General features: G+C 34.6%; 9 protein-coding genes and 1 long non-coding RNA gene across 22 annotated transcripts; 5 read left to right on the top strand and 5 right to left on the bottom strand.

Moving 5' to 3' along the window:
• Positions 1–9,030: 9,030 nt before the first annotated feature.
• Positions 9,031–10,378, bottom strand: LOC133312446 (uncharacterized). Of its 2 annotated transcripts, none has more exons than XM_061513636.1 (2): positions 10,244–10,378; positions 9,031–9,821 (listed from the first exon to the last, which is right to left on the bottom strand). In XM_061513636.1, exon 2 carries the CDS (start codon positions 9,767–9,769, stop codon positions 9,278–9,280), a length of 492 nt encoding a protein of 163 aa, XP_061369620.1. In that variant the 5' UTR covers positions 9,770–9,821; positions 10,244–10,378; the 3' UTR covers positions 9,031–9,277. The 2 variants fall into 2 exon arrangements, with proteins under 2 accessions (XP_061369620.1, XP_061369621.1); XM_061513637.1 differs by having other exon boundaries at positions 9,031–9,788.
• Positions 10,379–24,548: 14,170 nt separating this feature from the next.
• LOC133312425 (putative lipase ROG1) lies at positions 24,549–28,858 on the bottom strand. 2 transcript variants are annotated; one of them, XM_061513611.1, is made up of 10 exons: positions 28,461–28,858; positions 28,206–28,273; positions 27,353–27,423; positions 26,888–27,157; positions 26,461–26,621; positions 26,312–26,367; positions 26,153–26,205; positions 25,945–26,077; positions 25,044–25,141; positions 24,549–24,843 (listed from the first exon to the last, which is right to left on the bottom strand). In XM_061513611.1, exons 1-10 carry the CDS (start codon positions 28,703–28,705, stop codon positions 24,772–24,774), a joined length of 1,227 nt encoding a protein of 408 aa, XP_061369595.1. In that variant the 5' UTR covers positions 28,706–28,858; the 3' UTR covers positions 24,549–24,771. The 2 variants fall into 2 exon arrangements, with proteins under 2 accessions (XP_061369595.1, XP_061369596.1); XM_061513612.1 differs by having other exon boundaries at positions 25,945–26,071.
• A 9,459-nt stretch (positions 28,859–38,317) lies between these two features.
• Positions 38,318–39,784, top strand: LOC133312431 (uncharacterized). The gene has a single exon (XM_061513619.1). The coding sequence runs from the start codon at positions 38,318–38,320 to the stop codon at positions 39,782–39,784; it is 1,467 nt and encodes a 488-aa protein (XP_061369603.1).
• A 5,101-nt stretch (positions 39,785–44,885) lies between these two features.
• LOC133312440 (uncharacterized) lies at positions 44,886–47,033 on the top strand. Its single transcript, XR_009751681.1, has 3 exons — positions 44,886–45,207; positions 45,362–45,513; positions 46,701–47,033. It is a non-coding gene; the product is annotated as an uncharacterized LOC133312440 (long non-coding RNA).
• Positions 47,034–49,660: 2,627 nt separating this feature from the next.
• On the top strand, positions 49,661–64,387 carry LOC133312414 (uncharacterized). Of its 4 annotated transcripts, none has more exons than XM_061513593.1 (22): positions 49,661–50,766; positions 51,888–52,003; positions 52,617–52,825; positions 54,078–54,197; positions 54,412–54,540; positions 54,616–54,741; positions 55,888–55,943; positions 56,040–56,139; positions 56,220–56,337; positions 56,436–56,645; positions 56,753–57,089; positions 58,431–58,524; positions 59,956–60,064; positions 60,553–60,824; positions 60,968–61,095; positions 61,243–61,477; positions 62,058–62,246; positions 62,434–62,720; positions 62,979–63,096; positions 63,208–63,450; positions 63,621–63,709; positions 63,801–64,387. In XM_061513593.1, the coding sequence occupies exons 1-22, from the start codon at positions 49,934–49,936 to the stop codon at positions 63,946–63,948; spliced, it is 4,266 nt and encodes a 1,421-aa protein (XP_061369577.1). In that variant the 5' UTR covers positions 49,661–49,933; the 3' UTR covers positions 63,949–64,387. The 4 variants fall into 4 exon arrangements, with proteins under 4 accessions (XP_061369577.1, XP_061369576.1, XP_061369575.1 ...); XM_061513592.1 differs by having other exon boundaries at positions 49,662–50,766; positions 62,434–62,694; positions 62,893–63,096; XM_061513591.1 differs by having other exon boundaries at positions 49,664–50,766; positions 62,886–63,096.
• Positions 64,388–66,018: 1,631 nt separating this feature from the next.
• Positions 66,019–80,613, bottom strand: LOC133312413 (calcineurin-binding protein 1). The gene is made up of 19 exons (XM_061513590.1): positions 80,476–80,613; positions 80,242–80,316; positions 79,901–80,020; positions 79,777–79,817; positions 79,080–79,291; positions 76,442–78,300; positions 74,255–74,461; positions 73,515–74,153; positions 73,186–73,421; positions 72,821–73,031; positions 72,537–72,692; positions 71,912–72,069; positions 71,631–71,823; positions 69,987–70,321; positions 69,145–69,325; positions 67,846–68,075; positions 67,036–67,699; positions 66,574–66,646; positions 66,019–66,455 (listed from the first exon to the last, which is right to left on the bottom strand). The coding sequence occupies exons 1-19, from the start codon at positions 80,476–80,478 to the stop codon at positions 66,220–66,222; spliced, it is 5,829 nt and encodes a 1,942-aa protein (XP_061369574.1). The 5' UTR covers positions 80,479–80,613; the 3' UTR covers positions 66,019–66,219.
• On the top strand, positions 79,237–89,834 carry LOC133312415 (serine/threonine-protein kinase Aurora-2). 2 transcript variants are annotated; one of them, XM_061513597.1, is made up of 9 exons: positions 79,237–79,272; positions 87,371–87,460; positions 87,921–88,067; positions 88,183–88,278; positions 88,605–88,700; positions 88,784–88,880; positions 88,987–89,104; positions 89,315–89,387; positions 89,520–89,834. In XM_061513597.1, the coding sequence occupies exons 1-9, from the start codon at positions 79,237–79,239 to the stop codon at positions 89,619–89,621; spliced, it is 855 nt and encodes a 284-aa protein (XP_061369581.1). In that variant the 3' UTR covers positions 89,622–89,834. The 2 variants fall into 2 exon arrangements, with proteins under 2 accessions (XP_061369581.1, XP_061369580.1); XM_061513596.1 differs by lacking the exon at positions 79,237–79,272 and adding an exon at positions 86,749–86,859 and having other exon boundaries at positions 87,338–87,460.
• Positions 89,835–90,772: 938 nt separating this feature from the next.
• Positions 90,773–103,397, bottom strand: LOC133312426 (ATP-dependent 6-phosphofructokinase 6-like). 2 transcript variants are annotated; one of them, XM_061513613.1, is made up of 13 exons: positions 102,936–103,397; positions 102,790–102,836; positions 102,656–102,695; positions 102,286–102,348; positions 102,058–102,195; positions 94,899–95,057; positions 94,696–94,749; positions 93,709–93,777; positions 93,452–93,581; positions 93,014–93,279; positions 92,039–92,087; positions 91,743–91,897; positions 90,773–91,406 (listed from the first exon to the last, which is right to left on the bottom strand). In XM_061513613.1, the coding sequence occupies exons 1-13, from the start codon at positions 103,038–103,040 to the stop codon at positions 91,059–91,061; spliced, it is 1,623 nt and encodes a 540-aa protein (XP_061369597.1). In that variant the 5' UTR covers positions 103,041–103,397; the 3' UTR covers positions 90,773–91,058. The 2 variants fall into 2 exon arrangements, with proteins under 2 accessions (XP_061369597.1, XP_061369598.1); XM_061513614.1 differs by having other exon boundaries at positions 91,266–91,452.
• Positions 103,398–125,444: 22,047 nt separating this feature from the next.
• On the top strand, positions 125,445–131,598 carry LOC133312438 (nuclear poly(A) polymerase 4). 6 transcript variants are annotated; one of them, XR_009751679.1, is made up of 14 exons: positions 125,445–125,794; positions 125,899–125,976; positions 126,337–126,444; positions 126,902–126,964; positions 127,053–127,214; positions 127,913–128,026; positions 128,125–128,187; positions 128,282–128,611; positions 128,687–128,851; positions 129,015–129,722; positions 129,815–130,018; positions 130,120–130,214; positions 130,595–130,817; positions 130,919–131,597. XR_009751679.1 is itself a non-coding variant. In XM_061513627.1 (13 exons), exons 1-12 carry the CDS (start codon positions 125,630–125,632, stop codon positions 130,799–130,801), a joined length of 2,190 nt encoding a protein of 729 aa, XP_061369611.1. In that variant the 5' UTR covers positions 125,445–125,629; the 3' UTR covers positions 130,802–130,817; positions 130,919–131,598. The 6 variants fall into 6 exon arrangements, 3 of the variants coding, with proteins under 3 accessions (XP_061369611.1, XP_061369613.1, XP_061369610.1); XR_009751678.1 differs by having other exon boundaries at positions 130,120–130,817; positions 130,919–131,598; XM_061513627.1 differs by lacking the exon at positions 130,120–130,214 and having other exon boundaries at positions 130,772–130,817; positions 130,919–131,598.
• A 149-nt stretch (positions 131,599–131,747) lies between these two features.
• Positions 131,748–135,111, bottom strand: LOC133312437 (receptor-like protein kinase HSL1). The gene is made up of 2 exons (XM_061513625.1): positions 132,405–135,111; positions 131,748–132,303 (listed from the first exon to the last, which is right to left on the bottom strand). Exons 1-2 carry the CDS (start codon positions 135,103–135,105, stop codon positions 131,858–131,860), a joined length of 3,147 nt encoding a protein of 1,048 aa, XP_061369609.1. The 5' UTR covers positions 135,106–135,111; the 3' UTR covers positions 131,748–131,857.
• Positions 135,112–141,164: the final 6,053 nt, after the last annotated feature.

The raw sequence follows: 141,164 nt of genomic DNA, 5'->3' as shown, positions 1-141,164 counted from the left end.
TGTACTAGGTCCTAAGCAGCTAAGCAGTAATCTAAGATTTAGCTTCAATTGGTATCAGAGCCTTAGCTGTACATTGGTATGTGAATCTAGTTTCACTATTCATGTAATTAGTTTTGCTTCTTGAAATGTGGCACCTAGGGTTCTAGGATTATGGTATGAATACAGCATGTGTATTTTATAATTCATTTTCATAAAAGTTTAAATTTTAATCGGTAAAAATGCTTTAATCCATGGTTAGGATCTCTCGTGTATTTCTCGATTTGTAACCAAGGCTAATCCCATATAATTAGGTTTCCTAAGCTTGCTGTTTTTGTTTATTTTTTGGAATTTCTGTGTATTTTTCAAATATTTTGTAAAAGTTGAGATCGAGAAACCGCGAGTAAGATGCGCAGTCAGAACTGTCGGAGACTTTTCGAGGTCTTCCGATTTCTAATGAGGCGATCTATATATGGGCGGAAAGAGGACGGAAGAGCGAACGCAACGGTGGGTGGCTTCACCGCCATCTGAGTTAATGGCGCGCCCCCACGCGCCTCCACAAGATTCTGAGAGTGGCCGCCACTCTCCGGCAAAGAATGGGAGAGTGAGGGAGCGTCCGGCCACCTTTTTGGGTGATTCCGGCGGCGGTGCACTCGTATCTACGTGGCGGTCCTTCCCCTGGAGTTTCAGCTTGATTTGACTTCGGGTGACCGCGCGGCAGACCTGACGGCTAGGGTTTCTCTTTCGCGTCCTAGGGTTTCTCGCCAAAGGATTGGGTCTTTGGGCTTTTGGGCCCATGAAACCCTAAAGGGGCTTGAGACAGATACTATGGGCTAGGCGAAAGTCGAATTCCAAAGTTGTATTATTTTATTTTATTTTATTTTCTTTAAAATAGGAAGGCCATGGATTAAAGTAATTAGATTTTATTATTTAATGCTTTTATTGATTGGTATAAATTATATGATTGATAACATGCTTTATTGCGATAACATGCCATATAGAATAGGTGGTGCCATATTGTTGCAAAATTATCCTCATAAATGATAATTATTATGATTGTTGCAATCTTGCTATTTGGATGATTTAAATCTAGAAAATAATTAGTTTCCTAAGAGAATTCTTTTTATTTTGCGAGTAATTTGTGGGTTTTCTGAAATGGTCAAATAACACACGCTGCATACAACATTCATGTATCATGATTGTTTGGAGCACACGCTTAAGAATTTCAGGACCTTAATGCTTTCAAAATTATGTTAACCTTTATCAATATAGTTTTTGAAATCGCATTAAATAATTCTTGGAAATTAGAAAATGTTGCTTATGTAATAAAATAATCATTATAAGTGAAGTCCCATCGAATAAGCATGATTGAATTTTATTAGATTGGACCTAAATAATTATGGGAGGAGATTTATATTAAGAAATTAATTTAACCTCCAGGCGCATTGAGGGCCTATCAATAAAATAATCATGTGAAGCCCCAACGGATTAGCATGATTGGATTTTATTAGGCCTTAATAATTTCAAAATTTTAATAAAGTATTGTATGGCCCATCGTCGATAATACTAAGTTATTAAAGATAATTTTGAAATTAAACAATGAATTCGACAGGGCTTATGAAAATTCTCAAACAAAAATGTTGAATGAGTGAAGGTTTTAAAAATTAAATAATTTTAAAACCTGCGGGCTCCATTTGTGGGTTTATTAGTAAAATGGTTATCGCTGAAGCCCCATCGGATATGGATAATCAGATTTCACTAGATTAAATCTTAATAATTTCAAAATTTTAGTAAAGTATTGTACGGCCCATCGTCGGCAATGCTTAGACACTAAGGATAATTTTGAAATTAAACAATGGTTAATTACATTCAACTTTGGTAAAATTGTTAACCCTCCCATCGAGGCTCTGGCAATGGCACTGAAGGCCCAAATAACAATTTTGGTTTTTACAAGTGACTTGCCCATCGTAAGCCTTGTAAAGATAAACTGAAGGATTGTTAACAATAAACAAGAGTAGTTATGAGAATCTACTTGCACTTCGTTTGTTTATTGCATTATTTGTTTGTAATTGTGTGCTTTATATGTTTTTCAGAAAATATCTTAGAAATGATTTTGAGTCGAAAACCTCTAGATGGTACCAACTATGAATAAGTGAAAAGCAAATATTTGATATTGTTCTAAAACATGGAAGCTAAAATTTGTCCTGACAATGTGAGGGCCATAGCAACCTGCAGAGAAAGCGTTTAAGGAAACTAAGATGCATTTCTCAGATTGAGAAAGGGCAGATATGGTAGTTCGTTGCTATATTATTGTCAGTCTTTCCAAATACTTGCAAAAGCAAGTGTACATGATTAAGAGTGGAGTAAAAATGCTTCAGACTCTTAATGACATGTTTGCTGCATCTAGCAGCTCTGCTAGACAGAATGCAGTCGGTGCAGGTTTTGCTAAGAGTCTTGTTAAATCCAAAGGGAAACCCAAGGGTGGTAACAAGAACAAAATGACTTGGTTATCAGTTGTCAAACCAGTTGCTATGAAGAAGCCGCAAGACAAGTTCTTCAAGTACAGACTAAAGGGACACTGAAAGAAAAATTGCCCAAAGGTGATGAAAAGAACCAGACATGGGCATATCAAGGCCTGATCAGTGAATGAATTATTGATTCAGGAATCACTGATTATGTTTGTTACTCTTTGTAGTAGTTCAAACATGGCATACCTGTCAGCAATGGACATAGATATTTTAAGCTTGAAAATGGGAACTTGTGTCTGCATTTGCAGTAAGACAAGTTATTTATAAGACTATGGTTTTGGGTGACTGTTTATTTGTTCCAGATTTCAAGAGGAATTCAATTTTTGTTAGTTGTTTTGGTTAAAACATGGGTTGACAATGCAATTGATTCCTCAGTTACATTTCGAAGTTCATCTTCGTCTTGTTTGTTCTGGTACATTGTTTAAATAGTCTTTATTACCTATGTCCTATAACCTTTTTTAAATTTGTTATGTTGAATGGAAAGGATGATGAACAAGGATTTTCACCAAAGAAATAAAAGTTTCAAATGAAACATAACTTTGGCCTTTGTGATTGAGTCACATTATCTCAAGTAGAAAATATGTTTTAGTTAAAAGAGATACTGAAAGTTCAAGAATCTTTTAACTAACAGCTACATGTTAGTCCTATTTGGAAGGTAAAGTGGCCAAGCAATCCTACAAGGGCCAAAAAGGTTTGCGCAACTATTCAACTGAAACTGGTACATACTAATGTATGTGGACCAATTAGTGTTCAGACCAGAAGAGGTGATGAGTACTTCATTATATGAATGTTTACTCTGGATTTGGACAGATGAACCAAGTGCGCCATAAGTCTAAAGCTTTTGGAAATTCCAAGAGGTTTAGTCTGAGGCAGAAAAGCATGTAGGTGTTCAAATCAAAAACACTTTGGTCTGACTAAAGTGTTGGCTACCTGTCTGGTAAGTTCAGGTCTTACCTGATTTAAGAGGGGATAGTTTTTGTAACTGTCAACTCTAAGAATGCGTTAGTTGAATGAAGTTGCAATATGTGAAAATCAAACATTTCTAGACTTGGTGAAGATCATGTTCAGTTATTCATCTTTGTCAATGTTGTTCAAGGGAGATGCATAAGAGAAGGAAATGTACCTTCTTAACTTGATTCCGTCAAAATTTGTTGTAAAGACACCTAAAGAATTATGGATAGGGTGTAAGCCCAGATCAAACCATATTCGGATTTAGGGTGCTACGGCACACGTCCTACAACAGCAGTCAAATGAGATGGAATCTTGTATGGAAGAGTGCATATGTTTTGGCTACCCTAAGAGAACTAGAGATGATTTCTTATTTAGTCTTAAGGACAAGATAATCTAAGTGAGCACTCACATGATTTTCTTAAAGGAGGACTAGATAAGAAATTATAAGCTCTTAAGTTAGGTTATTCTTGATGAGATTTATCTCAGATCAAGAATTTCCAGAATCTCTAGAAGCTTCATCCACTGTTCCCTTGATTGTTCAAGAGGGGATAGATATATCTCTAAGTGAACAAACAAGAGAACCATGATTAGAAATTCAACATGATAATATATAAGTGAAACTAGTAGAAATATTAGTATCACATGTAAATGAACAATATCAAGGATAAGCGGATCCTCAAGAAATTGAAGATCCATCATTTGACCCACTCTTTGTTTTACCTATAAATACACAAGGTCTAGTGCGATACATTCGTAGTGGGAGAGAACCTTGTTAACTCTCAAGTTGTTTCTTGTTGAGTGATATTGATCCTACTAGTTACGATAATGCACTAGAAGATGTTGTTGATCAAGTGTTGCTCAAGCTATGAACAATGAGATGAAATACTTGTATTTCCACTCTGTTTGGTCCTAGTAAAGACACCAAGAGGGGTAAAACCCACAAGGTGCATGTGGACATAAAAGGCAAAGAGAGGATGGACAGAAAGGTGAAAACCTTCAAAGCTAGCTTGGAGGCAATTTTTGCCAGACGCCATGCTTGAGTCTATCCAGATTCTCTTAGTTGCTATAAGTCTCAATTATGAGATTTCATTTTGGGAGTTGGATGTCAGGATATCTACATACAACAACCAAAAGGGTTTATAGCAAATGGGTAGAAACACATGGTATGCAAGTTGTGAAAGTCTATTTCATAGACTTAAACAAGCATCCAAGTCTTGGAACATCAGTTTTGATCAGGTTATCAAAATTTTGATTTTGAGAGAACCTTGATGAATGATGTGTATTTGTATGTAAAGGATCCAACGGAAGACAGTAGTTTTTCTAGTACTTTATGTAGATGATATGCTCCTTATTAGAAACAATGTGGAGGTAATATCAAGCATAAAGAGTTGGCTAAGTTAGTGTTTTGGTATGAAAGCACTGGGGAAGCCAATTATATTCTTGGTATAAAACTCTTATGAGACCGGAAGAATAAGTTGTTGGCATCACCTCAGGCTACTTACATTGACAAAACCCAAAATTCAACATGAGAATTCTAAGAAAAGAATTATAATTCTCAGATGTGGAATTCATCTTCCTAAGGAGTGACCAAAGACTTCTAAGAAGGATGAATGCATGAGCAAGATATCTTATGCTTTGGCAAAGGTAGACTCACGCATATCATGTTGGGCGTTAAACCAGACATCTGTCACGCAGTGGGAGTAGTGAGATAGTACCATTTTGAACCTAGAGGAATACTAGATTATTGTTAAGCATGTACTCAAGTATCTTTGGAGAACGAGAGATTATATGCTGGTATATTCTAGTGGGAGTCTTGAAAAGCTGAGTTTTCAAATATTCAGTTATTTCTAGTCGATATTGACTCAAGAAAATCAACCTCGAGCTATGAGTTTTTCACTAAACTCAGATAGCATTAGAGGTGGATCTTGCAGACCCAGTTACTAAGAGTTTGCCTGAACTTGTGTTCGAGAGGCATGTTACTTCTTTGGGTCTTAAGAGGATCCCAGACTTGCATTAAGCAAGTGGGAGTTATTGGTTTCATTGTGCTCTTGGAGTAAGACCATGAAACAATAAAATAATTTTCTGAATTTCATAAATAAGGTTTTATTTATTTATTTTGCGCACTACTTACAAACATAAAGGTCCGGATCAAATTGTGGAGTATATGATCATATGGATACGTTCATGGAGGACATGATCATAGGTTCTCACAATTGATGAATGGATTCACAGCTGTTAAATAAAGTTGGGCACTTTATTTAGGCTGCAATATTTTATGAAATGGTTTTGTCCGAATCATTGGAAAATATTGGTGTGAATTAACATTCACATTGAAAGGATCAAGGAGAGATTTGATTAAGGTTGTTTTTCTGTCATAAGGTATCAAATCTCTAGTTAACTATAGTTATGTAATTGCTCTTAATCCTGAGTTTATTATAAATAGGTAATCAAATAGTTTTCATTCTTTGATTTACCAACGGGTGAGGTTCGATCTATTGACGGCCAATAACTCGGTATTTTGGGAGTGAGATTATTTGATTATCGGTATTTATGAGATAAACAACATGGAATTTGTAGGATATGTCCCCTTGATATGTTTCAGTACTTGGATATTAAAGACACTGGCCAGTGCATGTAATCCATTAGAGAAACTATCATAGTCAATGGAATAAATAATTGATTGAGTTACAGAAAACTTGTCAATCCATTATAGACATTTTACAAAGGGGCGATGCATATTCATGTTATAAGTGTTGTTAATCTTGGAGTTCAAGTTCGGGCTTTTAGTGGAGTAGCACCGAATTAGATAATCATTTGTTGATTATCAGGAGCCTTGATTAATAACAGATGGTAGATCCCCAAGCTAGCTTGAGACAAGGGATGAGGTATTTTTCGGATAGATGATGACTTATGGGTTACATGATCTTGGGTTTTACGACTCAAGTTTGTATCCAAAAGAGCAAGTGGGAGATTGTTGGGTTTGCTCTTTTACTAAAGCCCAAATGGGTTATTAGTATGAGAAGAGCCCAAGGAACCTAGAGCCCAATGAGCTAGGGTTTCTTGGAACCCATATAAATAGTACCTCTTAAGTCATCAGCCTCCAAGGTCTTCTTTGTGAGAAAGAGGCAAGCTCATAATCTAATCAGTGCCCACACACTTCCCCTTCCTCCTCGAGAGATAGTTTGGAAGATCTGCCACAGTCCAGCTTCAAGGAGGTTGTTCGTGCTGCGGCACTGAGGTGAGCTGTTCGTGAAGAGGAATCCTACAAGGGAAGATTCTACACGAGACCTGCGCACCGAGAGGTAATTGTGAAACAAGGGTGATTCGGTAAGCATACCAATGTACTAGGTCCTAAACCGCTTCCGCATAAATCTAAGATTTCCTTCAATATGGTTGCAAAGTCAACTCAAGGATGCTAGAGACCTTTGAGAGATGAAAAATGTTGGAACAATAACTCAGCAAGGTGGCTGGAAGGACCATTAGCCTGAAGAGCTAGTTGAAAAATATTGCATAACTAAGGAAGAAGAGGCTTTGCTTGAATAACCATCAGCAAAAGTGTCTGTATATATATCAAGAACTAAAACTTTTCTAAGTTCATCAAGAACAACATTAGGAAGCTTCAACTGCATGAAAACTTTGGAGATCCAATCAAAGCACACTTGGGATAAGGTCCGGCGGAGGCAGACTAGAACTGTGACGATCTTAGAAGGCTGGGCAGCAACTGGGACAGTCCGATGAGGCCAAAGTGTAAATTTCATATTTCTAGCTCTCAATGCTATGTTGGCATTCTAAAAGAGACAAATAATGACACCAAAGGCCCAAGTCTAACAAGAGATGAGTATGGGAATGCTGGACTAGAGGAGGAGGATTGAACCATCACAACAGGGCTTGGCGGCTAAGAGACGACGATTGCTTGAGATTCAATGGAAGAAACAAATGAGAGAGGGTCGATGGAAAAAATAATTAACGAAGAGTTCCAAATTTTGGGGAACTCGACAGTGAAAAAGTGATTGGACAGATAACGGAGGATGCTACAGTTTTGAAAACATGTTGAATATGATAGAAAAGAGACAATATTCAAATCCGTGTGTTAAACTAGCATAGCGGAAGCTCTATTATATTGATTGACTATAACAATTACATAACACTGATTTAATGATCTGAGACTTCTTAACAATCTATTTAGATTACTTCTGACATAAGCTTATAAGAAAGGGAATGAAAGAAAATGAATCTTGTACCTAAATACATGTCCTCTACTGTATACCTTCCAGCCTCTGGCAAATTATTTTCCTCTTATTTTAGCATTATATGCTGATATTAGCATCTAATTTTACTGATAGGAACATCAATAGTGTGGATGCTATTGCAATGGAATGCACACTTGAAAGTCCACTTGAAGCACTCAAACAGGAAGGATTAGCAAGCAAAAAAGATTGGACGAAAGTGTGATGATGTTATTGGTGGGTATTTGGACTCTGTTAGAAACAAGAGATGCGGCTCTAAATATCTCATCCTCCTACTTGATTTTAATTAGAAGGCACTTCATGTAATTACGATTAAGTTCTGCCACCCATTGCTGGTTTACAAAATTGATGGCATTGTTGAAATTATGGTGCTTTATGGATGCTGTGCTTTACCATGATTAACCCGGTGAAGGGTTGAAAAAACCAGTCATTATTGGCTTTATATGGAGAGGGGAAATTGAATACGAATGTGTTTGGTTTTTTTTTCGTTTTTTTTTCATGAGGGAAATGATAAAAATAAAAATTTGTTATTTTTACAATTTTCTATAAATAGGAAGCAAAGTGAAAATTAGATGATATTTTTATAATTATTAATAATAATTTTAGTTTTAATAATAATTTACTCAATTTTGAATCTGAAATATTTTATCGAGTTACTGGATGTTTATTTCATTATTTATGTAGTGCTAAAATAATGTGATCAGGAAGAAAAGAAGAACTGGGAAGAAGAAGAATAGCTGAGAGAAAAAGAGAGGGGGATTGGGAAGGAAAAGAAAGAAGTTTGGAATTTTTATTACCAACTTACCGTAGATATATCCGTAGCGGGTTATATTGACAAAATAGCACAAACTATGACAAATGATTTAACCAGTGGTTTCTCCCTTACTGTTACTTGGTCGGATAGTCATTTAATTGAGGGGCCTCTTACCTTGCGATTGGGCCGTTATTCTTCCGCTACAATTTGTGGGCAGCCTCAAGCGCTACCATGTTTACTTTTGTTCACAAAAAGAACTTGCACCAATTTCTTCTGAACATTAATTAAATAACTTCTGAATCTATCTTTGGATCAAATTAACTTCTGTCATATTCACATATTAATTCATTACTCTGAGGGGGTGTGTGTGCGTGAGACCACAACTTTTGTACACCCAGCAATTTTTGTTTGTATGCATCACGAGAGAGCATTCGAATCTGAAGGAAGTGAACCATGCATCTAAATACTACAAACAAAAACACTGGATCCAGCCTGGCTTAGTAAATTGGTGGCCCTTCATTTTCAGAGTGAACTCAACAAGCTCAAATTAATATAGAAAATAGTGTTGCGACAACTATTCAGTATTCACATATTAAAAAATCTCATCGACCCTTTAATCCTATTTGGCATAGCATTGGTATCTAACTTTCTAAATTCCTCAGCTAAAAGAACATTTAAAAGCTTGTAACATTGGCCACCACTTTAGGACCTGAATCATTGCTGTGCACAATAACTTCGCTTGGGTCCATGATTTTCTTCTGCTAATTTTCTAAGTCTTCTTCTTTTGGTTTTCTTAAACCTCCAAATTCAAATTCAGAAACTTAATGTATCTCACTTGTTTCTTGTGTGTCCTTTTCACCTTCATTATGGCCTTGATCTTCTAATAAGCTCAAATCTTCGATTTGTTTTACCATGTCTTCACCATCTTCATCTTCATTTTCCTCCTCCTTCTCCTTATCTTCTTGGTCAATCAGGTCTTCTACTTCCTCAGGTTCTTCCTCTTCCACTCTATCTCGATCATGTCCCACAATATCATCATCCCCACCACTACTTTGTTCCTTTACCCTTTGAGATTTTGTATCATCTATCAATTGGGGTGGTTTATTTATCCATGGCTGGAACTGGAACCCTTTTCTTCCAAGCTTTTCAAGTGTTTTTGATGAGCTTTCCTCATATGGCTTCTTCTTATCATGCGAGTGTTTGAGTTGGTAAAGCAACCAGATTCCAAGAGCAATCAAAGTCAATATTTTGAAACCTTGTTTTAACTTGAACCCTTTTGTCCTCTGATTCCTATTAGGTAATTGCTTCAACATGTTTTATTTATGAATATCTCTACCAATTTGATGCAACAGCTGTTAGCAGAATCTGTGTAAGGAAGCATGAATGTTAGTATAAACTAAACAAACATATGGCAGAGTCTTATATAAACAGAGTAAATTAAGAAGCCTTAAAAGTAAAGCTTTCAACTCAACACACACAAGATAACAAAGAAAAGAATATTCTGTCGTATGTATTGAGGCTAGAAAATCCACTTTAAGGCAAAATGATTGATAAGTTTTTGTTTCAAGATGACAATGATAGTCTTCTTTCTTTATCCATTTGTTTACTACTTTGGATTAAGTGAAATAAGACAGCTTCTTAGGTACTTGCTTCCTTTGAACACATTTATAACTTATAAGTAAATATTAGTATTCCTTAAAATTATCAACAAAATTTAGAAACAGGAAACAACCCAAAAGCCTTATATGAGAAAATAGAAAGAAATGAGCAAGAATCAAGATACATACATGCCTCAAGGAAAAGTGGGTGCCTGATGAGTTGATGGTTTGAACTTTGAAGTGGATATTGCAACTTGCAAAGTTGGTAGAAGCTAATGAGAAGAAAGAGGATGAAGTATATCTAAGAAGCTAAGTAGAGAGAGAGAGAGAGAGAGAGAAGATAGCTAAAGCTCGTGAATGACATTGAGGTCACGGGCCAGCCATACATGATGTGGATGAATAATGTACATGCGTGTTTCAGTTTTTTGTGACATTCAGGAACGTGACATAACGACGTCGTTTCACTAGGAGAGGGTATTTATTACAGGTATTGAAGGTGGTTGAAAAGATTTTTCATATTTAATGCTAGGGCATGCCTTACTTTACTAATGCTACTTCTCCACAAATTTTTACTTTAATAATATTATTAATTTTGTTGCTCTATTTGACTCTTTCTATAATAAAGTCCTGTTTTAGCCTATAAGTATATAATTAAATGTACTCATAATTCTGAAATAAGTTAAATAATCTTTTTACAGATTTTAACGATATTTATTTTTTTCTCCCCTTTTTTCCCAATCAACGTCTGTCTTTCTTTGTGTTTTATTTTATCTGCGCTTGTGTATGTTTGTATATAAAGCTTTTCTGTAATACTATATATTATAATGTAAAGAGTTAAATGTTTTCTACAATAAAAAGGGCAGATTTACATAATATCTTTTTGACAAATATCATTATACATTAATCTATTATTGTTTCTACTTCTGAAATGCGAAAGCTAATGTGTTGATGATCGAAGACAATCTCAACGGATATCTAAAAAAGTTTTATAAGAGTTATGTTGTAAGAAAAGTGATTGTGTAATGTTATAGAGATTCGTTTTGCGTGCCTTAATTTTCTTTTTTTCTTTTTTCTTCAAAAAGTGTGAACCCTACAAAATGTTGTGTGTGTAGAAAAATTTGTTGTGTCATGTTAAATGACAAATGCAAACTCCTATCTAAAATATAAAAATAATTTCATTTGCAAAGTAAGATCATTTTATATCGCAAAATCCCGTTGAAAACTTTAAATCACTTAGGGCATATTTGGTACACAGTATAAGATAAAGTCTGATAGTATAAGATTCGATTAAATTTTAATAATATATAACGTTTGACATGATATTATATAAGATAATATACTATATAAGATAATATCATCCAGTATTTGATAATGCACTGTATAATATTATATAGGATAAAAATAAATATTTTTAACAAAAATATCTTTTAATAAAGAATTTATATTGTTCTCCTAAATATGTCATATGATATTAATTTTTATATAAATCTATTGATCAGTGTGTCCAAAAAATATTAAAATCTCCAATATTTTAAAAAATTATATATTGAAATTTTTTATTTTAATATATTGATATTAAAACAATATATTAATTCTTAAAAATTACACTGGTTAATACATCAACCTCTTTTCAGACCTAATCTCACCCTATAAACCTAATTAAGTTGTATATCATTTTGATATATAAAAGAATTTTGCTGTATAAGCTTATAATATATGATAATCACACCAAAACAACTAAAAATATCATAATGTATAATATAAACTTATATTATCAAATCTTATACATCACATCAAACAATTGCTTAATTTACAGCACTGAGAATTTATTTTTGTTGGTTTTCTTCTGGTCTTTGAAAGACGGAACAGTGACCATTTTGTCACACCTGGCAAAAATTTCTACCAAACTGTCACGCCAACAATAAATTTTGCCAAAATGTCACGCGGCATATTTCGCTACACTGTGTAGCTAAATATGTTTGCATATAATTCGCTACACAGTGTAGCGAAATATGCCATGTCAGGCTGCACAGTCAGCAAAAATGACACGTGTCAAGCAGGCAGAATCCAAGCATAATTCGCTACACAGTGTAGCGAATTTCTACCTGCTTGACACGTGTCATTTTTTCTGACTGTGCAGCCTGACATGGCATATTTCGCTACACTGTGTAGCGAATTATATGCAAACATATTTCACTACACAGTGTAGTGAAATATGTCACGTGACATTTTGACAAAATTTACTGTTGACGTGATAATTTGATAAAAAATTTTATCAGACGTGACATAATGGTCACTCTCCCTTGAAAGACATTCGTGCTAGCAAGGATAAGATTCCGCGTTGTTTTGTGACATGGTTGGTTATCATCGTAAATAGTTAATAAGTTGCCAACAATTTTTATTACTTTTACGAGAAATAATCATCTCATGTTTATCTCATGCAACAAAGACAAAATAGTAAAATCTATTATTTTTTTATTTTTTGAAAAAGTAATAAATCTCACAATTTTATCACTATTACATAAGATAATTAACTCGTGCAATATGAAATTAATAGATCCCTACTTTTATGTTAGAACAACACAGGAATATTTGACGTATTATTATGCGAAGCGAGACCTCTTCTCCTCCCTGACTTTGGTGCGTACCGTCATCATGAAAACCTATTAAAAAATTAAATCTAAAAATTTTAGTCCTCTAGATCAGCAGAGAATGAAAAGAAAACTTTTCCTCATACATTTATTGCGTGCATTTACTTTTCACCTACTCTGTTCCATCCTATCGTTGCTGCATAACCGACCTCTCCCATTATTTTATTTTATTTTTACAAGATTAATATTAGTTAGCTCCCGTAGATATATATGTTATTTTATATATGTCTAAATTTTACTGTTTGATCATAATTAATTTTCTATTTTTTAATACGTACTTATATAGTTATATTCTAATTCTGCTATATACCCTTGTGAGATTTAATGAGAACATGTATATCCAAGTGATGTGAAAGAAATATTCTTCTCATAATCATGAAACCCAATGCATAATTAGACCACAAATTTTTTTAATGCAATAAATATAATTTTTAAAGAAATTAAATCAATGATAAATTAATAATTTGATAATTTAACTCTGAGTTAACAAAAAAACAAATGTCAATGAGATTTCAAATATTTAAATAAAAGGAAAAATATTTATCCAAGTATATAATTTTATGTTATTTAAGATGAAATGACATCGTTTTGGTATATAATTGATAATTTTTACATTATCTCTCTTTCATAAAATTAGGAAGAGAGAGAAAATGGAGAAAGAATATAAAAGATTATCAAATATGTATCAAAATGACAATGTTTTATCTAAAATAATATAAAATTACACCCTTTAAAAAAAGGGAAAAATATTTTCGCAGTTACTGCAGAAAATTTATATGCATTTATTCCCTAAACAACGTCGTTTTAGTATTGAAATCTTAAAAAATTATAAATATTAAGACAATTATAACCCTGAAATAAATTAAAATTACAAAAATACCATGATTTTCGTCCCAAAACGATGTGTATTGAGCTTACTGCAGCTAACTTGTCTGCCGTAACTGCAGAAAAAGCGAATCCTTAAAAAAAAAACATTTTTTTCTTAAATAAAAGATAACAAGCAGGTCTCACCAGACACGGCCCAACAGGCGAAATTAGGTTGAGCTAAGTTAGGTAAAAATTTTGTAGATTTAGATTTTATTAATCAACTTCTGTACAAGTAAATTTATTTATAAAGAGTGAACTTGAGGTCTTAGTACCTATTTGGATACTCTCTTTTTTAGCTTATCTTCTTTTTTATAAACAAAAATTAGGTTAAACAGATTCTTACAAAAGCACTTATAATAAAAAGAATTTTTTTTATAATAAAAAAAGAGAGAGTCAAAATCAAGAAGTTCCTAAGAGGTGTTTTTTTTTTTAAATGTGTTTTTTTTTATGAACAACTTTTAGATGATTTTTAAACTAAAAAATTTATGTAATCATCAAACATCTTTATAACACCTCGTATTTTGTAAATGTATTATTATATATGAAAATATGGTTTAAAGGGTAGGATTAGTGAAAATCCTGAAATTAGGGTCAAATTGCATAATAAGGGTAAAATGGTAATTTACTAAATACGTAACCCTAGGAAAGAAAATTTGAGTGTGAGATCTCAAATGAGAAAAATAATACTGGAAATGGATTCAGGACGGAAAATTGAGTGGATAGGCAAGTTTCAGAAAATTTGATGAATAGTTATTTTACCGGTGTAAAATACTGTGGTATAATTGTACCGATAAGTGCAAAAATATGATCAGTATCTCTAAGAAGTAAAAATATGATGTGGACGAGAAAAATACGTAGGTTATGAATTTGTGAGTTAAAATGGATGATTTAAGAAAATTAATTGACGTGTGGGACCCACTTAAGTGACTTAAGTAGGTGGGAAGTCAAAAACATCACGAAATCTGATTTTTCTCTCTCCTCTCTTCCTCTCCAACCCGTGGCTTTCTCCTCCATGAACAAAGCTTGAGTTCAAACTTTCATTCAACCAAATCAGCATCAAATCCACTCCAAAAGCCTAAGTGTTGCACATCAAAGTTCAAGTAAATGACATTCTAAACCCAATCATATCACTCTCCACTCTTGAAACTCAATATTTTGGGAGAAAATCCTCACCCTCTTCCACGAAACTTTGGAGAAAAATAAGTATTCTTAGGGTTGTTGCTCAAGTCATTCCTTGGGTATTGTGTGGAGGAGCTTTTGGCCTTGATCCTTGATTCCCTCTCACGGACTCGATAGAGGTGGAATAAGCTTGGAGCTTACGTTGAGGAGCATTGTCTTCAGAGTTGAGGTAAACTCTTGGTACTTGATTTTTATCCCTCGTGTGTTCCGCTACACCTAGTGGAAGGTCGTGGTTGGATTTTGTGCTCTTCGACATTGTGTGAAATTGTATAATCATGCATGATTGCTTGATTGTGTGACATATCTGTGATCTCTGGCCAGTAAATGTGTGTGGTTTGGACTTCCGCTGGAGATATCCCTTTGGAGGATTCCGATCAGGTTTTACCGTGGAGCCGACTCTGCGAGTGGTACCCGGATGATCCAAACGTGGGACTTTCGCTGGATAGGTCTCTTGAAGAGTTCCAGTTGGGTTTTGTAACACCCCGTGTATACCCGATTTGTTAACATGTCATCGTATTAAGTCATGCTTAATTTAAAATACGGAATAACTTTTTACTTTCAATTATGACGTCATTTATATTACCAAGTTGAATTACTTAATTAATTTAAAAAACATTGTCTGTATGTAATTGCAAAAGACAACTAACTGGAATACCTCAATATATAATTAACAGTGAGTATCTAAATCACGGAGCTACAACACGTAGTCTGGACAATATCCTGATACATTATCACAACTCGAATCTAAAATACGACATAGTCAATCAATGTGGCATGGACAATTTCCATGCTCACCAAATAAGGCAACAAGCCCAGCATAGTCTCAAATCAATAACATAACACGAAGCTAATAGCATAAAAACAACCAACATATTCCAGCATCCAAACATAATCAGCATAAACAGAAATATCAGCTAAGCTCTGGCCTCCTGCCGCCAGAGGTCTCAACCCCCGCATTACCTGAACCTGAAAATGGTGCCCCAAACGTGGGGTGAGATCTCTAAACAGAAATCTCAGTAAGACAAGGGGTCCTCAAGGATTTCTCCACTCCAAGCTCACTTATATGTGCAATATAAGTTCTAAAAGCAGTATACAATATCAGTTCCAAAATCAGTGTAATGCAACAGATAATCATGTAATGTGTGTCAACTATTCTACTGGCCAGAGAAATGCAGGATTTAAATACGTCTATTGTATACATCAGTGCAAGACGCCACTTGCACCTACCCACAGAATCACCATATTGTATGACGCCACATTCTCAGGCTTACTGTCTAGATAGAACAACACATGCATATTATAAGGCCCTTACACTTAACAGCTCAAAAGCATTTCAATCATCAAAACATGAAAACACATCATGCATAAAACCATTCCCCCATGGGGCATGGGGGAACCAACAATGGTTAAACCGAGGACACGAAAGCTTACCTCGCAAGCTAACTATCCAAGCCAAGCTCACACTAGCTCAATGCCCAATAACAGCACAATCACAATCTTTTTATATCAGAAATATCATCAATAACCATACTTTAAAGGTTCATTTTATTATGACAACATTTCCTTATTCTATTACATCTTTTCTAATTCATAATTATCAAGCATTAAGTCCCTCAATTAAAGGTATCACTGTTTCCCAACAGTAACAAAAACTTCCTAGGCCGTCATGCCCAAATGGGGACTTTCCCACCCATAAAACTGGTTTATGGTCGTTTTCACAGGTGGTAATCGATTACCAAGCACATGGTAATCGATTACTGAACTAGGTAACCGATTACCAAAAACATGGTAATCGATTATTGAACATGGTAACCAATTACCAAAAACATGATAATCGATTACCACACAGGAAGAACAGTTTTCTGCAAAAAATTTCTGCATAAATCGAAGTGAAAATGGCTCCCAATGATCCAAGGTTCGGTTTTGACCCAAAACAGATGTTCATTAATACTTATTAACCCTAGATTAACAACCCTAAGCTTGAATGATTAAAGTTATCTCATTTCATAACACAAACAAGCTATTTTCATGAAATTTCAAAGAGAAAGTTCAAGGTATACCTATTGAGGCTCAAACTCAACAGAAAAATAGGCTCTTGGGGCTCTCTAACAAGGCTCAAAGGTTCTGACTTTGCAAGAGCACGAAAATGTACCACAAGGTTGGACCTTTCTCCGTCAAAATGGCACCATTAAGCTCAAAATGGCATGGAGATGTCTCCCACACCTCACAACCTCAAAGTCAGCAGCTCCCTCACTCACCACAACACCCACAACTCAGAAATAGCTGGACTTTTACCCACCATGGCTAGAGCACACTCTTATAAGCAACTTTGGTGAAGGAACTAAGTGAAAATGTGCTCTCTTGGAGCTTCACTGGAGGAGAGAAGATGGGAGAAGGTGGCTGCCCCCCTAGGTTCAGGAAATGCTATGTAGAAGATGAAGAGCTGACCTAGGATCATGTGCCCTTGGGTATTTATAGGCGCGCTTAAGTTTAATCGCGCAGTATTAGCGTTAATAGCTACGCTTATCATTTTAATCTCAAACTTGGAATTCTGAACCTAGCCATTTTTCTAAGATTTTTCATATTTTTATTTTATTTTTCGCAGTACTTTTTCCCGGTACGCGCTTTAACGCTGACAGTATTAGTTCTGGCATCAGTTCTCATTATTTTGACCTGAAACTTGACATACTAGTCCTATATACTATTCTAGGAATATTTCCACACTTATTATAATTTTTCGGGATACTTCATCGGTACGCATTTATACCGAGGAGCAGAATCGGTATCTGCACTTTTCGTCAGAAAGGCAACTTTTAACCTTCTTAGCCACTTACCATAATTATTTAAGCCTTCTCATAATTATTAGGGTCAATTATTGAATTATTTCCTAATTCTCATATTCATTTAATTAATTTTCTAAATTAACGGTGCAGGTTCTTACAGGTTTTGCCATGGGGTCGTCTCATCCATGGGAGAGGCACCAGGAAGCTTACTGGGAGTTATATGATGGGGTTCTTGAACGAAATCCTTGTGTGAATGTTCTTGGATGTGAGCCCAGTGTGTTGTTATTTTATATGTTATGCATTTTATATGATGATCATTGTATGCACATTGAGTGAGACATGGGGTGGAGTGATCCTCTAGTACCCTTGGTTTACTGAGATATATTTGTATATATCTCCCCGCGTTTGGGGATATCATTTCAGGTTATAGTGAGCATGACGGATCTTCGGGCAAGAGGCCCGCTTAGTGGAGGAGTTGAGCATGATGTGCATATGGAGGGCATAGCATTTTGGAGGATTATATTTGAAGCACATAACATTACATTTAGTATTTTGGACTTAGATTATGAACATATTGCATGTTGATATTGCCATGCTCTTGGGTGTTCATGATTAGATTCTAAGTATTTTGTAATTGTTTTATATTTCATGCCTCTTGTGAATATGGGTATTTTGGTGAGCATGAGACTTGTCCACGGCCACATATTTTGGGTTAGAGACTTTTGGAGACTTGCGATGTAAAGTGACCATTTGATGTTTAAATGGCTTTGGAATTGGGGACTATTGTAATTGATGCATGAATTAATGATTATGCATGATGGAAGGGCCTATGGCCTACATTATTATATGTGCATGTGTTATAATAAATGTCAAAGTGTTAGGAGTAGAAAACATGGTACATTTGGTAAAGAAAAGTTGTCATATGTGAATTTTGCAGTATGGTAATCGATTACCTTCAGTATGGTAATCGATTACCTGAAATAGGGAACGTAAAATTTGAGCCGTTGTGATCAAAATAATCGATTACTTTTGCATAGGTAATCGATTACCTAGTTCAGTAATCAATTACCTATGGCAAGATAATCGATTACTAAAAACAGGGGAGCCCAAAATTAGCTTCCGCCTCATTCTGGAACTTCTGGTAATCGATTACCTCAAGAAGGGTAATCGATTATCACTGTGTAAATTTTGAAAATAAGGAATTTTATGACCTAGAGTTAATGGTATTGTTTGGAGGGGTTATAATAAATAAGTTTTATGCTTTCGCGATTTTTGCATTTACAATTACGGTGTTGTTTTAATTGATTACAAAAATGGTTAATGTTTAACAATAAGGATTTAATAAAAGAAAAAAGTTTACCCGTAATTTAATTAACTCAATTGTTGTGATTGTAACTACGCTTAATACCATATGTAATGATAACATTTTTCGGTATGTAACGGGCTGTTACAATCTTCTAGCTTTATTTTTTAAAGCTCTTTTTTTTAGTTTTATCTTAAAAGTAACTTTTAGCTTAAAAAAGAAGTTGCCAAACATGCTCTTAATCATCTCTTGTTATGGTATTTCCCCCCTCCTTGATGTGCTTTATTCTTTCTATTTTTTATTTGATGAATTTTTTAAAGGAAAAAATTATTCTCATGCTGCATGAAATAAGTTTTTCCTCCTACACACCATTCGATAATTGTGCCATTTTTTTCTTTTCTTTTTATGTTTTCAGGTGGTGTAGCCCACAAGTTTATTTATGACATGAGATAACTTATCTCCTTTTAACATAAGATTAATAAAATCCTTTTTCAAATGATTATGACTTTTCTTATTTTTTTAAACACGAACTTTTTTTAATAGTTCATTTAGTGTCTTTTGGATATAAATGAACCATATGATTCTGAATTTATTAGATTTGATTTGTTAGGATAAATAGAAATTTTCAGCATTATTTCTATAGTCTCGTGTAATAGTAAGTCATTGAAGTACATTAAAGTATGAAACATTATACACTATTTAGATGATGGCAGCACGTTATGTATTGATCTTTAAAGTAAAATATGTAATTGTCATCTATAAATAAAAAAAGATATTTTTGTAAAATTGTATCTCATGAAATAAAAATTATTCCTCAGACATCACTTCACTTCTAAAACTTAAATTAATTCGAAGCTACAATCTAAAAAATATTTAAACCTAACATTTCTAGTCCAATTACATCTCACCCTTATCATTTGGGGCTATGCTTTCAAGTTGACAACTCTTTTTTTAATAATTGTCATTAATTAGCACTTATATGCACTCTTTTATTTTGCTTATAGTACCAAAAAAAATGTTCTTTTTTTCTTTTTAAATTTTTTGACGAGACGCACTCTTATTATTATCATTATTGAATTAGCTATTAACAAATTGTTTGAAATATTTTCATTATATTCGTAAACTTAACTTATAGGGATTATATTTTCTTATACAATAAGAGATAAGATATCTCATATTGCACTCACAAATTTATATGGATCTCAATGTATAGAAAAAGAGAAAAAAATTAATTAAAGTGAGCTCCACAACTTTTTGAGTGTGTAAGAGAGACTTATTATCTCCTATCACATGAGGCTAATATTTCCGTAACTTATATAATCAGAAATAATTTAGTTGGACAATTTTTAAAAGATCCAAATATGGATAATTAATTTTACATATAAGCTCGTGAGTGTTATATCCTTACGTAAAAATAAGCATCATATTTCCCTTCCATTTGACTAGCCAAATGAGTAATTCTCCCTAGAAAATTCCATCATGCAATTTGAACTTTGAATTTATCGATGAGTGATAACAAAGGCTTGCATAACATAACACAGGCTAGCAGCATAAAAGATGGTAATGAGAATGATGAATGGCCAGTGCCCTTATAAATGGGGACAGTGTAAGGAGCAAATTCAGAGTGACATTAAATACCTTACAATGTATGGACCAAAAGAGATAAACAAGAAAGTGACGGCAACTCGCTCAGATTCACCAATTTATTTCCCTCCATCAATGTTAAGCTTCAATGAACCAAATCCTTCTTTCATTATTACGTCTCCTAGAAAGACTCTGTTAACAATTAATTAATGCACTATATAGATGCTTCAAAATTTTCATCACCACTGAAATATTTGTGTCAGCTCAGCTGTGATAAGTGATAACAAACTAACTAAAACTGAAAGGGAAAAATGAATATGTTTGAATAAATGAGATATGCTGTCGTCGATTTTATCCCTTCGAGGTAGGCTTCATTAGCTCATCCATTCTGAATTCTGATGCAAAAATCTTAATCTTGTAGTATACGAAAACAGGACCCTCTGACACACTTCTTCTCTTCCCCTTCAGATCTATTTATCTCGTTTTTGCAATGGTTCTCTCATTATACCATCAAACATTTTCAATTAACACCCCAATTGTTTTTCCATTCTCTGCCTGTTTTAAAACAACATAAAAGGAAAAGATGTGCACGAAAGATGTGATTTTTCTTCTTAGGTGAAATTGGAGTACATAATAAAAAAAAAGAGAAATTAAATAAATAAATAGATACCAAGATGCTTCTGATATACAAAACAAGTCATGTAAGCAAAAAGAAGCTAGAAATATGTACTATACTTGCAAAATCTCTAATATATACAAGGATGGGGGGGGGGGGGGGGGGGGGGGGCAACATGACTGAGAAATATTGTAAATTGAAGTCATACACATTCTTATATTCCCAAATAAAAACATGGGTCTTCCCTCTTTCAGTCATGGACTCATGGATTGAAAAAGTAGTCCCCACACTTGCACTTCCAACTCATGGGTTTATAGTTGGAAAGGTCATCCTCTCTGGAGTAAGTAACTGTTGTGGCTGTTTTTGTTGCAGAATAATGGTTTCTATGACTTTGAAATTGAGGCACAGTCGGGACCTGAACTGCTTCACAATGAGCACAAGTTACGCATCTTCTTTCACACTTGGGAGGCCTTGACCCTATTTGAGTTTTTGCCACCATGATTGATTCCCTCTCTTTCATGCCCTTCTGCACATATATAAATAGTATCCAATGTTTAAACACTAACATATATATACTGGCCTGGGACAGTGAAGAATTCATTTTATGATTTTGATTTTGTACCTGGGAAACTTCAATGAGATTGGAGATTGCTCTTCCTGCATGCATATACACATAAAAATAAGCCAAGTTGGATCAATAAAAAAGAGAGATTTTTTTTTTTTGAAGCGTGCTAACCTTCAGCCTTGAAAACAATATGAGTAAAGATAGAAGTTGAAGCAAAGAGAAAGAGCCATATGATCAATATTTGTCTATTTTTGAGGCAGCAAAAACATATTTGTGTTCTGCCCATCTTCTCAGGGGAAAAGAAATTGCAGAAGAATGAAGCAGTTGTGTAACTATAAATACTAAAAACCTTGATAGAAGATAAAATGATAGTAGAGAAGAACAGTGTGAGTCTATCTCTGTGTGTGTCTGTGTAAGAACAATGATAGTAGAACAGTGTGTCTATCTGTGTGTGTGTGTGAGAGAGAGAGAGAGAGAGAGAGAAGAAACGGTGGATATGTGGCAGTTGAGAAAGCAGTGAAGCTGAAATTCTGAAAAAGGTGTCCCAAAATGGGTCAGATATTGAATGCCACCCCCTATAATGCAAATGCGATCACCCTTTTGCCCCTATTATTTCCCCTTCAATCGATAAACATGAAGTCATGAACTGCAAAAGGTGTATTTTCAATATCATCGGGTGTTGGAGAAACAACGTGCAAGTAAATAACCCAAACTATAAAATTAGGGTCCAGTTATATTGATAATTTTTTTTTTTTATAAATTTATAAATTATATTAAGTTTGGTTAGACTTTACTCAAAAAAATGTATGATCAGTCAGATTTAGTGTAATTTGTAAGTTTGTAAAAATTAAAAAATTAATGTTTTAAATTATTACTAGTTTATCTAATCATTTAAAAAAGATTAATGTATATCATACATGAATGTACATATATATTATGAGTTTTATAAAAATTATGTTGTAAGAATAGTGATTGTGTCATACTAGAGACATTCATTTTTCCTACTTTAGTTTTTTTTTGCTTTAAAATAATGCGAGTCTAACAAAATATTGTATGCGTAGAAATTTTTTTTTTATGTTGGACGATGAATGCAAATTTGATATATTATATGTCGAACACGAGGGATTACTATTTAAAAGTCTCTAGTTGTTGTAATGGCCTCACTAAGACACATGGCTCCCTCGATTACTGAACCTCCAAAACTCGAAGTTGTACCATATGGGGACAAATCTTGAACTGAGATGAACATGCCAGGCATACAATAATGGTCATTGCCTGCACACTGCAAACTTACGATTAGGAAAATCCAAGACAAAAACCAAAAAAACACACAACGAAGTTCGCAGGCAAGGACTGAATATGAGGTTTCAATTCATGCTTTTTTTTTTAATAACCTTTTTAAGCGGGAAAAAAAATTATGCTCTATTTGGACACGCCAAGCCTGTCTTATATTTCCCAAGTAAGTCACGGAGGGTATGAATATGAAAATAGTTATAAAGAATACAAAGTTATGGGTATTTGCGAGATTGCAATAAAGTTGATCGCTAATTCATTATTCCACACGTGTCATATTTTGGTTGATGTTGCAGTTAGGCTATGACTATGTATATAGCTAGCATTGGGTAGATTTGTTACTGTGGGACATGAATATACGAACGAAACATTAATGCATCTTCTTCTTCTTCTTCCTCTAGTGCGGTGTGCAACGTTATTCATTAACTTACGCAAAGATGTTGGAATGGTGGGTCAGTTGGGCTTAGCTTGCGTCGTCTAAGAAGTAGTAAGGACCCACTGAATTTCACAGTTGTTTACTGTTAGCACATCATGTGCCACTGCTATTTCCAGCATAACACGGAAATAAAAAGGGACATGAGATTCAGAATATATAATGAATCTCATGGCCATCATGTGCTAATCTTCCTTTCTCTCTTTCTTTTCGGGGTTGCTGATCATTTGAATGCGTACAATAAGGAAATATATCATAACTATTAAAAAAGTAATATTTTTTTTGATGATATTTAATATTAATTATGTATAGCATAATTAGATTGTTAGAAAAAATGTAAAATAAAAATTTAGAGTTTCTTATATTTTTTTTGTTACCCTTGTCTTAATTAGATTCTGATAAGTTAGATTGTAAATTATCCGCTTGAGCTTTGAGCTCATCACAAAATTACCTCATGAAATTTCAATTTTATTAAATTACCTGCTCAAACTTCTAGCAATTTAGCAATTCACTGTTTCATCAATCATCCTTTTACATAGTTAATGCTAACAAATGTTCTTATGTTTTTTTCCGCAGTAAATTGCTTCCAAGCATACTGAGAGCTAAAGTTATATAATTTTTTTATTTTTTTTTTGGAAATTGTTCTAAGGATATCTCCAGCCAATAGTCAAGAACTAATCTTCTCGATGCGGAGTGATCATGCGATTGTGGGTATAACCTCTTTTAACAAAGTCTTTTTTATACACACGGACATGTTTAAAGGATCCAACTATACTGGGCTTTGTTGGTAAGTTATATGAAATTTGGTTATATTAAGAAATTAATCATGAATTGCTCAGTGTTTAAAGCTCAAAAGTTGCAGAAATTAAAATTTTAGAAGATAATTTGCTAAAGTCAAGCGATAAAGTGGGCAATGACAAAATTTTACCACATCAATTGTTAGGTAGGGAAATCTTAATTTATTGATGGAGGTTTTTTTTATATATATACATTATTGACGGAGTTAAAATTAAGAAGAAAAAAACATTACTTTGTTTTATTATTTAGGATCATAAAACAAAAAGTCAAATATTACTATGAGAAGTTGAGGAGTATTTTAAAAAAGTTATAATTGCAAATTAGAAGAATTTATAATTTTATCCTTTCTATATTTCTTTTGCATACTTTATTTAATTAAATAATAATGATATGTTAGAAAAGAAAAAAAAGTTGTGACCAAACCAGGGAATCTTTATAAAAGTATAAAATAGAATAGGTACAAGAACGACATCTTATTAAAGTACAATATACATCCCATTCTATTCTTTCATTAATTCATCTTTCCCTTCTTTTGTGCTCTAAAGAGTCAAGCGAGTAGGAAAATACACAAACACCCCTTTTCTCCACCTCCTCAAGAAAAATGGCACTACCCTGTCCCTTAGAAGCGGGCAAAATGGGAAAATTCTATAACTGAAAATTGTCAACCATATGTTGAACCACGTCTGTTCCATCAGAATTGAAACGGTAACTTTTTACCTGAATATAAAACAAAATTCAAGCATAGAAAATATATTATTAAGACTTAGGACAAATAATAATATACCAGACTATCACTACAGATTTTCAAAACAGAAAATAATTAGTGACATTGAAGACCCCATCATGGTCTTGTCAGTGTTAAAGAGAAGAAAAGAATTATGCTTCTACATGATGTTTTTCAAGAAGCAGAAACTTGCCTGAATGGTACTATGTGCGAGATATCTCTGCCTAATCCCACTGAAGCTGACATCAATGCGATCCCAGCTCATTGATGTTAAGCCTCTGATCATTTCCTCTACAAGTGTATTTAATTGTTATATGACATATTTTAGTAATGATATCCAAAATATAAATCATCAATTCATCATCTTCAATCAGAAGCAGAAACATGTAAACTACACAAGCAAACAAATAACATGCAGCCTTGGTTCTCAAGGTTCTTAATCATTAGAGGATGGATACTCTTAGTGGATCTAAGCTTTTCAAAACGAAGAAACATGGGTCCAATATACCCTCATAGATACCGTACCACCTTTTACCTTAGCATGTACACAAAATTAAGGCTCTCAATAGACTGCAGTTCTAGTATACAGCTAAAGATAGCAGTAATCTTTTAGTTCATGCACACACAAAATATTTTTGTTTGAATATTTCCTCCTTTTGAGATATCAAACTCAACAAACTGCATCACGGTATATATCATATAAAAACTGAATCACTTTTTTAAAGGAATGTGTCTCATGTCTAACCACTCCCTCCAGAAAGAAAGTCAATTAGAGTGTCAGGATGTTATTCCACCAAATACCTACTATAATACGAATAATTAACTTAAACAAAGCCAATGCATTTTGTTAAAGAATCTTCAAATGACATCAACTTTGATTATTTTGGGGTTGCTTTTCCCATTTTCGCTTTCATGGGCCATCTGACCACACAAAGGTTTACAAAAGGGCTTGTCTTTTCAGCTTCAGCCAAACACTAGCCCCCTCAGGCCATAACATATAAAACCTTGTTAAGTTATCGTTGTAGGTTTTTCTAAAGTTTTTTAGATATCAGCAGATACAAGATAAAGTTCATTAGTTAAAAAAGGTGAAGTACCTTCCATGTCAAGTTTACCGGATCCACTACTCACTTTAGATTCAGTAGTAACTTCCTCAGGAACAGAAGTGGATGTTGCTGTCTCTACATTTACAATATGTGGGTACTTCTCGTGTCTTGAAAGATGCTGGCGCTGAATAAAAAACTAGCTAGTTAGATACAATTTACATAAATTATATGTATTATACTTTAGAAGCTTGATAATCACCTTTGGAAGCTCGTTTCTACGCCTTATAGATGACGTACTCCATCCAACAAGTTCTATGTAAGAGTCAAGTTATTCATGTAAGCACTACACACAGTGACAATAAATTGTATAATAAGAATACCAAAATGGTTAATTCTGCTTAACTAAGACAAAGGATACGGTCATAACGAGCATTAGCATAGGCAACACGGTGTTTGAAGGACCTTAATGCAGACCTGAAGAGAAAGAGGAGTAATCTGTTATTTGTTCATGACTCGGAGAAGTCATCATAAGTCACAAAAATCAAATAACCAAACTATAAACCATACATGAATTTCATATCTTCAGAGTCACGAACCATCTGCAGAAGAAGAGGAGGTTTTCCATTTTTACTATCAGTTAAAAATAGATGTTTTCCTGTTCTGCCAAAAAACCCTGCAACATGAGATACTGCTTTCTCCAGAGAGTAAAACCCACAAAACATTGGAACCTGAAGTATGCCAAAATTCCAAAACCATGTCATGAAGCCATTATTATCAACATATATTAGTAACACATTTATATATTTAACATTATGGTGTTGCAAACTGCTATTTTAATTGCCACTGAAGCGCATCACAAGCAGCAGCTTAATCACAGATAGTAAAGCACTCAAATTACATATTTCGCAGTAATAAAGTCGCATTAGACAACCCATTTTAAGTCCAGAAGAAATCAATAGATAAACAGAATTTTTTAAAGGTTCAAGAGAATCACCTGTTTATGCCCTCTAGAACCAAGGTGTGGCGTTGCGGAGGTAATAAAATTTATGGGCTCCAGTCCTGCAATTTTACCTTCATATTTCCTATCATGACATTCTTGATCTGAAATCTGACTCTCACAATTCCCATTCCCCTGAGAAAATTCCATAGACATGTCTTTCCCATAAAGCTTGGCTATTGCATACCTTGCTACCAAGCCACCTAAAGAATGACCTATAAATGAAATTTTCTGTACACTTGGGTAACGTTTTATAACTGATATAACCTGAGAAAAGAGAAGACAAAAAAGATATTTTATCTTTCTGGATTTGATGCAACAGAATTGAAGTCAATTGAACATTTGAGATTGACAAGTGGAAGCAATTCAAAAAGATGAATATTTAGTAATGAAAGGCAACATGAAGTACAGATGCAATAAAGTTGTACAAAGATCAACAGTTGAATGTCAAAGCCATAATACCTCCTCTGCTAATCTCTCTCCCATTACATCAACGCCGTCAAATGTCAACATTGCAGAATTACACTCACTGCCTGCATTGCACAATGGTGATGCATTCCATTAAATGATGGAAGCCAGTTTTGCTGTGGAAAGAATGCAACAGAAAATAGAATGAAGATAATTTAAACTATTTTTTTTTTTTTTTACTTTTAAACCCATTCTAATAAGAGCAGAGGGATGGAGGTTGCTTCTGCATACAAGACCATCTAGTTTGCATACAAGGACCTCACTAACTGCACAATAGTGACTCTCAAGAGCTAAGATTTAAATCAAACTTCAAGGTAGAACCAATCTAGGACACTTTCAGTCTGCAGAATACAAGTTAATTAGATGGTATCCTAGTTACCATTACATTTATTTCCAAAAACTATTAATCCACATTTGTCCCTTCTACATTTTCATCATTTCTGTGACCATTGCACAATATTCCCAACCAAATCTTTATTTAAAATATCAAATTAAAATAATAAAGCAGACTACATATCATGATGATAAATTTAATGAAAACCACTGCATTAAAGTTCTCCCTCCTTGTTTTAGAACGCCAAGCAAGAGCAGTATCCTCCAAGATTTGTTGGTACTTGAAGGGATCAAAACCTAACATATGCAATTCTATAATGTCCCCATCCGAATCAAAAAAAAAAAAAAAAAAACACTAAGCATTGCCATGGTCAAGTTGAAGATTGTAATTACGTGAGAAACTGAGATTCTTTGTACTGATTTAATGATACGAAACATCAGATTGATGATATTCCTCGAATTCTAACTGAACACAAATGACGAAAAGGAAGCTACCAGGATTGTGTGGACTTACAATGTACAATAGCATCATCTGGATACCTTTTCAGAAACTGCTTTGCAGCAAATTTCCAATTCTGAGCGCTGCAATAAAGAGGTATAGCTATATTTAATTAACAAATAGATTAATTAAGCATAATCACAAAACAAAATGTTATACTTTTGGTACATTTTTCCAAACCAGACAGTTCGTGGGGTAGTGTAGAGGCAAATCATCAATCTTTACAAACATTGTTTGATCATGATTTATTAAAGTTAAAGAACTACGAACCTGCCTATGAGACCATTAACCGTTATAATCAAGTGGGTAGGTTTTGGACGCTGACCAGATGCATCAACAACCTCCATATCAAAACTTTCTCCAGTGGCATCATATTCGATCCTGAAACAACCAAACTTGGGTATATAAGACCTCCTCTTCTTCTTGGTTTCATTGTTGACCCTCTTCTTCTTGGTCCCTCGATCAGCACCTTCTATGTCTTCTTCTTGAACGTGGGGTGCTCGTTCTGAATCCATGGAAGTGATGAGGCTTGAGAACAAAGTGAACACTACGAAACAATGATTTGTTTGTTGGTGGTGTGGAATGGGAAGATGGTAGCGGCAAAGGCGCAAGGTCAAATAAGTGAGAGTCTTAGGAAGTTGTCGTTTTAAGTAGTTGTTAGATTCATAGTTGTGATGTACAAACAATACGAAGCTGCCTTTCAATGACTTTCATATTCAATTTCTTGACTCTGACCCTTCCTTTTTAATAGCCATTCTGTTTCTTTAATCTTTTTTTTTTTTGAAGTTAAGTTTAATTTTATCTATTACAAGTATATAAAATTATGGAAAAATTACTGTTAGGCTACATGTATTAACTTTTTCTCATACACAAAATTTGATAACTGTGTCATTTTTTTTTTTTTCAGATAATAGAATTCACAAATTTATCTCTATGACATGAGATAACTTATCTCCTTTAATCTGAGATAACTTATCTCCTTTAACATGAGATTAACAAAACTCATAAAATTATCTCCTTCTAATGTAACAAATATTAATCTCTTAATTTATTTGGTGTCACCAATCAATGTTGTGTAGGATTTCGAACTTGATTCATATGTCTTATTATGGTAATATTCGTAGCAGGGCCCATTTAGATGGCGTAACAAAACTTTGGTGGATTCTACGGGCACATGTGGAACAATTAAAGTTGGACGCATGGGTTATTATTGCAGGTTTTATTGTCATAAGTTATGATGATTATAAGAGCTGTTAATTTCTTCTTCACAAGCCTAACATTAGAAAAAAATTCAATTTCGTTCTAGAAACCTGAAAGAATGGGGTTTGGATTTTCTCCTCTCTTTTTCTTCTTTTCTTATGGAAGACAATCTCTAGAACACGAAACAGTTGACCCGCAATGTCTTCGCAATTGTTTATATTTAAACAAATATTTTTATATGATATACATATCACACTATTAACATAAGTTAATTGAACTATCAAATGATGTAAATTTAGTTTAAATAATAAAAACTTTCTAACCATGGAGTGATATATGCGAATATTGTATTATTCAGTTAAATAAGCTTGGGTGGGTTGCAACTTTCAACTTTTTCTTTTTGGTGGGAATGGTCCTTTGCTTTTTAACCTGACACGCATGTGGCTGAGGTTTGCACTTGCCCAATCGCTGATGTTTGTTAGGGAAAATACAATGAAGATACAGTCAAAATAAAACATTTATTAATTAAAAGAAGATAATGTTTAGGTATAAAACACAAAATTTAATTGTTATTTAAATTATAAATTAAATACGCATCGTGTTTGTTTATACATAAATATTTGCCCACAAAATGCTTGATTTAATTGTTTTTATTCTTAAAATCAAGTTTAAATTCATAATAATTATAATTTTGATTTCTATTTGAAAAATTATAAAAGTATATCATCAAACACTTAGATATGAAAATCCAGCAAGAAGCACATAACAAATTTTTTTGTTTATTTTTTTATTAATGTTTATGATATAACCCCAAAACAATATTATGAAAATATATATATATATATATATATATTTCATAATATTTTAATAAAATTCATGATATAAGAGGGGATAAGATTTTCAGAATGCTGTGTATTTTTGTTTTTAAACCCAACATCATTTTAAAATTGCAGAAGATAATTTTTATTTTTCAGTAATTTTTCCCAAATTTTTTTATAAATAAATTTTCCGAACTTTCCTAATTCTTGCTGCCACCTACCACCTACCACCTCTTTGTCCTGACTCGTGTCATTTCCGTAGAAATTTTTAACCATTTATGTTAGACTTCTTTTCCCATCCGCGTCAAGCCTAATCTTGAAATACATGTCAAGATAAATTTTACTTTTTCTCTATCTCTCTCCAAGCGTTAGATTAGACTTTAGAGTCGAAGTTACGCGAGAAACAACACACTGTGCAAATTTGGGGGGGCGGGGGGGGGGGGAACCACTGAAGGACTTATAATAAAATCAGTTATTTTATTGGTGAAAAATGCAACCAAAAAAAAATGATAAAAACATTTTTAAAATTTATAAGTAATTAATTTTAGAATTTTATAAGAGTTATGTTGTAGGAAAAATGATTGTGTAATATTATAGAGATTTGTTTTGTATGCTGTAATTTCTTTTTTTTTTTTCTTCAAAAAATGTGGACCCACAAAATGTTATATGTGTAGAAAAGTTTGTTACGTCGTGTTAAATGACAAATATAAAACAAATTTAATTTTATGCGTGTCTAGGTTTTGGAATTTTAAACTCCTCGCAGAAACATAATGTTATTACATTTGCTGAATGTAATTAGAGCTGTCAAAAAGGGCTCAAGCCATAGGGCCAGCCCATCAAGCCCTAGGGCCAGCCCTATAAAATTTTAGCCCTCTATGCAATGGGGCCATTTTAAGCCCATCCTTTTAAAGCCCTCTCATTATAGGGTTAGGTTGGGGCTGGCCCGCGGGCTACAATATTCAACCCAATTTACAACGAAAAAATTTCATCAAAAGTTTTGACGGAAAAAAGAATTCCTTCAAAAATTTTGATGGAATATTTTCCGTCCAAAATCTTCGATGAAAATGTGACCCAATGAAAATTACAACGGAAATATTTTTTTTCAAAATTTTTGAAGGAAATGTATCTGTGAAACTTTCGACGGAATTTAGATTGCGTAAAGATTTTTGACAAAATATTTTTTTCGTTGAAATTGTTTACAGAAATATTTTCGTCAAAGTTTTTTACAGAAATAATTTCCGTGGAAATTTTTTAGCAAAAATGTGTTCCGTTTAAAATTTTGATAGAAATATTTTTTATCGAAAATTGTCAAAAAAAAATTTCGTCAAAATTTTTTTCGTCCAAAATTTTGACAAAAACTTTTTTCATCAAAAATTTCGACGTAAGTTTTTGTGTCAAAAATTTTGACGAAAATTTTTTCGTCCAAAATTTCGACGAAAATTTTTTTCGTCCAAAATTTCAAAAAAAACTTTTTTCGTCAAAATTTCGACGTAAATTTTTTCGCCAAAAAATTCAACAAAACTGTTTTCGTCAAAAAATTCGATGGAAATTTTTTCTTCAAAAATTTCGACGGAAATTTTTTCGTCAAAAACTTTTACGGAATTTAGATTCTGTAAAGAATTTTGACGAACTTTTTTTTCGTCAATTTTTTTACAGAAACGTTTTCTATCAAAACTGTTTACGAAAAAATTTCTATGCAATAATTTTTTTTAAAAAGTGACAATTTTCTAAAAACTATTTATTTTTATTTTTTCTAATAATTTCTATGCACCATTTTATTATAAATATTTTTTTAAAAAAATACATATTATTTTTTTAGAAGGCCCGCGGGCTGGCCCTAACCCATAGGGCTTTGGCCCGTGTAGATCTATATCATTGTGGGCTTTTTGGCCCTGCGGGCTTTTTGACCCTAATCCACTTGGGCTAGGGCTAAATGGGCTGGGCTGGCCCGTTTTAACAGCTCTAAATGTAATGGCCCTGACAATAATAGATAAAAAGACAATGACAATAATAATAATGGCGACAATAGTAAGTAATATATACTTAGCTTCTTAAAAATTATTTTAGTGCTGTTCCTTATTTTGACGACAGTAGTTGTAGAATAATTGCCGACTTATATATATAAAAGAAAAAACGTTTCTCCTTTGATATAATTTTTTATCATTTTAGATCTTAGTTGTTGATTTTCGTTTAATCAACGGTTACGATTTATTGAGTTTTATTGTTAATTATTAATTAATTAATTAATTTGACATAATAAATCCTAACCATTGATTGACGGAACTCAATATAAATTTGATTTTAATTTTTATAAATATAAATTGTAAAATTCTAAATACTAATGACTCAAATCCTTGCAAAAAATAATGATTTATTATTATTTTTTAAATGTGATTGTCATAAATGAAAGTCCATATTTGAGATAAAATATAAAAACCTAAATACGGCTATAAGTGCTTTTTTTCTAGATAAATATAAAAACATATTACATGTTGATAGTTAGAGATGATAAACTGAGCTCGGCCCGGAGAGCTGACCCACCAACTTATTTTTGTAACTAAATTAAAATTTCATACTTCCTATTTTATAATTATATTTCTAAATCTGATTTCAATTTTTGTAAATATAAATTTGTAAAATTCAAAATACTAAGGAAACAAATCCTTGCAAAAAAACAATTATTTATTATTATTTTGTAATTCTGATTGTTATAAATGAATATCCAGCTCTGAGATAAAATATAAAAACTTTGATGCAAATATAAGAATTTTTTTGTGTGGATAAATATAAAACTTATTACTTGCTGGTATATAATGCTGACAATTAGAGGTTGCAAACTGGATTCAGTCCGGACGACCGGCCTGCCAACATTTTTTTATAATTAAATTAAAATTTTGACCTTCTTCTTTTATAATTAAATTTCTATTTCTTATTTTGATTTTTGTTCTATTGATGTTTTTTAAAAATTAAAAAAATTTAATGATTATTTTAGTTTTTGTCCAAAACAAATGGAAGAAGTTTTTTTTTTAACCGATGTTATTATTAAACTTACAATCAACAAAATTAGTCATGATATCGAATTGTAGAGTAATACCAGCCAATTCTTTGCAAAATAAAACAAATGACTTGAATATATATACTTAAAATCAAAGTAAAATCACACTTATAGTTATATTTATTTTTTTTAAAATTATATGTGACTTTAAAATATAAATTAGACATAGCTTATTATTTTTAAATATAAAAAACTATTACATGCTGATATAAAATGTTGATAATTAGAGGTGGTAAAATGGGATCTGGAAGGTCAGCCCACCCTCCCCGCCAAATAGTAGAGTTCGAACACCAACACATCTTTTTTTTATTTACTGTCTAACAAATCTATCTTTTTGTGGTTGGTCATTGAATTTATTGCTGTAAATATTTCAAAAACAAGCATATAAACTAACCCTATTCAGATTAAATATGATGCATTAAATATATGTTTATATATATATATATATATATATATATATATATATATATTGTGAACAATTATTTATACTTATGTAATTAAGCAAATGAATGGTCTTTTGATGTTACCACATTTAATATATAAGGTATAACTACAGAAAAAATAGATACATAGTAATCTAGATGTAAGTATAAGAACCTTTTTTATATGGATAAATACGAAAACCTATTATAAGTTGATAGAAAATGTTGACAATTAGAGGTGGCAAAATGAGCTCGGCCCGAAGGGCCGGCCCACCCCGCGTGCGAACAAGTTCCCCCCTTATATCTATTGTCTAACAAATCTGTCTTTGTATGGTTAAGATAATTAAATTTACTACTGTAAATATTTCAGAAACAAACATCTAAATAAAATGAACAATCATATTGTGATAAATAAAAGTGCATCTAAACAAAATGAACAATCAGCATAACATTTAATTTTTGTTCTTCACGTATATTAATTGATTTCATTTTGTAGCAAATTTTTTGTACGGTTTAAATAATAAGACGGGATCATATTGAATAATAATACAAAGGAGAAGGTTCATTGGTGGTTATATTTAAAGAATGAATTATTGAGTACATAACTATATTTGTTTTACATAACAATCAATGCCCATGAGTTGCAAATTTGTTTGTGGTTGATATTTATAAGTTCCGTGTGAATGCTGTAGCCTTTTAGAGTTCAAAAATAGCACAAAATAGCAAAATAATTCTTTTTTATTTCACATAATTATCAAGTAACAGGTTTGCTTTTTTATTTGTTGCTCCTTCGTGTTTATACCTCCACCATAGTACCGTTCAGAGCTTGATAACAAGATGAAGGTGTTGATTTACTGGTGCGATGATTAACCAACGACGGCGACAGCGATTTCGTTCTTTTTTCCCCGGATATCGCACGGGTAAATTCACTAGTATATATAAAAGAAAAAACGTTTCTCCTTTGATATAATTTTTTGTTATTTTAGATCTTAATTGTTGATTTTCGTTTAATCTATGATTTATTGAGTTTTATTGTTAATTACTAATTAATAATAAGTTTGACATAATAAATCCTAACCGTTGATTGACGGAACTCAATAATTATGAGATAAAATGACATAAAGTTATATCTTTTAAAGAACAGACATTATTTTCATATACAAAAATAATAATAATAATAATTTCTCCTGTTAAAACTTACCCATCTTACTCCATAAACATAAAATTGTGAGTTCGATCACAATCTTTTTCTTTTACCACCTTCACTTTTCTGTCTAGATTATTGTCTTTTGTGGGAAGAGGAGTAACTTATCCTGCAGTAACAAATCACCATTTATTAATATATTGATATTTTTATTTATTTATTTATTACGTGAATTTTATTAAAATAATTTCATTAATTCTTTTAACACCCAAAATGACATAATTTTAGGATGATAATAAGGTTATTTCAATTCTCAAGTGACTTGAGAAATCATAAACTCATATATATATATATATATATATATATATATATATAAAATGTTCGTTTTTTCTGCAGTTACTGCAGGTAAGTTATTTAGTGTAAATCCAATACGATGTCGTTTTGGGGCAGAAATCATGGTGTTTTTGTAATTTTAATTTATCTCAGGATTATTATAATCTTTATAATTATAAATTGTTAATATTTCAATCCCAAAACGATGTCGTTTTGGGAGTAAATATAGATAAGTTATCTGCAGTAATTGCAGAAATGTTTTTCTGAATATAAAAGAGGGAAATGTTTTTCTTATGTTATTGGAGATGAGTTATCTTATGTTAGTGAAACAAAATTATAAGAGGGACCTACGATTAATTGGAGAGAAAAAATAAAGATGGAACTCACTTTGTTATGTGTGTGTAGCAATTTGATTTAGCTCATGTTGAATGAGATAAATATAACCATATATATGTGTGTGTGTGTGTGTAGTTCGGATTTTCTACAGTCAATGTATATAAGTTATCTACATTGAGCCCAAAACGAAGTCGTTTGTGGCGGAAATTAAGATGTTTTTGTAATTATAGTTTATTTCAGGGTTATAATAGTCTTTCTAATTATATATAAATATAGATAACTTATCTGCATTCACTGTATAAATATTAAAACCTATATATGTGTGTGCGTGCGTGAGAGAATAATAAGTCTTACATCAAATATTAGTAGTTAGTTTTTATGCATCTTACCGTTAAGGTTTATTAGATGATATTAATTAATTAATTAATATGACTAAATAAAATCTTAACCATTAGATGCTCGAAAATCAACAGTTAAGATTTGATATAAAACTTATTATTCTTACATTGATGTAAATTGATCCCATCCCTATATATATACATTATTATTTGGGGTGGCCGTAGATAAACTTATCTCAAGCAACTTGAGAAATGTTTTTCTATATATATATATATAAGAATGTTATATTTACAAACTATACTATATACTCCGTAGAGTACAATTATAAGTTAGTGTACTCTCAGGAGTAATAGTGTAGTTTGTAAAAAAAAAAATTGTAAATATAACTTTCTTCTTTTATATATATATATATATATATATATATATATATATATATATATATAATTTTTTTCTCTATTCATATTATAATAATACTATTACTTTTTATTTTTTGTACCAAAAAAAAACTTTTTTGTTAAGAATCCTTTAAAAGGACACGCGTTTTTTTCCGTATATAAAATAATAATAATTAATAATAATTTCTTTTGTTAAAAGTTACTCCAATTCCTGCATAAAACATAAAATTGTGAGTTCCATTACAATTTTTTTCTTTTACCACCTTCTTATTTTTTCTCTAGATTATTGTCTTTTGTGGGAAGACAAGTAACTTATGCTGCACTAACAAAACACCCTTTATTAATATATTGATATTTTTATTTATTTACTTATTATATGAATTTTATTAAAATATATTCTTTAATTTTTTTAACAGCCAAAATAACGTAGTTTTAAATGACCGGTAATAAAGTTGTTTCAATTCTCAAGTGACTTGAAAAATGATAAACCCATATATATATATATATATATATATATATATATATATATATATATATATAGAGGTAAGATCCTTTGACACCAGTGTCAAATTTAAAATTTGACAACTCATCTGAAAGTCGTTAGATCAAAAAAGATCAACGGCTCTGATTTGTAAGCATGTTACATCATTGATCTTTTTTGATCTAACAACTATTAGATGAGGTGTCAAATGATCCTATCTCATATATATATACATATATATATATACACACGCACACACACACGCGCACACACACACACACACATATATATGAGGGAAATGTTTTTCTCACTACAGGAAAATACACATTAAAGTCGGTTATTCTACGTCACTATAAAATCTTATGTTATTGGAGATAAGTTATCTTATATTAGTGAAACAAAATTATAAGAGTGACCCACAAATAATTGGAGAAAAAAAAGATAGGACCCACATTTGTTATGTGTGTGTAGCAATTTGGTTTAACTCATGTTGAATGAGATAAATATAACCCTACATATATGTATATATATATAGTTCGATTTTTCTACAGTCAATATAGATAGACAAGTTATATATATTGAGCCCAAAACGTCGTCATTTTGGGGCGGGAATTATAATATTTTTGTAATTATAATTTATTTCAGGTTATAATAGTTTTTCTAATTATAATTTTTTAACTTTTCAATCCAAAACAACGTCATTTTGGGAATGAATGTAGAAAACTTATTTATATTTACTGTAGAAACTTTAAAGCCACACACACATATATATATATATATACATACAGATGGGTTCATTTTTTCTGCGGTCAAGGTCGATAAGTTATCCACATTGAGCCTAAAACAACGTTGTTTTAGGGTAGAAAATAAGATATTTTTATAATTATAATTTATTTCAAGGTTATAATAGACTTTCACATTATAATTTTTTAATTTTTTTTACATAAAACAACATCATTTTGGAAGTGAATGTAGATAACTTATCTACTTTCGCCATAAAAATATTAAAACTTATATGGGGTTTACATTTCTGTAGTTGCTATACGATGAAAATATTAAATGTGAAATCATACAAAAGATGAAAGCATTAAATGTGGGAAATCATAACCAGTAGAGTATCATAACCATACAAAAGATGAAAGCTTTAAATGTGGGGAATTATAACCATACACGTGTCATTGCATAACGTAAAGCAACTGTTAAATGATTTTACCTATATATATATATTCATATTATAATATTACTATTTGTTGAGTATCAATTTGTTATCTGTTTTCTGTTGTAGTAGTTAGTTAAACTGACTCAGTTAGTTAGTAATTAACCCAGGTTAGATAATTGGTTAGTTTTCTGTTTTTACAGTTGTCATTGCTGATCTGATATATATATTGAACTCATTGTACATTCAACTTACTTTTCTAATAATGAAATACTTAGATTCTATTTTCTCTCTGTGTTACCAAATGGAGTGCTTCAGTTTCGTTTGTTTCATGGTATCAGAGCTCTTCACAGAGCTCTGATATTCGCTGTTTCCATTTTCCACTTCAAATTTCATTTGTTGTTTCTTCCTTGTTTTATGCTTGAAATCAACAATTTGCTTCAGATCTATGGCGAATCAGTGTTCTGTGATTACTGAAGAATCAGTGGAGGAACAAGTTCCTGTCACTACCACAGTTCCAAGAAATGATGTGAGATCATCAGTTTCTATCGATATTTCGAATCAGGCAAGTCCTTATTTCTTGCATTCCAATGAGAATCCCTCACTTGTATTGGTTTCAACGTTGATGAATGGTAAGAACTACCATGGTTGGGCCAGAGCCATGAAAATGGCTTTAGTATCGAAGAACAAATTTTCATTTGTTAATGGAACCATATCAGTTCCAGATTTTTTAGATCCAAGATATGCAGCATGGGAGAGGTGCAACACCATGGTTCTTTCATGGTTGCATTGTTCAATTTATGATTCTATTTCTCAGTCAACTTTGTGGATGGATAAAGCTTCGGATGTTTGGAATGATCTCAAAGAGAGATTTTCGCAAGCTGATATCTTCAGAATTTCAGATCTGCAAGATGATCTTTACAAGTTACGTCAAAGTGATACCTCTGTGACAAACTATTATACACAATTGAAAATTTTGTGGGATGAATTAGAGGCATTACAGCCAACTCTAACGTGCCAGTGCACTCATCCTTGCTGTTCAATAACATCAGAAGTGAAAGCTATAAGAGAAAGAGATTATTCAATCCGATTTCTCAAAGGATTGAATGACCAGTTTTCAAATGTAAGGTCTCAGATAATGTTGACGAGTCCATTACCTTCGGTGAATCGTGCATTTTCCCTGGTTATGCAGCAAGAGAGACAGCTGCATCTAGAAGGAGCCTTCACTAATAAAGAAACTCATAGAATTTTTTATAATTCTGGTGATCAATCACAAAGCAGAGGCAGATCTCAAGTACGTGGTAGAGGACGTGGTACATTCATAGGCAGAGGAACAGGAGGTCCTTCGAGACTTTGTACATACTGTGGGAAAACAAATCACACAGTTGAAACTTGTTTCGAAAAATATGGGTATCCCCTTGGTTTCAATCAAAGAGGAGCACCTCACAAGGCTAATGTTACAGCTGTACCACAGGAACAAATGGCACCCTCGATGGAGAGCATGCAAAGTTCAGGAGATAGTTTCACTAATCACCAATATCAGACAATTTTTGAAATGATTCAGCATTCACTCCAACAAGGAGGACCTCACACTAGCAACATGATTCAAGGAAAGTCTTTCAATGCAGACACAACAGATTCCTCATCAGGTATCTTTACTAAGCAATGGATATTAGATACGGGTGCCACTGATCATATTACATGTTCCTATATGAATTTGTCTTACGTTCACAAGATTAAGCCAATTGCTATTTTCCTGCCAAATGGAGGTCAAGTCTTTTCACATTTTTCTGGTACTGTTCAACTATCAGAATCTCTCAAATTGACAAATGTACTGTTTGTTAAAGAATTCAAGGTGAACTTAATATCAGTTGCTAAACTGGTCATGGCATCTAACTATCAGGTGATTTTTTAGCATCCAACCTGCCTCATTCAGCACATGCCATCTCAAAGGATGATTGGTTCTGCTGATTTGAAGAAAGGCTTGTATATTCTTCGAGGCACTAGCTGTCCAGACAAGCATAGTTTACCAACTGATGTTGTCCAATTCAATAATAGTAGTTTTGTTACACAATCTGTTGTTTCTGATAATTGGCACTCTCGCTTGGGACATTGTTCCCAATCTGTAATAAAAGCTATGATAGCTCAATTCCCTTTTATCTCATGTAAGACTTTGGATGAACGATGTGATGTTTGCCATTTGGCTAAACAAAAACGATTGCCTTTTTCTGATAGCAGTATTGTTTCTAATCATGCTTTTGAATTAATCCATATTGATATCTGGGGACCTTGTTCACTTAGCTCCATTCATGGACATCGTTATCTTTTGACAGTAGTGGATGATCATACTCGTTTTACTTGGGGGATTCTTATGAAATCGAAATCAGAGACTAGAAACCATATTCAAGCATTTGTAACACTCATCGAAACTCAATTTAATATCACTATCAAATGTTTTCGAAGTGATAATGGTCCAGAGTTTTTAATGCATGAATTTTTCAGAAACAAAGGCATATTACATCAAACCTCATGTGTGGAATCCCCTCAACAAAATGGTGTTGTTGAGAGGAAACACCAACACATTTTAAACATAGCCAGGGCCCTCTTCTTTCAAAGTAAACTTCCCCAAAGTCTTTGGTCTTACTGCATCACCCATGCCATCTATCTCATTAATCGGTTGTGTTCACCAATGCTGAAGAATAAGTCACCTTTTGAGCTCTTACATAAAAGACCACCTATTGTCATTAATTTGAGGAATTTTGGATGCCTAGCATATGCCTCCACCATTCATAACAGTAGATCAAAATTTGATCCTCGTGCTAGGAGGTGTGCCTTTATAGGACATAAGGATGGTGTTAAGGGATATATCCTTTATGATTTGTCTTCTAAACAAATTTTCTTGTCCAGAGATGTGGTTTTCTATGAAAGGCATTTTCCATTTTCTACTCCAGGAAGTTCAAACCAGGACATTCCATGGCCTCTCATGTTTTCTATGAAATAGAATCAGAAATTGAACGATGACAACATTCCACAACCATCTGATGTCTCTACCCGTGCACAACAACCAGTTATATCACCTCCTCCAACTTCTGATGACAGTACACAACCTATTGTAGCAGAACAAGAATCCATTGACAGCAATCTCATTATTCCTGATGCTCCAAGACATTCTACTAGACTGAGGGGCCCTCCTTCGTACCTTAAAGACTTTCAATGTCTCACGTCCAGTGCCGACCCTACACCAAATGGCAGTCCTGGTACTTGTGCTTATCCCTTATCTTCTGTCCTTTCTTATGATCATTGTTCAGATGAATACACTAAATTCTGTTATAATGTGAGTTCTGTGATTGAGCCACGTTCTTATAAACAAGTTGTCCAAGTTACAGAATGGAACAGTGCAATGAGGGAAGAAATTGATGCACTTGATCGTAATAACACATGGACATTTGTGGATATGCCTAAAGGGAAGAAGCCAATTGGATCAAAATGGGTTTATCGGATAAAGCATAATGCAGATGGATCAATTAATCGATACAAGGCAAGGCTTGTAGAAAAGGGGTACAACCAAATGAAAGGTGTTGATTATTTTTAAACCTTTTCCCCAGTTTCCAAATTGACCACAATTCGACTTCTCTTATCTGTTGCAGCCTCTAGTGGTTGGTTCTTGGAACAACTAGATATCAACAACGTTTTTCTTCACAGAGATCTCTCCGAAGAAGTATACATGTCCATACCGGAAGGTGTTGTTTCTCCTCTTCCTAATCAGGTTTGCAAACTTGCAAAGTCTCTTTATGGACTTAAGCAAGCTTCACGCCAATGGAATGCAAAGTTGACTACTGAACTTCTTACTCTTGGCTATGTGCAATCTGGTGCTGATCATTCTTTTTTTACTAAACAAGCTCCTGATTCTTTCACTGCACTCCTTGTCTATGTAGATGACATGATCTTAACTGGGAATAATATGGCTGAGATACATGCTGTCAAACGTCATCTTGATGATTTATTTAGCATCAAGGATCTTGGCCCCCTCCGGTTCTTCTTGGGATTTGAAGTTGCCAGATCAGAACGCGGTATTGTCTTGAATCAAAGAAAATACACGCTTGAGTTGCTATCAGACAGTGGGTTGCTTGGTGCTAAACCCGCTTCCACTCCTATGTAACCTACACTTCGTTTGTGTCAAAATCAAGGAGCACCATGTCATGATGCAGCTGCTTATCGCAGACTTGTTGGTCGCCTTTTATACCTCACTAATACACGGCCTGACATCTCCTTCGCAGTTCAACAACTCAACCAATTTGTGGCTCATCCCATGCAGTCTCATTTTGATGCAGCACTTCGTGTCATGAGGTATCTTAAAGGATCTCCAGGCAAAGGCATTTTCTTTTCTTCTCGAAATTCCTTCACTTTAGCAGCATTTGCAGATGCGGATTGGGCAACATGCCCTGATACTAGAAAATCTACAACCGGATTTTGTGTTTTTCTTGGATCCTCCTTGATTTCATGGAAGTCCAAGAAGCAAAGTACTGTTAGTCGTTCCTCTGCAGAGGTAGAATACCGAGCCTTGGCCACTTTGACATGTGAGGTGCAATGGCTAACTTATCTTCTCCATGATCTTCACATTCCTATCTCTTCCCCTGCTATGCTTTATTGTGACAACCAAGCTGCTGTGCACTTAGCCCACAATCCTACTTTTCATGAGAGGAGTAAGCACATAAACCTTGACTGCCATATCACCCGCGAGAAGATCAACAACAGTTTAATCCATTTGATTCTTGTCTCCACTCATCAACAGCTTGCCGACATCTTCACGAAGGCACTTCATCCTGCCCCTTTTCGGGAATTGTTGTCCAAGTTGGGATTTTGTGATATCCACCTCCCAACTTGAGGGGGGTGTTGAGTATCAGTTTGTTATCTGTTTTCTGTTGTAGTAGTTAGTTTGTAGTTAGTTAAACTGACTCAGTTAGTTAGTAATTAACCCAGGTTAGATATTGGTTAGTTTTCTGTTTTTACAGTTGTCATTGCTGATCTAATATATATATTGAACTCGTTGTACATTCAACTTACTTTTCTAATAATGAAATACTTAGATTCTATTTTCTCTCTGTGTTACCAAATGGAGTGCTTCAGTTTCGTTTGTTTCACTATTACTTTTTATTATTTGTACCAAAAAATATACTTTTTTTATTAAGAGTCATTTACGTTGGGGCCGGGCCGGCCGACGGTTGCATGCTTCCCCTAACGCTGCTGGAAAATTGAAAACCGCGCATACAAGTAATTTTTTTTATAACTCGAAAGGTATTTTCATTCAACTTCATCTGATTACTTTGTCCTCAGAATGGAGTACGGTCCGAATGCTATTCTTATTGGAATAGCAGGTGCATTGTGCTTTGCTAGCGGAGAAAGGATGAAACTAATCCCCACTTTGTCTCTGACCCTCAAAAATCTTTTTGAGACAGAATTTGAACCACTAACCCAAGTAAACCCTTAAAATCTCAATTGCCAACTGGGCCAGCCTTGAGGTTTACAAATAAATTTCTTTAACAATTGCTGCTAGAGTGTTTTATATTTTGAGAGTGAGAAGAAATTATATTAACCTTTTTAAATTTGTTATAAGAAACTTTTATAATAAATTATTTTGAATTTAAAAAATTAAGGAAAATGCATATATTTAGATTGATAAAATTTGTGTTTAATACACCTTATAAAAGTTTTATTGAAATATTTAAAAATAATAATTAAAATCTCGTACCTATTTGAATTCCTTTTACGTATGTGGAAAAATATTATAATTAATGTTGTTATTTTCTTTTTTAATCATTTATTTTTCCATTTTATTGTAATTAATATTGTTGCTAATGCAGCAGTGTACTTCAAGACTTCAAAGTGCAAAAATTGCTTTATACTTTGTAAAAAGTATACTTTATATTTTTTTCGATAAAATTGTAATACAAGCTTCCGTTCAGTCAACATGGCAATATGCGAAGAGTGATGACCCGGTACAGGTATCCTTTGCCTATATGTTTATAATATGTGGCAATATCAATATGTGTGTAGATTTTCAGAGGCATTTTTTTTTTTCTGGGAGGAGTTTAAAATTCCAAAATTGTAATTTTTATTTTATTTTTTCGATTAAATCGTAATTCAAGCTTCCGTTCATTTTTTTTTGCCTATATGTTTATAATATGTGGCAATATGTGTGTTGCAAATGTGAGAATCCAAAATGCTGACATACATTTTTAAAAAGATCTAAAAAGTTTTTAGCTTTTTAGTTTTTTCTTTGTTATATATATATATATATTTACTATTAGAACTTTTGTAAAATTTTATGTAGTTAAGGTTTTGCTTATAAGAAAAATAAAAGCTTGCAAACAGTCATTCTGCTTGGAAGATCCTAAAACAAAATATATTATCATTGTTATTTGGTAAATTTATAGTTTAAGCTTGAAAGGTGCATGTCTTCTAATCACAAATAACCCCAAAGTATTAATCCAGGTTAGCATCCAGCTTAAATCTTATGACCACTCATTCTCCTTGCCACTTTGTATGAATAATCACTATATCAAAGTTATAGCATTGTATCATTTCTAGTTTTTAGGAAATATAGTTTCTCGTGTTATATGAAACAAAAAAAATGAGTGAAACTCACTTTTTTTTTTCACTTTTCTTTAATTGGTCCCGTATATTTTTATATGCGTGTATGAAACTAAACTATCTCATACAATTTAAGAAAATATATTCACTTTAAACCAACGGAAATACTATTCTTATGTGGTAGGAAGGATGAATAGTTTTTTTTGTTGAAAGATCAAAAATTGAGTTCTTTTTCTTTTTCTCTTTTTTGTTTTAAAAAATAATGGACTCATGAATGTTTGTGTGTGTAGAAAAATTTGCTTATGAGTTGCAACATAAGAAAACTAAAGCACTTAGGTGGTGTTTGGCTCACGGTTTTTCAAAAAGTTTCCTATGCAAACGAAACAAGGATTCCAGAAATGTCTTGTTTGGTAGAATAGATTCACTCAAAAATCCATCCATCCAAGATGCATAGCTTTTTCAATTGGATCACAAAATGACAGCTTTCGGCACTGTTTCGAAACCGTTTTCGTAGGTGGTTTTTTGCAAAAAGATGGCTAAATCACTGTTTGCTTCATTTTTTCACACCCATTATACCCTCTGAAAAGGCAAGAGATGATACGATGGGGAAGCTTGTGTGTCTGGTCAGCAGCTTAGGGCGTGAGTAGATAGAAAGTGAGTACGTTGTCTTCCTTGTGTGGGTTGAAGAGCACCTTCGTACACGGCGACCGGAAGAAAGCATCATTGCATGGTGGTTGTCGACAGAAGGTTTGCTTTCCAGAACTATCGACCTCACCCAGCTTCTCTTTTTTTTCTCTATTTCTCTGCGTATTTCCTTTTCTTTTCATTTTTTTTTTCCATAACTACTCTTTGAAACTGATTGATGTTATGGGTATGTCTGGTATTGAATTACCATGACAAGGATTTGCAATTGCATGGTAGAATGGAGGAACTGCCAGGGGCGTTTGGCACCAGTGCCAGCTTTGCTCTTCGATTGGGGCAAACTGTTTTCTCCTCCGCTTCCCTTCTTTTCATGTGCTTGGACGTTGATTTCTATGGCTACACCGCTTTCTGGTAATTCTGAATTTTCTTATTTATTTTTTATTGAATTTTCATGTGTTTATGTTGCTCTTCTTCAACCCAATTCTGGGTCTGTCTTACTATGTCACTGATCCCCCAAAGTTGATAACTTTTTTCAATTTAATCTTGCCCCATCATCATTTTAAAATGCAATTTACAACTAATTGGTTGCGTTTTGGTAGAATTGAGTTTGAGAATTATTGTTGAAATCAAACTAATGAAGGGTTTCTATTAGTTTGTGGTGGGTATCAGAGAATGGTGTTGTGGGCAGGAGTTGAGGAAGAAAGTAAGTCATGATGGATAGCCTATTCAATTAATTGTTCAGGGCTTTCACACATTCATTGGAATTGTGAGCCAATGTTAGTGTGGTGCAGATCCATTATTTTCAACTTTCTTGAGCCAATGCTCAGTTACTCATATTATAGGCAAAATAATGCAAATATACTTTGGCATTGAAATTGTTTTTGTGCCACTGTAAGGAGGATTATTGAAAACATTGAATAATATAATATAGTGATTTTTGGTCAGAGAAAGTTTATGTATCAGTTATTGGTCATGAGAAATCACATTCAATTAGCCTATTAATCTATTGCCATGTTGCTGGCCAAACCGCTGGAGAAAAAACAATAAATTTTGGCTTTGTAGTAGAAGTAATGAGAATGGATGATCTCAAGTTGTTTTTGTTGAATTTAAATCTTTGGTTAGATTAATATAAAGTTGCCAGCACTGTTTTTGCATTCTTCACTTCAGTGTTCCTTTTTTCTAATTACGTTAGCCATGTAATGCAATTTCACATGCAATGTGGAGGTGTTGGTATGATGACCAAGGTGCTGGCCTAAAAGCTCCAACTTTTCACTTTAACATGGTTTGGTTGTGATTAGAGGACATATTTCTTTGTGAATAGTTTGTTTATATAGCAAGTATATAGTTTAAAACCTACAGTAGGTTAATCCTAATACACACTAAAATACTTCAAGGACTCTGCTTTTATACTTCACCAATGCACTAATGATATTAGAATTTTTCTATAGTTGGTCGTATGAATTATATAATACTTCTTTTATGTCTGTCAGTTTCACTCATTGGTATTTATTCTGTCAGCATGGTCTTCATTTTGTGCATTATGTACTGCCAACTGCCTCACATTTTAACTTTGTCTCATTATTTTGATTGTGTCCTAGTCTTTTTGTCATGCTACAACGGGGAAAAAGTCATTTTGTGGAGAAGAACATTGGAGTTCCTTTCTCATGGGCATTGACAAAGTGCTCATGCATCAGGTTATGATGTTTGCCTCTTGATGATGTGAAAAATTGTTGATCCATGTCTTCCCAGATAAACTCCAAAGGCCAACAGCATGAACCATTCAAGCATATGTGTTTGATGTAGGGTTTATGAAGTAAATATTCTACTGTTTTTGTTTTTAGTTTGTTGCATCTTAACTCTGTAATTTAATATAAATGTGATATGTTAACCAGGTCCAAATTACTTCTCCATTCACTGTCTGTACTCAAATGACAATGATATTGGATTTTAGTAAGATGGTTATCAACACAATACAGTGTTACTATTTTATGCTTGCTTCCTTTTAATTAAGTTGATGTTTCTAGTTACATACGTATCAGGAAAAAATGTTAAAAAAAAAGTCAGTGTCTATCTCTTTTTTCATATGGTAATGTATTATTACTCAAGGTGAATGAAAGTCACAGCACCACCAGTTTGGCTAAACGAAGAATATGGCTACTTGAATAATAGTAAAAAAGAAGAACATTGCCATAATAGATTGGGTGTGATGGTGTATACTTTACAGTGATGTCAACATTTATTTCCAAAAAATTAGATATTGTTATTATTATCATCATCATTATTACTATTTTGATAAAAAGAAAAGTTAGATATTGTTAACAAAAGATGTATAACACAGCAGATACTGAAACAGTACCAATCAAACGCAACATAATTGGTGTGAAAAATTCAAATGAATAATATGTGGTTTCCACAGAATGGAGAAATAATTATATTCCAGCAAAGTTCATAAAACTCAATTCCTAATCAAGCTTCCGTAATGGGCATTCAGAAAAGAAACGTTAAATAAAAAAGTAATACAATCAGTCATCACAGGGAGCCAACCAGACTTTCTGGTTAGAAATTACGTGATTTTAAAATCAGGGTTATTTTCGTAATAACAACTTATTTTCCCATCTATATTTTACCTCCAACCAAACATAGATTTTATAAAAGTTATCTAATTTTTCCAGTAAACTTTTTCTCAACCAAACAACTTTTTTTTACATTTTCCTATCTATCTCACTTTATCTCACTTTTCAACTATTTCCCTATCAATTACATTTCCCTAGTATTCAAAATTTTTTTTCTCAACCAAACGCCCCCTTAAACCAATGCTATAATCCTATTGTTATAGAAAAATATTTCCTGACTCGACACTCTGTTCATATACTAAATTATACACATCTTTGAAAACTTAAATATAAACAACAAGAACTCATTTATTTTCCATAACCATAACCTTCTATAATATTTCTCTTAGTAATCTTTTAAACTTAATTTCAGGTCGATGAAAATTGCGTTTATTTTTATTTTTTTATTTCCTTGCCATCCCATCTAACTATGTAAAAAAATAATGCTTTCACAAGCATAAATCAAAATAAGTTATTTGAAATATATAATTAGTCTCTTGTCCTAATCTTTATTCAATTTATTTCTTACAGTTTTTAGATTGTGATTGATGTAATTTTTTTTATATTTTACATGCATATCTCATTTGTTATTGTAAAGAGAGATAAAATGTTTCTTTTTCTTTCATTGCAATTTAAGACTGTGTCATCTCATTGTATTAAACCGTGATCATAAACTTAGGAACACATTACATTCTGAATTTTATGCTGGGCCAGCCTATACCAAGAGGTTGAAAAATTTCTGTCCATCTTAGAAAAAAAATTAGCAAACCAAAAGACTGACCCATATAACCTTTGGTCCATTTTTTAGACACGGCATCACCATCCAACGGGGAACATAAACAAAAATATCATAAATAATTTACATGTATCTTAGAGTTGAGAGATACGGATTGAATTCGGAGATCCTAGTCTTGCATGTTATTATCATGGCATAATTGCGGAATTGAAATGAATAAGCATCGTGGAAATACAGATTTAAATAACATTAATTATTGTTTACATATTAATATCAGAAATTAAAAGCGTGAAAACAACATGATTGTTACTATTATCTGACAAGATGATTTTATTATTAGATAAAATTATTTATGTATTTACTCCACACAAAATCGTGCTTCTTCGATTCTACTGCTATTACTATTATAAAAATTTAAACGCACAATAATTGACAAATAGATATCAACAAAAAAAAAATTAAAAATACAGAAATACATTATTTTAAAAATAAATAAATAAAGACATATTTACTTTTAAATAACTTTTTATTCACGTGTTTTTTTTTTTTTCGGTTACACATATTCAGGATAGCAAATCCAAAAAAACCTGTATGAGTAAGCTTCTTGTGCCTGGCACATCTGAGTGCATACGCGTGTAGTTTATCTTTCAATATCCATCATCAATTATTTTATTAATAAACCAACGGCCGCAAAACACTCCCTCACTGACACGGCCTCCAAACCCTTTGCTCATAAATCTGCCACAGCCGCGGCAACTGTGGCCGTTGGCGGAACCTCATTCGTCAGCTCACGTGACGCGACTCCACGGTGGCGCCGTCGCTGCACCCCCTACTCATTTCTCGCTTGTCTTGATGCTTGGTCACGCTCCTTGCTCGTGCGCGCGTGAGTTACACGCAACCAATAAACCTACCCTTTCATGTCCTTGTTAGCTTTCCTATTCCACATGGGTTTCTTCCGTTAATTGTTTTCGTTATTTAGAGGTGTGTATTAGACGCTCCTTTAACGCGGCGTGAGCTTCGGTAAAGCAAGAAATGATCCCCTACGGTGAAAGTCCTCAATAATTCCCAACACTAGCCCAATCAGAGTCATCCAAGTGGAAGAAAATCAATTATCACAAGAGAGAGAAATGAAAACGCTAGAAAGGAGTAGAGAACACCGAGGTTCACATGAACCTTGCCGTATTTAAGTACTCCCTTTCTCCTTTACCATCAGAATTAAATAAAGCTCGCTCTTCCACATTGAGGTTCTTCTCTCTAATTCCATTCGAGCTTTCTCCTCGTGTGTATCTGAGAGATTTCTAGGGTTTTCAGTGAGATTGAAATTCCTTACGCACGCAGAGACTAGGGTTTTTATTTTTTTAATTTTCTTTCCTTCTTCATGTTAACCGTGACGGTTCATTGCATTGGTTTCTGAATGAAATTTCACTTCCGAAACACCAATCTCGGTTCCCCTCAATGTGATGACTTCTATCGCCGCCGGTGAATGGCTCGATTTCGTTTCCGGCGCCTCCGTTTCTTCGCCATCTTCGCGTTCGCCCTCGTCAGGCACAGTTTGTGTGACGAATCCACGAGCAACGAGTTGGGGCGCGATTTTTCCGTAACTGATTTTGATTGGAACCTTTTTCATCAGGATTACTCGCCGCCGGCTCCTCCGCCGCCACCGCCTCACCCGCCGTCGGTGTCGTGCGTGGACGATCTTGGCGGGGTTGGGTCTCTGGACACGACGTGCAAGATAGTGAACGATGCGAACCTCACTCGCGATGCGTACATAGCAGGGAAGGGCAATTTTAACATCCTACCTGGGGTGAGGTTTCACTGCAAGATTCCCGGGTGCAGGATAAACTTTAATATTACTGGTAATTTTAGTTTAGGTACCAACTCGTCGATTGTCACCGGAGCTTTTGAGCTGGAGGCAGAGAATGCTGTTTTTGGAAATGGTACGGCGGTGAACACGACGGGAATGGCGGGTCAGCCTCCTCCTCAGACGAGTGGTACTCCCCAAGGTGTTAGTGGGGGTGGCGGGGGGCATGGTGGGAGGGGTGCCGGCTGTTTGGTTGACACGTCGAAGCTCCCGGAGGATGTATGGGGAGGGGATCCGTATGCATGGGCTACGCTGCAGAACCCGTATAGTTATGGGAGCAAGGGTGGCTCCACAAGCAAGGAGAGTGACTATGGTGGGTTGGGCGGTGGCCTTGTGAGGATGGTTATTCATCAAGTTGTTGAGATGAATGCAACTGTGTTGGCTGATGGGGCCGATGGAGGGACCAAAGGTGGAGGTGGCTCTGGAGGCAGCATCTACATCAAGGCTCACAGAATGTAATAGTTTTATTTATTTCTATCTTATTTGGTTAACGTAAGCATAATCTTATTGAATCAGAACTATTATGATTGTCATCTTTCTATTCTAATAGGTCTCTGATTGGGCGATATCTAGTTTGCAGTTTTGATTTTCATCTTGACATCTTCATTCTTGCTGTGTATTCGCTATTTTTTCCCCTTCCAAATTTTTAGTCTGTTACCGTACTCTCTATATGCCTCGTTATAATTTTAAAGTGAGATTATATATGCTGACACTCACTTGAGAAAACATGATTTAAATTAAAGATCTTTTTGTGAAGTTAATACACTTATGGTCTAGGCTTTGAAGTTCATTATTACCTTGTAATCTGTTTATAAGCTTATTAATATCTCCACATGAAACTATAAGTTCATTATTACCCTCAATCATATTAACCTCGATGTTTCTCCTTTTTAATCTGTTCTTATCTCCCCGACACATTGCAACAATAAGGTGAAGTCTTCACAAAAAAGAAGTTGAAGTTACATCTTATCTGTCTATCTGATAATGGCAAAAACCAAATGGTTAAATTTTAAACGGCTTTCATCATACCCAGATAGTGTTTTCAACCTAGCCAGTTGTTAGCTTTTTGTAAGTCAGCGCTGTATGTTGCATGGTTATATAAGAGACATAACTGATACAAGTTACCAAATGTCTTTTCTGTAAAATCTTGTCTGGGAAGTTTCTTCTTTCTTGGTAACAATTGTTTATGCTGTTTCCATGTTGCTGCATTCCATGGTGTGGTTGTCTATATATGACATCAGCTACTCATCATCATTATCATAATGAATATAGTAGCGTGTGTGTGTGTGTGTGTGTATGTATATTTATATATAAATTTTCAACTATCACCTATATTTGTATAGGTATCTATTACTGAAAACATTAAGCCACATCAAAGTTTGTTGGCGAATGTATGCGTCTACAAATATACATTTGAAGGATTTTTTATCCCTACATTCATATGCCTAGTTGTATTAGCCAATAATGAATGTATTAAATTAGTTTTGTGCCTGATTGCAATTCAAATGTAATGTACTTTTCATGATTCTAGTTTTTATGTTTTTTCTTTGATCTGTTTTTTTCTTTTAAAGAGCAGGACTGGTAGTGGGATGATAAGTGCTTGTGGAGGTAATGGTTTTGCTGGTGGTGGCGGCGGGAGAGTTTCAGTTGACGTTTTCAGTAGGCATGATGAGCCCAAAATTTACGTGCATGGTGAGGATTTTATGTTTTTGCTTTGGTTAGCTCTTTCTAAATATAATTTGAAGAGACCTTCCCTGCAAATCAAGTACTCCTATATGCTAATATATAGGGTAACATGTTACCTTGTTCAAATCTGTAAAGAAATAGCTATAAGTAGGTGTCATTGTTAGGATTTAAAAATTCTATTTCAATCTTTTAGTTGAGTCTTAAAGAGAGTGATGTTCGGAAAACCAACCCCTTCTCCTCAGGTATGTTGGTTATGAGAAGATGCAATGAGTAATTATGTATTTTGAATTGGTGTACGAATTTTTGGGAGAATAATGTTCTGAAGAATCAGGGTTGTGGAACTTCCACTGTGAGGAGCACCTGATTGCTATTTAAAAGTCTCTTGTCTTCGATTTGTTTATGGATGATAAGGCAAATATTTAGAAATGAACTGTTAACTATTTTCGGCACTTTACTGGAATTACCTTGCACTTGAGTTAAACAAATAGGATTTGAGGAGCTACTCTCTACTCTAGATGATTTTAAAATTCTTGTATGACTTTACTATTGTGTTTAGCTATGTTGGGATTCCGAACTTATCAACAGTTATGTTGACTGCACAATTGATTTCTTATTTCAGGTGGTAGTAGCTTGGGCTGTCCTGAAAATGCAGGTGCTGCTGGGACTCTCTATGATGCGGTTCCTCGAAGCCTTATAGTTGATAACTTTAACATGACAACTGATACAGAGACACTTCTGTTGGAGTTTCCTAATCAACCTCTTTGGACTAATGTTTATGTTCGAAATAAGGCTAGGGCCACGGTTCCTTTGCTTTGGAGTCGTGTACAGGTTTGTCAAATGCAGATCTATAAATTAGTTGGATAATGCTGATTTTCTGTTAATAAACCTCTTTTCTTTTCTTCCTTGTCTGGTGACAGATTTTTTTCTTATTCTTTGATTTTTATTTTGCTTTTTTTTATTTTTTTACATGAGTACATGAACATATACGAGTACTTCGAATGAAACATATGAAGAAGGAAAAACAAATTAGGCAATTAAATCATATGATTGGACAGGGATCTTTGGAAAAGGGAATTTAATGTTGTTCTACCCAGTTTTATGAGGGATAGGTTTAGTATTTTATATTGCAATTACTGTGTTTGCCAAAATTGACTCCCTCAAAGAAGCCAAGTTCCGAAGCAACTCGCCAGTATAAGTTTGGATATTTTTAATAAACTGTCGAGCCAGAATAATCCCACTGACAAAATTGTTGAAGATAAAAGCAATGAAGCACCAAATACGATAACTTACTGGAGTATGTGTCTTCATAAGCTTTTATTCCATTTGCTTGATATGTATTTGTTTATATTGACTTGTATTGTACTGCTAACTATGGGTTCTTTTAAATCCATATTTTTCTAGTTCAGGAGCTTTCTTCGGGCTGATGTGAATTCAATCTATTATCTATCTTTTAATGCTTTTTTTTTTTTTGGGGTGTGGGGTGGTTTGATGCAAAGTGATTGAAAATTTTAACATTCTCTTGACTCCCTCCTAAGTTTTGGCTATCTGTTAGTATTCTTGGCTTGCTGCTGCTTAGAGGATGCCTTATTTTCTGCCTTTTATTATAAAGATTTTGGCTTGTTTAATTCTGTTTTCAAAAACAGTTTTTTAATTTTCAGAACAAAAAAAGAAATACCCGTTTGATCATGCTTGTTTTGTAAAAATAGTTCTAAAAATTGTAACTGTTTTTGTAGTTTTTAGAATCAATTTTAGAGAACATATTTTAGTTGTTTCTGTTTTGTGTTTTGATTTTTAACTTTCGAAACAATAAAACCACAGAAAACACTCATTTCATTGACTATTCTACAAAACAGTTTTAAAAACAAAAAAAGAAGAACATAATCAAACAGGCCCGAAGTCTGTATATTTCCTTTCCTTTCTAATAAATTCTTTGATCCAAAAAAAGATGGTAAGCTTCCTCTCTGTTTTCCATGCATATTGTGATGCATGTTCTGTTTTATTTTTAATCTGGCATAAAAAATATTTTTGGCATGTGAGGGAATCAGTCAACTACCTGTTCCTTTTGTTATTCATTGTATAGGTGCAAGGACAGATAAGCCTATTGCAGGGTGGGGTGTTGAGCTTTGGGCTGCGTCACTATGCTACATCGGAGTTTGAGTTACTGGCTGAAGAACTGTTAATGAGTGATTCTGTGATGAAGGTAGCTGGGATCTCTTGGAGTTTGTTTAGTAAATCTTGTTCCTTGGTTCATTGTTGAGCCTTAGTTCCACTGTCTGTTGCATCTTTGAATAGTTCTTTAGAACTACTAAACATAAATGTGCATATCTGAAATAGGCTGCACCATTTTTTTAATACTATCTAGTAATGTTCCAATGTTATTTATTAACGCCTTACACTTAATTTCTATGACAAAGGTATATGGAGCTCTTCGCATGTCTGTAAAAATGTTCTTGATGTGGAACTCAAAAATGCTCATAGATGGCGGGGAAGATATAACAGTGGCAACTTCTTTGCTTGAGGCTAGTAATTTGATTGTTCTCAGGGTATTTAACAACTCCTTGACTATGCAATATAATTCCATATATCTTCACATATGACCCATCAGGTTTTATTAACAGGAGTCTTCTGTGATACATTCCAATGCCAACCTTGGAGTTCATGGACAAGGTCTACTTAATTTGTCGGGCCCAGGAGATTGGATTGAAGCACAGCGTTTGGTTTTATCCCTATTTTATAGTATTCATGTGAGACATTGTTTTGTTTTTACCACTGATCATTCGTGTAGTCTTTTAAGCACTTAATTCCCTGTCTGATTTATCTAGAGTAATGAATTGGGAGATCTCATTTCTCTTGGCATTAGACTAACTTTCTTTTCATCCATCATTTCATATTGATTTGTAAGTCTTCATTATTTCCTGTGTCTTTCTTTCTTTTGTTCAAAAATTAATCTAATACAATATTGTTATGTTCTAATGTTAGTCTATTATGAATACTTTGGGTTATTATTAGTATGGGGAATGTTATATTTACAAACTCTTACAAACTACATTATGTCTTATCGGTAAGACACTCTTGAGTGAAGTCTTACTGGTAAGACATAGTGTAGTTTGTAAGTTTGTAAAAAAAAAGTTTGTGAATATAATCCTCCTCTATTAGTATAATGAAATGATGCAAAGATGTTTTTAAGTCCTGGTCAAGCACATATTTCAGCAAAACAAATCAATTACAATAAAGCTCACCAATTGTCTAAATTCCTATCGACTAAACCGTCATAAACCATGAGCAGTTGAGCTGACCACCAAAGAGAAGCCACGAAGACAATCCTATCACATATAGATCTAAGGTCAACAATTACTCCTCAAATTTTAACCATTCTGCTCAAACCAATCACACCCAAGCAACGCATAGAAAACTCATAATTACAAATTTTCTCCACTTTATGCCTCCCTAAACTTTTAAAACCAATCCGAAGGAACTGCTTTTTTGTGTTTATGCTCAAAGACTGATGAAAGTTGAAACTGTCAGAGAAAAATATCATAATGATTACTGATTATGGTTATTGGCTCTAGTCACATCTTGTCAGAATCTTGGCTTTATTTGGTGCTTACTCATTTTCTGCATACTTTTTGGGGCACAATAGACTGTTTTTGTCCATTGCGTCATTATTTTGGTGGCTCAATTGTACTTTTTCAATGTTCTTGGTTCTTCCAACAATTTGGGTTTGGGTCTTGTAACTTGTTAATTCTTTTATGTTAAATATAACCACTGTGGCAACTTGATTGCCTCTGGCAGTAGCCAGTGGTGATATTAGTGTATGTTCTTTGTGTTTTGGTTAAGTTTTATTTGGTCTTACCTCTAAAATTTGACTTTGCTTTTGACATTTTTGGTAGGTTGGGCCTGGATCTGTCTTGCGTGGTCCATTGGAGAATGCCACAACTGATGATATGTACGGTTGGATGTTGTCAAATCGTCTTTTGTTGACTTCTAATTCTGTGCATTAGTTTCTAGTTATGCTAAATTTTTATACTCGTATAATTGACAGTACTCCAAAGCTTTACTGTGACAACAAAGATTGCCCCTATGAATTACTTCATCCTCCTGAAGATTGCAATGTGAATTCATCCTTGTCATTCACACTTCAGGTAGTTTCGATGGTGTAATGGATTTGCTTATGCCAATATGTCTACAGCTGAAACTTGAAAACTCTATGTTGTCTTTCTAGATCTGCCGGGTTGAGGACGTCCTTGTTGAAGGCCTTATAAAAGGTTCTGTTGTTCATTTCCACAGGGCAAGGACCATAACTGTTGAATCTTCTGGAATAATATCTGCATCTGGAATGGGTATGTTTCCTTGTTGTCCTAGAGGTTGTTGTCACTTTTTAACTCAAATAACTGTGCACTTCCTTTATTCTTTGTGTGTCTAAAAACAAATTTTGCAGGCTGTACTGGTGGTTTGGGCCGTGGGAATATTCTAAGTAATGGTATTGGCAGTGGTGGTGGACATGGTGGTAAAGGTGGGGAGGCATGTTATAATGATACTTGTGTTGAGGGTGGGATTTCATATGGGACTGCAAACCTTCCCTGTGAACTTGGTAGTGGAAGTGGAAATGTCAGCTCAACTGGTATCACAGCTGGGGGTGGTATCATTGGTAAGCTTATGTTTGTGTCAGTTAATGAGTTCTTTTTGAGTATTTGAAGATGTTGATCACCACAAATTTTCTTTAATTTGCATTCTTGTGTTATATCTGTTGAGCAGTCATGGGATCATTAGAACATCCCTTGTCAAGTTTGTCCATACAAGGCTCTGTAAGTGCTGACGGAGAGAATTTTGAACCAGCAATCAGAATGGAAAAATATGCAATTTTTGATAATTCAACTGGAGGTCCTGGGGGTGGATCTGGTGGCACTATACTGTTGTTTCTCCATACCATTGCTATTGATGAATCAGCTATTCTTTCCTCTATGGGAGGATGTGGCAGTTTTAATGGAGGTGGTGGTGGAGGTGGTGGAAGAATTCATCTTCATTGGTCTGACATTCCCACTGGAGACGTTTATCAGCCCATTGCTAGTGTGAAAGGAGACATCCTGACTGGGTATGCCTATAATAAGCTTTTGCTGTAACTCTAATATATTATTTTAATCTGAATTTGCTTAATATTTCTGGGTGCAACTAAGTGTTCAAGGAAGTATTTGTTGGTGCATGTTATAGTGTGCCTATCGGCTGAAGAATGTCAGCTAAACTTTATGAGCTTGTAATCTTTCTTTTTTCCTAGCTGCCTTTTTACCCAAAAATAGAGTGCAGCCAGTGTTTGATGTAAATTTGCTACTGTTTTAGTAGCTGTAGTTGCCATTGATGTTAGTTTTCTTTGGTTTTTTATTTTCTATTTATCGTTTTCCTGTACCTCCAAATGAATAGATTTTCATTCTTTACCTTTATCAACATGGTAATAGCTTCTTCCTAGCAGAAGAGTAATTTTATTAGAAGGCTGTTAGCTAATGTTCTTTGTTTTTTTTTTTGTTAGAAAAAAAAGGTATGGTTAAAGAGATAAGTACAACCGGAACAAGGATATGACATCCTTGAGCTGGAAAATCTCTCTTGCTTTGTTTCTTCTTCTTTTTTTTTTTTTTAAAGAAGCAAAAGTAAAGAAAGGAAACTAGGAAAGCAGCAAGGCTGCCCAATACCTTTGCATATCAGAGATGGATGCTCCCTTGAACGGCAGCCTCGGGAAGAACTCACAAGATAGACTTAGAACATAACTCTGTCCCAAACCTAATTTAAAGGGTAATAATATGACACCCTTAAAAATGCACATATCCTGCTCCAGCCAGATGCACCTGATAATAGCAAAGTTATCACATTTGACCTCTCTACTCTTGCTAAACCTCAAACTGGACCATAAACAACTGCTCTAGTATAGAAGGGCACTCATAGTGGCCATCAGTCCCATCACGTATTACACATCCTGAAATGTTTTGAGACATGCAAATCTGTAGCAAATTTTTGCTGTGAATCCTTTTAGGCTAATGTATTTATTCTCCTACTTGGGAGTTGGGGTTGTAATTAGGGTTTGAGTTAGAAGAGAACTTATTTCTTTTCATTTTCTTTGCTATGGTCTTGTAAACATAACTTTTAGCTTGTATATTTTTATCCCAAAAAAAATACTTTTAGCTTTTATATGCTAAAGGTAGCATTTCCCTTCATGACCACTCACGCTTCTCGTCAGCATCAGAATGGAACTATGCGTAGCTTCAGGGGTGATTGCAGCCACAAACATCTGATCTGAAGGCTTAAAATTTGACACTTTTTTTTGTAAATAAATTTTATTAAATATTTTTTCCTTGATGTTTTCTGTTTTAGCACTTTGTAATTTGTTTCCAGTTCTGCCCTTGCTTTTCATTCATGTTGTAATGGTAATTATATCTGATTATGATAGGGGAGGAAAGGGTAAAGGCCAAGGTGGGTCTGGAGAAAATGGCACGATAACTGGGAAGGCTTGCCCCAAAGGGCTCTACGGTACATTTTGTGAGGTATATTTTCTTTCTGTTTTCCCCAATTCTGTTATGATTCTATATTTATTTATGGGCTTTCCCTAGTTTTCTGTTCATGAGTTTCCATGTTTACTCAATGCTTGACGTTACTCTATGTGTCTTGATGTTTTGTCTAAATATGTTACTTTTAATGATTAAACATGTGTGGAGGGGATAATAGTTCGGCATTTGTGGTCTCTGGTTGTCATCACTTTTTTAAGATTCTACATTATTTATATTGTAAACTCTATATGGTGGCAGATTGACGAGAGTGATATATTGATAAATCATGAAGGGAAATGAACTTTCCTTTTTTTGGGGGGCGTATACATAAGAGTGATGTTAATAGTTCAAGTTGCAGTAGACATAGAAATGCAATTTTGCTTATGTGTTCTCTACAAGGTTCGCAATACGTATCTTGTACGTTCAGTCGGTTTTTTATCGTGTATCGTGAATTGTATCGAATCGTAAGATAAAGAAACATAATAAAAAATAATTTAAAAATATATAATATCATATAAATCCAAATTCCAAAAAGAATCCAATCAACAAAATACTAAGCAACTAAAATTCAAACAAGTTATTCTCCTACTCATCAATCATCAAGATTAATATTATCACTATCAGCTTCTATTAGTGACATAACTAATACTGGTTTTTGTTGATTGATTTTTGAATTTAAATCACAAATCAAATCTTTGTTTTCTTTCCCTTGTTAATAATGATTTTTCAGATTTTTTTTAATTTGAATATCTTTATTTACTTTTCTCAAGTAATAGATACTTTTCAGATTTTTTTATACGAAAACTGTCAATTTGTATTTGATTTTTGTATCGTATGATACATGATTCGATACCATATCGTACGATATGGCGATACACAATCCAATACAAAGACTCATTCCAATACAAAGACTCATTCCGATACAACCAACTAATACGTATAACGGAGATTCTGTATCGTATGTGTATCGTACGATATTGATGCTTGTGCTGCAAGCTGGGGCAGCCATGTTGTTGATGCAACTTATGCAAGTGATTATTCACTGTCAACAACCTTCACTTTTGGCAACCATGCACAGCTGTTTTTTGTGTTTTTGCTTTGGTTTTGTAGATTCAGCTAGCCTTAGTAGAATCCAGTTCCCTTTTTAATTGCGTAGCATTGGCTAGAAAGTGTTTAAAAGATGAAACATGGTTTCTGGGCTGCAATCTCATAGTTGAATGCTTTTTGACTGGCATCCCACCTTTCTCAGCGCCTAGGCTGGCCCCAGCTTTTGACAACACTATTTAGAGGAAGCTTACTCTAATAGGAGCTTTCTTTACTCTCTTTGTCTTGTGTTCTCTGACTACTTCCTTGCTTTTCATTTTATGGTGACTAGTAGATGCTTCCATCTTCTACTCATAGGCTTTTATGCATCTTGCTTGCCTCCAGGAATGTCCAGCCGGCACTTACAAGAATGTTACTGGATCTGATAGATCACTTTGTCACCATTGTCCTGTTAACGAGCTTCCTCACCGTGCTGCTTATATTTCAGTCAGAGGTAGATTTTACAGTTTACTGGATGATTAAGCAAACAGGCATGCAAGAGACTTTATTCTCATGTAGTTTGAAATATTATATTGTGAAAGCTGAAGGATTTTATGATCATGGATTTGTATTTTTGTCGTTTATTCATTTATTGGGAAAAGTGTTTGTAATTTTAAAGGACACATGTTTGTATCATTTTAAGTGAAACTACTTTGTTTTGGTGATTTTTACCTTCTCTCTCCTCCTAATTTTGTGGAGGAGAGAGAATATAAAAAACCAATAAATATGCATCAAAACACATTAATTTCACTGAAAATGACACAAACTTGTATTCTTTAAAATGATATGCATTTTTTCCTTATTTATTTATTTATTTTTAAGGGTTGGGGTGGGTGGGTTTTGCAACGCCCTTTGTTGCTTCAATTATCTTCTAAAAGACCTTCATTCTTATCATGATATGGTGCATCATTGCTTAAATTGTCATCTTGTCTTTTTCTACAGGTGGTATTGCTGAAACCCCCTGCCCTTACCAATGCATTTCAGACAGATACCACATGCCTGACTGTTACACAGCTCTTGAAGAGTTAATTTACACATTTGGTGGGCCTTGGTTATTCGGTCTTTTTCTTACGGGTCTTTTGATCCTGTTAGCACTGGTGCTTAGTGTCGCAAGAATGAAATTTGTCGGGGTCGATGAATTACCAGGCCCAGCACCCACCCAACATGGCTCTCAAATAGATCACTCCTTCCCTTTCTTGGAGTCACTCAATGAGGTTTTCCTCAAACTATGTGGTTCCTTTTCTGATATTTGTGAATTAAGATGATCATACTTCTTAACAGTAGCTATTTTGTTTTTTTAACAAAAAAATCTTTGTTAATGGTATATGCTGATGACGTGTTGATGTGCAATGCGTAGGTCTTAGAAACAAACAGAGTCGAGGAGTCCCAGAGTCATGTTCATAGAATGTTCTTTATGGGACCTAATACTTTCAGTGAGCCCTGGCATCTGCCGCACACACCTTCTGAACAAATACAGGATATTGTGTTAGTAAAACTTTCTTCTGTTTGATCCTTGTAGATTCTGTGGTTGAAATTTGAGGATGTCAGCTATTTTATTTTAATTCTTTTAATGTTATTCACTTATTTGGTTATGATATTGAGATGGAGATCTTCCAACATTTGATGTGGCAGTTATGAGAGTGCATTCAATACATTTGTGGATGAGATTAATGCTATAGCAGCTTATCAATGGTGGGAGGGAGCATTATATAGCATTCTTTCTGTTCTTGCATATCCCCTATCATGGTCATGGCAACAATGGCGTAGGAGACTGAAGTTGCAACGTTTGCGCGAGTTTGTTCGATCAGAGTATGATCACGCTTGCCTTCGTTCTTGCCGCTCACGAGCTCTATATGAAGGGATTAAGGTTTGACTTGTTCATGTGCATATTGAACATGTAAATGATGAAATATTTGATATTCAGTTGATTTGTTAATGAATTGTGTTGGTTCAGGCGCGTCTCTTGATCCTGTCCTAATGTATATTCATGTGGTCAAAATACAAATTTGAGTTTATTAAATCTGGATAACTGTACACTTGCTGACTGAATGGTTTGTTTTTATTTCGTTGTCATGCCTGGTTAGTTGTAGTCCTATAGTTAAAGCATCGGTAATCTGTTATATCAGATGCCCTTTAGTTTATTGCATCACTGTTGATCATATTGTTATCATTTCTTTTTTATAAATAGACAGGATGAGATCATTAGTTTAAAACTATTGGGGTTGTTGATAACTGAAGATAAAATATTTCATATTTTCCTGTCTGACATGTCAGCATCATAAAGTCTTCATTTTCTTTTTTCTTTTTCTTTTTTAATTGAAGAGCTGTTCATTAAGAATAAAATGTTCTTTAGATCGCTTTGCAGCTTTTCATTTCAATTGAAATCAGATTGAATCTAAATATTGAATGCTATGTCAGAATGTTAATTGACCTGTAAAATGATATAGGTAAATGCAACTTCTGACTTGATGCTTGCTTATGTGGACTTCTTTCTTGGTGGGGATGAAAAGAGGACAGACCTTCCTCCCAGATTAACTGAAAGGTTCCCGATGTCATTGCTTTTTGGAGGTGATGGAAGCTATATGGCTCCATTCTCCCTTCAAAATGATAATATCCTTACTAGCCTCATGAGTCAGGTTTGTTTATTGATTTTGGGGAACTCAATTTATGTTATGTACAGATACACTTAGATACATGTGTCTTGTTACTTTTTGTTCCATTCCTAGGGAACTCAATTATATACACTTAGATACATGTTCTTGTTACTTTTTGTTCCATTCCTAGGGAACTCAATTATATACATATTTTAAATGTTGTTTGCAGTCTGTTCAACCTACAACATGGTATCGATTGGTTGCTGGGCTGAATGCACAATTGCGGTTAGTTCGCCGTGGAAGACTAAAAGTAACATTTCGTCCTGTCCTTAGATGGCTTGAGACTCATGCCAATCCTGCTTTGAGTATCCATGGTGTACGCGTTGATCTTGCCTGGTTTCAGGCCACAAGTAGTGGCTATTGCCACTATGGACTTGTGGTTTATGCTCTCGAGGAAGGTTATCCAGCCACTGGAGGAAGTATTGATGGAGCTTATAGAACTGAGGAAAGATCACGGTAATCTTTTGTACTCATGTCACGCTACAATATTCTTGTCATATCATCTTCATGAGAAACTGTAAAAAATGTTCTGATTGTGATCTAGAGAAATTTGTTGTATGGTTTTTGATGTGTGGTACTTGATATTTTTATGATGCGGTTTATATGATTTTTGGTTTCCAGGCTTCAGAGTGTTAAGAAGGAACATCCTTTGGGGCTTGCAAGAAACAGAACCCAACTAAGCCCCGGTGGAAGAATTGAGGACAATTATATGAGGCGAAAGACTCATGGAGCTACTTTAGATGTAAACAATTTGCATATGCTTGACGAGAAGAGAGATATCTTTTATCTTCTCTCTTTTATACTTCATAATACAAAACCTGTTGGGCATCAGGTATGTTGTATTGATCAATTTTTTATTGACTTATTAAACAAAATTGTTGGTTCTTGCTAACATTTGAGAACTGACTTTTTCCTCCTTTTCCTTTATGTGTGGTGGCTGCAGGATCTTGTTGGTTTAGTAATCTCAATGTTGCTTCTAGGAGATTTTAGTTTAGTGTTACTTACCTTGCTTCAGTTATATTCAATTTCTTTGGTGGATGTCTTCCTGGTATTGTTTACATTACCTTTTGGCATTCTCCTCCCATTTCCTGTTGGAATTAATGCTCTCTTTAGTCATGGACCAAGGCGTTCTGCAGGCCTTGCACGCCTTTATGCTCTGTGGAACCTTACGTCCTTCATAAATGTTGTGAGTTTTCAATCAAATTTCAGCTGATTGGTGATAGTTAGTCCTTCTATTTATTAATTAATTTTTGTCAGGCTAATGGACTTTAAAATTTATAAGGATGGGATACAGTAATATGGATTTTATTTTTTTCGGTTTTAATTTGGGATTTTGTGTATTATCTTTGTCACTAGGTGGTTGCATTTCTTTGCGGATATATTCATTACAACTCTCAATCGTCTTCCAGTAAAAGACACCCCAGCATTCAGCCATGGAGTATCATGTAAGGGTATTCCTAGCCTCAATAAGAGTTGTTTATTTGGAAAAGTCTTCCTCGTATAGTTATTTATTTCTCAACTGTTTGGGGGATGCAGGGACGAAAGTGAATGGTGGATTTTTCCAGCTGGATTGGTTTTGTGTAAATTGTTCCAATCTCAACTCATCAATTGGCATGTTGCCAATCTGGAAATTCAAGACCGTTCCTTGTATAGTAACGATTTTGAGCTGTTCTGGCAGTCATGATGGTATGTTCACAGCATAAATTTAACATTAACTTTCCCCCCCTTTCCCTGTTCTCTTGATCCATCACATGTTTGATTTATGTACGGTCTTGTAGAATAGGTCAAAGATTGACGTAGAGATGGTAGGAAACCTCGAGGTGGGAAAGAATAGAACTACAGAAATCCATAGTAGAAGTTGTAGAGGCATTCATTACTGTAACACCTAATGTTACCATAGCTTTTTTGTTTTTGTTTTTTATGAAAATATATCATTTTCACCTTGAATTTCCCCACTGTGTAAATATCAAGTATCTAAGCACTCTTGAATATGTTGTTATTTGTTGACTACTCGTAACTCATGCCTATTTTTTCTTCAAGTTCATTAAAATCAGAAGAGAGAATTTGGGTGTATTTGGATAGGATTTGAGCTTCGAGCCCCCAAAACATCAATTATATATATTTTTGGAGGACATAAAATTATGTTTATTATTATTTACTCGCGAATGTGGGTTTATAGTTTATTGTAATTAAGAGTTAAGTTGTTTTCTACGTCATTAAAATAATCTCCTTGAAATTATTAAAATGTTGATAAGGCCTGGCAGTCTGCCGCCTTCCAGGGGGCGGGTTAAGATTGTCAACTCCTGCAAATAGAGTTGGGTGCGGATCCTGTCTCCGTCCCGCACCATATAGTATCTGTTACTTTGTTCTCGGCCATTAAGATGTGTTCTTTTATTTGGTTAAATTTTAGATAGAGGTAGTTAAGTTGTTTGTGTGTTTTAATCACATGGGATGATGATTGTATTTTAAGATTGTGTTTGATTATGCTATTGGTGCAAATTTTATATTTTTCGAGGCAAAGATAGAGTGCTGTTTTTAAATAATTTCGTTGGGGCGTTTAGGTTTTTGTCATTGAACTCACGAGGTGAGTAGCAGCAGCAATAGGGTATTGATTTTGGTGGTACGGTAGTGTTTTGGGGGAGCAAAAAACTGCATTCTGTATCAAAATAGGTGTTAAGGCAATCGAAAGTTCTCGATAAATAAAGGCAAGAGTTAGTTTCTCTATTCAACTGACGTCATACCAGCTTCGTTGTCATTTATATTTTAATTTTTTTTATAAAAAAATTGATCGTGCTCCTAATTTCCATGCTTTTAAAAAAATAAGAGTGCTAACTACTCGTCCCTGACGGTAGTAATATGCGAGAAATCTTTCTACTGCGGAGGTAAAAAGAACACCCTCTCTGTTTTATAAATTAATAGTGATTGCAGAATATATTAAGATTAAAAGTAAGATTGGTAACCAATAATTTGTGTTTAGCGATTGCGATTTTCTCATGATCTGTAAATGCATGTACTGTTAACAGGGTTTCACTTAGAAATTGTGGAATGACAAATTGTTGGTGAAACTTGTCAAATATATGTATTTGATAATGAAAAATGACTATCAAAATTAAATCTTCATTATATGTGGTTATTTACATTTTATTGCTGCCACGGTTGCAGTTCTGTTAATGACCTTGAGGACTCTTTGTTAAATAGGCCTTTTAAATGAACATCTCTTACAAGAGAATCGGCACAAGAATTAAGCATGAAATTAGAGCTTAGAAGGAATTGGATCTCTTAATAATTAATTTTACGACCCATATTTTGAAAAGAGTTATCGGTTCTAAATCTTTAAAATGGAAGTCTCTCTCTTTGTCCGACTGCAGCCCCTAGTACTTTCAATTTTTGTGTAAAAGTTCCTTTTATATTTCCGACTAACCATAATTATTTTTTAAACTCATCATTATTTATTTGAAAGCAACCATATTTACTGAAATTTAATATTTTAATAAAAAAATCAATATAAAAATGATTTTCGTAAAAAATACTATGAAAAAAATGATAAAATTTATTATTTTACTATTTTATAACATTAAATTTTGTAAATAACCTCTTTAAGTTTTAGATTATACATACAACAGAATCTAAAGTGAATTTAAAATTATAATTTAATATCTTAATTCTTTGGCAAACTCAATTCATAAATTTTAATATTCTGCAATAATTCTAATTCTAAAATTAATCAAAATAACGTTTTAACTCATCTGTACAGCCATCCTGCAATGAAAACAATCTATCTGTCAGCTTTTAGCTCTCAATTAGAATCCTATTTACATTTTAGCCTTCTCAATTTTTTTTGTACAACACATTAGGATTTACAAGCTGTATATAATTACATCTTCAAGCTTTACTCTGGAGCAACTGGCATTGAAGTTGCTTCTGTATCTCCTTCATGAGCCTAACGTGGACGGAGTCAATCTACCTCTGTATCTCCTTCATGTGCCATGAAGTTGCTTCTTTCTACTTCATTTGTGGTACATTGATGCAATTGGGGAGAAGCAAAGAAATTCTTCTGAATCTGATCGGAGGAAAGTGTATTCACAAAATTAGTGGTATTGCTGCTAGACAATGAACCCGACCCCACCGTTGTGACATGGGTAGAATCTACATCACTGCCTCCGGCAAAATTTGGTCCGTTTTTACAGCTACCTACGACCAGCAATTATTGTTAAGCATCATTTCCTTTTCTGTTTGTATATTTACCTTTCCAAGATCACTACGTCCAAACCAAATAAAGACCTAGTAAAAATTGAAGAGGATAAATAACCTGGAAGAGTATGGGCAGCAGCAGGTGTGTTTGAAAACGCAGGTGAAGTTCCACTTCCTCTTTTCAACTTTGACTGCAGAACAGAACCGCAGGTTAGAATCGACAGTAAGCAGATTCAGTTACTTCAGAATCATGCCTGATATTGAGTAAACATGACAGACGAGGAAACATTATTCATCCTCAATTTAAGTATACTTGACAACAAAAATTGCAGAAATTTACAATGCCAATAACTCCCTTATGCTCCAATTGCCATGTGGAATTAACTGCTAACTTATATACCTTGCACTCAATTGTCATGTGGAGATATACTCCTAACTTATAGCTCACAAAGGATAAAAGTTTTAGGTCAATTAAGAAAGACTTGAATGTCTAGCACCTTTCTTAAAGATGCCATCTGGGTTTGTTCTTGCTAATAGATGTTCTGGCACAGCAGAGAACTTCGGTTAGCACTTAGCATACCTTTGAAATTTCTTCACAATGCTTTACAACAACTGAGATATTTGCACAACGTCCATGCAAGAGACCATAGGCCCACAAGAGAAGCTTCCTTGGGATGCTCAGATCAAGTGCTTCAATCCCACTCATACTTGGGTTGAACGGTGTCTCTGTTGCTAATTGAGATGGAATCAAATAAAAGTTGAGGCCAGAGGTGAGCACTACAGAAGAACTCTCTCGATAAAAATTATAGCAAGCTCTGAGCAGTGTGTTCGCAGTTTCCAAATTTTCATCAGAAGCTTTCTTGACTATTATATTCTTTATTTTTGATAAAGTGGAGCTCCATTTTGTTTCAATTTTTTCTAAATGACATGGATCTTCAAAAGCTGTAGTCCATAATTCATGTGGCTGCAAATCAATAGAGAGTAACTGGCTATTATCCATCCCACCATCACTCAAATTAAGGACCTGAATCCCATTTGAGAATCCACATGATAATGGAGTGATTTGTGCCAAACTATATATAAGAGATCGGCACCAAGCAACAGAAGCATGCCTGCAAACTTTTGCACAACTACTATTTGAGAACTTTGGATTCTTAAAACGTTTCCGAATCTTCTCATTTATCACTTCAAGAGTTTCCAGTTTTCCTTTTTTCTCCAATAGTATGATATGTTCACGAAGATATCTGCAAAGATTAGAGGATCTAAATTAGTTTTGCCATTGACAGAACAGACGTCAAAAACATTATATTTCAATCAGAGAAGCTATACACAAGTTTAGTGAACTCAGAATTTGTTAAAAAAATTCATATATTTGTTTAAATCTTATTACCCATATACGATAGTCTCTGATGTATCTGGGCTCTCAATTTCAGGCAAGCTGCATATTTCTGGCCATAAGCTCCCCTGCTCCATGAACAAAGTAAACATTCTCTCCAGCAAATCGTCAGGACTGCTCACTGAACCAGAGGTAGCAGTCTGAGAATGGCACATAGTTGAAATCAGGGCCTTTAAATACCTTCCGATGGCCACTGGTACAAGATCTTCAATGCATAATGAAAACTGCATTCGTGGCAGAAATTAAAGACAAAACAAATCATATACCATCAGATCTGAGAACAAGGAACGCAAAAATGACACAAGAAATCATGCAGGTTGTAGTTGAGGGGTGAATGATATTTAATATAACTGGAGTCTAGGCCATATAGGAATGTTTTACCTTTTCTTGGGGAGCGGGAGGGGGGAGTGTGCTCATGACAACACACACCCATATAAAAAAGAAACAAAAAAAAAAGACAAATAGTAAAGCTTCAAAGGCTGCTCAAGAAACACCTTTGAGGTGTCTAGGGGAAGGAGGAGCAAACAATTAATGAGATTATTCTGTTATTGTTGACGAACTAGAAAGAACACTGTATTTACCAGATTGGATTACTTAGTTGAATGAATCAAAAACAGGAACTTCCAAAATTTTCATCAGAGACATGCTTAGGTTAGGATTTTGCAATTGTTTGTCGTTAATCAAATAGTATTAAGCAGTGAAATATTCATCAGTTAATCACTTTTAGATTTTTATTTTTTGGTTCAAATCCGGAAACAGTCTCTTTGCAAAATGTAAGGATAAGACTAATATAAGGATTGTCCTCACCATTACCCTCCCTAGTCGGGGTTTAAGGAGTAGTTTATGGGTAGAGGAAGAAATTCATTAAGACAGAGAAATATTGCAAACAGAAGGGATGATAAGGAGTCCTCCTCAGAAAAAGTACAAAACATAAAACAACAAATAAAAATGGGAAAAATAAATAAATAAAGGAAGAATTCTTTGATTAGTACTGTCTGTTTTTTAATCTGATGGTAAATCCTTCAATTCAAGATCAGATTTTGATATGGTCATGAAGGCGGATTCCTTCCCTTCAACCCCAAAGGTAAAATTTCATCATCTCAATTAACTAATTTATTATCTAAAAGGTTACCAAGTCAAAATCATCAAATGATTCACATTAATCAAGTTTAAAAAAAAAGGTTATAAGGAGTGCTTCCATGAGAACAATAAAAGCACAACATATCTGTAGCAGTTATCAATTAATGAAGTGTAACTTCAGTTAAAGCAGTAAATAGACTCTCTGTGATTTACCCGCTTATCTCCCCGAAGAGAAACATACGCACGTTCAAGAATACACCTATCTCCGGTCTCCTCCAATAGTTTGAGATAAAACAGCACATACTTTCGAATGCAAGTAATGAATTTTCGAGAACTTTCTGGTAAGTTAACCTCAAGGGCTCTTTTGTTCCCAGCAGAACCTGGTGTCTTACGCCTGATATCATTAAATGCAAAATAGATTAGTTCTTAGTTGTTGACAATATTGCTTATTCCTTGCTCCTGCATAGCATGGATAATAAACAAGTCAAATCAATCAAGTGTTAGTTTATTGAGTGAAACCCTTAAGTTACATAAGGCAATTTGGGTGAGATTTCATTTTATTTGAAAAAAAAGGTTCCAAGAGATTATATCTTTCAAATATTCAAAGTTTGCTATGACACTTGTTGAGATATATAAAATCATTAATGTAGCCTCATCCAAAAGCTTAAGCTTTTGGGTTGAATTGGTTCTTAACATGGTATCAGAGCATCGGTGTACCGAGTTCGATCCTCACCGCCCCCACTTTCTTTCTAGTGGAATTTCTTTCTTCTCACAGGTAGGTGGGCTTGTGCATCGTCCACCCTTCAAGCCCAGTGGGCTTTCGTGTGAGGGGGCGTGTTGAGATATATAAAATCATTAATGTAGCCTCATCCAATAGCTTAAGCTTTTGGATTGAATTGGTTCTTTACAACACTAATTAATATTACCACGTATTAGTGATTCGTAATTGGAAATTGCCTATAATATGAGGCCATCAATTGTTTGTGACAAAATTTTATTGCATCAGTTCAAACTTACCAAAAGTTAAAAATGAAAGGATAGGAATAAAATTGTACCTTCCTTTTTTTACCATGCTATCAATTTCCCACATATTTATTGTAAAGGATGAGCGTGAAGACTTGAAGCAGAAAGATAGTTGATCTTTAGCCCTCTCTATATCACCACTCTCACCCCTTTTATACAACCCTTGGGCCAGCATGTATCTCGCCTTATGGAAATGCTTGAGATCCCCCTCTACACAAGTTTCAAGCGCAGAAAGGCAATCATTGTAAAGCATTGACCATACTCTATCCAATTTGACCAACCCTTCATGCTTTGTTTCCTCCATACCACCAAGGATACTCATGACAGCTTCTTTTACAGATTGATCAAAGGAGTTCGCTGAAATAACCTGTTTAGGACCAAACAACAATCAAGAATATAGAACCAGTGCACCACACTATCAAGTAAACTAAAATATTAAAATTTGAACTTTGAATTCAGTGCAACTATAAAGGACTATTAGAGAAGTAACATAGCTATTACATGCTTGTCTCTTGCACAGCATTTTAGTGCTGATGTTATTTTCAGTTAAGCATAATTAGCTGTTATATAGTCAGCTTGTTGGGCTGTCAGGTTGTTTTAGTTCAGTTAAATAGTTGTGGTCAGTTGAGATCTGTTTAGGTCAGTTACATATCTGTCTCTTTTAGTTGGATAAGGAGGCTTCCTTTACAAGCTCCTCTCGTAGCCTCTATATATCTCTCAGCTCCTTCAGAGATTCAACTTTCAGATATAATATCACTAGTGTTTTTCAAAAGAGCAATGCTCACTCTTCTTCTCTCCTCTCATCTCTAGCATCTCTTCACTCTTTCTATGAAACTTAATTGGCAAACTTAATGCTGCATTTGCTCTTAAAACAGCTTCAAAACTTGGACTATTTTCTTGAATGTGGTATTCACTTAATAGGTAAGGGTAATGAATGGGAAACAGCCTCTTTAAAAAATATAAGGGTAAAGCTACGTATAATCGACGCTCACCCCGACCTTTGCAAGTCGAGAAGCCTTGTGCAGGAAGGGAGTGGAGAATTCTTCACTTAATAACTTAAGCTTTTGGGTAAAATTGGTTCTTTACACGTAGATTGCTTATACTTTTACAAAGCCTCTCTCGGCCCCGAGATTCTGTGAACTCGGACAAACTCAAGGTCCTAGTCCATCGCCAGCTGCTCCATCGACCTTGTGTTTGTGGATGATGTATTAGAGTAGTAACAGTTGTTACCAGCTTGACTCATGCACAGTACTTTACTGCTGATGTTAGCTTCAGTTAAGTATAATTAGCTGTTGTATAGTCAGCTTGCTGAGCTGTCAGGTTGTTTAAGTTCTGTTAAATAGATGTGGTCAGCTGAGATCTGTTTAGGTCAGTTACAGATCTCAACATCTGTCTCTATAAGTTAGATCAGCTGGCTTGCTTTACAAGCTCCTCTTGTAGCTATATATATCTCTCAGCTCCTTCGGAGAGATTCAAATTCCAGAAATAATATCAATAGTGTTTTTCACAAGAGCAATGCGCTCTTCTCATCTATAGCATCTCTTCACTGTTTCTACGAAGGACAGAAAAACAAAAGATATGACAGTTAATGCAATCAGAATAAATGGACGAAGGTAAAGATAAATAAATAAACTAACACCAAAATAGAGTTCAGTGATCTGAAAGAAAAAAAAAACCTTCAAAATCTCTAAATTCTGTTTTCCGCACTTAAATAATAGCTTCAAGCGTGAAGCATGCATCCTGTAGACAGGATCGACAGCTGATATGTTCAACGCAATCGCTTTATTGTAATATGACAATGCGATTTCATGTGAATATCCAAGCTTTTCACTGAGTTTACCCAGGTAAAATGCATGCAACCAATCTTGCCTGCATAAAGAATCAAAGTAGTTCATAAACATCATAGCAAAACAAGAGAAATGCAGAAAATAAAAACATACAAGAAAAGAGGATATACTTAAGTGCGAAGGCTTTCTTAAAATGTTTCATTGAGTTCTCACAAAACATCATCCACGCTGCATCCTTTAAGGGCAAAACAGACCTCTGATCATAAAATGGGACTACATTTTGAAGGCTGTCGTAGTATACCAATGCCAATAACTCGTGTATCTCACACTGGAAATACAACAAATACATGAAAAAAGTTAAATACATAACCAATACTTCATCCAAGACAGAGACGAGCGACATCGAAAAGGAATCTTAGAGTGCATGTATTCAAGTAAAATTAACATTGTGAGCATGAAAAGTTGCAAATCCATAACAACATAAACCTTGAACGTTATAGCAAAAATTTAAATTTTTATTGCCCAATTTATTAGCCCTAAATATAATCAGACAATTAGTGGAACGCAGTAGCTAGCATAAACAATGAAAGCCATCATCTCAATAATTACAGTGCAGATAACATTTGGAGGGCATAAACACTTTGCTTTTTTAGTTAAATTCTCATTTTAATTGAACCCAACTTGGTTAACAACCACATGATAGTTACTATTCTCATCCAAGAAAAGGAAATTTTAAAAGGCTTCATTTCCCACTTACACCACAAATAGAGTAAATATATAAATAGTGGGTAAAACCTGCTGAGCAGATGTCTTTGCCAAAGCTAAACTCATTAGTAGGCACCGTCTACTCCTCCTTCGGCTTGTTTCCACTCTCTCGGATAAAGTTGGATTCTTCCTCCATCCTACTACATTAATGTGCTTGCTACCATCGTTTAGCAACAAATCTACTTCCTGGCTCAGTTCAACCAAGAAACATTAATAAAACTGTATATGGCAACATATGTAGAAATCAAGACGTCATTGTTTGTAAATTTCAAAACATTCAGGGTTTAATAAGCCAAACAACATTTTTAACTTACCTCATCATAAATATTTCCTAGTCGCTGCCAGCTTTCAAAGCGCAGAGGATTGTACATGAGATCATATTTGAAGAGCTTTGAATTTTGCTCGACAAATTCTTCCCCTTCCTTGGTCAGCACAAATCCAGTCCATTTATCTGTTGCACTCATTTCCTCAGAAAGAGCTAAGAAATAATACAGGTTATAGTAGACCTCCAAATATGGCTCGGACCTGAAAAGTCAAATACACTTTGAGATAACCCTAAGAGGCTAAAAACAAGGAAAATCATGGATATACTGTAGTCATTAAATATAAATCAGAAGAGACAGGTTAAGAATAAGATAAATTAAAAATGAAGCACATATGGTACCATGCAAATTTATACCTCCTTAATAATGTTGTGTTATAATGTGCAAGGCCTCCCGCATCAGGAAACATGATCTTAGTTATAGTTTCAAGAAATCCATCAGATCCAGCTTCCTCTGAGAGTTTATCTTCACATAGATTAGGATCATCTAAGAACTTATCTATAGGGTTTCCTGTCAAGAGGTCCTCTGGTGGTTGCAGAAAGTGCTTCCTAATAGCTCTTAAAACTCTACGAAGTTTGACCAGTCCAGTCCTCTGGTACATAAAATATTCTTAGCAAAATGAAATTTCTGTACAACATTCTGTAGACAAACCGAGCTATACAAGTTAGAGACAGAGAGTACTCACAGAAGATGCCTTTGCATAGGGAAGAACATACTTGAAAACATCAGCACACTGTTCCTTGGTCTGATAATCTCCCCGGCTTGTATTTTTGTGCATCACTAGATCATCCTCATAAGTTGAATCAGATCTTAGATTTAGTCCATATAAACAGAAAAAACACTGATCTAAGGCACTGTCAATTTTAGACTCAAGCTCCTCTCTTTCATCTTCAGAAAGTTCATTTCCACTTTCAATCAATTGATTGCTTGAATTTTCACCCTTAAATAACTTACTGTCAGTCCCAGCACCTCCATGATTTTTGCATTCTACTTCATTACTGTCTTTATCATGAACTTTGCAAGATGAAACATCCTTCTTTGCAGGATCAATTTCATCAATTTTGGTCCAATCCATCCGGATATCGAATGTATCTGATTTTGAATCTTCTACAGACACATTGACAAGACTGTTTTTGGACACTTCTTCAAATCGCATTGATTCTTTATTTCGAAGGTTAAAGCTGGATTTAAGCTTCATATCCAAGGCCAAGAGATGCTTTATTGCAAATCTAAGAAATGTTCCTTCTTCACCTTTGCCACCTTCACCCACACAGCAAAGCCCATATTCAGCAAGCAAGTCATGCGTTGCAACAATCAAATCAACCTGAGTACAGAATACAGGAAAGCAGAGTAGAGTTTTTCAATTTATAAAAGGAATCACTGAATCATTTAAAGTACGATTCTTCCTAGTAGGTGATAGCTCACTTGAGTTTTGATAGGTGTAGTTGGGCTAAGATGCTGGAGTTTGCAGAAAACAATGGCTGCATCAACGAAACAGCTACTTTCTGCTTGATCAGAAATTTCTTGTGCTGAGGCTTTGTTGCAGACAAGTACATTAGCCACATAGCTCATGATTAACAACAGCAGAGATTGCATTTGACAAATGCTACTTGTTGGAACAGTAAGGCCATCCTGCAAGCAAAAGAACACAAATGCTTTCACTAAAATGACATTTATAGTAACATGAACCATGCTAGCAATCTTAAAGATTACGGCTATTTTATTTTTTACAGAAAATGAAACATTATTAAAGAGAAAAGTACAACTACGAGGAAGATAAGATATCCTCCAAAACAGAAAAAGAAGAAAATAACACAGAAAAAGAGAAAAACAACAAAGGAGCACAACTGTCCAGCCTCTGTAAATATCATAAATGGAAACTCCTTTGAAACAGCCACGAGCATAGCACTAGAGAGAAACCATAAACGCAACCAAACCCAAAGCATACCTAGTCGCAATGAAAGAATCTTTAAATAAATATGAGCATTCCACTCCATCCAAAATTCCAAATACATAATTCAACATCAACAACACCTTTATCCCAAACTAGTTGGGGTTGGTGGAAGAACCCAAATGAAAAGCACGAAAGATTGAGGGGAATAAAAACAAAAAAATAAAAACAAAAAACAAAAAAATAAATAACACTAGAAATTAAAAATAAATAAATAATAATAATAAAGTGAAAATAAAGATAAATAACAGAGAAAAATACATAAGAGAAAAAAGAAAATAAAAATGAATAAAAAAAAATTAAAGAAATAAAAATAAAGAAATACGAAGAATAAATAAATAAGAGAAGAAAAATAGAGAGGAAAAAAGAGAAAGGAAAGAAATAAAAAAAAAACAACTCCTCAATTAAACCCGACTAGCGAGTGTGGGGTGAGAGCAATCCTTGTACACAGCTTTACCTTTGCAAATAATTGCAAAGGAAAGAAATAAAGAAAAGGGAAAAAAAAAAAGAGATAAAGAAAGAAATAAAAGAGATATAAGGACATAGGAAAAAAAACGGTTTTAACCCTCTACAATACTAATAGTTTTCCTCCAATCCATCCTAAGACATACCGTCCGCTAATCTATATCTCACTTCATTAAATCTTGTTCTACTACCTTCCCCCAAGTAAGTTTCTGCCAACTTCTTCCTCTCTTTGTGTCAAGCTCTTGGTAACAAATTTTTGTTCTTACGGGAGTATTTAGGGGTCTTCACATTATGTGCCCAAACCACAATCTATATTCTCTCATCCTTTCAACCAACAGTACTACTCCTATCTTTTATAGAACATCTTCATTTCTTATCTTATCCATCCAAATACATAATTAAGCAGCAAAAATTGCCTACTGCCACAATTTTGAAGTCCTTATTACTTTCAAAACCTATAAAATGAACCATATAAAGTTGTTGCAAAGTGAAAATGCACACTTAAGATTGACCCACCCCATCAAATAATTTATTCCAAAGGAAAGTTGCCACACAACATTGAAATAATTAGGCCACTGTCTCCAAATTCAAGCTGCACTATGCACATAACATATCAGGAGAAAGAACTTGTGGGGACTACAAAGCAGCACATGCTTTTAGTATTACTGCTCTACAGACAAAGCTCCTTAAATTTCTGTTTAAAGAAAAGAGTCGGATAAATGGGTGTCCATCTCAACTAAACCAGGTTCATAATAGAAAGTAAGCTATTTCTAAAGCCTAGCAGTATAAGAAAACCAGTTTGAAAATAACATTGTAAAATCCAACCACTATTAATGCCATATATTATTGAGTGAAAATGAGTTGCTCTATTTGGATAACTGATAATCCTGCAGGCTAAGTGAAGTTTGAAAGACCAACCTATTTGTTTTTACTTACAATGAGAAATTGTTTTTACCACATTGATGAGGTATATCCAGATGTTCAGGGATTAGAGTAAACTATATACAGTCTAATAACAGACAATTAGTAAGTATATTTTGATTAAATTGATTCATTTAAATTGTATCCGTGAAGGAGAATTAATGACATACATTGTTCATGAACTTCCCTCATTGATGAACAGGAAGTGATGTTTACGAAATACACTTCATGGCTATGACAGCTTAGAATCCTAGACTAGAATGATATTTACTTACAGAATCTCCACGGTGATCAATAACCTTCTTCACTTGTGAGATGCAGTCAGAGAGTGCCTTCACTTCCTCTGCAACCAAGTGATTACAATGCTTGCTAGAACTTTCCTTTAAATCAATATCAAAATTAGGAGATGCACTTAAACCGAGTGCTTGATCAGAAGATTTAAATGATGAAACACATTTATTCAACCCCATCATTGCCATAAGTATTTTAAGTTTTCTATAATGACAATTGAAATACATCTCTACATCCATTGGCCTTGTCTTCTGACATGCTTCTATGAGAACATCTAGAGCCATGAGTTCACTGGAAGTTATCTTATCCTCTTTTTTATCAGCCATGGATAAAGAAAATGAATCAATGTAGACATCTTGTGTGGAGAACAGAAGTGGAGAAAGCAGGGATACACACTCCAAAAAATTTTCTTCTTCCATCATCTTAATAACAGACTTTTCCATCAACAAATCAACCTTTAATATATTAATTTCGTAAAGAACTCTATCAATGTTTAGCTCTTTTACAGCCTTGCAATGTGGGCGGGGGACTGTACATAGAGAATCTTCCATGTTTTCCCTCTTTGCCAAAAGTGACAAAGCAGTACAAAATTCTTCACAAGCTTTTGCCCTGTTGCCATCAAAAATAGACAATCTCCCACTTAACCAAAAGAATCGAGCCCAGAATGAACTGTTTTTCATAAGTGAGCTGTCTAAATTTGAATTGATCTCAGTGGAGGTATTGATTGATATTCCACTAGTCTCTGGGGAACCATCATTCAAGACATGAGTCAAGCGAAAAGGATAATCTAGAGCTACAGACTCTATGATCTTACAGAGATGATAAGATGTCTCTGACATAAATTCTAAATGTTTAGAACCAGTGGGGGAGCATAATCCAAAGTCATAATACAGCTCAGCAAGAAAAATACTACATTCAGCAGTTCTCTCCTTTCCCCAATGCCTTGTCAACTTTTCCAACTCCAGAAATTTGACAAAAGCATCCTGATATGTGAGGCCTTGTCTTGCAACCTCTTCTAAAAGCAAGTGCCCCATATGGTAAGCACCATAATTGTTTGAAGTTTCTCTTAAAAAAGCAGAAACATTATTATATTCAGAATTTCCTAAATAGGATAGTGTAGTGGTATCACTGTCAATAGTATCTCGTCCACCCAATCCACCAGCAATAAAAGGTTCTAGATATTGAATGACAACCTTAGCACGGTCCTTGCCACAAGAAGAATCTGATTCTTCTTTCCCTGGTTTACGACTCCGGAGCCTTTCTAGTCGAGAACTCCGTCTTTCATGCGGTTGTTCTTCTTGGATATTTGTTTCTTTCTCTTTAAAAGCACTTGATCGTTCTATATTACCATCACCAAAAGCACTACTTTCAGCACCGGACCCTTTCCCTTCCACAGTGTTAATAACAGCCTCTGAACTACAACATAAGTTTATTCTGAGCCTAATGTCCGGAGAATCGCATGCTTTTTCAGGATCCATCTCAGAACTTCCCAGATTCAATGGCAATAAGATTTCAAGCAGTGCGTCAGCAAGAGCCACCCAGGAAGCTTCTGTAAGGTGCAGTTCTTTGTTCTGGTTCATCTTTTTGAATGCAACATCCTCATCTAGATTCTCATTAGTAGCTTTTCTCTTGTAAGGAAATTTGAGCCGCACATGCTTAGGTTCCAGTTTGTCTATGCCTCTAGGAGCAAATGGCAATGGTTCTGATTCTTCAATGGTATTTCTAACATGCAAAGCACGAGAGTGCGATGGCCAGTGCCTCAAAATCAACTCCGAAACAGAAAGGCAAGCAACCTCATCACCAATTGCAATAAGAACTTCCAAAAGTTTTTCCATGCAATTCCCTGCACACACGCATCAAAGGGGGGGAAATCAGAGATACATAAATACATATGTGCGTAAACACCATGTGCATGTTCGTATAATTGACAAAGAATTACTATTGAATAAAATTATTCTTATATAATTTTCAAATGACGAATTTTATTGTTGGAAATGATTATGTAAAGTAATTTTGGAAGAACTAGTTTTGATTGGATAAGGATGAGCCTTGGCACAACAATAAGATTTTGACCTTGAGTCATGTTGCTCATAGGGTTAAAAGGCCACGTATGTCTGACCTTCCCCATACCCCATAATTGTGGGAGCCTTGTGCATTGGATGCCTTTTTTTAGTTATGTTTGGATAGTTTTAAGTGAAAATTACTTTTGAATGTAAAATAACAAAAAATAATAATTTATATTAATATTAAATGCTATGAACGAGACATAGTTGTAAAACTATACCAGAATGAATTCTTGCTTGATGTCCACTCAGCCAGAAGCAACAAAATATTATTTTCGGTAGAATGGCATTTTGTACAGCTCAAATGAGATAAAAACATGCCAAAAGTAATTCTACCATCCAAAATGCATTAGTGCAGTGCAGAAGTCATTCTTCACTTTTATCCAAACATGCTCACATACACACCAAGAGATTGATAGACAGTTCAAAAGACACCCAATTACATAAAGTGTAAAGATAACCCAGAGAGGAAGACAAATAACTGAATTTCACAGACTACAAATGCAAATAAGCACTCCATTAACAAACCACTAGAAAATGAAGAATATTAGGAGATTACAGTTATTAGGGCTACACAATAGGCCTTGCTCAAATGCCCAACGTGAAATACTCAGTACGCCCATTGAGCATGACAATGTCCCCAGCTGGTTCCATACAACAGAATCTTTAGAATCAATCTCCACAGCTTGAAGATAACAGTGTAGAGCATTCTCATAATGCGTAGAACCTTGCTGAAGAAAAACGGCAGCAAGGTTTTTCAATGCCAAAAATCTGTAGAAACCTCTGTAAGTAACACTCACATATATTTTAAGTGAATAGCAAATGGCAATTAGATGCTGAGCTGATATTGAATATTGCAAGATAAGTGACAACGTATGCAGATAGAACAATGGAAAACTGCAACATGAATGGTACAAGACATGCATATATAGGTTTTACCTAAATGATGTCATATAAGGGTGGTATGACTTTATTGACTACGACCCCCCCCCCCCCTCTTTTTTCAAAGGGTAGTTTTAAAACTAACATTCACCAGCTATGTGCTTTGTGAAAATTCATAAACGTGACAGAATTATCAAGATATGAGAATCAATAGAGAGCTCTAAAACTTAAGGTAACGGAATTAATTGCAATATAATGTGTCCAGAGCTACTTTAATGGACTACAGGTTAAAAGAGGAGACTACATGAGAATACAACAAGCGCAGAACAGTTGACAACTTGATATAGAATACATGTTATATGGCAGATCAAAACCTGAGTTGCAATAGATGACCGTCACTGGCGCTGCTATCCACCTAACAACAGAAAATACATCATACTACCAATTCAAAATGAAATTGAAGATTGAACAAAATATGTGTTAGGTAAAAACCAAAACCTGAGCATTAGCTATAAGAGGATCTTTAAGGACAGATTCTAAGAGCTCACGAGCCTTTTCATATTCTTTTGCTTGTAACTTTAGAAGTCCTTCATGATAAGTTTGAGAGAGATGAAATTCCTGAAAAAAAGAACAAGATGATATTGATTAAAATAATGGCAATGTAGCACTTGAATTTGGATCCTCTAAAGAAGAGGGTACACTTAAGCTCGATTACATAAAGCAACAGTACATGAATTAAGAGTATAAAGAATCCTAATCTTTGTACCCTAAGCAGAGTTCTCAGAATTGCTTAAAACATCATCATTTATCATCCACGAGAAAGAAAGAAAGAAACATGCCTGGGCTTCTTTTGTGGGAGCTAGTGGTTCCCAGTGACTTTTAGAGTCGGCATCATTGATAGCTGCAATTGAGAACTGACAAAGCAAAACCAAAGCCTTTTATCAGAATGGAAAATTCCAAAACTCGTAAGAGAAAACACTATGAATCCAAGTATCTACCAACGAGAACGATGAAACTATGACACTAATGACGATAAAACGAAGATGCACAAAACCAAAAATTTACTCTCATACCATATTCGATCTTCAGATTGTATCGTCTCACTGTAGATTCAACAATTTAGGGTTCCAAGCTTCGATTGTGGCTTCCAATTTTTCCAGTTGTAACTAGTAAGCGAGGGGGGGAGAGGGAGCGCGCTCTGAGAATCGCCCTTGAACCATTCCAAAAAACGACGTTGTGGTAAGGGCTTTTCTTGACCATTATTATTATTATCGAAGATGATATATTTATTATTTTCTTTTTTTACTATCTTTAATTATTAAATCTTAATTATTGATTTTCTTTAATTTAATAGTTATAATTTATTGGATCATATTTATTAATTAATTATTAATTCTCAATAAATTATAATCGTTAGATTAGATTGACGAAAATCAACTATTAAAATTTGATAATAAAAAAAAGTATAACTCCTCTATTATTATTATTATTTAAAAAAAGAAGAAGAAAATAATCATATTATTTTATCGGATTTAATATTTCTCATGTTATAAGAAATAAAATTATTTCTTACACACATATAAAATGTGAGATCTATTTTTTATTATATTTTCTTCTTATATAATTACATGTGGACTTCACATATTTTTATGTGTTTAATAAATAAATTTACACATAAACTCTACACATTTTTATATGCTGTATTAGAAGGTAAAAGAGAGTAAAGAGAAAATATTGATTTCATTGATTGTGGTAATTGATTTGTACAATGAGTGAGCTCTTATATAGAAGAGCATAACAGAAAAGAGAGATCTAGAATATCATTAAAATACTAACGTACCCTTATACCTAATATCTAATATGCTGCAAGTTTGCAATTTGAAGGTAAGTTTCTACGAGAAGTTATGGTTTACGCAAAAGGGTTTTTTTATTTCATTTTAAAAAAAAAAATTCCTTATCATAAGAAAATCTATTCACGTTCATGATATGATACTTAGGCTATAAATTAAAGTTTCGCGGGATTGAGGTGAAGATTTTGGGTGTCTTCGTTATTATCAATCCATCACATTTATATCTGCAATATACTTGTTTAGATTTTCTTCTTCTTTTTTAAGTTAGAAGTTACTTATAAGTTAAAATTAAAAAAATAATTAAAAAAAAGGTTTAAAGTTGTTTAATAATTACATAAATTTTTTAACTTAAAAGCATATATATTAAGAAAAACATGAGTTTAAAAAAATCCTTCTCTTAAGAGCTTTTAATTTTTAGCTTCTTTTTTTTATTATAAAAATAAACTTTTTATTATAAATTTTTTTTCTCAAAATTAACTTATACTTATAAATAGCTTGTAATTTAAAAAAAAAAAATTCAAACATGCACTCTAAGAAGTGTATGTGTTGTTAACTTCTTTATAGTGATCAACATCACAAAATCAAAAATAATATCCAAAGTTGAAGATTTGTATAAACCTTTTGGAATCTTTATCGTGTTCCAAAGTATTTTCAAAGGAGGTCATTTGTAAACCATATGACTCTCACTTATGGAAAAACTTATGCAAGATTTGGTCTGATATGATAAATAATTGTATTTGGCAGATTGGAAGTGGAAAAAAAATAGCTTTCTGGAAGGATTATTGGACTGGGTTCAACTCTAACCTCCTACCTCTAGCAACTGTCCTTCCAAATCCTGAAGAAACTGATTTGAAGATCAATCACAGTGTCTTTCTTTCTGGGGAGGGCTAGAATATTCAGTATTTATTGAACCATTTTGACCTGAGTGTGGTGAATAGTATTCTAGCTATTCCATATCCAGAAGGCGAAGCAGGAGAGGATTTTCTAATGTGGAACAATTGGAAACCAAGGCTGTCTATAGTAAAAGTTGCATACAATAATTGGTTGAATTCATTTTCAACTAATTCCAACAGTTGCTGGGACAGAATATGGAGCTGGAAAGGTAAAGAGAGGGTCAAAATACTCATATGGAAGATGTTCCATGAGAGAAAGTTAACCAAGGATAAAACAGCTAAATGGGGTGGAGCTTCAGACTATTGCTCGTCGTGCCCAGAAAATATGGAGACCTGCCTACATGCTTTCAGAGATTGCCATAAGGTCTCTAAGGTTTGGCTTCTTCCTATGTTCCAACCCTTGTCACCTGATTTTTTCAGTTCATGCTCTTTCAAATAGTGGATGACTCTTAACTTGAATCAGAAAATTAGTAATGGTAGGGACTGGAGGGACTCGTTTTTCACTATCCGCCATTCCCTGTGGGTTGGAGAAATAAAGAGTTACATGAAGAGAATTTTAAGAGACCAGATAATCCATCACCTGTTCTTGCTGATTTAATAGAGGAAAACAGGTACATTAACATAAAAAGAGATCAAATTTTCTTTGGCACCTCCCCCCTCTATCCTTCTCTGCTTGGACCGCTCCAATTCAAGGTTTTTTAAAACTAAATATGGATGGTGCTGCTTCTGGAAATAGAGCTGCTTGTGGTGGGCTGCTGAGAGATTGGAATGGTTCCTAGATTAGTGGTTTCTCTGCATTTATTGGTTCCTGCTCCCCTTTGCAAATTGAGCTCTCGGCTATTCTAAATGGTTTTGCCTGGAATTTTGGTTGGAAAAGTATTGTTTTGGAATCTGATTCGTCACAAGCTACTGGCCTTCTTGCCAATTCTGGTAATGAAACTTGAAAGCTTCCGTTGGTAGCTAAGATTCGAGTTCTTCTTAACAAAGATTGGACTGTTTTGTTGAAGCATATACTGAGGACTTGCAACTGTTGTGCTGATTGGATTGCAGAGAAGGCAATGGATGATCCCCATGGCCTCATCACAATCATGTCCCCGAGTAAGGAGCACATCAATTTGCTAACTGTTGATTTGCTGGATCCGGGACTTGAGGAATCTGTTGTTTAAAGAAGGAGATGTCTCTAGTTTTATTTGTGTTGTTCTTTTATGCTTTTTTCGTCTTTTGTATCTTGCTTAGTTTGTTACTCTTGTTTTCTTTTGTGGGGCTCTGCCCATGTTTCTACAAAAAAAAAATTAAAAAGATAGGAATTAAAAGTTGTTTAATAATTACATAAATTTTTTAACTTAAAAACATATATTTAAAAAAAAAAGATAAGAGTTTAAAAAAATCATTCTCTTAAGAGTTTTTAATTTTTAGCTTTTTTTTATTATTAAAAAAACTTTTTATTATAAGAACTTTTCTCAAAATCTATTTAGTTTAGCTTATGCTTATAAATAACTTGTAACTTAAAAACAAAAAATTCAAACATGCACTCTAAGAAATGTACGTGTTGTTAACTTCTTTATAGTGATCAACAATCACAAAATAAGAAATAATATCCAAAGTTGAAGATTTGTATAAACCTTTTGGAATCTTTATTGTGTTCCAAAGTATTTTGTGCTGAACAATAAATCAGATCAGATGCACAAGAAGCAACTCCTGTCCTCTTAAGTGACCGTTGCGTACTTGCGTTTATCTTATGGTAGATTTAAAATTTAGGTAAAATATAAAAGTATAAATTCAAGAAAAATATTTTAGATAACGAATTAAAATTATGAGTTATGCGTAATTAATTTACATAATTTTTTAAAAAATATATATATATAATTAAAGAAGTATATTTATTTTTAACTTAAAAAAATTAAATTTGAAGTTAAAAAAAAATAACACATTTCATTATTTAAAGAGAGTAAAATGTAACATATTATAAAGGAATGAAACATTCATTTCACTGTTTATAGAAAGTAGACCAAGAAATTAAACTACTCTAAAAGATAGGGAAATGGATACTCTCACGTGTAATTTAACATGATTATGTAATGTGGAAGGATCTTAACCATTAATTATTAAATTAATGATGATGATTATGTAACTTCCTATCCTTATATTTTTTCTATCTCCTCTCTTATCACCATTAACTCACCTATGTATGATTATGATTGCCCAACATGACATAGTCATGTTAATTAGCACATGAGAGGATCCACTCCCAAAAAAGAGTAAACTCTAATATAATATATAGGGATGGGATTTTTTTTATTATCAGTCAATGTTTTAATTTTAAAATGACACGAGTAGATGAAATAGTTTCAAATATAGTAAAAAAAATAATGTAAATAGTTGAAGTGATAGTAACATATGAAAATTAAATATAAAAAAATGAATTATAATACAGGAAATAAAACAAAATATTTGATTACCAAAAAAAAAAATATTTAAAAAATATATGCTTGATATAAAAAAGTCATTTGACTCGTTAAAAAGAATAATATGTTAGGAGAATCTCTCACTCTTAAAAATAAGGACTATAATTCAATATATAAGATAAAAAAATTGTCAAACTTTGTTGTAATTTGTGCTTTATTTATTCATCAAATATATATGATTTATATTCATAAATTCAAATTGTTAGATTACAAGATGTTAAATTATATGTCACGCATCTATACATACTATATAGAACAAATTGTATACGACTAGTGCCAAAATTAATCACAGGTTAAATTTTTTATTTCTTTCGAAATTCACTTTCCTTCAATATAGTTTCATTTTTTTTATTTAAAAAAATTAAATTAAACTTAAATGCTACCAGAAATTGATTTAATTTAATTTAAGTATTAAAATAATTTTATCTCTTTAAACAAGTGTATATAAATTATTTTTAATTTTTAAATATTGAATTAATTCAAATATAAAATTATTTGTTTTTTTATTTCCTATCAAACAAATATCAATTAATCATCTACTTTTTTTTTTGGTAATCATTAATCATCTACTTTATTTAAATATACTATTACGATTATGATAATCATTTTGAATAAAAAATGAAATTCAATTAAGTGTTACTCGTAATTAATTTTAATTTTATATAAGTGATAAAATATTTTTAAATCCTATTAATTGTTTTAGTTTTAAAAAATTTAAATTAACACGCTATAATAAATTAATATTATATCATGATACAAATTAACCAAAATTACTTAGTAGAGCTATATGTTTTTAACTGAATGTAACACTTACAACTTACCAAGTCGCATATTTTTACAATCGGCAAAAGCTTGTTAGAAAAATGTTTTGCAATTCTCAAATGTTAAAGAAGTGTGCTGAGTCACGTATAATGGTATTTGACACTCATATAAGGGATGCAATTTAGTGAGAGAAGTATATGATAGTTGTAAATGAAAAAAATTTAAAGAATAAATTCTTACATAATGGTAAGTTATATTTTTAATTTTTATTTCTAATCTTATTTATATCTAACAATTCTAATTTATTAAATATTTGGGATGTTTGATAAAAGTAAACTAATGACTAAAATTTAGTATAAATTTTTTTATTTTATATCGATATAAGAATAATCTATCCCATTATAAATATATTATCACAAAATTTTAAACGTTTAATTTTTTTATTAATTGTTAATTTATATTTTACTGTCTAAATTATGGCACCCCTCACTTTAATCGATAAAACGTTGTAGCTTTTTAAAGGAATTTGTTTTTTTATTTCCCAACCTTAACAAAGTTAGATGTTTGATTTTGTTATCAAAAAAAAAAAGGTTAGATGTTTGATTTTTGTAATATTTTTTACAATTTCAAGATTTTTAAAAAGAAGACTGTGTTTGTTGTTGGTTCGAAAAGAACTTGGAGATTTTTGGGTTTAAACGCTCTTATAATACCATTGTTGCAAATTTTGAACTGTGTTTGTGAGAGATAAAATATGTCAAATGAGGAGTCATTGCGTAAATCTCAAAAAGTTATGTATAATCAAAAAAAATTATCTGATTCAGATATCTCAATCAAAAGTTATGACCTTTCAAAGTTTTACAGTTCGTAAGTTGACTTTTTTGTGTCAAATATCAACACCAGACGAGTCATGCCTAAATTAGGCGTGAATACCTACTCAATCATGCCTAACTTAGGCACGAATGACCATGCCCAATTTGGATGTGAACAAATGCAATGAGTCGTAAATAATTGCGAAACAACTATATATTCGTAATTATTTATTGAAATAATAATGTTTTTTTTTTGCCGTATAAGATTTTATATAATTATTAGTATAATTAAATTAATTAAAAATGAGTATAAGATCGTTGAAGGTGAGATATGAAATGAGAATGACGTGTTATCCAAAAAAAAGAGAGGAAATGAGATGACGCTCCTGTCATAGAAAAGGACAAAAATAAATAATAAATAAAAGGAAAGATTTGAAAAGAGTTGGAAGCGGGATTGGAACACGTGGCAGCTATCCGTTATTCGACCGTTGTAGAAAGAAAGCTATTGTTGTTAATGAAGAAGAGAAGCTGGTTCATTCTATTCTATGTTCATTCTCCACCAATAAACCATTTTTGGAAATCTCTCTCTCTCTCTCTCTCTCTCTCTGTCCATCGCGCTGCGCTCACATGGCGATTGCAACAGAGAATCAACCTCAACCTCAACCTCAACAGCACAAGGTAAATCAATCCACAACATTCCTCTCTCTCTCTTTATTTTCTCACAATCTACTTCTCAAACTAGGGTTTTCAATTCCCCCCCTCCTTTTGCTTCAATCGTTAAAGCCTCTTTTTATTTATCTGATTGAATTCGATAATTGTAACTATCTTTTTATTTATCTGATTGAATTCGATAATTGTAACTATCTCCTTCTTGAATTTTGAATTTGTCATTGTTGAGGTTCGTCAATCTCCGGATATTGACGAAGCAAGCGTGAAATTAATTTGTCTTCTTCTTCCGAATTTCGCTAAAACTTCTTGTTTTCTTAACAATTAGCCATGAGTTTTAAACCTAAGGGTTTGAAGAGCCTGGCCAGGGACGTTGTTTTTCTAAATTGAACGGTTTTTGAAGTATTAATTCATCGGCAACAAGATTTGGTGATAGTCTTCTAGGTTCAAGATATCTTGGTTCTCATTGTTTCATCCTTCGTTTTGTCAGGCTTCTTCGGAGGTTTCAGGTTCAGCTATGGAGCAAAGAAGGTGGACCCTTAATGATTTTGATATTGGAAAACCTCTTGGAAGGGGGAAATTTGGCCACGTCTATTTGGCCAGAGAAAAGAGAGTCAGTTTTTTTCTTCTCTTTCCTCAATTATTTGCTGCTTTTCCCAACTAATACTAATTTTATGCCTGGAATTTTGTTGTTGTTGTTCATGTCGTTTAGGAGGGTGTATTTTTCTGATAATGAATAGTTCATAACTGTGCTAATTTCATTCCCTTCTTGATTTACCTTAGACTGTTGTGTGGGGAATAGTTATGCTTAGTTGCTTTAACAAGATTTGTTTGGAATTTTTTTATTTTTTTCACAAATTTCACATTGAGGATTTGAATGCAAAGCCATTGCATTACATGCACTGAATCACAGGCTGCTAATTTGAATATTATTGATTTGTATACATGAAATGGTTATAATATATTACTGTTCTGAAATGGTTATAATACATTACTGTTGATCTGTACCGTTGGTTTCTTCACCTTCTTGTCTTAATATTTTCATTTTAATGTGAAATGTGATTCTGATACAGAGTAATCATATTGTTGCTCTGAAAGTGCTCTTTAAGAGCCAATTGCAACAATCCCAAGTTGAGCATCAGCTTCGGCGAGAAGTTGAAATACAAAGTCATCTCCGACATCCCCACATCTTACGCCTTTATGGATACTTTTATGATCAGGTATACTTCTTGAGTTCTTGTTTATGCTGATATCTTTAGAATCTGTCCATGTATTGCTGAAGAGGGTTAAATACGCTGCTATTTACATTTTCTGTGTGAAATAACTTCATTGCAGAAACGAGTTTATTTGATTTTAGAGTATGCACCCAAAGGTGAACTTTACAAGGAGTTACAGAAATGCAAATATTTCAGTGAAAGGCGTGCAGCTACTGTAAGTATATATCTATATCATACAGCAGTGCTCATTCTCTCTATATCTCTCTTCTCCCCATATGTTTTTGTTTGTGAATTACTGAAGTCCAGCTTGGCTGATGTATATTTTTTTTTTTGCGCAATTTGTATTAAGATATTAAGAAGCAAATAAATACTGAAAAATAATGTGATAGCACATCTTACTTAAGTAAAATAAGTTGATTAGTCGTGTGTGCTAGTTCAGGGGCAGAAGTCCTGTGTTTGTCAGGCTACATGCTTTAATGTTTCACTTGAACATTCTTCTGAGATTGACGAGTTAATGTTACTGTTTTGTGGTTGAGGCAGTATGTTGCATCATTGGCCCGAGCCCTTATATATTGCCATGGAAAGCATGTAATACATAGGGACATTAAACCGGAGAACCTTCTAATTGGCGCACAGGTGATCTCCTATACCTTCTTTTGGTGCTTTTGTTTGCTTTTTCCACCTCATGCTTATTATGTCAACATCTTTTTCATTATCAGGGTGAACTTAAGATAGCAGACTTTGGATGGTCGGTGCACACATTCAATCGCAGGCGGACCATGTGTGGCACACTGGATTACCTTCCTCCTGAGATGGGTATGTTTATGTCACATGAATCACTCTTTTAAATATTTTATATGTTATTCTCTCCATAGATGATGCACCACTATATTTCTTCTAAACATTTTTGAGGTTTCAACAGTGGAGAGTGTTGAACATGATGCGAGTGTGGATATATGGAGCCTTGGGGTCCTGTGCTACGAGTTTCTTTATGGAGTCCCTCCTTTTGAGGCTAAAGAGCATTCTGATACTTATAGGAGGTAAGCACTAAAGCAGTTGAATATATATTAGCATTTGCAATATGCATGGGCTCTGTTTTGTATCTTCCCACGCTAAAGGGGCTAACGGTAATTACAAGGACGAAACAATTTAAACGGACTTGGGTGCTACTGGCTATACTGTGCTTCATGCTACTTTCTGTGCGTGGCGTCTTTTTATTTTAAACTTCAACATTCTGATATATATTGCAGGATAGTACAAGTGGATCTCAAGTTCCCTCCTAAACCAATTGTATCTTCCACTGCAAAGGACCTCATCAGTCAGGTAAAGTCTAGTGCAAAATTTTATTTTATTTTTTGTGAAATTCTCTAATGGAAGGAATTACCTTCCACCAGATATTTATTTGTTAAGCATTTGCCTGAGTAATCCTTTTCCTCTGTTCTTTTTTACTAACAGATGCTGGTTAAGGATTCCTCTCAACGTCTACCTTTGTACAAACTCCTCGAACACCCTTGGATTGTTCAGAATGCGGAGCCCTCCGGTGTATATAGGGGCTAGTGTACCTCGTCAATTTTTTATTCCTTAATCGTGGAAATCATCAGAATAGCAGCTTCTTCAAAGTATAACTTGCGTTGAGAGATGATGCAAACTAACTATTTGAAGAATTTGCTAGGTTAAGAGAAGATTTGTATTAAAAACTTGAAAGCATTTGGTTGACAGATACGCTTATTGGATCCGTATTTGACAAAAGTATTTGGTTGAGAGATCAATACACCACATCCTTTCGCACACATTCTTATCCCTAACTAGATGTCACTTATTATTTGATTGTAAACCCTGCAGGGAAGACACTTGAATAACTGATTCGTTAGATCCAAGTTTATATATATTATTTTCTTAGAGTCTTGTTTCTGCGGTAGATCTGCAAGTTTGAGCATACACACTTACGCAGAAAGTTTAAAAAAAGAAGAAGGAAAAAAAGGGGTATTTGATGCACGCGGTCGTACACAGAGGTTTAACGGTTACTTGCACAAGCACCGACTATCCCACGAGGGGAAAAATTCTCAGTAGGATTGCGATCGAACTGTCAATGGTTGTTAAAAAAATTAGAAAACCGACCAATTACAATCACACATTGGGATAATTTAGAAGTTAATATTTAGCTACTTTTTTCTCAAAACCTTATACCGCAGTAGTTATGACGTATTCAAGTACCTAATTGAGTGGAATGGTAATCAAGCTAAGCTCCCTGTAGGGATAACCTAACTGGACTTCTGCTTCGTAGAATATGAGATAATACACCCAAAAACCCTAAAAGTAGTAATGAAATATTCAAGTACCTAATTGACTGGAATGGTAATCAAGCTAAGTTATCCCTGTCAAAAAGAGAAGAAGAATCCAAGTTAGGTTGTCATTGTCAATTGTAACTTAACTAAAGGCTTCTGCTTCGTAGAATATGAGATAAAAATCCAACTTGAACCCAAATAAAATAGCTCCTCAAACTCGAACTTTATCATAAAAATCCATGACTATGATTACGCAGATTTTATTGAAAAGGAAAAAACAAGCATAGCTTATTCCGTTAATCCTACGAAGCTACATCTAATCAGTCCAAATTAGATGCACCCGAATATTTTAAAAATAAGTCAAACCATTCAACAAACACTAATGCATACATATAATCAAAAACATGTTCACTTCATTCCAGCAAAACTGAGTATAGATAGAAACTCAAGTCACTAGCTATCACATTACCAAAAACATAAAACGGAAAAAAACTAGCCCTTTGACACAACTCGTTTTCAGAACATTATTCCGTTTCATTCTTGACCTGAGGCTAAAGATTCAACATAATCCTGTGAATACTATGGTCATGTTACAGGGTAGTCTTGACAAAAAGACGTACCAACTTGCAATATACATGGAAAAGGACAAATAGAACTACTTCGGTCTAAAGCATAACACCAAATACAGTTCAGATCAACAATCCTGTATCTAATTTTCTGTCTTTATACCATTGTCAGCATGGTTTCCTGATTCTTGTTCATCTTTGAAATTGTCCCCTTCTAACAACTGAGTGGGAGGTTGTCCTGCTTTCTCGGCTTCATCAACATCATTGCAATTTTCCTCTTCTAACCACTGAGTGGGAGGTTGTTCTGCTTTCTCGGTTTCATCATCACCATTGCAATTTTCCGCTTCTAACAACTGAGTCGGAGGTTGTTCTGCTTTCTTGGCTTCATCAGCATCTTTGGGGTTCAAAAAGCTAGGCTGGTTGGTTGAAGAAAGGAGTCTTGCCCACATCCTGTCAGTAATTACAACCTTGTTCTGCCTCTCAATGATTCTCTGGGTATCCAAATTTCAGCACACATTCTCCATTGTCAGAACAATTCTGATCTTGGGGGAATACAAATCATTAATATAAAATTGGAGAAGTAATAGAATACAAATAGGCGTGGTGCTTTTGTTCGTATGCTTGTGTGGTGAAAACATAAAACAAACTTGATGTATATAGCTATATCATTCTTCCCCCTCCATGAAACTAGCATATACCTTTGCATTCATTGTATACAAGCAGTGGATATAAAACTAAAACAAAAAATTATTGTACCCAAAAATTAAAAAAGGAGAAATAGATTATAAAAAAATTCAGAATTTGTGTAAGGATATGTAGTAACTTACGTTGAACGGAATATAAGTATGTCTGCCATTGACCAGACCAATTGTGAATCCAGTATACCCTGCCATTGCACCATGAACTGCACTCTGAGCAAGAAGTGTGCAGTAGACATTGTCTGATGCATTGCTTGGAATTGCCCGGATCATGTAAGTTGGATCTGACAGATAACTCAGTTAAAAATTTTAGACATAATTGTGTAGGTCAAATTTAAAAAACCCCTTATTCCCAAATAAAACTGGATGATCAAATAAGATATAAATATATCATAAGGGAAGAGGATGCCATTAGAGAAACTGACCTATATATTTAAGATTGATAGGCATCTTATTTTTCCTTGCAAAATGATCCTATTACAGCATGACGAATGTTTATTAAAAGGGAGAGAGAGTTGGAAAAATTGACTGATTTAGCTAGAAAGACTTCTTAACATAAACTTCACAGGAAGTAAATATAAAAAAACTTGATAAACAATATGCATCTATATACAACTAGTACTAAGTTAAGACTTTGAGGAATATTGATGAATGGCGAGAATTTTACAGATGGTCATGGATATGCACAGTAATCATAGTGCTGAGGAAATAAAATCAGGAGAGAACTCAAAAAGTTAGGCGAATGACACTTATAATAATTTTCTTAGTTATTTTCATATTTTCTATCAGTTCAACAATTCTGTATTTTAAAAAATGGGATGCTTTTGAAATTGCACCCATATTTTTATGTACTGTTATATGCATTGAGTGGCATTAAGAGTTATTTGATATTTACTAAAAGTGGATGCTGGATACATAAAATCAGAAGGAAAAAAAATATTGTTAATCAAACTAACAAAGTTTTCCGTTTAATTAGTTGACAACTTAACAATATGTAGTGTGATAAAGTATAGATTACAAGGTGACGTGTCTGACCACCAGGGGCTGTGGCTCAGGAATAAAAGAACTAGCGTCTACAAAGTTTAGAGGCCAGGTACCAGAAATATCAAATATTCTGATACCAAGAAGTCCAAATAAGATTTTTGTGCTCAGCCTTAGGTGGAGTTTGGATTAGGTTATGAGCGACTGTCTTTAAGGGGGTGAGAACAGGTCTCATGAAGGTCCAAATCAATCAAATGAATCTTATCTAAGCACTATCTAACCAGTTAATCTGAAATTGGCAAGATCACTCTAGCATTTAATTCATTAGAGACGTACAACTAGGCAAGCAGTATTATACTACACAAATTTCTGAGGAAAAGAATTGCGTTTTAAGAATCTTCTCATGCACAAGTTAATACCTTGATCTTATGAGATATCCATAAACCAACGTCTTGAAGTAGCTTGTTTCCGGAAGCATCCTTCTGGTCAATGGCTTGCATGCTTTCTGTAAAAAGATCTTGTCCTGCTCCCTCAGCTATGACTATAACCATATGTCCATTTTCTTTCAGCCTTTTCTCAATAAATTCAAAAAGTCCACCCTTTCCTTCAAGGTAGAAGGGTGACTCTGGAATCAAGCAACAGTCCACATCTCTGTTAGCAAGAGTAGCATACATTGCAATAAAACCTGCAGTCATAGTATCTATTATAACGCAGGAAAAACAAAGCAGTCTGATTTGAAGAGATCTTACAGTGAAACATTTTAATCATTTACATTTGAATTGACTTACAAGATAGGGTTTAACTAATCTGAATTAGAGGCCTATACTATATCAAACATAAATGTGAAGTTTGCATACCACTATAACGTCCCATTAGCTTTACAACACCAATGCCATTCTCAATACTTTCAGATTCAACGTGTGCTGCATTAATGGCGCGTTGAGCCTCCTCAACCGCAGTATCAAAACCAAAGGACTTGTCAATAACCTAAGGAAAAAGAAGAAAATCCACGTGATGCTTCTTCGAACATAGATAATTGACCCTCGAGATGTATTTTAAATGACAAGATTAGATTTCTTGATGAACAAATTTTGGATATTTTGATCAATCATACCGGGATGTCATTATCGATGGTTTTAGGAATTCCAGCAATTGCTACTTTCAAACCTCGCCGTCTAATTTCCTGTATGATTACCAAAATCATCAGAATGCTTAATCAAAAGAAGCCAAGTAAGATAACATGTCAATCACAGTTCTACTTTTAAAATTTATGCAAACAAATTTTTTCAGTAACATCATGTGCTTCCCAGCTGTCCATTGAAACTACCATCAAGCTTGACCTAGCCAAAATAGGCAGTAGTGCACCATACAAACTACATTTTTGGAAATCAACATAATGTAATATGCTTGGTTGCTGCGATTGCGTTTTGAAATTTTCATCATTACATTATCAGCAAATGGAAGGCATTTAAAGTTTAAGGTATTCAGAATCTATTGAATTTGCACTTGAAGCCATGGGCCAACAATTGCCACTCCAACCACATTTACACTTGAAATATAAATTATCATCACTTATACTGTTTTGGAAAGAGAGGATAAGAAAGAAAAGGACTTGCAAATATAAGAATACGAAAAACACGCATACAAATTAAAATTGCAGTTTCCGAAAGACACTTCTTAACAACTTTGATCAAACTTGGAAAAATAAAAGACATGAATGTGATACTTGTCGACAATTTGTTTATAAGTCTATAAATTATCATTTGAAATTAATTTATCTGTACTATCTCTATGTGGGCTTGCAATAAGGATAAACATATGAAAGCTTATGAAATGTTTCTTGACTGAGATACAGAAGGAAAATTAAATTTGGAGCACCTGATAAGTTGAGAATAAATAAAACTAGTTTCTTAAAACATAAGAAAGCAATTTAACAAATAAACAAATATAAACTATGCACAAATGTGGATTCGTAATCTAGAAATGGCATATACTAAACATATTCCTTCTTTGAATGAAGACTCTTATATTTCTTATTGGAGACCAAAGGGAGGAACATTTTATTATGACAACCTTTGAATCACTATTTGAATTGCTATACCTCATAAATCACAGCCGCTCCTCTCTGCGTTCCATCTCCTCCAATAATATAAACCTGTAACCATAACCCAAACAATGAAAACCCATGCCATAACAATAACCTACTAAGGTTTAATTACATTGATATAACAAACTTTAAATTTATAATTCCAACACTCATCATCATTGGAAACTTCATTAGAATACAGTAGACACATAGTAAACCTGATTAATTCCTCGATCCTGGATGCTGTCAACTATCTTTCCAGTATCATGACCTCCGCGTGATGTCCCAAGAATCGTACCCCCACGCTTATGGATGTCATTGACCACCTTAGGTGTTAAAGTAATAGTGTTCTTGGAATAAAAACCTCTATAACCACCCTGAGTAACATTGGATAAAATTTAGTGGTGAAAATAATGAATCTAGAAGTGCAACTCAAGTTATAAGACCAAAGTGAAGAGAAAATTAACTTCATGAAACCCAAAATTTTGTTCAGTCTAACTCGTATCAAAAGGAAGTTTTCATTAAACACTGGCATTTACTTGTCAGAGCTACCTTTGTCTCACTTAAACGCTACATCACATTTTTACCTTCATGATGGTGTCTTTTAAAGTTGAATGCCAAAATACAGGATTTATCTTCCTTCCCAATTACTTTAATGCTGTTATAGCAGCAAGTCAGCTATCCCTCACCAGAGTCATGTTTCATTCACATATGTTTACCATGATGGCAAGAATCAATTAAGAAAAAAGTTCATAACTTGTTGCATAGGTCATCAAGATTTCAAAATAAACATTGATTGTTTTGTTGGAAGAAATTTCGAACCTGAGTGATCAGATTTTACTCACAACAGCAACTCAAAGTTAATTTACAGATCGAAAGTGATAAAGACAATCCAAGCATCTATGAGAACTTGAACTTGCTTGAAACGAACATAAAGGCAATCAGATGTGTCTAAAAACATGTAATTAATTCAAAAGGTTGAAACTTAAACTACGTTTGTCTATTCTGTAAAGCCTTTCCGAAAAGGAAATTTGGAATACAATCCAAGTTTATAAACTAGCATCAAGAACATACTTCCAGCTTTGGAGTCTGATTTAATTGAATTCGCAGAGAAAAATCCATGCAATTTGATTTATGATAATGAAATAAAATATACACACACAAAGAAATCAGGGACAAAGAGAAGTATATACAGCAATGTGTAGGCTTTCTGATACAATTCAGATCAAACGATACAAAAGGGATAAAGAGAGGAAGGTGTGGGGTCAAGCCCAAGCCCAAAAGACTCAATATAGCCCAATCAAGTAAACAAGCATGCAAGGCAATAGAGTTGCCACGTCAGCAAGAGAGTACCCAAAATACCCCGTAACAGAATGGGGAGCGTGGAAGGCAGTTATAAAGGGAAGAGGAGAAGGGGAGAAGAATCTGGTAAAGGCCCTTATTGGGATTGGGAGAGTGTGCAACCTCTATAATTGTTGCACAATTATCTTTAGCTTATTGTTGTTTACTTTTCAGTGAAATCTCTGTAATGAAGTGAAGCTTGACTCCATAGTTGAGTAAGCTGAGTTATTGTAATCTATGAAGCACCGACACTTCAAAAATCCTGACGTGTCGTGTCCGACACTTCCCGACACTCTCGGACACTCCGACACTCTCCGACACTCCAACACGTGTTATAGAAATTAAAAAAAAAGGTTCAAATGTTGCGTTGCGTTGAAATTTTAGTTTCAATTATTAGATTCGTTGAATTACGATTACCTTTTTATTGAGTTTAATATAAATATTTGGGATATTTTATGTTTCTTTTCAAAATTTATGAATAATATAAGTTTAGATTTATTTTTTTTGTTAAATTATTAAATATTACATACAATATATATTACATAAATTAAATTTTTTATGTAATATCAAAACGTCTCCTAACGTGTCGAAATCTTACATTTTTTAGAATTAACGTGTCGGAGTGTCGTGTCGTATCATGTCACGTGTCTCGTGTCCGTATCGGTGCTACATAGATTGTAATTTCCTTTTAATCAATATATAAGAAGAAAACTGATGTTATTCAGGAAAATCTTTACTGTTTGTTATAATTGTTGATAAATGGAAAGAGGTCTGTATCAAATTGGTATCAGAGCTCCGATCTAGGAGCTCTGTGGGATGGTTTGGACACGACAAATGGAGCACCGATTAGATTTAGTAGAGGAAGGACTACGACGAGGATGTGCTAGACAAGAAGAAGTGTTGATACGGCTTGATGAAAACGACGCTAGACAACAAGAAGTAATCCAGCGTTTGGTAGCTAATGAAAGGGGAATGGCAGAGATCATCATAAGGCTGGATGAGTTGGCTGGAAGAAGACGAAATCCATCATATGATGGCGAGAACCACCACGAAGACAGCGTGTCTGGTCAGCCCGATGGAAGAAATGGAAGGAGGGTCAACATGGGTCACCATGTAAACAGGCGTTTGGAGATCCCCATTTTCATCGGGGAAGATGCGTTCGGGTGGCTAAGCAAAGTGGAAAGCTACTTCGTAGTGAACGGAGTGGAAGAGACGGAGAAATTGGCGACCGTGTTGGTGGTTTTAGAAGGAGAAGCCCTTCACTGGTTTCAGTGGTGGGAAGCCAGTAACCAAAACGCTACTTGGGGAATGTTCCGTCGCGAGTTGCTCAGCCGCTTTCAACCGGAGATGTTGGATAATACATATCGTGCGCTGTACACGTTAAAACAGAGTGTGAGCATCTCTGAGTTTAGAGCAGAATTTGAAAAAATAATCAGCACCCTACGATTTGAAGACGAAGAATTGCTCAAGGGAGCCTGGTTGAATGGAGTTCGTAGCAGCATACGAGCGGAGCTGGTGATGTCGCCGCTGTTATCCTTGACGGAGATGATGAAGTTTGCGGTCAAGATCGAAAGAAGAAATGACGCATGGAGAGAAGAAGGATTGGGGCCGATTAGGAGAGGATAGACAATGGGGAGCAACCGTGGGCCGTTTAATCAAAGAATTGGGGCCAATTCAGGTGATAATAGATATTGGGCCTCAGCCAATACAGGCCCAAACCATCCATTACACTCAGCCAAGTCAGGAACGGGGTCTAACGCAGCTCAGATGAATCAACACAACTCACGAACCACTGTACCAGAAAACCCTAAGGAGGGGATGACCACCAGAGCTTCAACGTCGACCACCGGAGGACCGACACCGGAAAATCAAACGTTCCCAGGACGGAGGTTGTCGCAGGCGGAATGGCGCGACAGGCAAAATCGGGGTTTGTGCTTCAAATGCAAGGAACGTTGGCATCCAACCCATCGATGCAAAATCCGACAGTTGCATGTGCTCTTGGTGGAGGACGATGACGAAGCAGAGGGTGATACCAAGGAAGACGACCCAGTTACGTTACCAACCCCAGAGACTAGCGAACAAGAACAGGGCTTGCAGCTTTCGCTACAAAGTCTTTTAGGGCTCACTTCAAACCAAACTCTGATGGTGTGGGGAGAGATAGGCGACCAGAAGGTGATGGTGATGGTCGATTGTGGTGCTTCGAGCAATTTTATCAAGAAAAAATTGGCAGAACAACTGGGACTGGAGATTCGTGAAACTCCTGTATATCAAGTGAAGATTGGGAATGGGTCTAAGGTTGGATGCACGGGTGTCTGCAAGGGGGTGAACATCAATATTCAAGGGGCTCAAATACAACAAGACCTATACTTATTTGAACATGGAAGTGCAGATGTTGTGCTTGGGCTCGAATGGTCGACACAATTGGGGGAAATCAAGGCAAATTTCAAAGAATTGACCCTCAAATATGGGGAAAAAGGAAAGGAGACAGTGATCAAGGGGGACCCTTCGTGTGTTAGGAATGAAACTTCCTATAAGTCCATCAATAAAGCTCTCAGTGACCAAGGTCAGGGCTTTTATGTGAAAGCATCCAAAACTGAAACAGAGGGTGACACAGAGCAGTGGCAGGAGCTGCACGAATTGCTATCCGAATTTGAGGACATTTTTTGTAATCCCAAGGAACTCCCACCTGCCCGACCAATAGATCATGCTATTCATCTCAAAGCTGGGAGTACAGTACCAAACATTTGTCCTTACAGGTATCCTCATTACTAAAAATCTGAAATAGAAGAGCTAGTTGCTGAGTTATTTGAAAATGGCATGATTAGATATAGTACTAGCCCCTATTCTAATCCTGTAATCTTAGTTAAAAAAAAAAGATGGAAGTTGGCGTGTATGTGTTGATTATAGGGCGTTGAATAAAATCACCATACCAGATAAATTCCCAATGCCTATGGTGGATGAGTTATAAGATGAATTAGGAGGATCCCAGGTTTACTCTAAACTGGATTTGAAATCTAGTTACCATCAGATTAGGATGAGGGAAGAAGATATCCCTAAAACGGCTTTTCGAACACATGAGGGGCATTATGAATATTTGGTGATGCCCTTTGGGCTAACCAATGACCCATCTACTTTCCAAGCTTTAATGAACGATATTCTAAGGCCATTTTTAAGGAAATTTGCTTTAGTTTTTTTTTGATGATATATTAGTGTACAGCCAAAGTCAAAAGGAACACATTGACCATTTGAGAGCTATTCTGACTGTTGAAACAGAATAGTTTAGTGGCAAACAAAAAAAAATGCAGTTTTGGCAGGAGACAGATTGAATACTTTGGCCACTGTGTTTCTGCAGCAGGGGTTCAAGCTGACCCAGAAAAAATCAAGGCCATGGTGTCTTGGCCTAGTCCAAACAACATTAAGGGGCTAAGAGGGTTCCTAGGACTAACCGGCTACTATAGGAGGTTTGTCAAGGACTATGGGAAATTTGCCAAACCTCTTACTGAACGTTTGAAGAAGGATGGTTTCATATGGGATGAGGAGGCCGAGACTTCTTTTCAGCTGTTAAAAAAATTGATGAGCTCTTTACCTGTATTGGCATTACCAGATTTTAATAAAATGTTTATTGTCACCACTGATGCTTCTGGGAAAGGTGTTGGGGTTGTTTTGATGAAAGATAACAAACCCATTGCATACCTTAGCCAAGGGTTCTCTCTCTCCGTGCCCAAGCTAAGTCTATATATGAAAAGGAATTGATGGCAATAGTCTTTGCGGTGCAAAAATGGAGGCACTATTTGATGGGAAGACATTTTATCATTAAGACTGATTAGCGCAGCCTGAAGTTTCTCACAGAACAACAAGTTTTGAGTGAAGATCAACAAAAATGGATCTCCAAATTAACGGGCTTTGATTTTGAGATTCAATATCATCCTGGGAAAGAAAATGTGGTGGCTAATGCCCTGTCTAGACAAATGTTTTTTGGGGTGTTATCTAAAATTCAATGGGCTGAGTTTGAGGCATTGGAGGCAGAAATTCAACAGGATCCTAAACTCAAAGGCATCCTACAAGATTTATTCATTACATCCGATGCTCATGAAGGTTTTAAGATAAGGGAGGGGAAGTTATTTTTCCATGACCGATTAGTGTTGCCCAAGGGATCAAAATTTATTGGTCCCCTACTGCAAGAGTATCATGATACGGGTATGGGAGGACGTTCAGGTTACTTCCGGACTTTTAAAAGACTAGAGGGTGTCGTTTATTGGGAGGGGATGAGAAAGGATATCAAAGATTATGTGGCTGGGTGTGAAATATGTCAGCAATGCAAGACTCAAAATTTAAACCCAGCGGGCTTGCTGCAGCCGTTACCTGTTCCTTCACGGGTTTGGGAGGACATCTCACTTGACTTTATTGGTGGATTGCCTAAAGCAATGGGGTTGGATACAATATTAGTGGTTGTTGATCACTTTACAAAATATGCTCATTTCCTTCCATTAAAGCACCCGTATACAGCCGTGGATGTTGCTGGGTTGTTCATCAAGGAGATAGTTAAACTCCATGATTTCCCTACTACCATTACTTCTGACAGAGACCGTGTATTTTTGAGTAATTTTTGGGCTGAAATTTTCAAAAGTGCTGGCACCAAGTTACATTATAGCACCGCTTATCACCCACAAACTAATAGGCAAACGAAGGTAGTTAACCGGTGTTTGGAGGCTTATCTCCGGTGTTTTTGCTGCACTAAACCTAAACAGTGGCCTGCTTGGATACATTAGGCAGAATTTTGGTATAATACAACGTTTAAGGATGCTATGGGTATGACTCCTTTTAAAGGATTATATGGCAGGGACCCCCCTACCCTTTTTAAATGTGGCACCTTCATACCTGCCATTGATGCTGTTTCTCAGTCACTTCAAGAGAGAGATCTTATTCTGCATGATTTACAACATCACCTTCTCAACGCTCAAGATCGTATGAGACACTTGCAAATCAGCATCGCAGGGAATTGGAATTTACAGTGGGTGATTGGGTTTATCTCAAGCTGCAACTGTATCGCCTCAAAACCATTGCAAGGAAGATCAATGAGAAAATCAGTCCACAGTTTTATGGACCTTACCAAGTTTTGGAACGCATTGGTGAGACGGCTTACCGTTTGCTGCTTCCAAAAGAGTGTAAAGTTCATCCTGTTTTCCATATAAGCCTTCTCAAAAAAGCTATCAAGACAAGTTCCACAGTCCAGCCACTACCAAGCATTTTAAATGCCGATTGGGAACTGCTCTTGGAGCCTGAAGCACTGCTGAATGTGAGACGATCAGTACAGGGGCATATTCAAGTGCTTATTCGTTGGAGACATTTTCCTGAGTTTGAAAGCTCTTGGGAAGATTTTGAAGTCATCAACCTTCAATTCCCTCAGTTCAACCTTGAGGACAAGATTCTTCAAATGGGGGGAAGTATTGATACAATTCAAATCAAACGATACAAAAGGGATAAAGAGAGGAAGGTGTGGGCTCAAGCCCAAGCCCAAGCCCAAAAGACTCAATCTGTTGATAAGCTGATAGCCCAATCAAGTAAACAAGCATGCAAGGCAATAGAGTTGCCACGTCAGCAAGAGAGTATCCAAAATACCCCGTAACAGAATGGGGAGCGTGGGGATGCATGGAAGGCAGTTATAAAGGGAAGAAGGGAAGAGGAGAAGGGGAGAAGAATCTGGTAAAGGCCCTTATTGAGATTGGGAGAGTGTGTAACCTCTATAATTGTTGCACAATTATCTTTAGCTTATTGTTGTTTACTTTTCAGTGAAATCTCTGTAATGAAGTGAAGCTTGACTCCATAGTTGAGTAAGCTGAGTTATTGTAATTTCCTTTTAATCAATATATAAGAAGAAAACTGATGTTGTTCAGGAAAATCTTTACTGTTTGTTATAATTGTTGATAAATGGAAAGAGGTCTGTATCACTTTCCTTCCCAGCCCAAATCACAGGCTATAATCCAGAGAGACAGATAATTTAATGAATGTAAAATAAAAGAGAATTCACCCACTCACATCTATGCCAAGGACTCTGTTGACACCGTACATGTAAGAAAGACCACAGACAATTTCCCTTATGACAGTGTTGAGGCCAGGGCAGAGACCACCACACGTAACGATGCAAGCATGCACTTGATCCGAGTTAAAATATACCTGAACAGCATATCATTAGGCGCAGGTAAGCTAAATCAAAATTGTTCATAGATTCTTAACAGTATATGTACAGACAAGAAGAAAAATAACCTTTTGTCGTGGTCCTGCACGTCTAAAATGTACACCTCTTGGACCATCCTTGTGAACAACAACCTATGGAAAGGCCATATAAAAGTTTATACACCAATGCACCTTGCGAATGTTGATAAATAAGAAATAAGTGCAGTGTTTTTTATTTATATTTTCTTTCCCCTTCTTCTACATTGGAAAAAGAAAAAAAACGATTCAGCTTATTCTTTCTATTATTGAGAATCAATGAAGTATTACAAATACATGGAAAGAGTGTACAGTTCCCCCTACTCGTCCCCTAAACACAGTGCAAACAAAGTAAAGTAATTGATATTTGTTAGATCAGGTAACGCAAAAGAATGCATCGAGATGGATGAGATGAAGACAGAACCTTCTGAGGAACGGTGTCGTCCATGTGCACAAAATACTGCCTGAGGAATCAAAAAACAGAGAATCAATATTTCGAACAGAACACACTCCATACTCAGATCACAATCACAAAACTGAATACAATGATTCACTTACTTAACAACCGAGTAAGCTGGATTTGATCGCAGCGGATTTGGATATGTCTGCAAACAAAACCAAGTATTACACAAACGAAACGCAAATGAATACGATGCAGTTCGCAAATGTCACCGAAAAATTCCAAGAGAGAGAGAGGGAGATACAGGAAGGTTTGGAATATAGTCGGAGAAGTGAGGAACATCTTCGAGTATGTAACCACACTCCCCTAGGACAATCTTCATCTGCGAATCAGAATCGCTGGACGCCATTGCTCTCTTCTATGGATTCTTCGCAATTTCACCGTTATATATCTTTCTTTCCAGATTTTTTGTTTTTGGGCTTCGGAGTGAGCGACGAAGCAGAAAGAGAGAAAGAGAGTAGAAAGAGTGAGAAAACAAAGAGAACGCTTAGTTATAAGGCGAAGTGGTTTTGTTGCACGATGCGCACGCACCAACTAGAATCTTAATGCTGATAGGTCACGGTAGATCTGGACCGTCCGTCCTTGATGAAGTGGAACGATCGCTATTGAAAGTCTTTGTGTAAAAGAGAAGAATGCTTCTGGAATCCAAATGACTCATTTTACCAGACACCAGGTATAGGGTGGACACAGAAAACCGGTGGCGCGGTTTTACCGCTGCTCTCGTGCTGCCCCTGATTTCGGACACCACCTTTTGCTTATATTTTTTCTTAATTATTATTTATTTTTAGCTTTTCTATTTTTATAAAAAAAATTATTATAAAAAACGTTTTGTTATAATAAACCAAAAAAAAAAACCTAAAAGTTTCAATAGGATTTTTTTAAAGATATATACTAATTTTTTAAAGTTTCCATATTTATTTTCGAGTTTTAATTTTATTATAAATTTTATTTATTAATTTTATTTTTTTACCTTAATAATTCATTTTACTTTTCTAAAACCCTCAAATAATCATTAAATAATTTTAAATTTTACTTTTTAAATTTTTTTTATTTTAGTTTAAAAGTAATTTTTAACTTAAAAATATATTAAACATGCATATCTTACTTATTTATTTTCAATAGCGTTAGATTAGAATTTTAATTAGTTTTTATTCTTTATCTCTTGGTTCTGGTTCAATAATATTGGAGATGAAAAAATAGAATAGGTATGAAAAAAATAAAAAAATTGTATGTCATTTTAAAGGATATAAATTTGTGTCATTTTAAGTAAGAGAAAAAGATAGATCATGAAAAGAGAGTGGATAAAAAAAATAAAAGTGTGAGTTCCACCTTTTTGTGAGAGTGAAATGATATAAGTTGTGTCATCTGAAAGGACAAATATTTTTCTAAAAAATAAGATAGAATATTTTATTCCTTTATTTTAAAATAAAATCAGTTCATATTTTATAACTTTATTTATAAATTTGTCGGCATTAATCCATTTAAGATATGGGTTCTCAAGTAACTATTTTCATGGATTGTTTCGTTCAAGCTTTGAAAAGGTTGCCAGGTGCCTAGAAGAGAACTAGTAATCGCAGATTCGCAGCAAAATGCAAATTTATAAGAAGGTAAAAAAAAATTTGGGGGTGAAATTAAGTAATTTCTTTTGTTTAAGAGATTACTCAAAAAAAAAAAAAAAAAAAAAAGCTGTCATTCACTGGATACGACTACAACATGTCGTTCTATAAATAGAAGCAGCATTAATAAATTCCATTTATAAGATGGAATAGATTCATTTAATCAAATAACTTTATAAATTTTGAACAAAAGTATCATTATATAAATTCAGGCAAGCCAAACGATTTTCCATGAATTTAGACCGAATTTTGACGTGAAGAAAGGCTTTGTCAGGAAGAAAGTGCGTGTGCTTGAAGTCAACCTGATCAAGCGGCAATGGAATCCCATTGTAGCTGAGGGACATGTGGGTCACGCACAAAAAATGTTTGCTGATTGCTTCTCCTGCTGAAGAGCAGAAGATGTTCAGGACTAGTCAATGTACAAACTGGTGATGATTATTTTTATTCTTTGCAATTGATTTATGAGAATTAATTTTTTTTATATTACTGGTGATAAAATTGATTTCCTGCAGATACATATATATGTGGCTATCACTTCAAAGAAAAAAAAAATTCAAATTTCAAATTCTCTGAAAGAATACTGTTTATGATTCCTGCAGATAACTCATTTCCGTTGATTTATTCGACAAATGCTTTAGTTAAAGATAATTTAAGACAGTTTTAATTTTGTGAGAAAACTAGACAATCTTAATCATAAAAAGTTAAGAGTAAACACCATTTTTTATATTATATAATAAAAAATTATAAACGTATTTCAATATAAATAGGCGGTATTGTTGAGAACGGCAACGCATATGGTGTCTTCTTAATCTCTGGGGGATTCAGATTCACAACAAATAACGTTTTTGAACTGTTTGTTGTTTCTAGAGCCGAAGATATATCCCTCAAGGGTATAATATGTCAATTTAGGAGTACTTTTTAGTGGCACAAGAACATATTTATAAATTTTTTATTTACAAACTATACTATATTTTCGAGAGTAGATTCGGTTAGGAATGTATTCCCCGTGTGATATGTAAAAATTTATAAATAAAAAATTTGTAAATATAACCTATTCTGTAAGACTTTGATTGAGTTTTCAAGATACTATATCTCAAAAGGAGAGTGTGTAAAGATCTATGTTGGCTTTATATTTTAGTAGAGTAATCACTCATGAAAGTGAATAGATTAGATCTGCCCTTTAAATGGAAGAAGGGATATTTAGAGAGAATAGATGATTCTCTAAGCATGAGATATATCTCAAAAGAAGAGTGTGTAAATGGCTATGCTAGCTCTATATTTTAATAGAGTAACCGTTCATGAAAGTGAATAGATTAGATCTGCCCTTTAAATGGACTTTACCACATGTGTCCAACCTTGTCTTTGAAGGTAGATTGTGTCGACTGTCATTGTACAGCGGATAATAGTGGAAGAATAAGGAAAATTTCCCATAATGTGCATGTCCTTTAAAATATTATAAATGTGAACTATTAAGATTGAGTTCGACTTGCTGGGTGTATAAAGTGGGCAGGCATAATAGTTTTCATTCCTCTATTTCTAAGATTCTCATCGACAAAAGGATTGATTTAATTTTTATTTTGTTTTTGTAATAGAATGATTTGATTTTTATTTACTTGGTTTTCATGAATTTTACCGTTTGACTTTTTCTTAATACACAGCAGGTGTGCGTGCTGGATTCAAGAGAAAAATTTATTATGCTCCCGTCCCATTATTTTTTCAGTGGTCCTTTATTATAGAAATTTTTCTTCCACTTTTACTCCTTCTTTTTTGATTTTTTTTTTCTCAATTCCTACTTTTTTTCCATTTTGAGAGAGGATCACTGTACTCTCGTCCCACCAAATACTCTCTCGGATTCAAGGCAGCTTGCATTGCATGTGTGGCCAGTACTGTGCCCACTGTACGTAATTTTTCAGATTGTTAAGAACTTGTGTTACATATAATGTGCTAAATATTTCTATTTTTTAATGAAAACAAAATATTTATGTTAATTTCTCTGGGTGCAACTTTTTGTTGTTATAAAGTTCAATATTGCAACTATAAAAAAAGCTCAATATTTTCCTTAACCCGAAAAAAAAAGGTCCCTTTTTTCACTGTTCTCTGGGTATTTAAGTCTGCATGAATATGTAATAGAAAATCATATATAGACGCTGAGTCCAATTAAGTCTGCAACTTTGGAAGTAATTTTACTCCAATTTTTGGCATCAAGGCTGTATGGAATTAGCACTTTAAGGTGTGCCATGACATGAGTTCATGACGGTAAGGAAGGTCATTCTCTATTTTCCCTCCCTTGAATTAGAGTTAAGACATAAGCAATTCAAAGAGTCTAAAATGTTTTTAAAATTCACAGTTGGCTGCAGCTCGCATGATTCCGTGGGCAAAGGCAAACATCAATTATACTGGTCAGACACTTATCATATCATATCTGCTGGTAAGATCTCAACTTAAATTTATGTCACAAGATATTTTCAGTCTTGTTTTATCCTAGTATCAGAGAACCAAAAATCTAATACAAGAATAACTATGCAATCTAGTAGGAATGAAAATAAATCTCTTTTTGGGTAAGTTCTGTGCTTTGTTATCTGTTATTAGCTTGGAAGCAAGAAGCAATAAATCTTGGTAGCAGCGTATTCACCAATACATATGTTTATTAGTATCAATTATGTACTTAAAAAGGGGTGGGATATACTTATTATTAAAAAAGTTTACCACCTTTACAACCAACCTAATCACCGTTGATTTTCGTCAATCTAACGGTTATAATTTCTTAGATTTATTGAAAATTAATAATTAATTAATAAATAGACCCAATAATTTTCAAAAAATTATAACCGTTAGATTGACGAAAATCAACGGTGATTAGGTTAATTGTAAAGGTGGTAAACTTTTTTGGCAGTAAGTATATCATTCCCCCTTAAAAAGATTGAGAGAGTTATATTTACAAACTTTTTGTTTACAAACTACACTATGTTCTCTCGGGAGAACACTAAGTTACAAAAATTTACAAAAACTTTTTGGTTGATTAGTATTCTTCCGGGAGTACATAGTGTAATTTACAAAAAATTATAAAAAAAATTGTAAACAGATCATTCCCCTAAAAAGATTGCCTCAATCCCAAAATTAATTAAAGATGGAATTGTGCTCATTTGGTGCTATTTAAATACTCTTAAATAAAATGCTTAACTTATTTATTTCCTTTAGTTTGCCTCTCTTGCCAAATAGTGTTTGAATAAATACTAAGTCTGACATTGGACTCTGGTTGTTGTACAACATCCACTGCTGCATTCTTCATCGCCGCTGATAAAACTATACTGTCGTATGCAAGAAAAAATTCCCAGCTCGAAGAGTCTTTGAAACTGTTAGAAATATATCTTTTGTATATCTGTAATTAGTGTTTTCCTTATTTCATTAGGGTTTGTATTAGGTCTATTTGTATTAGGTTTGGGCTTAGCCCATTAGTATGTCTATATATTGTACATCCTTCATCAGTTCAATACATACAGTTTATTTCAATGTTCCTTTCTTTTCTTGTTATTTAACATGGTGTCAGAGCCTCGTATCCCGGCTTCGAACCTCACCGCCCCCCACTTTCTTTGTAGTGAAATTAAAACTAGTTTTGTACCCTCTAATGAGCAATTAGCAGATGTATTTACAAAATCTTTGAGGGGTCCTCAAATAGAGTTTATATGTAACAAGCTTGGTGCATATGACCTATACGCTCCAGCTTGAGGGGGAGTGTTAGAAATATATCTTTTGTATATCTGTAATTAGTATTTTCCTTATTTCATTAGGGTTTGTATTAGGTATATTTGTATTAGGTTTGGGCTTAGCCCATTAGTATGTCTATATATTGTACATCCTTCATCAGTTCAATACATACAGTTTATTTCAATGTTCTTGACATGGAGAATTAAGAAATTGACTGACAACACTAACTGCAAATGAAATATCAAGTCGAGTGACTGTGAGGTAGTCCAATCTTCTATACTGCTCAGGATCTGGAAAGGGCTCCCCCTGATTTGGTAGAAGTTTGATACTTGGATCCATAGGAGTATCAACAGACTTCGAATTTAACAAAGCAATTTCTTCAAGAATATCCAGAGCATATTTCCTCTGAGATATCACAACGCTAGCTTTAGATTGGGCCACCTCGATTCCCAAGAAGTATCGAAGTTTCCCAAGATCCTTAGTCTGAAAATGATGACATAAATGTTGTTTCAATTGAGCGATCTCATGCCTATCACTACCTGTGATGACAATATCATCCGCATATACCACCAGGTAAATAGATCCAGAAGCGAAATGACGATAAAAGAGAGAATGATCAGCTTCACTCCGAGTCATGCCAAATTGTTGAACAACACTGCTAAATTTACCAAACCAAGCTCTTGGAGATTGTTTGAGGCCATAAAGAGACTTACGAAGACGACAAACAAGACCTGACTCTCCCTGAGCAACAAACCCAGGAGGTTGCTCCATATAAATTTCCTCCTCAAGATCACCATGGAGAAAAGCATTCTTGATATCAAGTTGGTAGAGAGGCCAATGGCGAATAGCAGGCATGGCAATAAAGAGGCGAACAGTAGACATTTTCGCCACAGGAGAAAAAGTATCAATAAAATCCAATCCAAACACTTGAGTGAAACCCTTCGCCACCAAGCAAGCTTTAAGACGATCCACTTGACCATTAAGTCCAACCTTAACAACATAAATCCATCGGCAACCAACCACAGATTTTCCAGAAGGAAGAGGAACCAGATCCCATGTGCCATTATGATGAAGAACACTCATTTCATCAACCATAGCTTGTCTCCATCCCGAATGTGAAAGTGCATCACCTGTAGTCTCAGGAATAGATACAGAGGACAAAGAGGAAAGACATGCAAAATATGATGGAGAAAGACGATGGTAACTAATATTGATTGTATACCTGGCTGGAGGGAGAGTATCACGAGTACCCTTACGAAGAGCAATGGGAAGGTCACTATCCGAAGGTGGGACCGAAGCTGAAGGAGGAGATGCAGTTGAATGTGAGTCCACAGATACATCTGACGAACTATGTTCGATCTCATCAGGAGAAGAGGTGATAGAAGGAGAGTTAGAAACATGGACTGGTAAAGACGGAAGGTATTCAAAAGAGTCGACTGGGAAAGATGACTGTACAGAATCAGTGTCCACATGAGTAGTAGAGGATCCAAAAAAGGGAACTGATTCAAAAAAGGAAACATCTGCCGAGATAAAGTATCGACGTAAAGTTGGAGAGTAGCAACGGTAACCCTTTTGAGACCGAGGATAACCCAGAAAGACGCATTTATGAGACTTGGGAGCTAATTTATCTAAACCTGGACCAAGATGATGAACAAAACACGTAGAACCAAACACACGTGGAGTCAAAGGATATAAAACTTGATGGGGAAATAAAATAGAGTGAGGTACCTTATGATTGAGAACAGATGATGGCATGCTATTAATGAGATAACATGCAGTAAGTATAGCATCACCCCAGAATGTGTATGGAACATTGTCATCAATTAACAAAGCACGAATGGTTTCAACCAGATGGCGATTCTTGTGCTCGGCTACACCATTTTGTTGGGGTGTATGAAGGCAAGATGTTTGATGAAGAATGCCATGAGATGAAAAGAATTGTTGAAATTGATGAGATAAGTACTCACATGCATTATCCATCCTTCAAGCCCAATGGGCTCTCGTGTGAGAGGGCGTGTTGAGATATATAAAATCATTAATGTAGCCTCACCCAACAGCTTAAGCTTTTGGGTTGAATTAGTTCTTTACATGGTATCAGAGCCTCGTATCCCGGCTTCGAACCTCACCGCCCCCCACTTTCTTTGTAGTGAAATTAAAACTAGTTTTGTACCCTCTAATGAGCAATTAGCAGATGTATTTACAAAATCTTTGAGGGGTCCTCGAATAGAGTTTATATGTAACAAGCTTGGTGCATATGACCTATACGCTCCAGCTTGAGGGGGAGTGTTAGAAATATATCTTTTGTATATCTGTAATTAGTATTTTCCTTATTTTATTAGGGTTTGTATTAGGTCTATTTGTATTAGGTTTGGGCTTAGCCCATTAGTATGACTATATATTGTACATCCTTCATCAGTTCAATACATACAGTTTATTTCAATGTTCCTATCTTTTCTTGCTATTTAACAGAAACAATAAAAGATATTACAGTTGTGTCTTGGGTTTGATCCAAATTCATATTTAGATAATTTTCTTTGGCTGCCTATTTTTATTCAGTCGCATGTGGAAATATCATTCCCCCTCGGGCCCTGCGACTTAAAAAATTGTTTTTCAGTCGCATATTAAACCCTTGTTCCAAACTATCACAAACAACATAATTATGTTTATGTCAACTTTTGCATAATTATAGTTTGGTCCCTAAATTTTCCCGTAATTACATTTTGGTATCTACACTTTTCATATTTGCATTTTGTTCCTTTAATGAATTGAATGACAAGAATTGAATTCTTAGTCACATTAATATCTTTGAATGCATGAATAATTTCCATTCATACAACTTAATAATGTGGGTTATTATAGCCATGCATATGAGGATTCGATAAAGTGTTCGTTTTTAATATAAATAAAGCATTGAGCAGATATATGATCGCGCTTGAATGTACCCTATTTGAATACTTTTCTCTATAACCAAATATTTAGCACAAATAAGATTATGCTTTTGCATCCAAAAATATGTTACTAGAATTTGTGAAATATGATTCAAATCAATCAAGGATATGATCGTACATTCAATATATAGGTTCGTTTAGCGAGCAAGTAGTATAGATTTCAATAAAGTCAATATACTTTGAGTTTTTTGTACAATTAAATTAGGATGAACTGGAAAGTAAAACGCAGCTAACAAACCTTGGACAGAGCAACACCAATGTTTTTGGGAAATCCTTTCAGGGTAACCCAATAAGAGTTGAAAAACACTGTTATGAAATGAATTATCTCCACAATCAAGAAATAATAAATTGCATCTCAGAACCAAACCAAACTTGCGTTGTCTAACCTGAATATGCCAGTTTTCAGGATCATCTTATTTAGAAACTCACACTAAAGGGTCACATCCCCTGACACATTTGTATGATTAACCTTTGAGGTAGGATGGGAATGACTTAATATCGAGGAGATACGTTCTATTTTTAATAAAGCATTAGCATGCCACCGAGGATATTTTCTAAAAAGAATCGCAAACTCTTTCCACCTGGTTGCTTTTCTCCATTGCCGCTCAAAATTTAAACGAACATAATATGCAGCAGGTTCATATATTCTGCAGTGCAAATCATGTCACGATTGTCTAGGAGACCTTGTTCCAAACTCTCACAAACAACATAATTGTGTTTAAGCCAACTTTTGCATAATTACAGTTTGGTCCCTACACTTTTCATATTTGTAATTTGGTCCTTTAACGACTTGAATGACAAGAACTGAATGCTTTTGTCTATAACCAAATTTTTAGCACAGATAAGATTCTGCTTTTGCATCCAGAAATATGTTATTAGGAATTGTGAAATATGATTCAAAATCATAAATTCACTATATAGGTTCGGTTTGCGAGCAAGTAGTACATATTTCAATAAAGTCAACATATTTTTTAGTTTTCTGTACAAATACAACGGGATGAACTGGGAAGTAAAGCACAGCTAACAAACCTTGGACAGAGCAACACCAATATTTTTGGAAAAATCAGTAAAATCATGTGTACCCCAATAAAAGTTGGAAAACACTGTTATGCAATAAATTATCTCCACAATCCAGAAAGAATAGAATGCATGTAATATCTACTCGAAACCAAGATTGGGTTGTCTAACCTGAACATGTCAGTTTTCAGGACCATCTTCATAAGAAACCCATACTAAAGGGACATCCCTTGGCATATTTGTATGATTAGCCTTTGATGTAGGATGGGAAGGACTTAATATTCAAGAGATGCGTTTTATTTTGTAAAAAGCATCAGCATGACACCGAGAAAATTTTCTGAAAAGAATTGCAAACTCTTTCTACCCAGTAATTTTTCTCCATCGCTGCTCAAAATTCAAAAAAATATCATATGGACCAGGTTCATCTATTATGCAGTGCAAATCATGCCACGGTTGTCTAGGAGCCCTTGTTCCAGATATCAAAAACAGCATAAATATGTTTATGCCAACTTTTGCATAACTACAGTTTGGTCCCTAAACTTTTTCGTAATTACACTTTCGTCCCTATATTTTTCACATTTGCATATTGGTCCTTTAATGACTTGAATGACAAGAATTGAATTCTTAGTCACATTAATATCTTCAAATGCATGAATAATTTCAATTCATACAACTTAATAATGTGGGTTATTATAACCATGCATATGATGATCCGATAAGCGTTCGTTTTCAATATAAATAAATCATTGAGCAGATCTGATCGCTTGAATGTACCCTGTTTGAATGCTTTTGTCTATAAACAAATTTTAAGCACAAATAAGTTTTTGCTTTTCGATCCAAAAAAATATTTTATTAGAAATTGTGAAATATGATTCAAATCAATCAAGTATATGATCATAAATTCAATATATAGGTTCGGTTTGCGAGCGAGTAGTATAAATTTCAATAAAGTTAATATATTTTGAGTTTTCTGTAGAAATAAAATAGGATAAACTGGAAATTAAAATGCAGCTAACAAACCTTGGACAGAGCAACACCAATATTTTTAGGAAATTCTTTTCAGGTGTCGTAAGTCAATGAAAGAAAAAAATCTATAAAATCACGTGTAACCCAATAAGAGTTGAAAAACACTGTTGTGAAATGAATAATCTCCACAATCAAGAAAGAATAAAATGCAAGTAATATTTACCAGAACCAAGCTTGCATTGTCTAACCTGAACATCCCAGTTTTCATGATCATCTTCATAAGAAACCCATACTAAAGGGTCATCCCCTAACACATTTGTATGATTAGCCTTTGAGGTAGGATGAGAAGGACTTAATATCCAGAAGATGCGTTCTATTTTTAATAAAGCATCGACATGCCACCGAGAAGATTTTCTAAAAAGAATTGCGAACTATTTTCACCTAGTTGCTTTTCTCCATCGCTGCTCAAAATCTAAACGATCATCATATGCAGTAGGTTCATCTATTATGTAGTGCAAATCATGCCATGGTTGTCTAGGAGCCCTAGTTCTAGATATCACAAACAACATAATTATGTTTATGCCAACTTTTGTATAACTACAGTTTGGTCCCTAAACTTTTTCATAATTACACTTTCGTCCCTACACTTTTCACATTTGCATATTGGTCCTTTAACGACTTGAATGACAATAATTCAATTCTTAGTCACATTAATATCTTCAAATGTATGGATAATTTCCATTCATACAACCTAATAATGTGGGTTATTATAGCCATGCATATGATGATCCGATAAAGTGTTTGTTTTCAATAAAAATAAAGCGTTAAGCAAATCTGAATGCTTTTGTCTATAAACAAATTTTTAGAACAAATAAGATTCTACTTTTGCATCCAAAAAAATATGTTATTAGAAATTGTGAAATATGACTCAAATCAATCAAGTATATGCTCATAAATTCAATGGTACTCTGTCGCCGTTGAAATCAGAGGCTAGGATTTTGAGATATTGCAAGTTTGCTGGCGTTGATCCGACTAGCTTTCCAAAGCCTAAAGAGGGTGTTTCAGTTGAAAGGAATCCAACATTTTTAATTTGGGTTTGAGAATGTATGGAACTTTTTAAGCTACTTGGAATGCCTGTATTACAGGCTGAATGAGAGGCTGAAGAACTATGTACTCAATTAAATAGAGAAGGTCATGTATATGCTTGCATCACACCAGACAGTGATGCATTCCTCTGTGGGGCCAAACGCGTTATAAGAACATTTTATTGTTCCGATTCCAAGTCCAAAGAATCATTTCAATCCTACTATATGTCAGAAATCGAAGTTGGCCTTGGGTTGAAGAGACTATCTTTCTGTTGGTTGGAAATGACCATGATATAAATGGTGTTTGAGGGATTGAGCTTGATTCTGCTTTCCAGTTTGTTCGAGCTTTTAGTGAAGATGATTATATATTGGATAGATTACATGAGATAGCCAAAGGGAAATTTTCACAAGTTCCTTTCAGCATTGAGGATAATGTTGATACAGATAGAAGAGATGATACGAATTTTTTTTGTCACAAGATTGTTGAGGAGCCAAATTTTCCCAAGGATAAAATCATTCGCATGTATTTACGCAATAACAATGACTTTTCTACAAAGGACATCTCATGGAATAAACCTAATATTGGTAAGTTAGTTGGGTTTCTGAACTTACATCTGAGCTGGGATCAGTCCTACGTTCATAAGATGACGTTTCCTATGATATTATGGATGGATGCAACATTAAGAATAACAGAGATGACTGAAATAGTATAAAGTTTGACATTTGAACAATATTATGGATGGAAGTTTGATTCTATAAATGTGGGAAGAAGGAATATGAACATGAGTTTTATGTGGTTAAGTGAAAATGTGCAAATGTCTCTGGCACGCAAGAAACAGATGAAAATATGAACCTTGTACATCCTGTTTGTCCAGAAAAAGTTGAAATGTTCTGGCAGGAACAAGAATTGAAGAGGATTTGAAAAGAAGAAAGAAATCAGCTTCAAGATCTCAAAGAAACAAAAAAAACAAAATCACGAGACCCAAAAGGTGCCCAATAAAACATTAGAAAGTACTTTCTTACCAATTAATCAAAGTTAAACATAAACAACCATTGAATGAAGACCAATGCATGTGTGTCCTTGGGGGTTTTATTTTACTATTTTTGATTTGTTAAACTTGATCATCACCGTTTATCAGTGTAGTGTAAATGTAATGCACTTTGTTATACTTGTATTGTACCCTGTTATATTTGTGAGGGCTTTTGACCGTACTAAGTCCTTTTTCAAAATGTTTGACCGAAATAATTTCCTGATCAAACATATTACTATTGTAATGCATAACGACGCGACGTGAGAGTCACCACTTTAAGACGCTACACTTTTACTAACGTCTTACACGCAATTTCAGCGTTGGAGTCAGAGCTTTGATTATTGGATAGAGACGCGGCAGACAAGCTATCACTTTTATCAGCATCGCACCACGTAAGTAAAGTAGCACTTAAGGTACCATGTCCTAAAGTGGTATATTGATTACCACGTGTACTGTCTACACTTTTACTAACGTCTTACACGCAATTTTAGCATTGGAGTCAGAGCTTTGATTATTGGATAGAGACGCGACAGACAAACTATCACTTTTATCAGCATCACACCACGTAAGGAAAGTAGTACTTAAGGTACCATGTCCTAAAGTGGTATATTGATTACCACGTGTACTGTCTATAAACTTATCCACTTCTCTAACTTTCCCTTACTATCAGCAACGTTCTTCTCTGTTGTCTTCTTCATTTTAAAACACTCTTTCATATTTTTAAAAAACACTCTTCCATATGAGCCCCAACTTTCCCCTACTATCAGCTTAACATTCTTTTATGCTGTTCGAAAAGTTTCTTCATTTTAAAACACATCCTTCCATTTTTTCTTCATTCTGTGTGAGAGTAAAAAACAAATTCGTTCTGTCTGAGAGAAAAACTCCATAGTCACTTGTGATTTCTTTTTTAAGGTGTTTTTGACCTCATTTTCCAAATATGTATCATTTCAATCTTTTGTTATTTACGGTAGCCCAAAAATTATCATGTTATAAATTTATTTTTTATAGAATTTATTGAAACCTTAGATTAGTTGCCTTAAATTTCATTAAAAATATTTTACATTTTTTTGAAATTATGTTGGGTTTCACACTTTAGGGGGAGATTGTTGAGATATTCAAGTGTGACGAGTCTCACATTGGTTGATAATGGGCTAAAGGAAGAGTATATAAGTGGAAGGACTCATGAATCCAATGCCTTAAGGTTTTAAGTTTGATTGTGGTGTTCCGAGCCCACTTAATGTTGTTGCTCACTTGGCCCATGGTTGGTGGTCTTTCCCCGCCATAAGCTCCCGTGCACAACCCAATGGCGGTATCAAAGCTGTTAGGAATGTGGCTTCTATACTCAAGAAGGGGGATGAATTGAGTATTACAAGATTTTCGCAAAAGCCCCCTTCTAGTTTCTAAATAATCATTTCAAGTAAACTTTGATATGTGGAAAGCTAATCAATATATTCAGACAATCCATAATATATAATATATAACAATTATAGAACTTATACTAGCACATACAAGATATCAAAGAAGCAATTAAAGTGCTAGAAATAAAGAGTTTAGAGTTTAGAGAATTGCAAACTCAATATATCCTGGTTCGGTCGCCACCACTTATGACCTACGTCCAGACTGAAGTCGCTCGATCAACTCTTTCACTAATGGTCAAACTTCACGGGTGCTTAACAAAACTTTACAATCTTCCAAGACTTCGGGTTCTTGAATACCTTTCAATTTCCAAGTTTACGGGTACTTGGTAACCTTACAATTCACTTCAAATTTATTTACGTATTTGACAACCTCTCAAACAATGGGTCTCACAACCCTTCCAACTCAAGAATACAAGGAAGGAAATATTTAGAAATGAATATACACTCTCAAAGTGTAGATATACAACTTGAAGCACTATGAATATATGGATTTTCAAGATATGAGCTCAAATATGTTTGATCTTTGAAAGATATAAAAGAATATGCAAATGATAGTGTAGAAGCTCTCAAAGTATTCTTAATATGTGTTGAAATGATGTCCAATGTTTTTGAGTCATTGGGAATGCATATATAGTGTTTTCATTGAAAACTAGCCGTTTATAGCCATTGGGATCTCATTTGAAAACTAGCCGTTGGAAAACTAGCCGTTTATAGCCGTTGGGATATCATTTGAAAAACTAGCCATTTTATAGCTGTTTATAGCTGTTGGGATCACTTTTGAAAAACTAGCTGTTTTATAGCTGTTGAGATCTGTTTCCCAACTTGACAACAACAACATTGTTTCGTATTTTGGCTATAATGTGAGTTATACATGTCGACTTGATGTGATTTTGTTCTCGTTGAAAAGATAAAAGATAGATCTACAACTTTTATGAAGAACACAAGATCCAAATCCATCATCTTAGATACAAAAAATTGTATGAAAGACAACAGCGAAATTAAGCAACAAATTTTAAGTTCAAATGTGTTCTAGCTTGCTTCCAACTACTTTTTGTGAAAGATCTTGACTTGATAAATATGTTTTGAAGTTATAAAATATGTCAAGGATATTTTTCATGGATTTTTCAAATTTCTTTCAAGTATATAAAGTTTATGATTATGCAATTTGAAAAACACGTTTAATTTGAGAAAAACTTTGAGCTCATGCAATGCAATCTATTATATACCCTCACATATATTCTAAGTCCTAAAGATATATTCTAAATATGATTTTAGACTTAGCCTCATGTCTTGTGTCTTGGATCTTTACCTGAACTTGAGGCTTTGACTTGTTGAATATGACAATACTTGACACTTTGTTGGTTTTGATCATTTGTCACCATGGTTATGATATTGAGCTTATCTTAGATGTTGTTCATGGTTAGTTGTCTTTGATCTTGATGTTGCTCTTCTAATTATTCATTGTTGCTCTTGATCCAATGATCTTGCCACTTTGATATGACATCACTCTTCTTGTGTGACTACATCATACATCTTCAATATCCACATATGGTTGATGCTTTTTGCTCTTGATCAATACTCTTATCTTTTTGTTGTTGCCACTTTGTTATCATCAAAACATACCTTGTATCTACAAAAGCTAATGATGCATTGGCATATAGTCCTTAAGGGGAAAGAATGTGGGCCTAAGACTCACACACTTGAGGGGGAGATGTTGAGAAATCCAAGTGTGAATGATTGAGTGAAAAAGTCCCACATTGGTTAAGAATGGACTAAGTGAGCACCATATAAGTGGAAGGACCCATATACCCAATGTATTAAGGTTTTGGGTTTAATTGTGGTGTTCTGAGCCCACTTAATGTTGTTGCTCACTTGACCTATGGTTGGCGGTCTCTCCCCGCCATGAGCTCCCCGTGCACGATCCAACATGAACATGCTAGTTTTCAGGATCATCTTCTTTAGGAACTCATACTAAAGGGTCATCCCCTGACATATTTGTATGATTAGCCTTTAAGATAGGATGAGAATGACTTAATATCCAAGGGACGTGTTTTATTTTTAATAAAGCATCAGCATGCCACTAAGAAGATTTTCTGAAGAGAATTGCAAACTCTTTCCACCTGGTTGCTTTTCTCCATCGCTGCTCAAAATTCAAACGAACATCATATGCAGCAGGTTCATATATTCTGCAGTGTAAATCAATCATGCCACGATTGTCTATGAGCCCTTGTTCCAAACTATCACAAACAACATCATTGTGTTTAGGTCAACTTTTGCATAATTATATTTGATCCCTACACTTTTCGTATTTGCATTTTGGTTCTTTAACGACTTGAATGACAAGAATTGAATTCTTTGTCACATTAATATCTTCAAATGCATGAATAATTTCCCTTTATACAACTTAATAATGTGGGTTATTATAGCCATGCATATGATGATATGATAAAGTGTTCGTTTTCAATGTAAATAAAGCATTGAGCAAATCTGTTATCAAAAAAAAAAAAAAAAGCATTGAGCAAATCTTATCGCTTGAACGTACCCTGTTTGAATGTCTTTGTCTATAACCAAATTTTTAGCACAAATAAGATTATGCTTTTGACTCCAAAAATATGTTATTCAAAATTGCGCAATTTGATTAATATCAATCAAATATATGATCATAAATTCAATATATATGTTCAGTTTGCGAGCAAGTAGTACATATTTCAATAAAGTCAATATATTTTGAATTTTCTATACAAATACAATAACCGGAAAGTAAAACACAACTAACAATCCTTGGACAAAGCAACACCAACATTTTCCCAAAACAAAGTTTGTCAGTTATGTTATTGTGTTAACTCTTTTTTGCTATCTTTCGTTGCCATTTTTATTTGTCAGTTATCACCATAAAACAAAGTTTGTTTCATCTGCAATATATGTGAGTTTGGTTTTTGTTATGGACCTATATGTGAGACCCATTAATTGACAAGCCCAACAAAGGGTGTAACACCCCGTGTATACCCGGTTGGTTAACATATCATCGTATTAAGTTGTGCTTAATTAAAAGTGCGGAATATCTTTTTCTTTTCAATTATGACGTCATTATACTTAGTCGAGTTGATTACTTAATCATTTTCATAAAATATCGCATGTATGTAAATTGCAAATACACATCTAACTGAAATACCTCATAATATAGATAAAGTGAGTATCTATGTCACGGATCCATTACACGTAGTCCGGACAATAATCCTGATACATTATTACAATTCCAAATAAAACAAGACATAATCAAGTCTATGTGGCATGGACAATCCTCATGCTCACCAAATCAACAGCATAACCAACAAAGTCTCAACATATAAATCCATAAACTGAAGCTAAAAGCATAAGACAGTAAACAGGATCCAGCATCCAATCATAACATCATATCAGCATAAGCAGCATAAACATGTATCATCTATCAGCTAAGCTCTGGCCTCCTGCCACCAGAGGTCTCAACCCCTGGGTTACCTGAACATGAAATAAGCGTCCCCAAACGTGGAGTGAGATCTCTAAACAAGAAATCTCAGTAAGACAAGGGGTCCTCAAGGATCTTCCACCCCAAGCTCACTTACATGTGCAATATAAGTTCAAAAGCAGTAATTTCCAATATAAGTTCCAAACTATGCAGTGCAACAGATATTCATGACATGTGTGTTTAACTATTCTACTGGCCAGAGAAATGCAGGAATACGTCTATTACCTACAGATAGTACAAGGAACACCGCTTGCACCTCACCCACAGCCTCACCATATTGTATGTACCACATACTCAGGCTTACCGTATAGGTGGAACACCACATGCATGTCATATAGGCACTAGCATAAAACAACTCAATAGCATTTCCAAAACATCAAAAGCATGTAACACAACATGCATATAACCATACCCCCGTGGGACATGGTGGAACCACAACATGGCTAAATCGATGACACGAAAGCTTACCTTGCAAGCTAGCTATCCCAGCCAAGAGTCCACACAATCTCAAAGTCCAAACATAGCAGTATCACAATCTGTTATGGACCAATAATATATCAATAATCATACTCTACAAGCATTCAACAAAAGACAACGCCTTTTCTTTCACGTTTTACGTCTTAAGGCTTCATACAAAGCCTTAAACCCTTAATCACTTGATTCTGACATAGTTCAATTAAAACAGAAGTTCAACTTCAACAATCTAGGGTCCACAAACCTCCAATAACCCACTGCATGAACAGTGTAGCTACAGTTCTTCGAAATCCCAGAATATCCGGATATATGTCGGGGGAATATCCGGATATCAATATCCACATATCTCACTGGCCATATCCGGATATCAATATCCGGATATTCACAACCAAATATCCGGATATTTCGCGACAGAACCCAGATTCTGTATTTCGCGAAAATCCAGTCCAAAGGTCCAACTTTTACCGATTACAGAGGCTTACACAAGCATTTCTAAGTGTGTTAAGCATTACCCAACGTTAGGTTTTCATCTTATCTTGTTACATGCATCAAGGTTCCATTTTTAAGCATAACAACTCAAGTTCAAGGGTGATGATCATACCACAAGCTCAAAACAGAGTATGAAAGTGCCCTTTGGAGCTCTCCAACAGCTCCTCAACTCAGACCACACAAAGTGTACGAAAATGGTGCTCAAGACTTGATCTTTCTACCCAAAGGTTGACACTTGGAGCTTCAACAACCAAGATAAAGGTTTCTCTCACCCAAACCAGAAACTCAGTCCTTACTCACACTCACAGAGACTAAAGGCAGCAAGTAGGACACTCTCCCAACCTCCCCAAGATCACTCTTACAATGCTTGAGTGTTTAGATGAAGAACTTGCACCAAAGGTGCTTGATTTGGCTCACAAGAGGGAGGAAAAGAGGCAATGAAACAGTAGAAACTGACCAGCCACCCCACAAGTCACGTAGAGGCTGTTAGGATACCTAGGGTACTGTGCAAATAATGTATATATAGTGGTTTAAGTCACAAACACACAGTATTAACTTTAATTGCTACGCTTAGCATATTAATCCTAAAATCAGGATTCTTAACCAACTCAATTTTACAAGAATTAAAATATTTTTATATTATTTTTCGGAGTACCTTTCCGGTACGCGCTTTTCCTTAGCCAGTATCAATTCTGGCACCAGTTCTTATTATTTTAACTTGAAACTCGTTTTAAAGTCCTACATATTATTCTAGGAATATTCATGCGCTTATTATAAATTTTCGGGATACTTTATCGGTACGTATTTATACTGACTAGCAGAACCGGTATCTGCACTTTTCTTCCGAAAAGCGACTTTCAACATTCTTAATCACTTACTATATTTATTTAAGCCTCATAATAATTATTAGGGTCAATTATGGAATTATTTCCTAATTTTCGTATTTAATTAATTAATTTCCTTAATTAACGGTGCAGGTTCTTACAAAAGGTAATCCAAGATCTAAATCAAACATAACTATGGAATTATATCCATCAAGGATATCAATCCTAATACGACAGCATAATAGACGAGCCTAGACCATCTTCAGAGGCACTAAAGGTCCAAAATCCATTTCCCACAAGTAAACTCTATAAATAGGAGGTAAAACCTACAGGTACGTACTCTCTCTCTTACTGTTATGTTGTCACTGTGCGCGCACACACACCCCATTTGGCAAAGCCGTTATTCTTCTTATGTGCACAATGATCCACTTGACTCAAGAGTATCTCCTCCGTAAATACTTTAGAGAGGGCACCAGATCAGGGGCGGATCTACATGGGGGGTTAGGGTGGCCCCCTGTCCTCCTCTAAAATATGAAAATATGTTGTACTATATGATATGTAACATGGTCTAAAAAAGCAAAATTTTGAAAGTGCTTTTAAAAAGTGAAAGACAAGCGATGCTATTCATAAAAAAAGTGTTCTATCTGTTCATTGCACCCAATTAGAGATAACTATTATTTATCATATTCAACCTGCCAGCATATATGGCAGGTTTTTTGTTCTTGGTGTGCTACCCTCCCGAATCAATGTGGAAAGTTAAATTTTTCATTGTATACAAAGAAGAGTTCAGTTAGTAATGCCTATTTACTCTGCTTGTCAAATTTGTCTAGAATTTGATTTTATATTGATTGATTATCTAATTTTCTTTTTATAATCATTAAAAATTTGTATAGATTGTCATGTTAGAACTCAGGAGAAGAGTATTTAAGTTTTGACTTTGTTGACAAAGAAAAAAGGTCAGTAATAATTATCAATTATTAGTTGGGACCAAATGTTAAAAATAAATAACACATTAATTAATTTACTGTATCTTCTGCTAAATAACAGCTAAGGGAGAAAATAAGTTTCTAAAGAAATCAAAGAAAGTGCAATTATAACACCAGAAGGCATGAAGGTAAACAATAAAAAATTGATCTTACAAACAAAATATAGGGTCTTAAGGCTAGTTTCTCATTGAAATAGAGGGTGCATTGGACCACAATCACTAGGGGTGTCAAAACGGGTTGACACGACACAAATTTGACACGACACAGATTTGACATGACACAAATACATCAACACGAACACGACATGGATTTTTGTTCGTGTCAAAATCTTCAACACTGACACGACACAGATTTTTTGCGTGTTGACACGACACGACACGAATAACACGTAAAATAGGGGTCAAAACGGTAATTGACAACAAAATTTTAAAAAAATGGTTCAAAATTAAAAAAAAAAAAATTTTTAAAAAAATGGATCGACACGAACACGAATACCTCAACACGAACACGACACGAATTTTTTACGTGTCATTTTTCCCAACACGACACGGATTTTTTTACGGGTCAACCCGAACACGAATTTTCGTGTCGTGTCGCGGGTCGACCCACGTGTCATGACCTATATTGACACCTCTAACTGTCACCAGAAACAAAAAAATTGAAAAAAAACTATGTAATTTTATTAGGTTTTTCTTAATAGATATTTTTGTATTCTTACAATGATCATCCAACCAAAAGTGACATTACCTTTTCATAATAATAATATAAATTTTCGCCCTCCGTCATATGATTTTTTGGATTTGCCACTGCACTAGATCCAAGAACAATTTACTAGTCCATTAGACTAGACATCTCTACCTCTAACACAGTGCATATAGTGTTTTACTTCCATGCCTCTATGGCTCTATAGTTAAATTTGAGCCCTTCAAAAAGAGGACCAGTGTAATGAGAAGTATAATATGACATTTAACCTCATCTATTTAATTAGATTAATTCCATTCTCGAGAACAAGGTCTACATCCGAAATTCATTTGATTGAAGGAGTGCCTATTTCATGTCGTTTTATTGATCTCGTGTAAATTGTAATATCAGATGGCATATTTTCTTCCTTTGAGCTAGAGAGTGTAATGACTGACCTGATTCACTCCTTGTGGAGGGCACTAAGCTTAAAAGATGCTTTTATCCGTTTCGTTTGTTTCACCACGAATGGATAAAATTAAAATTTATACCTTGGATTATCTATAAAATTATCTAAAATTATTTATTTTTAACCAACAAATTTAATGATTCTCTTTATTTTGTACTTGTCCTTTGGTAAGATCAGCATTATTTGTTCTCTCTATGCAAGATGAAATTAAAAGTACATTTCACTCCTAATTTTAGTAAAATCATTTTTTTCTTTTTTAAAAAATTTCTATAATCCAAGATCAAAGTCTATATATAGATATATAAAATCAAAGAAGATTGGTTCAAGTGATAGATACTTGATTTCGCTTAAGTAAAGTCTTGAATTTAAATTTTTATGAATATAAAATTTTTTATATGAGAGAATTAGTCCTATGATGGAATGTTTTAGCTCGAACAAGATTATATATATATATATATACGGTAAAGTGTGTGTCATTTTAAATGATGTAAAAGAGAAGAAAGAATGGACAAAAAATAAATAAATATGTGGATCCCACCTCTTTGTGAGAGTGAAAGAATGTAAGTTGTGTCATTTAAAAGAACAAACACTTTTTTCATATATATATAGGGAAAAAAGTTTATGATATTACTTTAGATAACTTTATCTAATGTTCATCGAAACAACGTTGTTTTGGGGTTGAAAAATTAAAAAATTAGAGTGATAAAGACTATTATAACCCTGAAATAAATTAAAATTACAAAAATAACATGATTTCCGTTTCAAAACGACGTCGTTTTGATGAACATTAGATAAGTTATCTAAAGTAACATCAGAAAAACAAATCCCTATATATATATATATATATATATATATATATATGTTAGTTAAATTTAGTATCTTAGTCTATCAAAAAAAGAATTCAGTATCTTAAATAATTATTGTAAAAATAATATTTAATAAATAATTAACAACTCATATTAAATATTATGCCCGTTATAGTGCAATAACAATTCTTCCAATTTAATTAAGTAACTTTATTTACCATTAAAGCGAATTTTATTTTATTTTTTGTTCAAGCCAGGAGCACGGGAACAAAAGAAAAGAAAAACTGGTTACTATTTGGTTTGCTGAAGAAAAAACAAAACAAGGGACAACATTGGGTTGAGAAAACGTAAGAAGTTGAAGAAGAAATCACAAAAACCGAAAAATAAGTACTGCAGGGAGTACACATTCAAGTTTTTTTTTTTTTTTTTTTTTAAGAAAAATAATTACAGGACAGATAACGAGAAAAGAACGAGGTAGGGAGCAACACAATGGATAAGTCATGTGAAAGTGAATATTTCTAGCCTAAAAGTAAAAGAAGACAAAATTATTATTTCATTTTTTTTTTCTTTTACAAAAATAAGGCATTTGAAGAGAGGGAGAGAAAATTAATTAAAAAAAATGGAAAAGGAAGACAGGTGGAAAGATCGGAGTGGATCCAACGCGAACGTGCAAGTCCACTCCGTGTAATAAAAATCGGTTCTGGAGTTACATGAACGATTATTCCCAAACGCTCCCTTAACCTTAACCTTAACCCACCCAAACTCCAAACTCCAAATCCAAATCCAAATCCAAATCCAAATCCATCCCATTCCTTGTTTCAAATCGGAGCATATGTGAAGTGGAGCAATCAGATGCCAACGAATTGAAAGATGGAAAGTGAGGTTGGGTAGTGGATTTGGTATGTTGGAATCTAGGTCGAAATGGTGGGTTCCGATAGTCCAAACGGTGGTTCTACACCGCCACATCCACCTCAACAACAACAACAACAACAACAACAACCCAACAAGTTTGATGGTTTCTCAAAGCCCATCTCTCTCGCCGGTCCCACCGATGCTGATTTTCATCGTAACCTCGAATTGGAGAAGGTAATTTATTTATTAATTCATTAATTAATTACTGATTTATCTCATCATTAATTCCACCACACCTGAATTAAAAAAAAATCCATTTCATTTTTCGTTTACTTCAGTTCTTGCTTGATTCCGGGCTTTATGAGAGCAATGAAGAAGCTGCAACCAGACAAGAGGTTCTTCAACGTCTTGATCAGGTCAAATCTACTTCGATTTCGATCTTGCTTTTTTTTTTCCCCCATCAAAATCAGATTTTGCTGTTTGTTATTCAATTCAAGCATTAATTACCGAGGTATCTCTTGGTTTCACTTGTCCTATTTATGCTAATAATATTTCTCCAAGTCCCAAAGAAGCTTTGTGAAATTTGTTTTGTATTATTACATTTTGAAGAATATGTTTTGGAACTTTGCTAGATTGATGTCTTTTCGGGATTCATTATGTTCTTCAATCCCAATGGAACAGTGACTTGGGGATGGTACCCTTTCTAGTTGTGAGTGAAGTGTTTCGATATCCACAAAATTTAATTTTTATAGTGACAAAGTTAATCTGCAATGTAGATTGTCAAAAGCTGGGTGAAGCAGTTGACCCGCCAACGAGGCTACACAGATCAGATGGTTGAGGATGCAAACGCTATCATTTTCACTTTTGGTTCTTATCGACTAGGGGTGAGTATGCCACTGTTACCTTTTCCTGATTCATTTCTAGTGCTTGCATATGGCAAAGAATTTCATTCAAGGGAGTTTATAGTTGCCTCTCAAGAAATCGATACCTGATGGTTTTTTGGTATATGCTGTGATGAGTATCCCAGTGTTGAAGTCTGATTATATCAGTTGTTTGTTTGTAACAGTAGTCATGTTTTAGTCACTGTCAGCAAATAACTGGTAGGTGATGACTTCTAGTGAATATCACTTCCAATCTTATCATAAAATGTCTTATTCTTTAATTCTGCATGAATATTAACAGCTGCTTCCCTTCCATGCCCCGTTCTTTTGGGCTAATATGTTCTTGTAGGAAAAAACTGATGTTCTATTCTAATTAAAATAATAGCAGACAGTAAATGAGTCATGATATGTTATTTTCTATAAGTATTTGTATATGTAGCAACAACTCAATCATTTGCAGGTGCATGGACCAGGAGTTGACATTGACACTTTGTGCATTGGCCCTTCTTATGTGAATCGAGAGGTGACAAACTGCAGCTGGCTACTTTTACTCAATTTAATAAAATCCTTGGCATTGGTTATATTTTTTCCAATATATATCTCTTTTGTAGGAAGACTTCTTTATCATTTTGCATAACATCCTGGCTGAAATGGAAGAAGTTACTGAACTTCAACCAGTTCCTGACGCACATGTTCCAGTTATGAAATTCAAGTTTCAGGGAATATCTATAGATTTGCTGTATGCAAGTATATCCCGTTTGGTTGTCCCAGAAGTAAGTCTGGTTACCTTATTTAGCTAGCAGGGCCTTTATATGTTCTGAGAGCTCATTTTCGTGAGTGACAATTATATTAAGAAAACATTTGTCTTAGGTTAAGAATTTGAGGGCTTCCCTAACATAAGCACACCTTCCTTTATAAAGTTGAGTTCCCTAGTGCTTTTGAAATTTAATGCAACCATGTCTGTTCTTCGTCATGTGTCCAATATATGTATTGCTATCATTATGTCAATTATCTTTCTTTTCTGTTTTTGGCATGTTTGATTTGAAGTGTAGAATCTATATCCTTTTGCCCCCTTCTATTTTACATTTTAGGAATTACGAAGGATGTAGGAAGGAGTAGTAGTTGTTTTTATTGTGCGGTAAATGGTAATTATGTATTAAATTAGTGTGCCGGCCTTCATTTCGCACAGTTAAGTTTGCTAAATGCATGTTTTTATTGTTGATCTAAATTTATTTATGCAGTTTGTTGAGTTTGATACATTATAGTGGAAAAAGTTGTTAATCAGGATTGTATTCGTTACTATGTATCCATTTCATGTTGCCTATTGCGTTCTAGTTTGTTTCTACTTTCTAAGAGAAAAACATGTTCCTTTGGTTTTTCTTCCCCTTTGTACTTCCTCATTCTTCTCCCTTAGAATCTAGTTTTCTTTTAAACTTCAATTTGATATGGTTTCAAACACCCTCATCCACAGGACCTAGATATCTCACACGGTTCCGTGCTGCATGATGTTGATGAACCAACTGTTCGAAGCCTTAATGGCTGCAGGGTGGCAGATCAAATTCTTAAACTTGTTCCAAATGTTGAGGTTAATATATATGCTCTGTAGTTTGGTTCATTGGTATATTAGATTTAGTGTTCCTCGTCTTATTAATTTGATAGTCTGTTAACCCTTGACAATGGTAGCACTTCCGAACTACACTGAGATGCTTAAAGTTTTGGGCTAAAAGGCGTGGTGTTTATTCAAATGTAAGAGCTACACCTGCAACCTTTATATTTTTTCATTACCAATGGCTGTAGCATTTATGTTTCTCTCTTCATTCCCTTCTTTTGGTCTGTTTAGGTTACTGGATTCCTTGGAGGTGTAAACTGGGCTCTTTTAGTTGCTCGAGTTTGCCAGCTTTACCCTAATGCAATCCCTAGTATGTTGGTTTCTCGATTCTTCAGGGTCTATACTCAGTGGCGGTGGCCAAACCCTGTAATGCTATGCTCTATAGAAGAGAATGAATTGGGCTTCCCTGTATGGGATCCTCGTAGAAATCCCCGCGACAGATTTCACATAATGCCAATAATTACTCCTGCATACCCTTGCATGAATTCTAGCTACAACGTCTCAGCGAGCACTCTTCGTGTTATGATGGAACAGTTCCGTTATGGGAACAAGATTTGTGACGTAAGATAAGTCGATTTTCCTTACTTTTTATTAATTTTGTGACTATCTATATTTGATTGATACTACTACTGTTAGGAAATTGAGCTTAACAAAGCCCAGTGGAGTGCTCTTGTTCAGCCATATGTCTTTTTTGAGGCGTACAAAAACTATTTACAAGTAGACATAATTGCATCAGACACTGATGATTTACTAGCTTGGAAGGGTTGGGTCGAATCTCGGTTGAGACAGCTTACCCTAAAGGTACAATCTTATCTTAGTCTGGGACAAGACTTTCCTCCACAGGGTATAGTCCATGTCTGTTTTTTAATTCATTGAAAATATGTAATATCTGAACATTTTGGCAATTTTTTTTTTTAATTTTTTGCTTATACATTAACACATGCTTTCATTTATTTTCGAGCAGATAGAGCGAGATACAAATGGGATGCTGCAGTGTCATCCTTATCCACATGAGTATGCAGATACATCCAAGCCTTGTGCACATTCTGCATTTTTCATGGGCTTGCAAAGAAGAGAGGGAGTAAGAGGACAAGAGGGGCAGCAATTTGATATACGTGGAACAGTTGATGAATTCAGACAAGAAATAAATATGTATGTATACTGGAAGCCAGGGATGGAAATATACGTTTCTCATGTTCGTCGAAAGCAGCTCCCTGCATTTGTTTTTCCAGATGGTTACAAACGCAATCGGATGCCACGGCATATAAGCCATCCAGCTGAAAAAATGGGTGATGATGCCTCAAAGTGCCACTCTGGGTCTTCTGAAAGATGCATCAAGAGGAAAAATTACCATGAAATGGTGGATGTGAAGCCAGGAAAACCAGAGAAGCAGGCATCTATTAGCCCACAGAGGCTAGAGTGTGTTTCTCCTGAAAGTTGTACTAGTAGATCAGGTGGTACACCTCAAATGGGTGTTGATTGTATCGAAGGGGTTAAGTTAGTTGGTTCAACAACCAAGGATGCTGACAGCAATTGTGAAATTAAGTCATCTGACGGACTCCTAGGAATTGGAATAAGTACTGAAGGAGCTGACATGCAGACTAGTGAGACAGGTGTTGTTGATTCCACACATGATAGGCTGAAATCAAGGAGTTTAGAAGTTCAGAATGAGGTAAGCCTGCTGGACCAGTGGAGGATCCTTCCCTCGTGAAGTTGTTTGGTTCATGTGAGGTTCCTTAATTAGAAGTTGGTGATCCGTTTCAGAATGGAGTCAATGGGGACAAAGCTCAGGATCTGGATTTAGATTGCTTGGAAAGTACAGAAACTACATCTGCTAAAAGCTTGCTAAACTGTAAAGAGGGTGCTGTTGATATGGATCAACAACGAGACAAAGCTTGTAATTTCACAACAAGGGCTGAATGTTCAGATTATGTACCAAGTGCCAGCACTCAGAACCTCAATTGCGAGGTGAGTTTCTTCATTTGAGGACTTTTGGATTAAGAACTGTTGTGGATAGCAGTGAAAAAACTGGAGGTCTGGGAGGTAGTGAGTGTCAGGGGTCTTTGCAGGGTGATGTTTGTGTTCCTGATCCAGATCAGTTCTGAAGAGTGGGTGTTTTCATGGAAATAGAGTATTTCAAAATATCGTGGCTGAAGAATTTAAGGTTTTGAATATTCTAATCTCTCTCTGTTTTCACCGTAAAAAAGATCTAATCTTACAATAATATTCTGTGTTTTAATAGCTTTACTAGAATTTTACATTTCATGGGTTTTCAGAAGAAATAAGAGTATAATCTTGTAACTTTTTTTTTTAGTAGTTTAATTATTTGTTCTTTGTTATAGCTTGTTATAACAATATATATATTTATCAAATCAGAATATGGTCTATCCCTATTCTCTTCCTGGCTTGTTGGGTCTTCTTACTATGACCAACAATTTTTACATCGGATATTTTCCCCTTTTGTTTCAAGATAATTTGATTATCAATGTCCATGGTAATTGAATTTCTTAGACAATTTTCTGACTGGTGAACATGTGGTTGCAGGTCCTGCACCACTATACGTGCTATGTTTCCAGTAACTGCTTAAGAACCTGACTTGTTTTGTGTATAGAGAGGCTCAGAGACCAGACCTTCCTTTTGTTTCATTTTATAATTTTTTGTTTAATGCTTTGTTGGATTCCTAATTATTATTATTCTTTCTATTTTCCATATTGTGTATAGCCAGATATCACACTGAGGAATGTTGTATAAATTCAAGATGGGCTAGGTCAGAATCTTTGCAAGAAGCTTGTGAAAGAATGCTTGTCCACTCTTTCAGTGTGAATAAGAATGTCTTTATACTGTCCTCTTTGATTTTGGCTTTTGTAGGAGGATGAGTTTGGGGTGAATCGCATGATGTGAGGGAGGTGAATCACTGAAGTTGCTGCCCACACTGCTACCTTATGCTACATTGGGGCTGTTGCTGTGCTGAGATCCTGTGAGTTGGGAGTGAGGCCATGTTTGAATAGTGAGGAGCTGATTCAATGATGGCAGTGAAATAGATTGGGATTTTGGGGATGGCGTTGTGATGATCGTTTGTGTAAATAGATGAACAGCATGATGCAGATGCTTAAAAATGTGGTCACATCCTGTTGTGGGTGAAACATGGGCTCATCTCATCTTCACAGCTGTGAATTGTCTCAAAACGTTAACATATTTACATACTTGGGATATTAAGGGAGTGGGAACTTTTTTGTTTGCTTTGGTTGATAAATTATGTAAATGTATAATTAAATAGCCATTTCGGCTAGGTGGTTTAGTAGAGAAAACGGTAAAACAAAAAATATTTTGCGGCAGATAGTAAGGTAGTCTTCCATGTCTACCTTTGCTTTGGCAGCTTTAGCCGGTGGGAAGGATCATTCTGGCCATGGGTTTCTTCGGTCTTTTCAATTTAGTGAACACTATCTTGTGAAAAATTGTATCTTTCTGTCTGTTCTGACATTGTTTTTCTTCTATATTTTGGTGCGTACCTCCTTAATGTGGTGTTTATTTTGTGTTGGGAGTATGGGTGATAAACATACTGAAGCTATAATTTTACTGTGAGCTACGCTGATCACTTGCCAATCGTATTGATTAAATAAAGCTATAACGAGGATAACCTAGTAAACAAATTATGTTGCTAATCATATCCAAAACTTGAGCATCACTTGCCCAGTGAAACAGTACGTTGTCATATTTTCAGTAAAATATTTTTATGATCTGATTAGAAGACGGTGGTAATTATATTGTACCACTCTTTCGAATTATTCTATGCGGGGAATCCTACAGTTACACACTGTACAGGCTGCTTTCTTCATTTCCGCATGCAGCATTACTATCCTTGTAACTAGAAATGTACATTGCATCACCAAGAAGAGGAGTGATATCAAACTCAGTTGCCACTCTGTTACGTGCAGAACCTGGAGGATGACACTGACGAAGAACTTGCAAAATCTCCTGCATGGAAGGCCTAGTTGAGGGTAAAGAGCTAGTGCAAACGAGGCCTAATTTGAATACGGTAGTCATCTCCTCCGCATAACGTGTTTCTTTGATATCCTCATCAAAAGCTTCGGTGAGGCACTTCCCTTCACTGTAATGCTGCCATGCCCAATCAACTAGGCTGCAGGCATGCTCGCCTCCACTATTAGGCTCTCTTCCCGTAACAAGCTCTAGGAGTACAACCCCAAAGCTATATACATCAACTTTCTCGTTAATCTTTGTTGAATATGCATATTCTGCAATGCAAGTGAAGCCTACAATTAGATTACTTCACCAGAGGATCAACCGAGTTAAGTATGAACATAAAAAAAGTTCTGTAGTTGGCATCAACATTTACCTGGTGGAATGTAGCCAAAAGAACCTGCTAGAACAGACATGGATTGTAGTTCCCCAGGCTTTGCCAACATCTTGGCGAGCCCAAAATCTGCTATACTCGCCCTGAACTCTGAGTCAAGCAATATATTGCTAGACTTGACATCTCGGTGTATGATTGGCGGTGAACAGTCATGGTGCATGTAAGATAGGCCTTGAGCTGCACCAATGGCAATCTTCAACCTCGTTGGCCAACTTAACACCAGATGATTCTTGTTTGGTGAACTCAACCCAGTAGCTGATAGCTTCTTCTTTCTACGAAGCCATTTGTCCAGGCTCTGATTTTCCATGTATTCATAAACAAGGAGTTTGGAGTTCTCACTTGAATAACAACACAAAAGCTTCACTATATTGGAATGCCGAATATTGCCCAGGATTTCAACCTCGGCCATGAATTCTTTCTCCATCTTGTTATCCGGATCTTTGCAATTCCAAATCTTTTTTACTGCAACATACTCACCCGGACGAGTTGAAGCAATCCGGTAAACTTTACCAAATCCTCCACTTCCTATAAGGTTATTCTCTGTCAAACTTGAGAAGAGATTTATTTCTGTAAGATCAAGCCTCTGGAATGAGGTGAGCCTCCATGTTGAAAGCTTACGCCCGCAGTGCTTTTTGCCCAAGTGCTTTTTCAACTTATAGAAGGCCAACGAGGCAGTGGCCAGCAACACAGTGATGGGGACAGCAAGAATCAGGGCAAGGAATTTCGAAGAGGAATTGGTGGAGTGTGGAAGGGTTTTGGTCAAGCAGCTCGAAAGGTTGAGTTTTGGATTGTAAGCACATAGTTGAGGATTGTTCAAGAAACTGTTTTCATATGCAAGGTTATTGAACTCATCAGGGATGTTCCCGGAAAGCTTGTTAGAAGACAAGTTGAGAAAAACAAACCTCGAATTGGCAAGCTGAGGTGGGATTTCACCGGATATGTCATTTTCAGACAAGTCCACGTAAACAAGGTTAGGAAGACCACCTATAGCTCCGGGGATTTGGCCGGAAATTTTGTTCCTTGAGAGTGTTAAAGTATTCAGTGATTGCCATGAGATTATCTCGGATGGAAGTGCACCAGAAAGTTGATTACCATCAATCATGAGAGTAGTAAGCCGTGAAAGACCAGTCAATTCCCTTGGAATTTCACCAGAAAGCAAGTTGTTTCTTGCATCAAAAACCACTAGATTCACAGCAGAAGAAATACCAAGAGAAATCTGACCAGAAAAGTTGTTGTTCCTGATCTCAAGTCTCGACATATTCCAAGATAGTTTACTTGGAAGTTGACCAGAAAAGGAGTTGTTGCTCAACATCAGGGTTGATATGTTGCTCAAAGTCCACAAACCCAAAGGAACCTCCCCTGAAAATTTGTTATTGTAAAGCTGAACCGTGGTAAGAGAAGCACAATTCCCAAGCCATTGAGGCAAGTCTCCACTTAGATTGTTGTTAAAAGCAATCACACCCCGCAAAGCACCACCAGCACACAAATGTTCTGGCAACCCACCACTGAGTTGATTATCAGCAACTTCAAAAGCAACAAGCTTCGAATAAAGGCCTAGTTCTGGAGGCAGTGTTCCATTTAGCTTATTGCTAAAAACCCTCAAGTTTTTCAAACTTGGGATTAGTCCTAAGCTGCTTGGAATCTGGCCAGACAACTGATTCGAATACAAGTGCAGCATCATCAAATTCTTCAACTTCCCAAAATCTTGGGGTATGGAACCTGTCAAATTGTTAGTGGCCAAATCAATCTGGGTCAAATTCAAGGCTTGCACCGAAATTGGTAGCACACCCGACAACCTATTACGGTACAGGTACAAAAACGTCAAGTTCCTCAGCGAGAACAAACTACTAGGAATGCTTCCTGTCAAATTGTTCTGCGACAAATCCAACTGCTCCATACTCGTGAGATTCCCCAAACTTTCTGGAATCTCTCCGATCAAGTTACACCGTGTTATCCACATGAACTTTAAACTCCTCAGGTTCCCAAACTCGAACGGGATCGCCATGGGGGCAAGCTTGTCGTTATAAGCCAAACCTAGGATTTCGAGATTGGACAAGTCTCCGATTTCCTTTGGGAAGGTTCCGTTGAAGTTGTTCTGAAAGATGTGCAGCGTTTGCAACTCCGGGAGCTTCCCTATCGCCGCCGGGACGTCGCCGGTGAAACTGTTGCCGCCGAGGTTGAGGTACGTCAGAGTTTTGAGGCGGTTAATGTCGGCGGGGATTGCGCCGGCGAAGTAGTTCTGGGACAGGTCGAGGTACCGGAGGTTGGAGCAGTTGTACAACAATGTCGGGAACTCGCCGGCGATGGAGTTGTCGGAGAGGTCAAGCTTGGTCAGGTTCTTGAGGTCGCAGATTGTGGCCGGGAGATTCTGGACGGTGATGTTTTTGCCGGCTAGGAGGAGCTCGGTGGCGGCGGCGCCGGTGCACCGGATCTCCGGCCAGTCGCACGGCGAGGACGATGAGGGTTTCCATGATGGGAGCGTTGGTGGATCCCCCAGTTGGCGTTTGAGGGTGAGTAGGATTGTTTGTTCGGTACTTGTGGGTTGAGAAATTACTTGGGAGGGTACTGCGACGATGAGCAAGAGGAACAAATGAACTGGGAATTTCAGAATGAGGAGGGGTATTTTGGACATTGCAGATGTACGTGTCCGAAGCTCCGGTTGGGGATTTTGCCGGGAATTCATGGCGAAACATACATGTTCGTGAATGTGACTGTTACTAACTTGTATCTAACATGTTTGTCAATGCAGTTTTATATATTAATATAATCACAGGAAAAATAAAGGGTGTATAGAAAAGCACTAACAGTTAACTTCAATTAGACTAGTATGAAAATGATGAACAATCAACTTGATTAAAGTAAAAGAGTTTCGTTCAAACACGACTGATTTTAAATGCATAATAATATTGTGATGGCCATTGCTGAAATTTTCCACTGGATAGCTAGCTAGGTTTGTTAAAATTACACACTAGATAGGACATACAATCATTGTTTTTTTTTTTTTTTGGTTCTAGTGTAAAGAATCTAACATGCACTAATATTGATTATCCGGATATTTGATTTCAGTTAAATCAATTGATTGTGTTAATCCTGAACGTCAAAAAACTGAACTTGGACCCAAAAAGAAAGAAAAACACCAGAAAGTTTAGTCAGCACAAGTGAATATCATCTTGTCATTTTTTCCATAAACAAAAGTTGAATTGATATTCAAAGGGTGATTATATTTATTACTATTTTAATCTTACTATTCTTATTATTTAATTAGATACTATTGAATCAATTTGAAATCAACGTTTAAAAAAAAATTAATTACTATTGATTTTAAATTGATTCAACGATAATCAATTAAGTAATAAAAATTGTAAAGCTAAAATAATAATAAATATAACATTCCTTGTGTTCAAATATAATATACTTACTGGTTGAGATTAGAGACATAAATTAGCATGTGGTTTCGTTACCGTTTAAGTAAATCAGGAGCTATGATCAAAACAAATTGCTGCCACAATTTCTTGTGGGCTTAGAAATTCTGTTTTCTAAGATGAGTGCAACGGCTAGATCTTTCCGGTCAAAGGGATTTTGGCGGGTCCATCTCTTAATCTTCTTTTTTCTACCATTGGTAACCAGTTAGTGATTATGCTTTCTTAGGACTTAAAAGAGGTGATTATATTGTACCCAAAAAAAAAGAGAGGTGATTATGCTTCCGTCCAAAAAGAAGAGCTTATTATGCTAGCCCATGTATGACACTAGCATTTTTAATAATTTGAGTATGCATCACTATTAAGATTTGGCATAATAATCTATGTAGTTGCTAATATCATTCACTAAATAAAGGTATTATACGATGGAGGTAATATAGTTTTTGTCCAATACATGTTTTTATAGTATTTTCGTGCTTGCATGCGATCTAGCCAATTTAGATCTAAATAAACTTGAATTGCTATTACTTTAATTTTATTTATTCTCGTTCATTTCATTCAATTTTAAACTTGACCAACCATAGTTACTTTTTTTTTTTGGGGATGAGTCAACTTTTATTGTTATGTTATTTGTAAATATCTTTTAGTTTGAGTAAATTTTGATAGGAAATGTTTTGCTATCTTTATTATGGTAGTTAAAATCTGGATTAAATTTTAAAATCTCGATTTTAACGATTTATTTTTGTTAAAACGATTTAGATTTCACTTAAAATCTTTTCCAATATAAAATCTCGATTTAGACATTTACTTAAGTCCCGATTTTAAGATTTAAATCTCGATTTTAACTATTGGAATGATGTTAAGCAAGTTAGAAAAATTGTTGAATATAACATTGTTGATGTTTCATCCGAAGATGAATGGATTGTGGAAAATGAAGGAACTTTATCTCATGATGAAAGTTTAGATGAAGACAATTTTGAATGATGTAGTTGAAGATCACGTGGAACAGAATGTCTTCGATGATAATAACTTGAATGATTTATTAGCTTAGACCCTTAGAGTGTGACAATTGTATGCAAATGTATAAGTAGGGGTGTAAATGGGCCAGGCTGGCCCGGCCTACGTTGAGCCCAGCCTTTCAAAAAAGTAGAGTACGCTTAGGCTTATAAAAAAGTTTTTTTAATAAATAGGCCATATGCCAATTTTGTCAAGCCCGGCCTACAGCCTTGTAGGCTGGCCTATTTAATTTATTAAAATAATAAAATAATATTTATTTTATGTGACAAAGACACAGTACCAAATATCAATATCTCTTACTTTTTGTGCTATTTTATTTTATGAAAGGAAAACTTGTCTAGTGTCTCCAAATTTTACATCTTGTTGCAGCTTAATACCATGGAGCAATGGGTACCTTGCTGGATTATGATGTTACTGATGAAGATCTTTCAATAATACTCTTCTTTCCCTTGTCTTGATGGTGGTTTAAAGATTTTTAGATGAATGACATTCTCTTGTAGACTTTATTTCAGCATCCAGTAATTGTATTTTTCTTATTTTTCCCATTTCTTTGACTCTATTCCTCTATGATATACATTCTAGAGCTGAGATATTATGTTGACTATTTCTTGTTTGTTATTTTTTTTCTTATAAGAAGTACTAGTGCATGCATGAATGGAACTTTCTTTGCTCTATACAATTATTTTTTTTTGCGTAGTATATATAGTGGGAGGCCTACAAGGCCTGTAGGCCATGTCAGACTTTCTTATTTTTGAAAATGGGTCGGGCTTGGCCTACAAATAAAGCCTTTAATAGGCCAGTAGGCCAAATAGGCTGAATTTTTTTTTACGTAGGCTTGGGCCAAGATGGCCAAAGCCCAGCCCATTTACACCCCTATGTATAAGGATGGTGACAGGTAGTCTATTTTTCTTAATTTTTTTTATACATAAGCATATGTATAAAAAAATTTAATTTTAGAGTGCTGGTAAAATCTACGATTTGTATTACGATTTTACGATTTACGATTTTTTATTTCCTTTCCAATTTTAGGTAAAATCCCGATTTTGACTACCTTTATCATTCTGCCTGACTTAATTAAATTAGTCAATTAATTAATCAGCTGAGAAAATCCAAATATCTCCTTGTCACATGTTATTTACATTTTAATTTTCCTTTAAAAGTTGAGTTTCGTTTCTTATCGCGTCCAATTCCTATTGGTGGATGATCTTATAATTTGAAAAATATTTTCCGTTTGGAATACAAAGGGAAAGAGACAGAAGTTGGACCATAGAAGGTGTCTATGATTTCCTCCACCTTAAATTAGATCATCTACAATTATAACATCTTGAGAAAATTTTCACCAAATATTTGTGTAAAGTAACCCCATGCACATGAAATTTCGGGATCAAAGTCGAAACTTGTTAGTCCAATTTCGCCTCAGGTGGTCAATTCTCACGGGGCAATCATGAACCAACTGAGATTAGTGGCAATGGAAATGTCAAGTAGTGGTTATGAAAGTTACCATTTCATTAATATATTCTATATTCTATGTTAAGGACATTATTCTAAGCTTAGGCAAGTACATGTATTGCTTAGTCAAACTTTCAATAGCCTGCATCGTTTTAACTAGAAGGCTCTCCCTTTCGCATTCAATCCTCCTCGAACACTTTCCATTTCAAAATGTTGAAATACTAGTGCTTGAAGCTCGTGCATATGCAGTTTTTCCTGCAACTCCAGTCTTGAAGAACAAAAGAAGTTGATCATAATAACTTAATTCAAAAGTGATTTTGACCTTGTGGTGTAATACTTGTCTATTACGCCTTTAAGATTTGGGCTCATATTTCCGGCTTTTTGACCACTATAGCCTTTTTTTAATAATTAATTACCAAATTGATCCTGTTTATAAACTATTTCAAAAATTTAACCTCTTCAGAAAACATAACACCAATCTGCCCCTGTTTGACCGTTGACCATGAAGCCTACCCGGGTACACCCCTCCCTACCCGGGTATATTCTGAAGTTTTTTACATACCCGGGTACACCCCTCCCTACCCGGGTATATTTTTTGAATCTAGAAAAAGTTTGAATTATTTACCCGGGTAGGGAGTGGTGTACCCGGGTAAATAATTCATACTTGCTTGTAATCTTGAAAAGTGTGGATTCTTAATTTGAATTAGGGGATAATGGAAGAATAAGAACCACTTGCAATCAGTGCCAATTTGGCATAATAATTTGGGCTTGCATTCCTTGCTATTGAGATCTGTGCAAACTGAGTTGTGGTCGAGATCTGAAAACTGAGAAGTGAATTTTTTATGGAATACACAATTGCTATATGCCTATATCAACTCTGAGGTGAGGAGAGAGAGCTTTGCGAGGTCTGTTGAAGAGATCAGAGACCAAGCTTTTTGTGAAAGTATGATGATATTTGTGGGTGGCAGAATGGAGACTGAGGTACCTACCATGCCCTCTTTCTTGTCTCCTACTTAAGCCCTCTGTTTTTCTATCCCTCATTTACATAAACCATTAAAAGAAAGGCTTCAAACTCAAAAGAACAAGCTAGAAAATCCAGAGCATATAGGACCACTCATTATCTATATGCATGACAAGCATATAGAGTAGAGAACAGTTAAAATTTTGTCAGTAATGTAGGACCCTTGATCTTCCCTGTTGGAGATGGCAACAACACGAGACTTGGCTACGAAGAATCCCAAAGGAATGGCCAGTTACAACACTTTGAATTATTTACCCGGGTACACCACTCCCTACCCGGGTAAATAATTTAAACTTTTTCTAGATTCAAGAAATATACCCGGGTAGGGAGGGGTGTACCCGGGTATGTAAAAAACTTCAGAATATACCCGGGTAGGGAGGGGTGTACCCGGGTAGGCTTCATGGTCAACGGTCAAACAGGGGCAGATTGGTGTTATGTTTTCTGAAGAGGTTAAATTTTTGAAATAGTTTATAAACAGGGTCAATTTGATAATTAATTATTAAAAAAAGGCTATAGTGGTCAAAAAGCCCATATTCCCTGAATTTACATTGTTATAAGACAAATTGTACTATTTACTGTAGCCAAAAGTATTTTAAGTTGAAAGTAATTTTTTAAGTTTCTTTTAGTTCATGAATACTAGTGAGACTAATAATAATGGTTCATAAAAAAAAAATTAATAAATATTTATTTCTTTTTTTTTAATGAAAAAAAAGAACTTAGATATAGAACATGAATCATTTGGCAGATTTGGATTCTTCTATATCCACTCATACGGTATTTTATTGTGCGATATATAGAAGAATTTTAATATATACATATGAAGTAGGATATTCATACTACCAAATTTTTCTACTACCACTCTAATCATCATGAGATTCAAAAGTTATTTTTCTTTTTTCTCTCTTCATTTAACTTTTTCTCTAATCCAATGGTGATTAGAGTAGTAGTGAAATGATAGTAGAAAAATTTGATAGTATGAATATCCTATCTTATATAAGATCCATCTCTATAGATATTATCATCTACGTTCAGAAAATCAAATGATTTGGAAGAAGCTTTAACAATTTGGTTTGATCTTACCGTACCAACCCCACAACCAGTGACTCTTTGACAATTCGATTTGATGCTGCCACACCAAACCCCAATATACTATTTGTCTTAGAATAATGTTCGAAGTTCTTAGAAGAAGCTAAATTGTTTGATTGTTTGGTCGCTAGTCGTAACATACAAGAATACCGTGCTTCAATCTAGAAGGAATATGACCCCATAACTTAAATGGGGAATAAAAAAAAATTGGGGAACACAAGTCTGAATAGAATATAGAGAGCAACATACATTTCCATTTGCAGCCCCAGTGAAGTTTTAACCATTTGTTGTGTCCTACTCTAGCAATTCAATTTATTATATTATTATTATTCGAAAAAAAAAACTTTATTATATTTTTCACCTCTCGTGTCGAGCATATGTACACTCTCATGAAAGTAAGCAAAACTAAGGTGGACTTAGACATGAGGCAACAGCATGATAATACGCACGCTATTAGAATTTCGGCAATCGTTTTGTGTTACTTAGTATGCAATGTTGAATATGTGAAAGGAAGAAAGAGTGAAAATTAGACTTTGACCAGAGCAGACCGTTCATTCACTTAATTTGTCAGTACACAACCTTGAAAACATTTCACTGAAAGTGATTCATACCACACTGTGAAATATACTTTGCAATGTTTCATAGTCTTTTTCATCGGGGATTGTGGACGAAAATCATAGACAAAAGACAAATTTGAAAAGTGTGGTTAGGTACCATGATTCAAATTTTTTCTTCTCTTTTGCAACCGAT

Source organism: Gastrolobium bilobum, unplaced genomic scaffold, assembly GCF_033153095.1.
Source record: "Gastrolobium bilobum isolate Gb01-03AN ecotype WA unplaced genomic scaffold, APGP_CSIRO_Gbil_v1 utg3492, whole genome shotgun sequence".
NCBI lineage: Eukaryota > Viridiplantae > Streptophyta > Magnoliopsida > Fabales > Fabaceae > Gastrolobium > Gastrolobium bilobum.
This window is presented reverse-complemented; position numbering and strand designations above follow the sequence as displayed.

What these genes read in the sequence shown, in the direction of transcription:
- LOC133312425 (XM_061513611.1), bottom strand. Translation starts at nt 28,705, where the DNA reads ATGGATTCAGAACGAGCACCCCACGTTCAAGAAGAAGACATAGAAGGT. An exon ending in TCTGAAGATATGAAATTCAT is followed by an intron (nt 26,368 to 26,460) that starts GTATGGTTTATA and finishes CTTTCTCTTCAG; the next exon opens with GTCTGCATTAAGGTCCTTCA. An exon ending in TCGCACATAGTACCATTCAG is followed by an intron (nt 24,844 to 25,043) that starts GCAAGTTTCTGC and finishes TTTTATATTCAG; the next exon opens with GTAAAAAGTTACCGTTTCAA.
- LOC133312414 (XM_061513591.1), top strand. Translation starts at nt 49,934, where the DNA reads ATGGCTCGATTTCGTTTCCGGCGCCTCCGTTTCTTCGCCATCTTCGCG. An exon ending in TACATCAAGGCTCACAGAAT is followed by an intron (nt 50,767 to 51,887) that starts GTAATAGTTTTA and finishes TTTAAAGAGCAG; the next exon opens with GACTGGTAGTGGGATGATAA. An exon ending in TGCTTTGGAGTCGTGTACAG is followed by an intron (nt 52,826 to 54,077) that starts GTTTGTCAAATG and finishes TTCATTGTATAG; the next exon opens with GTGCAAGGACAGATAAGCCT.
- LOC133312446 (XM_061513636.1), bottom strand. Translation starts at nt 9,769, where the DNA reads ATGTTGAAGCAATTACCTAATAGGAATCAGAGGACAAAAGGGTTCAAG.
- LOC133312437 (XM_061513625.1), bottom strand. Translation starts at nt 135,105, where the DNA reads ATGAATTCCCGGCAAAATCCCCAACCGGAGCTTCGGACACGTACATCT. An exon ending in TTTTGGCTACATTCCACCAG is followed by an intron (nt 132,304 to 132,404) that starts GTAAATGTTGAT and finishes CTTGCATTGCAG; the next exon opens with AATATGCATATTCAACAAAG.
- LOC133312431 (XM_061513619.1), top strand. Translation starts at nt 38,318, where the DNA reads ATGGCGAATCAGTGTTCTGTGATTACTGAAGAATCAGTGGAGGAACAA.
- LOC133312426 (XM_061513613.1), bottom strand. Translation starts at nt 103,040, where the DNA reads ATGGCGTCCAGCGATTCTGATTCGCAGATGAAGATTGTCCTAGGGGAG. An exon ending in ACTATATTCCAAACCTTCCT is followed by an intron (nt 102,837 to 102,935) that starts GTATCTCCCTCT and finishes TTTTGTTTGCAG; the next exon opens with ACATATCCAAATCCGCTGCG. An exon ending in CCATCGATAATGACATCCCG is followed by an intron (nt 93,582 to 93,708) that starts GTATGATTGATC and finishes CTTTTTCCTTAG; the next exon opens with GTTATTGACAAGTCCTTTGG.
- LOC133312413 (XM_061513590.1), bottom strand. An exon ending in ATTGTGAAGAAATTTCAAAG is followed by an intron (nt 66,647 to 67,035) that starts GTATGCTAAGTG and finishes TCTGTTCTGCAG; the next exon opens with TCAAAGTTGAAAAGAGGAAG. An exon ending in TGCTGCCCATACTCTTCCAG is followed by an intron (nt 66,456 to 66,573) that starts GTTATTTATCCT and finishes TGCTGGTCGTAG; the next exon opens with GTAGCTGTAAAAACGGACCA.
- LOC133312438 (XM_061513626.1), top strand. Translation starts at nt 125,630, where the DNA reads ATGGTGGGTTCCGATAGTCCAAACGGTGGTTCTACACCGCCACATCCA. An exon ending in CCCGTTTGGTTGTCCCAGAA is followed by an intron (nt 127,215 to 127,912) that starts GTAAGTCTGGTT and finishes CCTCATCCACAG; the next exon opens with GACCTAGATATCTCACACGG. An exon ending in AACTTGTTCCAAATGTTGAG is followed by an intron (nt 128,027 to 128,124) that starts GTTAATATATAT and finishes TGACAATGGTAG; the next exon opens with CACTTCCGAACTACACTGAG.
- LOC133312415 (XM_061513596.1), top strand. Translation starts at nt 86,809, where the DNA reads ATGGCGATTGCAACAGAGAATCAACCTCAACCTCAACCTCAACAGCAC. An exon ending in GTGAAAGGCGTGCAGCTACT is followed by an intron (nt 88,279 to 88,604) that starts GTAAGTATATAT and finishes TGGTTGAGGCAG; the next exon opens with TATGTTGCATCATTGGCCCG. An exon ending in TTACCTTCCTCCTGAGATGG is followed by an intron (nt 88,881 to 88,986) that starts GTATGTTTATGT and finishes AGGTTTCAACAG; the next exon opens with TGGAGAGTGTTGAACATGAT.